This window comes from Polypterus senegalus, chromosome 15 (assembly GCF_016835505.1).
Source record: "Polypterus senegalus isolate Bchr_013 chromosome 15, ASM1683550v1, whole genome shotgun sequence".
Lineage (NCBI taxonomy): Eukaryota > Metazoa > Chordata > Cladistia > Polypteriformes > Polypteridae > Polypterus > Polypterus senegalus.
The window spans coordinates 125,394,687-125,516,588 of record NC_053168.1 but is presented as its reverse complement, the minus strand read 5'-3'; the positions used below and the strand labels follow the sequence as shown (position 1 = coordinate 125,516,588).

General features: G+C 49.4%; 1 protein-coding gene across 2 annotated transcripts; it reads left to right on the top strand.

The window, feature by feature from the left end:
* Positions 1-21,069: 21,069 nt before the first annotated feature.
* On the top strand, positions 21,070-121,459 carry angpt1 (angiopoietin 1). Of its 2 annotated transcripts, none has more exons than XM_039736543.1 (9): positions 21,070-21,707; positions 80,794-80,949; positions 81,908-82,029; positions 83,697-83,929; positions 96,774-96,901; positions 100,944-101,045; positions 109,408-109,574; positions 118,996-119,126; positions 120,168-121,459. In XM_039736543.1, exons 1-9 carry the CDS (start codon positions 21,405-21,407, stop codon positions 120,326-120,328), a joined length of 1,503 nt encoding a protein of 500 aa, XP_039592477.1. In that variant the 5' UTR covers positions 21,070-21,404; the 3' UTR covers positions 120,329-121,459. The 2 variants fall into 2 exon arrangements, with proteins under 2 accessions (XP_039592477.1, XP_039592476.1); XM_039736542.1 differs by having other exon boundaries at positions 96,771-96,901.
* The last annotated feature ends 443 nt before the right edge of the window (positions 121,460-121,902 follow it).

Sequence of the window (121,902 nt, the reverse complement as noted above, 5' to 3'; positions counted from 1 at the left end):
AGTCTGGTTTGTAAATCCCTGGAGGGGGACGCAGGCTGTGAACGAAGGCCGCCATTTCTGTTTACATGGCAGACTCCGCTCACTCGTGGCCACTCAGTAAAGTGTGTTGTGTGCCACTCTAAACGCTGCCCACCAGCCACTAGTTTGAGGTCTTTGTAATGCTAACAAATCGAGGAGCTAAAGAGAGGCCCCCCAATCTGGGCTTGTAGCAGTGTGACGTCAGGCCAGCTCTCTCCAGCCCTCTGGAATGATGTGTCACAGCTGGGGTGGGGGGACACTAAGTGCTGAAGACCCCCAGAGAAGCCCACTTAATAACGACAATGCTAACGGGATAACAAAGGAAATGCAAAAGGCTGAATGAGTCCATTCAGGAGTCGTTACTCCTGCAGGTCCTAATAAATGAATAATAAAGATATTTATATATATGATCAATACATCGGGTGGAGTGGTGGGTCTGAGGCTAAGGATCTGCCGTTCGAATCCCCATTACTGCCAAAAGAGATCCTACTCTGCTGGGCCCTTGAGCAAGACCCTTAACCTTGTATTGCGCCAGGGGGCCTGCACTGTGCAATGGCTGACCCTGCGCGCTGACCCCACGGGCAATGCGAAAACTAACAAATTCCTAATACAAGAAATTATATAAGGAGAAATAAATAAAAAAAAAAAAAAAAAAGAACCCCAACCTCCATTCTGCTTCTGCTCTGTTCTTGTACATGGCCACTAGAGGGGGAAAGCCATCAAACCCCAGCTAGTCACAAAGGGCAACGTGGAATCTTTAGAAATAAAAAGATTCATTTTTACAAAACTGCTCTGAGGCCCAAAAATAAGGAGTACAAAGTTGCCTGAAAGAGGAAGGCAGCCCAGAGGCAAAGGCAAAAACACGGCAGTGCAATAAGTGAAGGCAAAGCATTAGAAGTCACCAACACCACAGGCGCATTTAATGAACCGCAAAGGACTGGGGGACGATGGGGGGCAGGAGGCCCCGCCTCTTGGGGAGCCACCCACAAAACACATAGAGAGACTAACTGATCTCTAATGTCAGCCTAAAAAGTGAACACAAATGACAAAGTGGAAGGCCATCCATGGGGGCCGAAACACAGCGGACCCTTAGACCACAGGGTGAGCATCATGACCCCCCCTTACCCTGATGGCCTCAGTAACTCCTCTCTCTGCGGTGTTGCGAGTTGGACTAACACCCAAGTACCGGCCAGGGCCCCAGCCATGCTTAGCTCAGGTGGATTACCTGTCGAGGACGCATGGCAATGCCCAGAACAAAACGACGACATTCATGAATGAACCCCAAGTGACGACATTTATTGAAATGCAGTTACACAAACACAGTTTCAATTGTGATGAAGGTTACTGTGGCCACTTGAGCTATTTACTGAACGCTGCCTTGACCCATTGTCACTCACTGTCATCCATTGTCATCCATTGTCACCCATTGTCACCCACTGTCACCCACTGTCACCCATTGTCACGCATTGTCTCAGTTACCAAATCCTAAAAGTGGCACAAACAACAGCGGACAATTCAAGTCAAGGAGAGCACATGAATCGGTGGTCACATAGTGACGTGCCACTGCCGCTAGCTGGTTGTCACTTTTGATGGTTGCCCCTTTTTCCCATTCGCCCCTCTTTCTGTTTCCTTGTAAATCTGTGCCTGCTAATGGCCGGGCAGGCCTAGCCCACCGTAACAGAGACGGCGTAGTGACTGCCAGCAAAGATCCGACCACAGCTCAGCTGAAATGCTTTGAACCCGAACACCCGGCATGAAACCGCAGAGGACAAAGTCACCGGGGAGCCGATGCCACCAGCCCTGAGCAGCCGCCTAAAGTACACAAAGCTAAGGTTGGTTTTCAGTGCAAAAAAGTCGAAAATAAATTGAACATAAACATGAAAATGAGCGAAATCAAGCAACGGAGCTGTGGTATTCATTTGAAATGAAATGACTGCCCAGCTTTACCTTTGGCATACCCTTCACTTCGCTTTGTGAATTGACTTGACAGCCACAGTGAAACTCCATCCTCATCATCACCAGTCCCACAGGCCTCGCTGGAGATGAGCCGCATTGGAAGCGGACATTCGACCCAAACCTCGTCAAAGGCCGATGGCATCGCCGTGTACGTGGGAACGCAGCCCTCTTCATGGACTGGCGCTGACATCTACCTATGGGTACTTCAAGTCTGCCCAGCAGGAGGGCAGTGCATGATCTGAGCGGGTCGCGATCTTACTGGCCTTACTTCTAATGTTACCAGTTTACGGCCTTATTGTTTTTAGCAGCAGGCTGGCTGCCAGGTGTGTGTGCCAGCAGGCGTGGCATCACTTGTCTTTGACCTCTCCTTTTAGCTTCCCTAGAGTCCTTTTCCATGGTTGCCCCCTGGTCCTCATATGCCCCCCGGTTAGCATGGCACTCCGTATGTGGCGGCTTTGTCGATTCTTCTTTATGTTCTTCTTTACCCACTGCAGAGTTCTTTTAATTTCCTCCTAATTTCAAACTTGAGGCTGTACTTTAGCTGCCTTATATTGGGCACTCGAGAGGTCTTCAGACCCCTGACCTTCCTTCACACTTCATCGTGTTGTAGATTTAGATCTGACGTTTCAATACACCAACAATGAAAAAGTGATAACCTGCTTACAGAAAGGTTTGCCAGTTTATTCAAAATAAAATCAAAAGCTCAAGTCTCTCATTCCCAGAAGTATTCAGCCCCTTCATTCAGTACTTTGAAGAAGCCCCCCTTGTTGATTCTATTTTTCCTGGCAGATCCTCGTTGCATTGGATGAGAAGTGTCTGTCACCCGCCATCTTCAGGTGTCCCCACACATGATCCATGGGGCCACTCAAAGCCACTCCAGCATTGTCCTGGCTGGCTGGCGGTCCTGTCACTCTGGAGCAGGTGGTCTTCTTCAAGGAGCCCTCAGTATTTGCCAGTATCATCCCTGCCCCTGCATGATGGTGCCGCCAGCGTGCCTCGTCTTCATCAGACATTGAGTTTACTTGTCAGACCCTTAGAATCCTGTAAGTGACTTCCTAGTCTGGCCTCTCCAGACTGATGACGGAGTGTCACTGAGACGGTGGTCTCCTGTCTGAGCTGTGGATTTCTGAAGCGGGTGACCAGGGTGCCCCCTCTGAGCGTCACCCTTTTACTTAGTTTGACCAGACAGACAGCTCTACGCAGAGCCCTCGTTCTCCCAAACGTCTTGTGTCCTGGGGACACTCAAAGCTTCAGGAATGGCTGGATGGCTCTTCTCCGATCTGTGCCTGACCACAGTTTGATCACGGAGGTCTACAGAGAGTTCCTTGGTCATATTCTGCATAGACGCACGTGTCCAAGGTGGTCTCCAATCACTCTCTCGACTCTTCTCAAGGAGAATCTTAGCCAACAGGATGCAGCCGAGCACAGTGTGGAGGGCCACAGTAAAGGGTCCGCCAGCGTTTGATTGGTAATAATAATAATAATAATAACTTTGATGTTAGGGGGTATTGAATGAAGACTTGTGGGTAAACGTAACACACGGGTCCATTAAAATTAAATTTATAGAAGCTCTGAATGCTTTCTGAATCCATGGTACCTGAGCTCATCCTTTCACCTCCAAGGGTGGGTCCGTACTTCACTCCGGACCACCCAGTCGTGGTAATGGTGGGAGTTGGGTTACTACCTAAAGACATGCGGCTATAACAGGTTTGCAGACAGTTTGAATTGTCCTATGGCCGCTTGTGAAACAGAGATGTTTGAGCTCGGTACTTGCATGGGTGCTGTGGGCACAGATGGCCTTTTATTTCACACTGCCAATCACCTGCGTGAGTGCATGGCAGACAGACTAAGGGCTCAGGTGCTGGTAATAGGGGTGGCGCTGTGTGGCAACGCTCTCTCTTCTCTTGGCCTTCCTCTTCTAATGACGTCTCTTCCTGCTTGGCGGCCATTTGACTGGCAGAGCCGCCACCTTCGACAGTCAGAATTGGACCCCAGTCTGAGAAGACTCGTGTTTGCGTTTTCACCGGCTTTATTTTTGACTAAAACTTATTTCGGTTATATGGGGTTTGCCCACAGGTGCCCTGGCACTCTCACGCTCTCTTCTCGTCTTTTTAAACGACCCTCGTGACCCTGTAGTTAGGATATAGCGGGTTGGATAATGGATGGATGGATGGATGAACGGGACCGATTCACTTTGAGAACACATGATTGAATGAACGAGTAATCTGGGTGGTCTTTCAAGGCCACACAAGCCGTGGGTCCGCCATGTTTTCCCTCTGTTTGCACCATAGAGAGGTGCAGCACATAACAGCCGCAATGGAGGCCATGAAGACAGCAGACGCGGCCCATCGATGCCACTCTCACACTCGGTCACATCGGGCAGTGCAGTCGTCAGACAACCTAAAACTAAATCCATGAGCCGCGTGAAGAGGGCCAGGTGGTGCAGCTCATCGCAGGAGTCAGAGCTCTACATGTGGCACCGTTGCCCAGGGTTGGCACCTGCCTTGTGCCCGCTACTTTCATGACTGAGTTTAAGAATGGATGTGTGAGTGAAAAGTGATGGAAGCGAAATCGTTCAGTTAAACGAAAGGGGAGAGCAGACATTCGGGGGGACGTTCTCTTGCCTGGCCTGGAAACGGTTAGAACGATATTAATTGAAGGAGTGCAAAAAGTGAGAGGGACGACTGTACTGTCAATTGAAAACTCTCGTACAACAATGAGCGATGGAGTCCAACTGGGAGCGGCTCGCAGAACAAGGCAGTTGGCGTAATTAAGAGAAGTTCCACGCCACTGGAGCTCGGGCCCAATCAATTAATTCTCAGAGCTCGGCCGTTCCCTGACCCTACCTGACCCTAATTATCCGAGTCGACTCCTGAGGCTGGGAAAGTCTGGAAGACGGCGGTGCGGCCCACCTGAAGTGGGGGTGGGGGGGGATTACCCGATGCAAGAGCCTCACACCTGGGAGGGGCTTTTACTCCTCGGTGGGTTTTATTCTGATTACGTTGTTTTCCGTTTATTATGCTAATTCTATTTGAATTTACAATGAAAAACGTAATCAGTTTGTTTTCACGATGTCAGCCGTTTTACAAGTAGATGTGAGGCCCCTCCTCGTTTCGTGTGGCTGTCCCCCCATTGTGCCCATTTCTTGTCCCGTGTCCCTTAACTGGCTGCTTCTGCTTACTGACTTCATTTTCTTACAGCTTTGATCCTAACCTTCAGGTCTCCATTGTCATTGACGCCTCAGCGTCGACGTTCATGTGACAATTTCCAGCCAATCACGTCTAAGCCTGCACTGTCATTGACAAGGCTGTGGTTTAAGGATGGACAACGCGATGAGGTCCGTTTAGGGGGTCCGCTCGCTGCTCCTTGTACCGCCACAGCCTAACACGCCGCTTGTTGGTTTCATGGACATGACTTACAGCCATCAAGAGGTGACAAACTGTCTGGTCCTCGGTGACTTCCTTGTCTTTTTCATTGAAAAGAAGTCGACGCAACAGGAACAAATGATTCCTTTTTATATGCCTTTGATGCAAATTCATTTAAGGAATGCACTGTTAGAAAGTCTTGAGAATCCTTTCATTAATAAACCTGCACAAGTCAGTCTTCAAACAGATAAATAAAACGATGATCAACGACTGGCAAGATGTAATAAAATCATCTGAGCAATAATATAAAATTAGCCGATTTCTCTCCAGCCACCAGTTATGCTCTCTTAGTAAAGTCCACCTAAATGTCTGCACTGAGCCGTGCATTTCAGTGAATTGTTGTAATAAACTCAACTGTGCTTTTCTTTCCAACAGATGGCGCATCAGAAACACTCGCACTGCTGCTCAGACTCCCATAGCAAACGAGACAACAGACAGACTGACCGCCACGATACCCGAATGACAGGACACTGAAGATGAAATTACACAAAGGCAGCGAGAGAGCTGATCTCATTGGAGTCCATTAAACTTCCTGCTTATCTGGAAGAAATCCTACGACAAAATGGCAAACTCCATTAACAGCAGCAGATTTAAATGGAAGGACCAGGAGAGGAGACCTTAGAGCAGGCAGTCGCTCAAAACCAGAGGACTGAGAGAGAGTTCATCCAAGACAATTTGTACCCCAAGACCTGGCAATGAAAGAGCAACACAAGAGGTCGGGCGGAAGGAGAGAACGCAAGTAAACCCGCAAAGCTCCAAGTGGAAGAACTGCAGCTCCTTCTACACGACCGGCACACAATCGATGTGACTTCCAGGACCACCGCCATGCAAGACGGATCCTGCAAGGCAACATTCTGCAAACAGAACAAATGATGAATTGCTTGTAAAATATTACAACTACTTTCAATGCAAAAATCAGGACACCGAGCTCGAGACCCCTACGGTCAGACCATCGGTGTGGCAGTCAATGGCCTCCATGGGAGGGCCCTTCCTCTGCCAGTCCTTTTGATTTTCTATCAGTTTGTTTCAATTTCAAATGTCCTTTTCCTAGGTTATAGTGTCAGTTGTGTGCACCATCTGTTGGAATGAAAGCGCCAATGTGTGTTAATGTTGTGTCGGGACACCAACAAGATTTTTAAAGGGCGAACCAGGAGAGGGAAGTGACAGAAAAGTGACAGAAATCGAGAGATCGATGAGTGCTGAAACAATGGAGCCACAGAGGCCAAAAATGACCAAACGAAAGTCAGCAACCCAAAGATCGATTCAAAAAGCAAGACATGCTCACGATTCACAGTTTAGCAAGCGTTCTTGTTAGACAAAGACATGGCTACGTGGGCAACTGTTCAAACCCACCGCTGTAATTTTCAACAGGTGGCGGGCCTGAGCGCCAGACCCCCATCATCCTGGCAACCAGAGCGAGGTGGACGCGGAACCCACCACCCAGCCGTTCTTAGCCCAGTGACAAGTGCCCTGCCTGGAGCTGCAGCCAGCTGATGTCCTGCCCGGGCTTCGTGCCCTCATTTTGCCCAGTGCCACTAGCGGCCCTGATCCTGACCCTGATTCCGTGTGCTATTGACGCACATTTAATTTGGAACGTCTGCTTTTCATGGCACAGTTTGCGAGTTTTCAGCTTGTGCTCAAATCTGATTTTGGATGTAAAGAGCCAGGCAGTGGCGGGTACCCTCAGTCAGAGTGGGCACTTTTAGAGACCCCAGACCACCTAAGCCTCCCATCTTTGTGCTCACATTTGTGAAGCGAACACACAAACTGCAAACGGAAAGTCACACTGCCAGGCAGCAGCGCTCATTAGCCCACCGCCATGCCACCCGAGTTATGCCCGTAGTCATCAGGTGCCCTTTAGAGCAGCCGGAGAGAATCTGCCAGAGGTTTGACTTTGGCTCTGCTCTTAAAGGGCGCATCATGGAGGAGCTGACATGTTAACAAATAAGAGGAACAAAATGAAACTGATAATGCCAAGGCTTTGTGTAACAGCAGAGCCAACTTAAAGACCCCCACTTGTGCCAATGTGGAGCTCAGTTTGGGTATTAAAGTGACTAAACCAAACGTTAGAGATGGCCGCAGACTTGTCAGCGATGTGACGCTTTGTCTGCTTTGGGTGAAGATTTGACCAGCAGGGTTCTTCTTTGGTTTGCCAGCGCTGTAATTCTTGTTTCATGTCGTAGGGCATAAAACGAGATGGATTACTGCTGCCAGGGCGCTGAGGGCTCCTTGCCATGTCATTCGTCAGGTGCTTATGTGTTGTTAGGGTGTGACTCTGACTGTCCCGTCGCCACTCTACCTGTCCTGCTGGCGTCTGAAGGGGTCCCTCAGAGATCGGCGGTCTTAGAATCAAGGAGTGGATCTTCTGGAGCACAGAGTGGCCATTCGACACAAACCACCGTCAACTGCGTGTTTCTACGTGTGTGACGATTTCATGGACGTGTCTAAACAGACCTAAACGTTCTCAAAAAGCTCTCCGAGAAACGAAAAGGAGGCATTAAAAGATTAAACTGACACAAGGCAGAAACATGGCTAATCTCGGCGAAGGTCCCGTCTTGACATTTCCTGGCATAGAAGAGCAAATCCTGAACGCGGTCTCCTCCTGCGGCCCACGGCTGCTCTTTACTGCATTGGACTTCTGCTCACAGCCTCCGGCGATCTTCACGGGCCTGCTTATGAATTCTATGGCTGCCTTGGAGTTCGGCAATGGCACCGCACTAAGGAGGCGAGCAGCTCTTCGTGGGTCAGCTCACATACGTTCTTCTAAGAGGATGGCTCGTATCTCAGCACGGCTACCTGACGTGTCCACACTGAGGGTCACTCGGGCCCAGCAGACGTCGCCCACAAAGACTAATAAGCGTCCCTCATTCATGGAGCAGGTTAGTAAAACGTCCAGCTTTGCCTTCTATTGCCAGTTTTCTTTCTTATGCTCCACGTTGTCACCTTGCAGTCTACGAACTGGCTTTGTGCCAAGTGCTGGCAGCCCCTTTCCTTGGACACCTTGGCTGAGGGGGCACACTGGAGCGAAGAGGCGTATTAAATGGAGGACTGACTGTTATTTCTTGCACTTCCAGATTGAGCTTTTCCCGCTCGAGGCCGCGTGGCACATGAAGGTGATGAAGTATGAAATGGCGAGAGTCCCACCCCAGAAGAGACTGCTTGATCCAGATCAGCCAGGCATCACGTGGAGCCATTCCTGCTGACTGCTCTCGACACCGGCCCTCCGTCTTCACCTCTCTAAACCCCTCGTCTCCCTCTGACGTGGTCAGCCATGCCACCCTGTCTAATCTTGGCATCACGTGCCTTGAGTCCTACATACCCAGCGAGGAGAGAAGTCAAGGACAGACAGGCTTCTCCCTCCTCACCAGGCCCAGTCATCCCATCTCATGGCTTCTCATATCAGTGCCATGCCGAAGGTACGCAGTGGACACGTCGTCCATCAGAATGTGAATTTCCTCATTTAAAAGTTGGAGTGACGGGTGGCACTTTGTCCCGATGTCCGGCTCAGGTCTCTGGGCAGGCTTGGAGATTTGGACGGCGGCGGGTTCAGAAGAACAAACCGTCCAGGGCATTCCTGACGAGGCCATGGAGATTCTTCACCTCCACCGGTTCCTCTTTTGGCTTTCTTCTTCGACGTGACTCGCTTGCTTCACCATCTGTAAGAAAGTCACATATCAGCCCACTCAAAGTGCTCCACTGTGTACTCTTCTAATTCTTGACATAGCTTTACATGACAGATGTGCGGTCCCCTTTATTGACTGAACACACATGGACCTTTATGCTGTTTAGAAGAACAAAATAGGACCCTCGACTTGAGTGATGGCCCAGCGCCGAGCCGACAGGCGCACAAAGACGGGAGGTCAAGCAGCAGCTGTTCCACAATCTGCAGACGCAGGTGACGGGCCAGGGGCGAGAGAAACAATAAGTGGAATTTCAATACGCTCGGCAAACCGAGTGAATGTCCGTTGTGATTCGTGCACACGCGTTTCACCTGCAGAGGTGGAAGGAATCAAGAAATACAGAAAAATACATCCGTCCATCTTCTAATGTGAACGCCAGCAGCAACGAGCTTACATGGCGAAGTCGTGCTGAGTGTGCAGGACCAAATTAGGGTCTGCCTCCTCACACCCTGAGGGTACGCCTTTAACACGCTCAGGTCGGTCTTCTCAAGGCAGGCTGGCCAGGAATTGAAGACAATCCCAAACACGAAGGGTGGCTCTGGATGGAACTCGTGTCACACACGTGCCATTAGCAGGCAGCCAGGAGGTCCAGAGGTGAGTGAGACATCGCGAGATTAGGGGCTGGAACTCAGCACTAACGTCTCTCTTCTTCTTTTTTCCCACTTTTCCCACTTGCCTCCATCATGTCCGGCTCCTCATGATGCCAGCTCTGGTCCCATCTCTTCCACTACCACTTCCTTCCTGTCGCCATCATATTTAAGCAGCTACTGTTCTCTGTCCATTTGTCGACCGTTTTAAATGTTTTTTTGACCAGTTTTTTCGTATATCTTTGCTGCAGCCCACTGGGCATCACATGGGCACCAATCGCCAACTCTAGTTTGGGTCTCAGCTTCCTTTCTTTTGGCCATTTATTAGTCTGAATGAGATGGGTGGATGGACTGGCGCCACATTATTAGCACTGATGATGGCGACCCAAAGCCACATTATGACTCTAAGTGGGCACATTGAGTGACGGGCTGAACGAGTAGGTGCAGATGGAAATGTGATGGCCGCCGAGTCTGACAATGGACGGCCACTTTGTCGTGTGAATAATCATTTCTGACATTGTAACAATAAGTCAAATGGCGCCGGGATGAGGACGTGCTATCCCATAAGACCTTGGGGGAGACATTCAGGAGCCCGTTCTTATCCTGCCCAGTAAATGACATCGGGGTCCAAGTTAGCGTTTGATGTCTCAGGGTATTGAAGCTGAATTTAGACGCCAACTTAGAGGAGCCCTCGGTGAGGCGTGTGCTTTCAGAGGAGATTACTTTGACATTTTTTGAACGTGATTGCTGACTGGAGGGTCTTAGACCCCCCGGTTAAAGTTCTCAGTTGCAGTTTACATTTTTCCGACTTTTGTTCCCTCTTGTAAACAAGCAGTCCATTCCTGTGTGTTTCTCATGAGGCCGCGGTGCCAGCTTATGCTACAACTTGATTTACAAACACTCCTGCCAGCATAAAAAGTGGAGCGGAGGATTTTTTCCTTTCTGTGTGCAGTCAAGCACCTAATCCGTTATTTACAGGAATGAAACGTTTAGGAAACACTTTTTCCGTTGGTGGATTCACTTTTTCCTTTACAGGGTGAGCCAACCCCAGATGGGATGCCAGCCCATGGCAGGGCACACGCGCCCCTCACACCCCTTTAGTGGGGCAGGAAACACCCTGGGCATTCGAGAAGAACACGAGGGCAGAAAGTCAGAAAGTGAACCCCAGTCCATGAAACCGTAAGGAGGCTCGGGGTCTCGTCAGGGTCTGCCTTCAAACCAGCAAAGGTCCCTACTAGAGACCACCATACTGATGAAGGCTCTGCTCAGATGGTCAACATGGCACCTGTATTGCAGTTGCCAGCCTGGGCTCACTGGTCTTAGGGGCGGCCCTGCAGTTCTGGTGGGGTTTGCGCTGACTCAACGTTCTCATCATCTAAGCAAAGTGCAGATCACTAAGGCAAACAAAACGTCAGGGGGCCTCGTAAAGATTTAAATCAAGGGACCACATAAGTCAGAGCACATCTGGAGGGCTTTGTGCAGCCCTTGAAGATGTGCAGAGGACACCAGTCAGGTGCATGATGGGAATCTGACAGGTTCAGGGAATTAAAGCTGCTTGGTCTGAGCGGAGGAGCCAACGCTGCTCTTCGAAACCCTCAGAGACATCGATACGGTCAATCCAGCGGAGTTCTTTGAAGATATCGGTGGATCTCGTACTTGAGAGCACCAGTGGAGATGAAGGGGACTGAAGTCAGCAAGAACTTCTTCATGCCAAGAGTCCTGGGAGTTGTGGAGTTGAAGCAGAGATCCTGGCGCCCTTAAAGAAGACGTTGGCACAGCTGACTGGTCTGCGCCAGTTTGTCAAATGTCTTATGCTCTTATGTAAAACAGATCCAACGATGAACACATGAACAGATGGAGGATGAAGTGACAGGGCATTCCACACTGAAAGAGCAGACCAGAGACCCCTGAAGACACCAAAGTTCTCTCAGCATCTGACAATTCGTTTCCATGAAGTCAGCTCGGCTGCTGCCAGCAGGGAGTCACAAGTCCTGGCAGAAGTGACATTTCATTGGCCATGTGGGCTCCTCATGATGGTAGACTCTGTGGGCTCCAGTGGCACTGAGTGTGCTATCATTAGCCTGGCATCAGGTACCCTTGGCCCTCTTTAGGAGCCTGATGGCCTACACTCCTCTTTTTGGTAACAATGGCCGAGCAGTTTCACCCTTTGTCGTTGTCCGGCCTTTGTAGCGGCCCACTCCCACCCCTCGGACCCTGGCCTCGCATTTCATGAGCCGCTCTCTCTTGTGTGGCTGAGGTGAAAGCAAACACGGCGTGAACTGTCGGAGGAGTTCAAGGAGGAAGCCAAACTCGATCTCATGGCAAGGCTCCTTGAGACCAGCGAAATGTGCTTAATTGGCCAATTCCTCATTTATTTCATGTATTTATACAGTAAATAATAAAAGCTGAAGTAAACATAAAGCCTCAATTAGGCAAGCTGGCATGGTTTGAAATTCTGGCCTGGAATTGGGATATTTACAATGCTGGAAGGCCCTGAGACGTTCTCGTTGGCCGTGCTGCTGCTTTCCCCCAGGGAGACGCGTTGGAGGTGCAGCTCAACTGCTGGAGCTGGCGGGCTCTCCCCGTGCCCAGCTTACTCGAAAAGAGGTGCCTGTCAGGTGAGGCCTCCGGGCAGTGTGTGCCAGTGTGCCCTGCACTCGACATCCGGTGAAGCTCCAGCTTCCAAAATGGGTGGATGTGAAGTTAAAGCGTTGAATGACAGAGCACGTCAGGGTGAGTGGGCGCTCTAAATGAGCCCCCGTTGTGGACTGGTGTCCGCACCTCCTGCCAGGACCCCCAGTGGAGTGAGTGAGTGGGTTCTGTGCTGGACTGCTCTGATTTGGAGCTGGCGCCCGATGTGGCTGTGGGTTTGCTTCACTTTCTTATAATTTGAAAGAGGACCCCGTGGCTCCAGTGTGCAGACCCTCTTTCAGAGTTTGCTGTCCCTTTGTCAACTTTCCAAAATGCATTTCTCCAAACGCATTGCCCTGCTTGTCATGATGAGACCCGGCTGAAGGATTTGTTTTAGCGCAGCCAAGAGCCAAGCGGTTCCTTGTGGTTCCTCTGGCAAGTCCTGTGAAGCACTTCTACAAAATCCCTCGAGACGTCCACCCCAGCAGACCCTGGCGCCACAAAAAGAGCTGCCAGCGCTGCCCGTTCGGCCGCACCTTTGGCGACCTGAGAAACTGGAGAGACGGGAGTAGACAGACGAGTGCAGAGTAACGACAAGACCTCAGACACGGCCAGACGAGACCCTCCGCTCTTCATTTGTGTCCATTGGGTTTGGGCCTGCCAGTCGGCTTTCCATGAAGTCACATCGGTCAAGTGGTGACCTCGATGGGTTGCTTCTTCCTGATGCTTTCCATGAGCAAATCAAACAAGAGCAGCAAGCGATGACCTGCTTCGATGGGCTGAAGGTGCACCAGGAAGGACACGAGGGACACTCCCTCCTCATCTTTAGGACGCCCCACTTAGACAGCATGTGAACGTAGATGGGACGCCATTGGACTTTGAGAAGAAGCCGCGGATGATTCAGGGGAACACAGGATCTGAACCCTGCCTCCTGGAGAACAGGGCCACCACGCCAGGCCTGTGTCGTGCGGTGACAAAGTCACAGAGGAAGTGTTCATGGCGGCTTGTAAGAAGCTGAATGTTTTGTTGGGGGACTGGAGACAAACACAGTGTGGCGTATCAGTGGGAGCAGACTGAGCGAGCCCGGCCAGAGACCACCACTTTGGACCAACTTTGTGGAGCTCATCTGCCAACTAAGCAGTGCCACTCCACACGAATGCAAGTACATATGGCTCAGCGGGATGAAGCTCTGCCGGGGTGGCCACGATGGGGCCTGACGTCGTCCATGCGGCACTATGGTGAGAGTGAACAAAGTAAATCCATCCATCTTTACGGAAAATGCAATTTAGGAGATTTGATTCTGTGGTCCGCTGAGAAGAAGCCCCAGCGTGCCAGTCGCTGTTTGCTCAAGTTGGAGATGGCAGGCGTCCTTTGATGTCTTTCTTCTGATGCGGACCACACAAAGCGCCTGTTTTCGCCGACCTGATCCGAGGTTTTTAAACGGTGACATGTCATCCTGTCGAGCCGCTCTTAACTAAAGCAGTCCTGAAAAAGAAAAATGAAGATGCGAGTCGATTTACATGTGAAAAAGCAGAAGAGCAGTCGCCAAGGGTCATTGTGCCCGCACGGTGAGCCCCCTGCGCTCCATGTCACGTTCTGTGGTGGAACACCGGACCCTTCAAAAGGCCCTTTGAAATGCTAAACAAGTGGCATCTCCCACATTCCGCTTTTGTCCAGTTTGGGTTTTGCGCCTTTTTTTAATTGGTAAGAAGACGACTAGGATTTGGGCTGCAAGTGCCGAGCTAATTAAACTGAAGTGAGAAGAGAAATCCATGTGTTTAATTTTATTGTGAAAGACGCTGCATTCCCGCTTGGGAATGTGCGCTGAGCCATTAGCAGTGGCAGCGAGGGGGAACGTAACATGAAAAGCCCCTGGAGAGTGCGCTGGTTACTCATTAAACTCCAGGCACACGGGGCATTTATCACTTATTGTATTAAATGATTTGGCCAATCATCCATTGGCCGGTGAGGACAGGAAGTGACTTCTGGACGGGATGCCAGCCCACAGCAGGATGGACCCCCACTTTAGAGTGTCCGGTCAGCCTGACCCTCACATGTGGAGACCTGGAAATCAAAACCCACAGAAACAGACGGGCAACACGCCAAGAGAAAGGACCTCCGGGAGCTCGGCGGGCGCTGCCCTAACGTCTGTGCCACCATCACTGCACAGAATACTGGGACATAAACGGGCGAAAGGGGCCCTGGCCTGTGCTCAGGGTGTGTGTGTGTCCTGCCATGGACTGGCGCCTCGTCCAGGGTTTGTTCCTGCCTTGCGCCCCATGCTAGCTGGGATTGCCAAACGACCCTGTCTGGGGGCTAACTGACTGACTGACTGACCTGCTCAAGCCCCCCAGCTGTACGCTGGAGACCTCCGGTCTCAGCCGGGCCCCCTCTGCGGACCACTCTTTAATTCAGAGCGCTCTTTTTTTTTTAATTTATTATAGATATAATTACAGAAACGCATCAAAAAGAATTCCAAGAATTCCGCCGGCATGCCCAGAAGTGACATTCTTACCCGGGACAGCTCTTGATGTGACACCAGAGGTTAAGGCTTGCGCTTTCACTCAGCCGGCGTTATGAAAATGACTGAGAGGCGAAGCCCAGGGTACGCGTCACATTTAAAATGTCGCATTAAAGTCAGGAATTGTGAAGCCCAGTGGTGGGCCGGGCCCTTTCATTAGCGCCCCCCGCCACGGTCCATGTTCGCCATTCGCTGCGATGTGACGAAAGCTTTCAAGAAGACTTTGTGATCCCGGCGCTCTGACAGCTTCGTTAGCCCCTGGCAGCAATTCAGCTGGATGTTGACAAAATACGGAGCTCAGGAGAAGCCCCCGACTGTGCCCTGCTGGTATTAAAACAGCTGGCCACTGAGCGCTTCACACAAGCGTGTAATCTCTTCTAATGCCCTGCGCTAACTCGGCTATTAGATACAATACAGGACGGGCCTCAGCGGCCGAGTCTTCAGCTCGTACTGACTGGACTGGGAAACTCGTCTCCACAATTTGTACCCTTTGAACAGTTGGTGGGACAGCGGCGCTGTGGCATTAAGACGTTGGGAACACTTGGTACAAAGCTTCCCTCCATGGCTGAGCTTCTTATTCAGATATTTAGAAGAACCCTGGGCCTAACTGCGCCATTTTGTTTCCACTTAGCGGAATACGCCACCCATATTGGACATGGCTTTCTCATAACTTCATTTTAATTTAATCCTGACGCTCTTCATATTTCATTAATTTTCATTACTATTCATGGTGGCTCCACAATCCGTACTCACCCCTACTCTCTCTTCTGTTCTTTTTCCAGTTTTCTGGGGTGGCGAACTGCACCACCACCACCTGATCATGAGATGTTCCTCCATTGATGGATTAAAGGCCAGAAGTCCACGTGACCGTCATCACCAAGTCCTTCCATGAGAACCCTGAATACCATCAGGACTGGCTGAGGTCATTGATGTGAGGTAGAATGCCCAGATGGGGCTGGGTGGTCTCATGGCCTCGGACCCCCTGCAGATTTTATTTTTTTTGTTTTTTCTGTCCTCCATGTCCATTGGATCTTAATTTTATTCCATGTTAATTAGCGTTCTCTAATTTTGATTATTTATTTTGTCGTTCTCTCTTTTCTCCATCATGTAAAGCACTTTGAGTTCCATCACGTGTATGAAAATGTGCTCTACATAGAAATGTTGGTGTTGGTGTTGTTTTAATGTGTCACTGTAGTTTGTCACTCGACTCTCGCGGTGTCGTGGAGAGCGGACAGGACATTTCTGATGGGTGACAACCACAGAACTATAAAAACGTTGTCGTGAGGAGGGCCCAGCCGAAGGGCGCTGCTGGTTGTGACTGCCTGCCAATCCAGAGGGTGGCACTGCTTCCAAATGGATGACTGACAGCTGGAACACCTCTGATGTCACTTCCGCCTGGACCCGCCTCTTCCTGCCAGAAGCACAGAAGTTCCGCCATCTTTTTTCTAATTAGTGTGTGTTTGCTGCATTGCACTTGTTTGGGGTCTCCAGGGTGGTCTGTCCGTTCTCTTTAAAGATTTGTAATGTGTGCTTTATATACTCTGTTGAGATTTTGGGATATTTTTCACTGAATTACTTCTCGGACTGTGAGGTCTTCACGAGATCCTAATTTAATTAACGTTTGGCATCTTTTCATTCTTGTGCCCCTCTGACGGGGGGTCTGTGGATGCTCGGCCTGAGAAGTGCTTTGTGCAGATCCCTCCTTCAGAGTCTTCGGTGCCTGGGGGTCTGCCCTGATGAGGGGACACCGATGGACACCTTTGGTTGTCCTGACCCCTGGACTTTGGTACCTATAAGGTGCTGCCCTGCCAAATGTGCTCAAGTTATGGCATTAAATCCACTTTTTGTGCTTAAGTAAAGATGATATCTTTAAAAACAGAGCTTGGGTAATCGAAAGTATAGTCACTTGTGACAAATAAGCCGGCTCTTCTTTAATTCCTGTCTTGTTCTCTTACAGCGTCCATGAAAGTAAACGACATAATCCACGTGTCACGTCATCCAGTCGCGTGCTGAGAACGTGCGAAACGCCAGCATTTGTAGGAAAACATCTTTAAAGAAATAAATAACTCCAGGAACTGAAGGAAGGCCACAGACCTGAAAGCAGACTTGAAATGGGGGTCTTGGCCAGTCAGTGGGCACCAGACTTAGGATTTCAGTTCAGCCGCCGCACAAACACGCGGGAGGGTGACTGTCGTCTTCATAAACGTTTTATCAAAAAGGCCTGCGGTTTGATACGACTGGATAAAGTGGGACGAGTGACGTGTCGGCTCCTCGGTGGGCTGCAGCTTGGCGTCACACACCAGTGGGGCACAAGCAGGGCCTGAAGCTGCTGGGTGATGGGGCCTGATGGTCAAAGACCCCAAACACCCTGAGACCCTGATGTGTGCAAGCTGCACGGTCACAAAACGCCACTCTGGATTCATTTTCTAATAGCTGCCATCTTACATTAAACTAAACGAAATTAAATTAAGGAAAAGTCCAACAAAAGAATACAAGAAGGACAAACACAAGACTTTCAAAATCCAAATTAAAATAAAAACACCCAACTAAACTAACTTTGAAAATAACAAAACTAAATCAATGAATGAACTCATTAACCCTAAATCACCAAAACAAGTCCGCTACTCCAAAACAAAAACCCGAAAGGCCAAACCAAACCCGGACAGAAGACCAAGAGATGTCACGGGCATTGGAGGGACACATGAGACAAGGGGACAAAATACCAAAGTCACAGGCCAGCTACGGCCTCAGCAACACAACTGGTCAAAACTGCGAATGGCGGGAGCAGCAGGAAAAACTAGAAAATGGCAGAGCAGATGGCATGGGGCAAACCGCAAATTTAAACAGGGTGCTTGGCATCCTAATTAGGGGAGCCAACATCACAATCTAGGAGAGCCCAAGTCACCAGCAATGAGGCAGATGTATGGACCCCCCCATGCTGCTGACATCTAGGAGGGCCTGCCAACTATGCACAAAGACTCGCCGATGGGCAGTGGGCCAGGTGAAAACGGGCACAGCGGCAGCTTAAGGTGGGCTTGGCCGAATGCTCGTAAAAGTGCCTGCTGGCTCGTGTATTTTAAATCTGAGCACAGAAAGGAGAGCCCAAAACTCAAGAAAGCTCAGTTCAACATTACTGGACGACTGGCACTCCAAAAACAGGCAATCCAAAATAAAGTCAACGGGCACCGCCAAAGCTTTACACACATTGTCACCAGAAACTCCAGCTATGGAAAGAGCTGCCTGAACGGGGTGACATGGCTGCCACTGAGGAACAGCAAGCCAACGAGAAGCCCTGCATTGCACACTTCTGGCAGCTCCTGCTCATCCCAGGGACGCAGGTCCCTAACCCCCGGACATCGGGACACCCCATGCAGCCACAGCAGGTCTGCTAATGCTGAGCCCGCCATTTCTCCAAAACAAAATCGAGTCGAGTTTTGCAAGTCCCTGAAGTGCCATCTCTACTGTGTGACACCAGCAGCGTGAAGAGGCAAAATCTCCGCTTAAGAGATCATCCTCTGCGGCTCTGGGCTTCATTTGAAGGAATAAGTGGGCCTCCACCATGCAAATTCAACTCCTAGCTCTAAACTTCACTTCAGTCGGGTCCCTTTTAGGGAAAGCGTTCGTCTCCTTCAGTCTGACCTCACACCCCAGTGCTTTCCAAACCCGTCCTGGAGACCCCCAGGAGATGCAGTTTCACAATCAGCCCGTCATTTTCTTTGTATTTGATCGGACCGCTGAAGGAGCCGCTCTTGTTCTCTTCTCTCACTCTGCATTTTCAGAAGAGCGGCAGACGGTGATTTACATGTGTAAGAAATTCAGAAATACCGACTCTTCTGCATTGGCTGAACTCCCTTTTCTTCTTTTCCTGTTAATTATCCGTGGAGGTTTCTTCCCGAATCGTGACCTAATGTGACAACTGGCAACGGAGGCAGCAAGACGCAGAGTGACGAAGGGTTCGACCCCTCAGATTGCAACGCTGCCTTTGTTAAATTGTGTGGAAATGTTAGGGTCATTGGTGGGACTTATAGGGGGATGATTTAGGGCTTCAAACACATTCATCATCTTCATCATCGTCATCGTCGTTGTCATTTATATTCTGCTTTTCTGCTGACCCCCTCTGACACTTATTATCAGTCTGTCAGCATCTCTTTTAGTAAGTTTGGTTTCATGAGATGTTTGGAGTTCTTCCTGCTGCTGTTTGTTGCTCTTCTTCTTATGCTGTCATCAGAGCACATGCTCGGTCATTTCATGTCACTTTCAGAATTATTACGCTCAACATTTCATAGGCACTGCCACGTGGGTGCTGTCGCTGTCATCAGGAGATGATGTTGATGTGAGACGTCACGTCAGCGCACTGTCACCGTCCAGGCGGTGGCCCTCATGAACTGCTGTCAGAACTTGGAAACTTAGAACTACAACAAGAAGAAAGAAAATATTAAAAGAGTCCAGTATGGCAAAGACATTGCAGAATGGCACGCTGGCTTCGGCTCGTTCACTGAACACCTACCTGACCACCCGACCTCTGTGCCGCTCGGACCACCGCAAAGGCCAGTGTGTCTTCAAGTGTCCTCAGTACAACGTAACCCTTACGGGCAAGGCCCCTCAGTCACTCGGTCATCTTCTAGTCCCCTTTGTCTTGGACAGGGTCTCGGGGGTCTACTGGAGCATCTATCTATCTATCTATCTATCTATCTATCTATCTATCTATCTATCTATCTATCTATCTATCTATCTATTATATAGTGCCTTTCACTCTATCTATCTATCTATCTATCTATCTATCTATCTATCTATCATTATATAGTGCCTTTCACTCTATCTATCTATCTATCTATCTATCTATCTATCTATCTATCTATCTATCTATCTATCTATCTATCTATCTATCATTATATAGTGCCTTTCACTCTATCTATCTATCTATCTATCTATCTATCTATCTATCTATCTATCTATCTATTATATAGTGTCTTTCATATCTATCTATCTATCTATCTATCTATCTATCTATCTATCTATCTATCTATCTATCTATCTATTATATAGTGCCTTTCACATATCGCATGTCCTCATTCCTTAGAGTCTGCTTGTTCTTCCCGTGTCTGTGTAGGTTGCCCCCCATGCCACCCCCTGTAAACGTGCAAGTCAGGTGAACTGGTGTGTGTGTGTGTTCATCATGTGATAGCCTGGCACCCTGTCCAGGGTTTGTTCCTGCCTTGTGCCCAATGCTGAGATAAACTCCAGAACATTCCCATGACCCTGTTCAGGATTAGGCGGGTTAGAAGATGAACTGGCGTGTTACAAGATGCCCCCCCACCTCCACCATGATCACTGAATACCAGTCAGCTGATTTGAAGGGCATGTTGATCTGCTGCTTTCTTTTCCTTTCTTGATGTGAAGCCATGGATATCCTTAAAATTCATTTGTTTGAGCTTTAGTGGATTTTCTGAACGTTGCTGTCACCATTAGGGTACCCTGCTAACCCAATGCCCCCCAGAGTGGCCCTTGCTATGGGTCGTCCATGCTGTCTGGATCCTGGACAGCAAGGTAAGTGACCGATCAGCTTCTCAACAGCCTTTGGTGCCCACTTTCTGTGGTGATGTCCATTGATCAAAAAGGGTGGGGTGGGCCATGGGCATCATATGGGGAGGGTGGTAATGATTGCTTATGACCCACCTGGGGGGTCAGTGGGTAGCTCGAAGCCAGGAATTAAATTTTTGCTTTTGAGAGGAAGGAGCCCACCGAGCCTGCTTATGTATAGGGCCCCTGGGTGGGCTCTAGTTGCCCCTCTCTCCCATCCCTGAATGAGCGGGGTATTAAAGTGGATGGATGGGCAGACGGACAGAGAGGTTTTGTTTCATTAAAGTAGGCAGGCAGTGTGGCACAGTGGTTAAGCTGCGGGTTCAAATCCTAATACTGACTCAGTGTGACTTTGAGCAAATCACTTCACCTGCCTGGGTTCCAACGGAAAGAAAGCAAGTGAAATGTAACGAATTGTATCTGAAATATGGCCATTATTGAATAAGAATACTCTGCGTAGATCAAAATAGAGTCCAAACCCCAACCGGAGGGTCTTGTCGGCCCCTGTAAGCCGCTGCCACTCGTCACCGCCTTATCTCCAAGCCGCTCCTCACTCACTTCCATGGCACAGGGGCCGGACTCCCGTACTTGCCTGAGGTCATGCAGCCTCTGTGTGTGTAAGACGATCCCCCACCCCGCCCCCTCCAGCCCCCTTCGCGCAGGGGCGCACTCGTCCGCGCATTCCACTCAAGTCTTCGTGCGGGGAAGGCGGGCAGTCTGCGTCCAGCAGCCGGTCTCGAGCCACACGCAGGTCCTCACAGAGCGCTGCTGGCGAGAAGCGACAGAGCGACAGACGGGACAGACAGAGAAAAAAAGTGTCCGGCTGGGCTGCGCCGGCGACTCCTCCTGCCATTTAAAGTGCCGAGAGGGCTGCCAAGCCGCCAGCCCCGACCAGGAGGACTCCGAACGAGCAGCAGGATGAGAAGAAGCCTTTGAAGCGGCGAGCAGGTCCGCTCAGGTCCGCCACAGTCACGTCACGTCCGAAGCCGTCCTTGTCAGAAGGAATATGCGAGGAGATCACGTGCTCTTCCTCGTCCTCCTGCCCGTCATGATGCCCGAGACAGGTGTCGGTGCCCAGCGGCGAGGAACGGACAGCAGCGGCAGGAGGTACAACCGCATCCAGCACGGCCAGTGCTCCTACACCTTCCTGCTTCCCGAGAACGACGGCAACTGCCGAGAAGGCGCCGCCGAGCCGCACAGCGCGAACGCCCTGCAGAGGGACGCGCCGCAGGTGGACCAGGAGTTCTCCACGCAGAAGATCCAGCGCCTGGAGCACGTCATGGAGAACTACACGCAGTGGCTGCAGAAGGTAAGGCTGGCCGGTGTGTGTGTGTGTGTGTGTGTGTGTGTGACCGGGGGCGTCTTAACGGGTGGCGATAGCTTACCTGGCGAATGGATCAGCGAGCCCGATCGCAAATGGCCGCCATTGCAAAGGTGATCCTCTTTGACTTGTGGACTTGTGCAGGTGGAGGTTATCCCGGGGGTCAGAGTCTCAATCTGTTTTTTAAACGGTGGGCTCCGCCACTTGGTCTTGTTGTCATGTAGCACGTTGGTCTGGTAGGTGGCACTTCAGGTGGACTCGCTGCTCTTGGCTAATGTCAGTGTGGAGTCTGCATGTTCTCCCAGTGTCCCAGTGGCGTTCTCTATGACTTCTACACTTTCTCCTCACTGCCCTCGTGACATTTTTCATAGATGGGTGTTTGACTCTAAACATGCCTTGTATGTGAATGCCGTGTGTTTTCCCGAATCCATGTGGGATTTTCCTTTGGTTTTCTCTGCCACATCCCAAAGATGACCCCTTCCCATTGGGTTTCCCCCAAAACGTCCTAAAGGTGTTTGCATTTTGTTAAACGACGCTGTGGAAGTGTGGAACCGGCAATGGACTGGATCTCCACCTGCATGGGCTTCATTTTGTTTGATATTGCCAGCTTCTTGTAGCCTGGAACAGGATTCAACTCATGAGATAATGGACGGATGGATGGGTGGGTTGAATTTAAGAGTTACATGAAGGGGGCAGACATTCCACGGGCCAATGGAAGCAGCGCTCAGAGTTGTGTGAGAAACCTGCAGTTCGGCTGGGCTCAGACTATCCATAGAGCAGCCAGAGTGGGCATCATGTGCCCAAATTCTGCCTGGCACGCCGAGTCCTTGAAAGGGACCAACCTTTAAAAATCTCATTACCTTCTTGAACTTGGTTGACATCTCAGCTTGTTTGGAATGATCCCAGTTTAAAATTCTCACTGTGAAATGTACTCTTTTAATGACCCCCAAAAGTGTGTGTGTGTGTGAGTATACGGTATATACTGTACTTACTGTACGTGTATAAGGTAGAGAGAACATTCACACGTCTCCGTGTCCCGTACATCTCCTCCATGTTCACACACGCTGCAGGTCCACAGATGAATCTGCGCCAATGCGCCTTCCTAAAGGCTCGATTTGAGTTATGAAGGTCATTTACAAAATAGAATTGCAGGGAGGAAGAAAGTAAAGGACCTTCCTTGTGCTACGAGTGGCGGAGGGATGAAGACTTTGGGTCTCAAACCCCTGAGGCTGTGGGTTCAAATCCCATTACTTACAATGGACGACCCCGAGCAGGTCACTTCAGCTGCTTCTACTTCTCTTAAGATTTCTGATGCTGTAAAGCAGATAGTGAGATATTTATGTGTACACAAAACACACACACACACACACACACACACACACACACACACACACACACGCACACGCACCTCAGTCCCCTTCCGATTGGCTGTCGCTGGTCGCTTTCTGTCCCCATGTAGACGGCGACGAGCTGCCATCGTCAAGTTCATAAGCCCGACTGAAGCCTACAAAGACTAATTAGGCTCTCTTTACATTTGCCTTTTCTTTCTTTTTTCTCCATATGGTTTAAATAATATCATGTCATGGATTTATAAATCGCCCTCTTCGCTTTTCCTTTCGCCTCGTGCTTTTCCGAATTTGAAAATGACATTAGTCTCTTACAGAAAAGTATTTTAACAACACTTCAGTCTCGACAGTTAAGCCGGCCATATGTTCCCGCTGCTTGCACTAATGGACCCCTTTTCAGAAGTTATCGTCTCGTCCAAACGCAGAAAGGACTCGGAGACTTTCGAATTAATAACGCGCAGCGCAACTCATTCATCACCTCCGAAAACCGCGCTCGGCACGTTAGTTTAAAAACTCGCTAATACTCCGAAGAGCCAAGAAATCTCCGATGTCATATAGCGCCTTTCACAAAATCACCGCAGGCTGACGCTGCCCCGATGGCCCTGGAGCGGCGGTGTGAAGGCGCTATAAAAGGTGGAGCTGTCCCGTAGCAGTCAGTGGATCAGTGGGGGGGTCAGTGGATGACGACTGAGGGGCTGCTGTCTCAGTAGGACTGTCATGTGCACAGTGGCATTATTATTATTATTATTATTATTATTATTATTATTATTATTATTATTATTATCAAGACCAGCGGTGTTGTATCCACTTCGTAACTGTTATTGTCATTAATTTGCCCCCCACCCGTACAGTCTGCACTTTCCGCCGCCATTTCTTTCAGCTGCCATTTCTTTTTCATTTCTAATTCCGACCCGCAGATCTCTCAGCGGTCAGCCGGTGGTCAGTCAGCTCGAATCCTCAACTGCTGACATGACATTACGTGGATATCCGAGGTCGTCGGTGATGTCAAGCAGCGCACGTTTCCCACTGTCCACTCTCCAGTCGATTGATCCGAGTGGTCCGAAGTTTTAACATTCACTGCGAAAATAACAAACTGTCAACGTGCATCGGTCAGGCTGTTTGGTAAAAGTCGGAGGGTCTCCTCGTTCTACCAACCAGAAAGCAGCAGCCTGGACAATAGGATGTGGTGATTCCTCACAGCCAGGCCTACATGGACTTTGCATGTTCTTCTCTTCCTGTCCTCAGGTCTTCTTCTCACATTCCTAAATATACAGAAGGCTTCTGGCTCTGTGTGAGTCTGAGTGGATATAGCGCCTTTCACGCCTGGCTCTGTGAGGATCCACTTATGCACACGCTTTCTTATATATAGCGCCTTTCATGTCGTACGATTTTCTTTCTTTCTTTCTTTCTTTCTTTCTTTCTTTCTTTCTTTCTTTCTTTCTTTCTTTCGTGACCCGCGACGTCTTCGTGAGCGACACCTCCGAATTCCAGCAGATTCACTGCTTTTGGCCTCCGAGCCCCTGCTTGCAGTCAAAGCCCCCCACGGCCTTCCTCTGCGCTCCAGTGCCGCCAGTGAACGAGCAGCTGCTGCTTTTTACTTTCTCGTATTGGGAAAGCATTGGAATGGTCCAAATATTCGATGTTGGGATTTCGATAAACGTCCATCCATCCATTTTCTAACCCGCTGAATCGGAACACAGGGTCACTCAGATATGGAGATGGATATTTGAGGAGAAAACCGCAAGACAAGGATTATACTTTTATAATATCCTGTACATTAAAAAGTCGTCAACAGCAAATCCAATAAAACTAATAATATATTGAACAATTATCATAAAAGTTCGATAAACATAACTTTTATAATAATTGTTCAATATATTATTAGTTTTATTTGATTTGGTGTTGATGACTCTTTAATGTGCAGAATATTATAAAAGTATAATCCTTGTCTTGCGGTTTTCTCCTCAAATATCCATCTCCATATCTGAGTCTACGAGAGAGTCGAGGGAAGAGCACTCGCGATTTTTCTTTTTTTCTTCTTTTTCTTATATAGATGGATGTGAAGGACACTGTTTCATAGATACACATAGATACATTTGAAATGAGAGGTAGTATATGTAAGGCATTTTACACACACACGCGTATGTATATATATATTGAGAGAATGTAATACTCCGCCGATCTCCACGCTCCCAACAAGCGGCCCAGCTGCCGTGGCACAGCGTCAGACTCGACGGTCGCCTTCTAAGGTGAAGTGCGCGCACCTGACGAGCCCCACGTGTCGTGTACTCTTTGTATTGTTTGGCAGACACTCGCTCGTATATACAGCATAAATATGTAATGCCATTGACATTTGACTACCTTGTAGAAGGCACTATAATTATAGATACATTAACAGACGCACAAAGGCGCTACTTCAGATACAAAGATAGACACACAGATACTGCAGCTATTAAAGACATTATATAATGGGTGGATATGAGAGGCAGCAGATGAACAGGTGCGGAATGTATTCTATATCTTTTGAGAGATGAGAACGACTTAAATTATAAATAGATATGAAGGCACTACATAATAGCTAAATAAATATATATATAAAGACACAATATAATATACATTTAAGTGAAAGGCGCTATATGCTCTATAGAGATATAGAATTGAAACAAAAACAACATTGATTTCTGTCACACATTTTCATACAAATGATGGAACTCAAAGTGCTTTACAGGATGAAGAAAGATTAAAACGATGCAATTAGGTAATATTAATTAACACTGAATAAAAGTAAGGTCCGATGGCCAGGGAGGACGGAAAAAATAAAAAGAAAACTGTGAAAAGGCGCTATACACTTGTAGTACGAGCGGGTGTGAGTGCCGCTGTTTAAAAGACACACAGACCGCCAGTTGGCTCGGTGGTAGAACTGAAGGACCCTGCCAGGCTGACCACGAGGACGATCGTCGCTTCTGTCCGTCAGGTCCAGAAGTTTCCAGCGGCTCGTCCTGTTCTTCAGCCTGAACGTCCTCTTGCATGAATGTGTCCGAAGATTTCGAGCCGATGGAGGAGTCCAGCGAAAGGGGGTATAAAGAAAGCAGAAAGCCGCCTTCCCCTTAAAGGAGACGTCACGCTGCCAGATCTACGAGGGCGTCGCTCGCCCGTTAATGCGTTGCCCAGATGCGCTCCGCGGCCTCGCAGGTTCTTCTCGCTGGTCGGCTGCACTTTGACGGCACGTCGTCATTTTTCTTTTTTTTTTTTCGTCTGCTTTTCTCTCTTTTTATTTTTTCATTTTTTTTCTGCCCACTTTAGTGCTCCAGGTACAAGTTGACTCGTTAACGAGCTTCATCTCGACCCCTTTCTGAGCGTCGCCGCTCGGGACTCCATGCCCTCCATTCTGCACAGATGGTTTTAACAGAAGCTTCACGCCGACCCGGCGACCCCGACTCAGGAGCGGTGCGCTCAGAAGATGAGGGGATGAGTTTTTGTTCATGTCGAGCAGAATTTCCTAAATTCCACTGCTACTGTGGCACGTAACGTCTCACAAAGACCCGTAAAGATCCGTAGGGATAAAAGAAGATATGAAGTTTGAACAGAAAAGAGGAGGAACTCAATAAAAGAGGAATGCAACTGGCCGTCCAAATATTTGTTCTGCGCTTTTGCTCTCATGCAATAAAAAGTCCAGTTGTCTCCTGGCGCTCAGCGGCACTTTTAGAGCATTTTGATCTTAGGAGTCAGAGTGTCTGTCCAGGGGGTCCAGCCCAGGGTGGGTCCTGCCTTGTGCTCAATGCTGCCAGGTCTGGCGGTGGCCCCCGTGTCCCTGAATTAGGCTTTGAGGGTGGCATGCCATGTGACGTTAGGTGACGGGGACTTTTCTGGGATTCTCCGATTGACGTTTTAGGCTTGTCACTTTGATTTTGAGTGTGTGGCACATTGCTAGGTGGCACAGCTGTTAGCAGTGATGTCTCGCCACTGCCAGGGGCTGAGTTCAGTTCTCTGTCTTCTCTGTTGTGCTGAATGTGATGGCCCAGCCTCGGCCCCCGCAGCGCCACCTTTACTGCAGCTCGCCATCCCGCTGAGGAGTAAAGCAAATGGATGGCATGGACATTTTGGCCCAACCTGCACGGTCTGAAGTGCTTTGAAGCTCTCACTTTGCTCTTAGCTCTCCCAGCACAGGGGGCTTCACCAGCCTGTGAACAGGACGAAGGCGCTTTTAGAGAGAGGCGTCAGGTTCAGAACAGCAGGAACGTCACCATTAATGTCTGTGCTTTCTGATGGAGCAGACTTGGGGTCTTGAGCCCCCAGAACACCCAGCTCTTCTAAGTATAAGGGCCAGTTCTGCAATCCGGGTGTAAAGAGTGAAGTGGTGAGCTGAGGAGCACAACTGTCACGGTGGTCTTCTCTGAAGCTCTGCCTGTGCTACATGCCAGTCCAGGTTAAGACCGAGGACATCAGAAGGCCCTGGTGTAGGGTACAAGGGCATAGGGTTAAGGGGCACTGGGGCTCCTCCTGGAACAGGTGGGACCTGCCCCACCATTTGAACAGAAGGGGCTGTCATGTGTTGGGGAGGTCAGTGATTAGAACTTCAAACATCAAATACGCATAGCAATTGGATTTCTAGCTGCCACGGTTATGGTAATGCGTAAAAACAGTTCACTTGAATGTTACGAGTGTCAAAAACGTGTGAAGAATGAGTCGCCGTCGTCTGTGGATGAACTTAATTAGGACATCAGAGCAGAAACCTGGCTGAATAGCACAGATGGAGATGAGCAGGACATCAACGGGGGGCACACAGTGCTAAGGAAGGATGGACCGAACAGAAAGGGGGCCGCGTGGCGTCAAACAGAATTCCAATGCAAGTCTTCTTCAGTCGGACGACGAGCCACAGCCTGCGCTCATGTCAGTCACATCTGGTGACATTTCCAGTGATTTGAAGTCGAAGCCTCCGTGAGTCGGTGACAGTTGGCGGTGCGCTCATCTGGTCTGACAAACCCAGTGACTCGGCCCAACCAGTCCACGACTCAGCAGTGTAAACGCTAGGGGTCTCTGCTGCCCCCCCCCCCCGACAGACAGACAGACAGATGCTCTGGACACCGAGGAAGAGTCCCAGGAAGTGTTTTAATTGTTTGACTTCTTAGTCTCAGTGCCTAAGCAGCACAGCCACAATAGCACAGGTAAAGAAATGGTAAAGTAAGCACAAATATAATATAATATAATATAATATAATATAATATAATATAATATAATATAATAAAATATAATACAATATAATATAATATAACATAATATAATATAATATAATATAATATAATATAATATAATATAATATAATATAATACAATATAATATAATATAATATAATATAATATAATATAATATAATATAATATAATATAATATAATATAACGTAACGTAATGTAACTCTCCTCCGCCCGACTCCGGCTCACTTGCCGGGTCTCCAGCAGTCTTTCAAAGAGTCCTTGACCCGGAAGTGCTAGCCAATCACGTGCTCGGCAGGACAGAAGCACTTCCGGGTCAAATGAAGAGCTGGCTTTATTCTTCAGTACTTTGGAGCTTCTGTCCTCGTGACCTGGCAGTACCATAAATAAGCCACGCGTCCTCCTGTCCCTTTACAGCTCCCCCTGGTGGCACCACGGCACCCAACAGGGCTGAGCAACTGAAGTCCAAGTCCTGTGGGAATCTGGGGCACCAATACCTTCCATGGAAGCTGCCATCTAGCGTTTTGTGGGAAGAAGCATCCAAAAGTATCTGCCTTCCCCCATCCTTCCATCCTTTGGGCGTCCCGGCCGGGCTGAGATGGTCACACTGGTCATGGTGGTAGTCTGGCGACAAGATCAGCGCATTTGAGAGACCCTGCGACTAAAACTCACGTCACGTGACCTCTTGACCTTAGTGAGGACATCTGGGCTGAGGGTTGAGACCCTATTTTAGGAGTTTGTCATAGACCCCCTCATGTAGACAGTACTTTGAATTCACAATAATATAATAATACAATTATTAGAGTCATGGGGGACTTTAATTACCCAAACGGTGACTGGGCTAACCCTGCCAATCGCGGAGTGCCAGCGCAGGAGCTTTTAGACGTCATGAGGGGCTGCGTTTTAACACACCAATGAGGGAGGAGGCCATTGTGTAATATCCAGGATGAAGAGGTGATTGGACCGCTAGGGTCAAGTGACCAGGATGTAACTCTCCAGGTTTGGCAGAAAGTCGTTTACCGTAAATCAGAAATCTTGTGTCACTTTGCTTCTCGCGAGTTTCGTTTGGTTTGAACTCTTTGCCTGTTTTATCGACTTTGCTTCTTGTCTCTCGTTAGGAGTTGCTAGCTCGGTGTATTTTTATTGGTTCAGGTTTCACTTTCACACACTTCTCCCAGTTTGGCTCAGTAAATAAATCACCTGTTGGGCTCTCAGCAGGACAGGAGGAGGTGAAGATTATCGGGAACGGTAAAGGAGAGTAAAGTTTATACGCGCGAAAAAGTCGCCGACCTGCGGCAGTAACAGGGACTACTAAGGAGGTGCCGAGTGAGTTGGAAATTCTCGAAGGAGAAGAGCTGCTTGGATTAAATAGGCTAACAAGTCACATTCATCATGGAGTGCTTAAAGAAGTTAGCGAGAGCAGATCTTGGCACACATTAGTCGAAAATCTCAGCACATCGAGTAGATTCGTGAAGACTGGAGACCAGCCAATGTTAACCCGCCACATTAAAAGGGCACTCGGGCAGATCCAAGTGACTCCATGCCAGTAGGCTCAACGTGGAGGAACTTATTAAGAAAAAGATGGAGTGGCACGGGGCACCAACAGGACTGGTAGCAAATACTCAACATGCGCTCAAACGAGGGAGGCCAACTTTAACTGAAAGGCTGGAATTCTCTGACGAAGCAACAAGAGGGTCCGCTCAGGGTGACTCATCTGACTTTGTTTATCTGGATATTCAGAAGGCTTTTGGCAAGATACCACGTGAGGGGTTAGTGGCAGTTCAGGGTGCGGTGGGCACAGACCCAGAAAGCAGAGGGTTAGGCTCAGAATTAGGTGAAATTGACAGTGGTGTCCTTCAGGGCTCAATTATCATGAATTGATGATTGCAGACCACCAGCTCTGAATGTGCGGGTCTTATACTGGACTGGCATCTCCTCCGGGGTCGGCCTCGCTCTGCACCTCCCAGTGCCCCTCAAATGGACTGAGCGGGGTCTGGGCATTGGAGGGCACTCTGAGGGTGCCTCCGAGTTATCATTCAAGTGATCTCTCGCCCACATAAGGACGCGTCGCATGAATCATTTAGGCGGATTGTTTCTTGGCTGGTGGGAGGGAATGTTAAATGTGGGAAGTCACAGCGGACAGAAGTGTCTGGAATGTGGGATTCTGTGCCACTGCTCTTTAAACAGGAAGAGCCAGCTTTGTCTCTTCAAAGGAGAGAACACATGTTTTAGGTGGGCTTCAGATTACCGGGGTCCCCAGAGGCTGGCAGGTAGGAGGTACACAAGTTGTAGTTGTAAAAGTAAGAGGGTTCAAAGGGGTCCATGAAAGACGAGCGTTGAGGCTCTTTGTCCATCCAACACACGGTCACAGGAGTCCACGATGGCTGTGTGATGATCAAGGCAGGGATGAAGGAGCCTTTACTGGGTCACTGCAGGACAAACACGCCGACCCCCCTTGTCATCCAACTCTAATCCTTTCCAAAAAACAGAGCAGAATACGAAAAATAAGAAATTGGAAAAATGATGTTCTGTTACTTTTAAGGAGAAAACCTCCTTAGCCAAGTAGAAGACCCCAAATCTCCATGGAACACTTGAGGGGCTCTACAGGCGTCAACCGCTGACATCTCCTTGATGACGATGGTGTGACGAGTGCCACCGCCGAGGCTCGCTTTGGATTCAGTTTCATGAAATTGTCGATGATGCACGTAGTAAAGTCCCGCCCCTTCTCCTCACTCATTGGTCACGAGTCCTGCCTTGAACTCGAAGCTCACTTGGCACTGCTCTGATTTCTCTGGAGTTTTTATTAAATGATAGTTTAGCTAGAAATGCGGATGCTTTGCCCGTTGTGAGCGTACGACTTGACATGATTTGTTTGTGGACACTTTTATATCATTCGCTGTTGCACAGCACTGGTCACTACTGGTCACCATTGGCTTGCATTCTATCATACTTTTTTGCATGAAAACATGAGATTTAAAATTTCCTCATCCATCCCTACGAGCAACTTGTGCCGTATTTAAAACACGTCGTTTTTAGGTGGCGAATTCCTCTAAAGCCTCCTGTGTCTTGTCACACACGTGCGGTTGGTGGGGGGGACTAAGGGGCCTGAATAATAACAGCAGTGCCACTCCAGACCAGGGGGTGGCAAGCTGCACTGACTTTCTCTCTCAGTCCTCTGCAGACCATCCATGGGAAATCCCGCTCCATTGATGACATCACTTCCGCTTCCGGGCCCATCGATGACGTCACTTCTGATCCCGACAACATCACCCCTGGCTCCACAGCTGGTAAATGGGATTGGTGGATGAGTTGTGTTCAGGTTCAAGTCCAAAACAGAACTGATTTTAAGGCTGTAAGGATGGCGGCTTTTAAGGCCGAGACAGGAAGTGATGTCATCGGGACTGGAAGTGACGTCATCAATGGCACCGGAACCGGACGTGATGTCGTCAATGGGAACTGTACAGGATGTCCTGTGGATGGTCTGCAGAGGACTGAGAGAAGGTCTGGTCTGGCGTGGCACTGCTTTTATTAATCAGGCGCTTTAGTTTTAGTTCCCCCCAATCCGCAGCACACACCTGCTCACATCATCATGGAGGAGCGCAGGGCGTGTTTCAGAACATTTACTTATTTGGCTGACATCTTTATTCAAAGCACCATACAGCTTTTACGATACAGGCCCAGGCAGGTGAAGTGATGTGTTGGCAGTGCCATTTGGACCCACAACCTCAGGGTTTCATAGTCCAAAGCCTTAACCACTGCACCACATTACCAGTCTAAAATGTGACAGGCTGGACAGGATATAGCAGGACTCTCCATCGTGAACTTCACGGGACTGCGCCATTACCTTGGCATTGCCCAGCAAGTGCCCTTTCCTGTGTCTTGGTGAGGCCGAGGCTGTCTGCACGCCAGGTGCCATCGAGGAAGTGACCAGGTTTCGTTTCCACCTCTGCCTTTTTAGGACACGTCTGTCTTCTGGGCTCAGGCCTAATTAACAAAAGTGAAAATCAAAACCCAAAACTGCAAAGTGAAACACGATGTTTACAAACGGGCAGCCGGCCGTCTGTGTTCTGAATCTGCGTTACTCAGGAGATGGCAGAGAAGGGACCGGGTAGGCGACGGGCACCGGCCTCTGATGGTGCCCGCTGTGAAGTCCATCAAAGCTGTCTGATGCAGAACCCATGTGAGAATGAAGGAGTGGTACCCTCCAGGCCCCCCAGTATGCCAGGCGGCAGCACGTGTCCAAATAAGGCTGCAGGGACGCTGCTGGGTCTTAATATCTCCGAAAGGGAGGGAGGTTTGTTATTTCAAAAATGCACCCGTATCTGCCAAAGCCTAACGTACAGAGTCAGTCAAGACAGCAAAAATAATAATAATACATATAATAATAATACTAATAATAATACTACTAATAATACTAATACTACTAATAATAATAATAATAATAATAATAATAATAATACATATAATAATAATACTAATAATACTAATAATAATACTACTAATAATACTAATAATAATACTTATAATAATAATACTAATAATAATAATACTAATAATACTAATAATAATACTAATAATACTAATAATAATACTAATAATAAGCCTGCATAGCTCTAAATATACACAGCGGCAGCCCCCACGGGGTGGCAGCCCCCACAGGACGGCACCCGCACTGCGACTTGTCTCTCTGCCCTTATAATCCCCGGTCTGCACAGAGCTGCTCGAAAACAGAAAACGAGACCTCGAATCGTCCAGCAGCGCCAGTCACTTGGTCTGTGGGCAGTATGGCTGGCAAACGTGTGCATACTGGGCATGTAGGTGGATTCAGTAGCCCACCGAATCATAAGAACAGACAGCCATCACTGACGTGACCGGGAACACATGCGGGTACAATTAGTATATTAGACATGGCGGGATGGTTGGCACTGCTGCTTCGAGGAGTTTGAGTTCAAAGCCCTCTTCACTCACACAGATCTCCATGAAACTGGGCAAAGTGGGGATACTGGGAGAAAAAAAAAAAGAGCTCAGACATGATCAGAGAATCCCGATGGCACAGCGCCTTTCAGGTTTGGTGACATTGCCTCACCACTATAGACCAGTGGCACGTCACGCTTTACTGCAAACAGCTAAACTAAACACATCGCCGTTTTTTCCTGGCACGGTGGACACTTTGAGATGCTCTTACACAAAGTCCAGTGGGCCATGTGATGGCCGTCATGTTGTTCCTCATGGCAGTGGTGCTCCATTGTCACCATATGTCACCTGCTGGTTACATCATGTCACATCATCGTCTCAGATGGCAGTGCACTGCTCTCAGTGTCAATAGCCAGACTTGGCCCGTCTCATTCTTATTTTGGTTTGTCGTTCATATTTTTGTATAAATATTCCATTTGTATTTTTTATTTTCAGTATTCTAAATAGCTTGTTTGTATTTCCTTATTTGTATTCGTACCCGTGGCTGTGAGCTGTGGGTGACTGCGAGGACAAGTGGCAGGAATGAGGCGTCTTTGCAGGGCCGCTGGACGGGCACGCCGTGATGAGGTGAGAGGCTCAGAGGAGAGTCGAGGGGTGCCAGCTGAGGCAGTTTGGGCGCTACGACTCCCAGGGTCTTCTCGTGCATTTCTGACCTTCCATTGTGACTTCAGATGTAACCGTCTGCCTTCCTTCCTTCCTTTATGTCGTTCTTCATATTAAATGGCAGCCCAAGCCTGTAAGCTGTCGAGGTCCCTCAGCAGCGACTTCCTGTGACTTGCCCCCCGAGATGAAGATTCAGATCATCAGATGACCGTTTCATCCCATTTTGTGACCACCTGCTTTTCTCAGCTCCTCATAGAATTGCCACGTCTTCGTGAAGCCCCAGAGGTCCTCTTCTTGCCGCTTGATCTTTTGTTTCCAGAAGTTCACCTGTGAAGCACATCATTAGGCTTACTGGACCCCCTTTTAACACAACAGGGTGATGTTTGCTGCCCTCCTGCCCCTGTGGATCTCGCCAGGGTGCCGAGATTCTCAAACAAATCCCCATCCAGGTTTGCGTCTGCACTCGGTCAGCTCCATAAGCGCTCTGTGATGAGATGAGTGTCACGTACTGTCACTGGTGGGCAATGAAGTGACGGTCACTGTAGTGGGGGCCACTCGAGGCAAACCAGCGCTGCTGTAGGTCCAGTCTTCACCACGGTCGGCCTTAAGAGGTGCCAATAGGAAGTCATGGCAGGCAGACTCACAATGGCCTGCCACACTTCACCCTCTGAGCTGCCCATTCACTGCATGTTCTGATTTCGTGACACCGGGCGCACTTTTAAAAGTTTGAAGATGAGAGTAAAATTTGTTGGAGTGCTGCCAGTGCAGCAACGGGTCATTTGATTTTAATGTTTAAAATGAGAAACAATCAAAAGTCAGCAGCCTCCCTTTCTCCTGCTCTGTCATCACGTTATGGCGCACAGAACTTGACAGTTGGAGCGGAGCCTTCACCTCGCCGGCTGGCCGGCCAGCCGACCACACGACACGAGCCAAAAGTGCAGCAAATGGACTATGCAGCGCAGCGCAGCACAGAGCGGGCCGACGCTCAATAGACTAGAAAGCTTTTCCTTCCTGACTTCCTTTTCACGAAGAATGCGTGGCACAGATCCGGAGCTATTTGAACAAAGGACTCATTTAAGATGTTCAGATCATCGTTTTAAAGTGAAATCCAAAATGATGAGAGCAGCCAGCTTGGGAGTCCACTTCATGCTCTGCTAATGGCAGACAATGGAGACACCCGGGAGGAAGCAGCTTTTAAAAAGTGTCATTGTCCTTGAATGTGTCCACTTATCGCCATGACAACACTCAGGTAGCCATGTCCACGCCACACCTCCATCCTGCGATGGCACCAGTGGGGCACTCGGGCACACCCCCATTCAGTTAGGAACCACCCGTGGGTATTCTGGGAGGACAATGAGACTCCTGAAGAAAACCCGCATGAACACAATGGAAATGGGCAAATGGCCCACCACACCGGTACAACAGGAATCGAAGGCGGTCTCCATGTCAACGACCTACGATCAGACACTGGGCGGCCGTGCCCACGGAGCATCGACCAGTGCCGGTAGCTGGCGCTCTGAGTGTGCCCATGAGTGTATTCTGTTGGGCTCGTGCTGAGCATCGAGCAGGAATCTGACCGATGTGCTCCTCCAGCTGCTGGCATATCCTGCACGTGTTGTCCAGCGTGAGAATTTTCTTTGTGCCGCGAGTGTGTATTACGGGGGGGACCTTGAGGGGACCTTCTGTCTGGCCCTTCAGCCCAGAGCCATCCACAGGTAGGGTCTTGTTGACGTCTGTCCCTGGGTCTCACCGTGGAGTGGTTTCAACGAGAAGTCGTGAGAAGTTTTCATCATTCAGCACAACGTTCATCCTGCACTCGATGGCTTCAGGACTAGAAGTTACTATCTGGGGACAAATATCAGGTCTGAAGTGTCAGCGCTCGGCCGTTTGACAGTCTGGTACATTTGAAGTGTTCACTGAGGCTCAAGGAGCCCACAGCCACTACTTCTTCTCGGGCTGGACACTCTGTACACGAGACCAGACTTAGTCAGTGTCTTGGTGGTCCTCCCGTCCATCTGCTGGATTTCCTGCTCTCTCCAGTCGATGGTCCCGAAGTCTTAGTGTGGCACTGGCACACCTGCATGTCGTTCTTTGAGCTGAGTTCCACGTCATGAGGACAGCTCTGATTTTGGACGTTCTCTTCTGAATGCCATTGTTCCGATGATGACGATGATGATTATTATTAATGGTTGCTTGCTAACTGATTTCCCCCCCGACATGCTTTGACTCTCTGAGATGCCATTTTGTAATAAATGAGTTCAGCATCGGCCCGGTCCGGGGATTTGCTCCTGCCTTGCACCGGATGCTGTATGAGCTCGGCTCCCCGTGACCCACCCTGCCTACGACAAGTGGGGGGTCACTTTCAGGCTATGGATGGGTGGATTATAATTACCCTAAATGTACCCTCACCCTAACCTGACCCTTTGCTAAATTCCCACGCCTTTGCCAAGTAAGAGGACTCAGGGTGCCAGTCTCATCCCATGTCTGTGAGGAGGGCGAGGGCCGCGGCCTACGGCAGGTCACTGGAATCCGGAGAGCCGGCTGAGCACTCGACCGTTTTCTCTTTGTTTTCATAATCGGCGAGTCAGCCGCTCAGGGGGAGCAGCAAATGATGTTCAGAAAAGAAAATTTGTTTGCAGTCGTGAAGCGCATAATAGGTAGTTGGCATCGAGCAGAAACTCTTGGCCATATTTGATCCACTTGAGAGATCTTAAACTGTGCCCTTGAATATAAAAAGGGGCTTGGAACAATTTGGAGGCATCGTTAAAATAGTTTTCTTTTCTCCTGGTGGTGGTCTCTTCTGCCGACAGCAAAAACCCCGCAAGCCTCAAATGTTCTTAATGGAGCTGCCATGCGTCGCACGGTAAATCATCAGAATTGCTCGAAATTGCTTTGTGAAGTCCACAGATGTAAGGAGAAGCGGCCGTGTGTTGTGCTAAACCTGGCCGAGCTAAACGTCCATCACATTTCAACTCGCCGGACCCCTGAGGGGCAGTGTGGTGCAGCGCAGTGGGTAAGGCTTTGGCCTTCAGACCCTCAGCTTGTGAGTTCAGGTCCCACTACTGACACCACTCTGCGACCTCCAACTGGAAAACCAAAAGAAATGGAACTGATTGTGATAAACGGGTAAGGGCATCGGCCACAGGAGCAAATGGGGCGGTGGGCCGTTGAAAGTGGCAGCCCTGAGCGCCGTGTACTTTCCGTATTGTTTCACTTTGCCACAGCCAGAATCTCGACGCCAAAGTCACTGACTGGACGCGTGTCGTTCCTGTCCACGTCATTGCACTCCACCCCATTACTCAAATGCACACTCTTCCTCTTCCTCATTTGAAGGCCCCGTGAGTCTCTATCAGTTATTATTATTATTATTATTATCAGGTGGTTGGTACTTGGGGGGGTCAGGTCAACAGGCCCACTCAGATAGCTCTTCTGTGCTCCCCGTTACTTACCTGGTGCCCCCGACGCACAGCATGCTGGGCTGCCCACCTTTAGATTTCGCTTTGCTTTTCTTGGACCGTCTACAATTCCAATATTATTTCTTCTCCCGCTCGACTTTGTCATCGTGTGCGATCGTTCTGCTCCTCACCCTCCGGGACTCGTTTGGTCGATACTGGAGTGTTGAGCTCTGCAGGTGCCCACCTCTTGGGGCACGACGGGCCAGTGTGAGCTTGACAATAAATAATCATTCGAAGCTCAACAGCCCTGAACAGTCCCGCTGTCGCCGCTTCTCCTTCTCCCTGGTTGTGACGCGTGTCTCGCTCTCCGCAGGCTCAGCTGCTCCTAATGGCCCCCTTTTCTGACTGCCATCTCGATGTGCCGTATCAGGATGGAGGCTTTACCTGCCCTGCCCTGCCGATGCCCTGCCGATGCCCAGCCTGCTCTCACGACTCGACAGCCTCTGTGTTTTCATTGCGCCTTTGTGCCACGACCTTCCCAAATGTTTCTTTACTTTGCGGTGATTCATCACATATTTCAGCTGTCCTGTAATCGGCTCCATTATCTTGTAGCTTATTTTCCCAAATGTTTCGTCACGCGCCTGGTGACTGTGTGACGTGCGCACAGAGAAAGGCAGTTGGTTTTTTTTTTAATAGTTTACAAAAATCACGTTGCTGAATTTCACTTAGCTTTGGTTTTGCATTGCCAGGCTGGCTTTACTTCCTATAACTAGGCCTCAAAACGAGGCCTAAAAACCCGAAATTAGCTTCACCCCAAACTCAAGAGGCAGGCATGAGGCCTGCACAGACAAAAGAACGTCACGCTGATATCAAGAGGGAGAAGGCAATGGGAAAAGCCCTGGCCAAAGCAGCTGAAACAAAGGGGTTAATTAAGGAGGAATTTGGGCACATAATGGGGCAAGAAAGGTAAGCTGAAGAAGAACAAATCAGCAGTCCATAAAAGAGTAGCAGAATCCTAAAACAGACCCAGAAGCCAAAACTACATCCGAAAAATCACAGGGAGCCAAAAACCACATTAGGGAGCACAGGGGGTCCCCAGAAACAGAACGGGGGGTACAACACATAAGAAGCAGGGTACAAATAGAGTAGAACTGTAAGAATGCAGGCCTGGGGAGGAGGCCACAGTGCCACCCTGAGACAAGAGGGGGTGCCAACCCTAACGCTACCTGAAGCATCGACCAGCCATACCCACAAAGCCCTGAGAAGACCCGGTTGGGGGGCGTCATATTCGGACCTGATGAGCACTGAGCTCCGAGACCCTCATGCGGTGGTCCATGTGGCACTCCGGCCATTTCCTAGAATGTTTGTGTACAACTCATCGACGTCCAGTGGGAAGGCGTCAGCGTCTCACGTGGTGTGGTTGGCTCTCCAGAATGGAGATTATGGAGACCATCGGTAGGCTTATCTGTCCCAGTGTGACTGTCAGGTGACGATCACTGAGCCCCCTCGGTCATCGGGCCACCGTCCTCACTTGTGGAGCTACATGGCGTCTCCTGGGCCGGTGGAGTCCCGCTTGAGCTCTGAAATGCATCCTTGAGTTTTAAACTGTTGGGGTGCTAGAATGTCGTAGTTGGGCTTTCTTATGATCTGAAGGAGTTTCATTTATTTTTATACAAATCTCAGGTACTTTTGGGAAGTAAGCTGTTTCTGTTTTTCTCGTGCATCATGTGATTAATCAATGAAATTCACATTTCGTAATTCTCCCTCGAGTTCTGGATTTTTAACGGCATTGAGACGGAGCTGAGGCGCCTGAGTTTGGTGAGCTGACCCCTTTCAGGGCCCAGCATGAAGCCGGGGGGCTATGAACTTCCACCTAAAGTCCGAGCAGTCGGATCTTTCCAGTTGAAGCAAGTGGAGATTAAGAGGTGACCTGATGGAAGGGAGTCGGGGGGTCAGCTGGGACTGCTTCGGCACGAGTTGGGGGCAAGCATCAGAAAGAGCGTCTAAAGAGGCTTGAAACGAGTAATTAGGACCCTCACAACCATCACACCGCTTACCGAGTAATTCAGCCGCTCATTCACCCAACACCGGACTTCACAAACAACAAGACGTTCTACAAAAATAGCAAAGACACTGAAGAGCCCAAATAAACACAAGCAGCTAAATTCAGCTAAACAGAGAATACCCCAAAAACACCAAGCCGTCATTTGCAGTTACACGCTAGGAGGACAAATCTCCACAGACTCATCACGAGACGGGCAGGGTGCAGCGGACACTGCAGGGCTAACGGGAAGCAGGCTGGCAGGACATGAGATTTACGAAATAAGAGGCGACACGGAGCTTACGGCAGAAAAGGGGGAGACGGGTGAGCTGAAGAAGACAAAGCTGAGCGGCGTTGTGAACGCTTGGAGGTTTGTGGTTTCCACAGTGAAATTCTTATGGCATAATTAACGTTAGGGGCACCGAGGTGGCACAGTGGCAAGGCTGCAGCCACACGATGAGGGCACTGGAGTTCACATCACGGGTCCTCCAGGCATGGAGCTTGCATGTTCTCCCCGCGTTCTTGTGGGTTTCCTCCCAAAGACACGCAGGTTCGGCGTGTCTGTCTGTGTGTCTACCCTGTGATGGACTGGCGTCCTTGTGCCCAGTGCTTGATGGGTAAGCAGCAGGTTCCTGTGACGCTGCTCAGGGTGAAGAGGCTTTGGAAGTTGGATGGATGGATGGACAGGTAATTAACATAACGATAAGTCCAATGACGCTGAACTGTAAAATCTGTCACATGTGTCACCGAGACGAGGGCTGCCCGCTGCCCGCTGCCCGCGGCCCTTCTGTGTTTCTTGTTTTTATTCCAAATATCAAATCAAAACGAAACATGAAAGGCGGCCCCGGGATGGCAGCCTCACAGATTCCACTTCTGCTCTTCCCTTCTGTTGCCCTTTTCCTCGATGAGGGAGCCTGAGACGGGAATAAAGCGAAAGTGCAGCAGGGCTCCGTCTGCCATTCCCGGGCCCCCCGCCAGCATTCTCGCACCGTACGGAATGCTGACCACAGGACTGAGCGGCCTGACGACTGACGAGGCGCAATCAGGCCGCCATAAAAGAGCTGAGCGGCTCGCCGCAAGCGGACGAGAGAGTGGCGCTTGAATGGCGGGGCGACTTGAAGGCGCGGCTAGTGGCACACGGCCTAAAGCAGAGGGCAGCGGCGTCGCTAAGTAGTCCTGCTGAGGCCACCGTGTGTGACCTCGAGGGGGCTACTGTGCACTCTGCTAAGTAATTTTACACCAAATTAATGCAAGGAGTCCAAAGATGATAAGGCTCATTCGATAAGCGCCATTTGCTGTGAACGGGGATTCTGCTGATTAGGACTCGCTCTCATTAGTCGCAGTTCTCACACTCAAATCCTTGGCAGATATTTATAGCAACACGGCCGCCCCTTTGCGCTGGCCAGGAACTGGAACAAATTAGTGTCTGACCACAGCGGACAAACTCACGAGGCTTTATTGAAAACACACCGAGAGGGAGAACACACAGGCGCCTACCTGTGGGGGGCTTCCCTGCCGCCCCTCACCTTCCGTACTTCTGCCTGCTTCTTCTGGGCCCCTGGAGGAGTGTGGGACACAAATGGCTCATTGGCTCCAAAGCACATTTAAAGGACAAGACGCTCAGACCAAGCCGTGGCACTCAGCAGGGTTTGCATTTCTAATCGTGCCTTACTGCTGACCCAAAAAGGAGTGCGACTCGCCCATTCACCCATCTCTTCTGGTGGGGGTCTCGCCCAAATCAGCATCTTCATTAACACCCATGACCCTCAATGTTGAGCCCATGGTCAGACACTGGTGACCACAAACAAAGCAAAGAGTGGCACTGAGTGCCAAATGTGAGTAGTGGAGACCTCGGAGGGCTTCCTCTTTATGGTCTGCTAGATGGGTGGGATACTGAATCGCTTTTACGTTTGCTTATGAGGGCCAGCAGTAATGCAGACTGAGTGGGCTGGACGGGGTGATGTTTGAGTGACAGCCCACCGGGCGGGGTGATGTTTGGGTGACAGCCCACTGGGCGGAGTGATGTTTGGGTGACAGCCCACTGGGCGGGGTGATGTTTGGGTGACAGCCCACTGGGCGGAGTGATGTTTGGGTGACAGCCTACTGGGGGGGGTGATGTTTGGGTGACAGCCCACTGGATGGGGCGATGTTTGGGTGACAGCCCACTGGGCGGGGTGATGTTTGGGTGACAGCCCACTGGACTGGGTGATGTTTGGGTGACAGCTCACTGGGCGGGGTGATTTAGAGTGACAGCCCACTGGGCGGGGTGATGTTTGAGTGACAGCCCACTGGGTGGGGTCATCCTTCCCGTGTCACTAACCAGAAGACCCAAAGCACTAAAGAGTCCCAACAGTACCAAAGACACGTCCAGTGATGGCCGTCAAATCCCCAGCTACTGTAGATCAAAGGGCAAACGCAGGATCTTTATAAATGAAATGCTTTGTTCTGACAATATGCTCTGCTCCAATGTGATGCCCCCAAAGAGCACAAAAGGCACAAAGGAGCTCCAGGCGCCAAGGCAAGTTAAGGTGAACAAAGTCCCAGTACGAGAATCCAAAGAGGGGTCAAAGGGCAGAGCAACAGGTCGAACAATCTAATCGATGACAATAAGCAACTGAAGAACTCGCCAAACACTCCAAATGAGAAGTTAAGGGAGACCCTCTGGATTTATGAGGCGGTGGTCCGTAAAACTAAAAAGCGAAAACAACGGAGCAGTGCTTCTAATTAAAGTCAATACAATTTTAAAAAGAAAACAGGAAACAATGGCAATAATAAACAAAAATAAAAATGAACGTCAAGGACTCAAAACAAGGACTTGCACTCCAGCCAGAGGAGGATCCCGAGTGACACATCACAGTCAGAGCTCCTGCGTTTGATTGTTGGATTTCTTCCGCGGCAGCAAATCTCCCTTTCAGTCTTAAATTTAACGATGGCAACAGAAAGAAGCGATGGGGCACAAGGTCGGGCGAATACGAGGAGTGTGGAGCGCCAATCGCTTTGGCTGACATGGGGGGGTGTGTGTGTGCAGCTCTCGCTTTTCCAAACCCTTTTTTTCTCGATGTTTTCCCGTAGACACCTCAGCAGCTCAATGTGATGTCACTGATTAGCAGTCCAAACTCTTGATGAACAAGAACATCGACATCGAGGAACGCCATTCATCGTTGGCGTCTTGGAGAACACAAGTGAAGCCAAGTGAACGGCGTGATTGTAGATTGAACATCAGAAGTCCGCACTCAGTCATGTCAGCCCCTCGTCGGCGAGACTGCAGGCGTCAAATACTCAGCGGCACATTTGGGGACATTCCTGGGCTTTTGACCCATTCCATGAATTTCTGGGAGCCCCTTGATAGGTTAATAGGGTCATCCCTGGCACATTGCCTAAACCTGAGCTGGTCACCCATTACGTTGGCAAGGGCCGCCATCCACTTTCAAACAAGTCATGATTTCTGATTGATGGCAACTCTCGAGAGGTTGGTGAGTTTACTCAGAGTGACGGTGACCCCGTGCACTGGCTGTCAAGAGATGGAGGACGCGTGACAGCCTGTGGACGGTTCCTGTGGTGTCACGTGACCTCGGCCGACCCCCTGTGGTCCGATCTCGTTCAGGCCCAGCTCTTTCACTCCGACTCTTTGGCCTAATTTGTGGGCTCCCCTGCCTGTCCCCCTTGCACTCTGAGGATGCTTTAGAAGACAATGCCAGTCTATTCACAGTGGAATCAATGAGCAAAACACCGGGGGTCCAGTAGGATGGGGATCCTCTAAGTCACCTGATGGCCATCTGAAAGCCTGAAGATTAAAAAAGTGTTCCAGTGAAAATAAAAAAGGATCCATTAGTGGGCCTACTAGATGATATTTTAGCAGGGCCAGATGTTCTTCACAGGCAGGACTACAAGACCACCACAGGCTGAATGGGACGAGATGGGGGCCACAGTCTGTCTGGCAAGGGAGGAGAAGACAACCAGTAAAGCTGAAGGAGGAGAAGAAATGAAGAACTCAGGCCTCCAGTGTGGGACGTCATCTCAGTCACAAAGAAGACCCCATCCCTCCTGTCCCCCTTCATGTCTGCTTCTCAGGACAGGTGACAGAGGCTTTGCTTCCAGTAATCAGGATGCGTTTCTGTCTGCAGCCCCCTAGAAAGACGAGTTTTGTTTGGTCATCCTTCATGTCCCCACAGAGGAGGGTGGTGTGATCTTAAAAATGGAACCTGCTGCCATCCCATCATGTACATTAGTGCACAACACAGGAGGACCCCCATAACGTTCCCTAGAAACCGCCCTTCCCCTTGCACACATGTGTCCCCTCCATGTGACATAACCGGTGTGTGTTGTGAATGAACCCTCTGAGCTTTCACTGCCATCTGTGCCAGTCCAGGGTGGGTGGGTGTAGTTCACAGCTCCATGCAGTGCCCCCCACAGGTATTCATTTTGTTTTGAGTCCTCAAGATCGAAGTGGGATCTCTAAACGTTAAAGTCGTATTTTACGGCACCCTGACCCCTCTAGTGATTGGCAGCCCCTCGCCCCCCGTACGTCTGGCTCACATTCCCAAAGCTCCTGTGCGTCCAGATGTGTCTGGCAGATGGCAGATGTTGAAGATGGGATTCATCCGTGAACCCTGCAGCTGACCACACGTCAGTCTCTGCTCACGCCAATTCCTTTCCTCCCTGCCTTGAATGTTAACTTTGGACCCCCATAAGCTCCTCTTCCTTTGTCCTGTGGCTCGCGTCGATGAGGGGCTTTGCTCCGGTCCTGAGGTGTCTGTCTGTCTGATTGGAGGTCTGCACCATCTCGATTAGCAGCACTGTGAACATCTGAGCCCGATCAGGGAATCCAGCAGGTGAGCCCCACAGAAGGTGCGCCCTTCAAATGTGCCCCCCTTGTTGGTGTCGTTGTCGTTGGGGTCTGCGTATTCGGCTCCGGGTCTCTCTCTGGGGTTTTTGTTCAGTTTTTGGCAGATTAAAATCACAACTTGATTGTTAAGTCGAGATTTCTGAATGGAAGAGAAGCTGCGAACAACTCAACGCATCTCGCCTCTTGTGATTTTAATCTTCTTCTTCTCTGAGGATTTATTTCTGTAATGTATTTTGTGATTCTTCCATTCCTTTGCAAGTCTTTTTTTACTTATTTATTTGTACCATTTTGGCCACCATTTTCTGAGCCCGCCATTAGGACGCTCAGAGGACGGAGGGTACGACTGGCAGCTAGACGGTCCCGTCACGGATACTGGCACTAAGATATGCTGGTCATCAGGTGATGGGAGGGTCCCGTGTCCTAAAGCTTCACTTCAAGTGTCACCTCCCTTTCCACCTGTCCCAGTTGTGACCACGTCACCTCTGTCCTTATTGTGTCCCAGTAACAGCAAGACGGTGACTTCCAGAAAGTGAGGGTCTTCTGTGGCGTTCATCTCATTTTTCAATGCATGACATCCCAAAAACTGACATTCAAATTAAAGAATGAGGAGAAATTATTGAAGTTTACATAAAATGAAGGAGCTGATAACACTTGGGATGAAGACAGCCGGTGCTGCTTAGCGTAACCCAAGTGAGGAGCAGGAGGCGAGAGATGAGGTCGTCATCTTTAAATGTGCCAAAGTCGAAAACCGAATATCAAATTGATAAACACATCAAAACCCAAACTCGACGAAAGCAAAAAAGCAAATCGAGGAAACACACAAAAGTCGGTGATCTGATTTTTAATAGTGGATGTCAAAGTTTGGCCGGAGTTCCCCCCCTGGCTTTACATTCCTTTGTCTCTTTGCCATTTTCCGTCATTTACTTTGGGACATTTAGTGATGTGAATGTTTAGGTTAACTTCATCCTTTGATATTTCATTCTCTCTCTTTAAGGATTTTTCTGTTTTCGGTCGTTTTGTAATTTTCTTTTTTATTTTCTTCTTAGTTCTATTCCTTGTCCTTTGTGTGCTGAGCCTAGGGGGGTCACCCACCACTCCACAACAGCTAGCTGGTAGTCGTCTCCATGTTGCTGCTGAGGCGTCGACGTTTACCCATCTTTGGATTGCCTCTCTGATTTTTAAGGGTTTTCTCGTTTTTTTGGATCTCTCTGTTTTTAGTTGGTTTCTGCTTTCATGTCTGGGTTTTGATTTTTCAGTTGTGGACTTGATTTTGTTAGCCTCTTTTCTTCTGATTTTGTTGTTGTATTCTTTTAATTCAAACTTGCTTTCCTTTGATTGGGGTGGGCCAGAGGTTTCCTGGTTCCTCTCCTCTCTTCCTTTCAAAGCTCCCGTCGAAGCGTTTGCGGCCCACGGTGAGTGATTTAGAGTGGATGGAGTGCTCATCTGAGTTTTTTAATGAATCCAGAAATGCCACCGTTAATCTTGTTGACATGCATAGTGACATCTCTGTCAGCCAGGTGACAAGCAACAAAACAGCCACATCCAAGAAGAACACCAAACGGTGCTGTGAAACGATAAAAAACGTAACGAATGCTAATGAGCACAAATGGCTGCTAACTGCGATGCACGAGACCCCCTCAGACCTGCAGGCCTTTAACGCAGACGATGGCCACGAGTCAAAGAGTGAGACGCCAAATAAAACAGGCCACTGGGTGCCATGGATCTGGGAATTCCTGGGGTGCGGCCCCTGTGCTGTGGGTGTGCCCTGGTGCCATGCCACCGCTGCCGTGTGTTACAGTCTCGTCAAGGTCACTTTGGGTCGGACTCTGTGGCGGCTCTCGCAGTTCAGGTGGGCTGAGCAGCCGTCTGTCCGGGCCGACCGCAGGCTGTGTGATCCCTCAAACCAGACAAAGGATTTTCTGATCCAAGTCGGAATTCTGCAGAAGCAATAAACCCCGCGGAGCGCGAGCCAACAATAATACGTCCAGTTTTGTAATCCATGTCACCAGTTGTGGTAGGCAATCTCCAAAACTATTTGCCTGCAAAAAGATCAAATATAATTAAAGTTTTCTCGATTTAGAGGGAAATAACAGAGTGTGCAGCTCTAAATATGTAAACAGGGGCAGACAGCGGCCCAGGAGCCATTGTTCCACAAGTACCACTTTCGGCCCCCTAGGAGTGCGCGCCCAGCATTTAAGTGCCATTCCCATCCCATTCTTTGACATGCGTGTCACTGAGGGAAGCGAAGGCTCCTGCGGTCGAGGCTCATTCGGCTAAGTACGGAGTGAGATGGCATTTTTTGAAATTTGAACCATTATCATAATCTGGCCCCCTATGGACAGTTTTTGTGACCCGCTGGTCCCATTAGAGTGCACAGCAAAGAGATTTGTCACTAAATGATTACAACTGCTACAGAACACCAAAGTGAAAGGCGCCATACAGTAGCAATGGGGCTCATAATGCCAAGGCCATGAGAAAGCGTCAAGTGTCACTGTGATTACATGGGGATGCCCGGTGGTGCAGTGGTTAGGGGCATTCAGGGTGGTATCTGCATGCCCCCTCTATCTGTGACAGCCTTGCTGCAGCTTTCCTCCAACTGACCTGCAGTGGACACCAAACTGTCCCAGTGTCATTATGTCTGTATGTCCTGTCATCCAGACCTGTGCCAGGTGCTGCTGGGATGGGCACACTGCCCCTCTAACCCTGAACTGCATAAGCAGGTGACAGCACAGACGGATGGATGGACTGCACATAAAACTCACACATAGGTGACAGCCAGTTGAGAACTCTCAGTGTCTCCCCTTGAGCTCTTCAGGCAGAGGTGGGCCGGTTGAGCCACCCATCTGTCTGTCCCCGTCCCTGTGACCAGGACTACTCTGTGAGGCTTTGATAACTGGGAAACTTCTGTCCATCGTGCCATTCATCTTCTTAGCTCAGTTCCTCCAGTTCAGGGTAACAGGCGTCTGTCGCAGCAGCTTGAAGAAGAAGGTAGAAACCCACCCTGGGTGGGATAGCAAAGAAGGACTGCAGTCCTCCACCTTCTTTTCTAGTTTAGGTTTGAGTACAAGCCCGGCAATAACTCCAGGTGGGGTACCACATAACGTCTGACCATCAGGGGTCTGTGAGCTCAGCAGTTCATCCATTTTCCAAACTGGGACCAGAGGGGGTAAGAACAGAGTCTGGTCAGGATGAAGACTACGGCAGAATTAAAATCTCTCCTTCATTATCCTGCCTGCTTTGCCCAGTGGGTTTACACTGGGACGGTGACACGCAGGAGTTCTGGGACGTTCTCTCCCTCGGTGCCCCCTGCCATGTAGCGCAGCCACCCTGAGGCGTGTGAAAGTGTACTTGTTGTCAGATCCCCAGAGGTGGCAGTGTCACGTCTGCATGGCGCTCACATGACTCGGTATCTCTGACGACACTTTGTCACTTGACTGGGACGTGTTGACGGCAGTGAGGTGTCCGCTAACACGTCCCACGTCTGTTGCTCCTAACTGAGCAGCTCTGGCAGTCGTGAGAGCGGCCCAATGGCTTCTCCCAAGTCCTGCAGGTCTTGGAGTTCCTCTCCGTCTCGTCAGTTTTCTGCATCTCGTTAAACGCTCCTACGGCCCACATCTCCACAATCAGACGCTCACTCACGGCTGGAGAGAAAACAGACCCCCTCTGAAGTCCCATGGAGATAACGGGGCGAAACATCGATGTCTGAAATGTCAGCACCCTCCGTGTTCTGTGCTGCACAACCTGATTAGGAAAAGTAAGAACCCCCCCATGGAGACTGTTGGCCTTATTCAACATATCTGAGCAGGTAGACATCAGCCCTTCATGCAAACAGAACCTCCAGATGAAGGTGGCAGACCCAAACAACACTGACATGGTGCGTTCATTCCATCCATACATCCATGCATTTTCCAACCCGCTGAATCCGAACACAGGGTCACGGGGGTCTGCTGGAGCCAATCCCAGCCAACACAGGGCACAAGGCAGGAACCAATCCTGGGCAGGGTGCCAACCCACCGCAGGACGCACACAAACACACCCAGCACACACTAGGGCCAATTTAGAATCGCCAATCCACCTAACTGGCATGTCTTTGGACTGTGGGGGGAAACCAGAGCGCCCGGAGGAAACCCACGCAGACACAGGGAGAACATGCAAACTCCACGCAGGGAAGACCCGGGAAGCAAACCCTGGTCCCCTAACTGTGAGGCAGCAGCACTACCACTGCGCCACCGTGCCGCCTGCGTTCATTCCTGTAATGTAAATGAAGTACCAGGAGAAAGAGGCAAGTCTGGACCAGCATTCATCACCACTTGAGATCTATCAGAGTAGTATCAGGGGCAGGTATCGAGGGTCCTGGGTTCTCTTTGCGATCAACTTGTGTGCGGTGTCATCATACCAGGGTCAAAAGAGCTCTCTGAGAACTTCAGAAAGAAGGTGGTGGAGTCTGGCAATGGACTTTAGAAGATCGCCATATGAACTGAAATCAGTCATTCCACTGGTAGAGAAATCATCTACAAGTGGCGCAGACCTCAGACTTACTGGCCGGCCCAAGAGCCAAGTCTCCAAGACCCCCAAAATGTCATCACAGGATCTGTAGGTGCACACATCTACCACCAGAAGGAGAGCCCACTGATATGATCTGCACATGCAGTGGGCTGTCAAAACAGAGCAAGAACATCCAGGCCCAGAGCAGACCTTCAGGAGCAATGTGCTCCGGACACACCAACAGTAGACAGGCATGGTGCCCACCAACAACAGCATCTCAGGAGGACCACCTCATAGCAGCTGTGACGCCTGGTGGTGGAGACGCTCAGGCTCCCGGCAGAGTGCAGCCATCGAGTCAACTAGGGATTCTTCTCAAAGTGTGCTTGAGGAGAAGGAGAGACCACCCATCTGGAAGGTGGACCTTCCAACAGAAAGCACACTAACAAACCCACCAAGGAATGGCTCCGAAAGAACAAATGGAGGGCTATGGACTGGTCTGGTCGAAGCCCAGATCTAAATTCCAGTGAAATGTCGAAAGGGCAGGACATGCAGGAAAACATGAAGGAATGTTACCTGAGACTGGGGGGCAGTCTGTCAGTGGGTGGGCTTTTTCCCCCATCATACCTGCTGCTCTTTATCTTGTATTAAGGATCGAGGGGGCACGTTGCCTCTGGGGTTTTGCTCAAGTGGCTCACCTGAGGGTCTGGCGCTGCTCAGCACTCACCGTGGGGTGCACTTACTTTTTCACGGGATGGCAGAGTGCCCCCTCACTGACTCTTTTCTGTTTATTTGGATTTCTGCTTTTAGTCCATCATTTCTGTGGCCTCGTGAGCAATGTGGTTGTTACGATGGTGACTTCGATGGCTTCTCCTGGTGAGGTTTGTCACGTGGCCACCGCCGTGCTGTGACATTTGACGTCGTCTCGTGTCCCTAACTTAACATTTGTTGGGCCTGTAGGCAGAGCTACATCAAAAGCAGGGGCAGGGTGGCCACCTTCCTGTCCACCCCTTGGGTCTTGTCCACAGCGACTCCTTCATTTCTTTCCATGCCGTCTCAATCAGCCTCTTCACTTTGGCTCGGTTTCTGTTGCCCTCAAGCCACCTTTAATCTTGATTGTGTATCTAAAGGAAAAAAAGAAGAAAAAGAAAAAAAAAGAAGAAAAGCGCAGTGTTTTCTCTCCGCTAGCCGCTGATTCGCTTCACTTTCTCCAGTTTGGCTTCCAGGTTTACTGCACCCCCACAATGGCTCCCCTCCACATCGCCAACGCCGCCTGGGCTTCTTCTCCGTCTTTCTCCCTTCTGCTTTTCACCTAAAAATAAATCCAAGACGGATTATAAGAAATGTACAAGAGTGACAAAGAAAGTCAAAGTCCAAATACAAATGACGAGAAGCCCCCCGATGGCTCCCGTCCGGACCGCCATTGGTCGACGTTCACCTTTGAGTCCCTTTGCCCATCTCTCCCCCTTTCCAGTCGGACCACCACAGTCGATGCCCTCCTCGTCTCGCCAATCGGCCCAGCAGGCACATCTCGGGTACCTCAGGACTCTGCTCCGGGAGTCTGGAATGTTTCGGGGGTTTTGTTAAAAGTTTCATTTTTAATCTTTTATGGAATCTTTGAGTAACGGCGTTTATGATTTTACTTTCATTGGGCTGAGTTTTGATTGAATGATAATATTTGGCTGTTCACAGTTTTAGTTTTTAAGCTGCCGTCTCCATGATGGGTCATTAAACCCCGAGAGTGACAGTCTTGAAACTGGCGCAGTCGCACCGTCACGTGTCCGAGTCTCTGGATTCTGTGGACGACACGGTGACGGAGTTCAGCGAGTGCCACTGCATTTACGACAAAGACGTTTGTGTGGGTTTTCTGGCCCGCCGCACACACACACACACACACACACGCACACGTCTTTCTGCAGTCTGTGCCAGGCGCTCAGCCACCGTGCCACCTCCATGACTACAAGCCTTCATGCTGAATTCCTTTTCATAAGTAGGTACGTCAGGCCCTTTCTGCTCCTTGATCATGGGAAACCCGGCCTGAAGTCCCAGGAGGCCCAAAGTATTTTTCGGAGAGGCCGTCATTGCGCAGATTTCGTGTCCTTTGGTCCTCTCGTCAATTTAGCATGAATTTCGAGTTTGGCTCGGACTCTCACGACACATCAGCGGCTTTCTATTTTCTGTTTTCAACATGAGGGGAGCATCGGAGTGTCAGATGCACATTAGCAGCTGCTGATCGGTGCCCAGGTCTTCCTGCGCCCCTCAGGGTGGCCGGTCCTCCACCCGTAAGAGACGTTTAACGGGGTGACGTGCTGATGAAAGACAAAGACGACGTGAGGATTGTCCTCCCCTGCCCTGATTTTGCACTCGCCCCTCTTTATTCATTTTCACGTGTTCAGGACTTTCGCTTTGTTGGCCAATTCTCTTCACGTCGCGTTTGCTACTTTGCACTTTCTAGGCCGCTTGCCTTGTTGGCGATTTGAAGAGCTGACTTGACAGCAGACTGGGAGCTTTAAGATTTCAAATCTCTGGCGGGGCTTTGCTAGTGAAGAGCGAAGGAGCCGCCATATTGTAGCATCACAGTGAGGGGGCGCAGCCTTCTGTATTTGGGCATCCTTTGCTGTGCTTTGATTTGTTGAGCAAAAGCCCCTCACTGCCTCGAGAGAGCAGACAGATGCCCTGTAGATGTTTGGGGACGTGACACGGGTTTCGCATGGTGCCCCCCCCACCCAGGTCACCCTGGACTTGACTGAAGGTGCCACGCGTGTGTGGCAGGACGAGAACGGCCAAGGAGGGTATAGGGATAGAGAGCCACACATGTTCTCTGGCAGCATTATCAGCTCGGTGTGAGGTGGAATTCAATCAGCGGCTTGGCAGCTGCGGACCACCGCTGTGCGCCTTAAGACGGTCCAAAGCCAAACCACTTGAGACGGCAGCTTCTTTAAGCTACTGAAACACCGGAGTGGAAAGAAGACAGAGAGAGGTCATCATATACTTTTTTACTTTTGATTAACTGCTCTCTTGCCCATTGTATGCCCTGACGATGCCACTCCTGTGACAGCTGGCCCCCCGAATCAGATGAGGGGGCACATCGATTTGCTCCTTTTAGTCCGTAATCGGCTGATTTGCTTTCTCTAACCACATCTGGCGGCACCCTACTCTTGTGGCACATGCCAAGTTGTTGGGCCCCCTGGCATATGCGGTGTATGCATATTAATAAATGAAGGTGTATTTGCAAAGTTAGGCTGGCATTCAAGTTGGGCCTCTTGACACACAAATGCGGGGTGGGAGAGGAGAGGAAACTCAGACTGATGGCGCAATGACATCTAGAAGGAAGAGCAGCAGGGCACGGACTGATGGCATCAAAGAATGGCTGGCATTTGAAGAACTGATGGCAACAAAGATGGAGAAGGAAAGAGAAGGACCGTCGGCCACCACAACAAGCATCTCTGGATCAGGATGGAGACGATTAAAACCTCGCTCAGCGTAATCTCGAGTCACTGCAATGAGCTCCGCAGCCCAAAGGCCATCTAGAGGGCGATGTCAGAGCACTTGCTGACAACGCAGACCATAATAATCTGCGCTTAAAATATGAATAAAAGTCGGGCCAAAGGATAAACAAAAGCTCCATTGAGTCAGCATATCTGCAAAAACACGCGGGCCCCCTTAAGTGGTCTGATAGATCTGAAGGAATCATTAGGGTCTGTCGTTACTGCGAGAAGTCATCGTGGACCCCCACATTCTCCATCCTCAGCGCAACTTGACAGAAAAACAAAATGTGAAAAGGCTCTCCGCTCTTTAGACGCTTTACTCCTGTTTCTAATCATCCATGTTGTAGCTCATCTCAAGGTGCTCCTCCCTGATCACACAGCCACCCCACTGGGCAAGGGGACACGTGGCACTTTAAAGTCCAATGAGGAGGCCTGCTGGGCAAGAAGATCAGAACCACATGAGCGTAACCAGGCGAGCAGTTAAGTGCCACAGTGCTGCCCGACACAAAGCAAACGTACAGCTTTGAAACAGATGGTGGGCGACATGATGCGAGACTGGGGTTCTCATCCTGGGACCTCCCAGTGTGGGGTTGGCACGTCCTCCTCATGTCTGCGTGGGTTTTCTTAGGCAGATTAGACAGATGTGTGGTTCTGGTGAGTGAGTGAGTGTGTTCACCCTGCAATGGACTGGCACCCTCTACAGGGCTTATTCTTACCTCATGCCCAGTGCCAGCCGGCATTGGCTCCGGCACCCTCTGTGACACTCTGCAGGGCTGAGCGGGTAGAAAACGACTGACTGAAAATGTGTCGGAAACGGATAAATAAGCCAACACATCGGGGTCGGGTCCTGGACGACTGATCTCTTTCATTGTCCTAGGAAGTCGGGTCGTGAATGGACGTTGACTTCTAGTGATCCATCCATCCATTATCCAACCTGCTATATCCTAACTACAGGGTCACGGGGGTCTGCTGGAGCCAATCCCAGTCAGTACAGGGCACAAGGTAGGAAACAAACCCCGGGCAGGGCACCAGCCCACCGCAGCTTCTAGTGACCTGATGATTGATATATCATTGAGAGAAGAAGGGGCCGAATCTGACATGAACTGCAGGGGGCCTGAGTGGTCCTTTAGTGCTTTGTCATTTGTCAAGGAAAGAAGCAGTGGTGGCAGCGTCACACTTAAGTCATTCCTCGTGTGACACAAACCTGTAAAACACGTAGTTGGTAGGATTAGATAGATAGATAGATAGATAGATAGATAGATAGATAGATAGATAGATAGATAGATAGATAGATAGATAGATAGATAGATAGATAGATAGAGTGAAAGGCACTATATAATAGATAGATAGATAGATAGATAGATAGATAGATAGATAGATAGATAGATAGATAGATAGATAGATAGATAGATAGATAGATAGAAAGGCACTATATAACAGATGGACAGATGGCCGCACTTGACTGAAGTTCCCTCTCACGTTGTCGTTGTAAACCGCGAGTTTGTCTCGTCCTTCCCTGCCAGACTTTGTTCGGCTCGTGCCACTCTCTGTGCTGTGCCGACTCTGACTGCCCAACAGTGCCAAGTGCCCGCTTTTCGTTCGCTGCTCGTCCGTCCTTTCGACTCTGAGGCCTTTTTTCCGGCGTAAGCGACTGGTGGTCTGTAAGCAATTACAATCTGTGCTTGGAACGCTTCCATCGATTTACCCAGAGTGCAGACATTTGTACGTTTCTCCCCGCTGATCCCAGATTACTTTCGTGGACATCACATCTTTAACTCCATTCAAAGCGCGCTTTGTGCCTCTAATTGTGCTCTTTTAATGGAGTAAAATATAATTAATGAGAGGTTTGGATGCGCGACGAGGCCGCCGTTAATGATCATAAAAATAAAATGTGATTTCACCCCAAGGCTCCCGTGAACTGAAGATCCTGTCAGTTTGAAAGTCAATGATTATACAGTATGGAGTGACTCCGTCCTTACAGAGTGCTTTGATTTCCTTCCACATAAGCCGAGCTGAACGAAGCGCCGTTTAGAACTTGAAACCTGAAAATCGTCTCGCTTTGCTCCGAGTTGCCTTCTGCATTTCGCCTTCAGTACGCCAATCACCAACTCTAATTGGCCTCAAGCAGCCCATTTCAGCTGCACTCACTTTTGTTCCCATTGGCCATCGTGCTTTGTAAAGAACTAAAAAGGGAGACAAAAGGCAGGTTGGGCCTCCAAAGGACACTCTATTTCATGCCCACGTTTTTTGAATCCGATTTTCAAAGAACTGCCCCACATGTGACATTTTGTTGGCTCTTCCACTTCCTCCAAACAGAGCAGTCCTGTGCTGGCAAGGAGGCGGGTCCACGGTGGGTGTTGACTTCCTGTGTGGAAGGCGCAGAAGGGGCGGAGCTGGCCCAGTCCAGACAGGAAGTGACATCAGTAGTCTTCTAGAGAGTTCTCTTCCACTTGAGGTAGTGCCGGGCAGCGTCACACCAAACACCTTCCCCGTACTTTTACTTGAGCCCACATTGGTGGGACACTTCTGATGATGGAGTCTAACTTGATGGCTTGTTTTGTGCTTCCCTTGGTGAGGACTCTTCAAATTCCCTGCACAGGTGAGAGGCACCAGCCGTGTCTTCAAGTCCCCCTGCTAGTCCTGGTTACATTTATGATTTCTTTTTTTAGTTCTATGCATAACTCAACAGGAAAATGAAGGGCTTTATAATGACAAGCTGACTGGGCCGAAGTCTGCCCTGGGAGCATCAGGAGCCAAGGGAGAAGCCCACTCGTCACGCAGACCCTTCATGCAGCCAATTTAGTTACACAAATCCAGAGCAGATGGCAGCCGAGGACCACCTTCACCCCCCTCTGCAGTGCCCAGTGGCCCTGGGCCGAGCAGGTGCCATACCAGGATGTGGCACAGCCAGTGAGGATGAACTCCACTGGGCACCTGTAGAAGAGCCGCACCCAGACGTCTGACTGGGCAAAAGGCTGAAATATCAGTGATGAGACATTTAAAGCCGCCGGTGGTCTGCTCCTCGGCTTTGAGGGTCACTACTGACTCAGCAGGTAGACCTCCTCTCGTCTGTGTTGGTCACCAGGTCTATCAGCACATTTAACGATGGAGTTGGCATTGTGTTGGCCACATCATTCTAACAGGGGACACGGCACACTTGAACTGTAGAGCGGACGTGGAGGACTTGATGCTGCTAATCCATACATGCTAACGTCTGCCAGTTACAAAGTCCAAAATTCTGCTGCAGAGGGTCCTAAATCGAGAAGCTTGGTGGTCCGCTTTCCTGGTCAAACATAAACAGGACTGGCACGGTCATTTGCATCATCCAGAAGTGCCAGGATGGCACAGAGTACAGGGGCCAATGGTGGTGATGATATGCAAACTGGAGGTGGTCCAGATTATCAGGATGTGTTAACGCTACCTCATTATGGAGGAGAAGGATGGATTTGGTCCTTTAACTAAATAACTGTGCCCGTAGGGGGCTCTTCAATATGCCAGGACAAGCACTTCTTTCACTTGGCCTCCACTCCTGAGTAGTGGGATGAGTTGGGCTTGAAGACATGAGGTTTAAAATGAGGTCACTTGCCACCATTTAGTGCTCAGAGGTGGCCTCTGAAAGACATTTTGGGTTCAGGTCCCTCTTGTGCCTTAATACCTCGGGTTCCTTTCAGAGCTCCACCTTGCCCCTCCTTCATCTCCAGGTGGACTCAGGAGCGTGGCCGTCTGCAGTTGGCATTCAGGGGCGTGGCGTGCCCTTCTTCCGGGACGCACTTTGAGGTGTCTGGGGTTCCTTGTGCTCCCCTCAGGTGTGTCCTGTACTCCTGGAAGCTGAGGCGGCAGATAAGCCAGAAAGGTAGAAGAAGTGGAGATGGGCCGAGTGACCGTCTGCGTGGTCTGCATGCTTTGGCTGAATGGCTCTCATTTTTTAGGAGAGTTATTTTTCAACCCCACATACACATATCCGTCCATCTCTCTGCTGGTTTCAAACTGGGATGTCTAGGGAGCATCTAGGAGATGCATTTGTTCTACGATGTCTGATGATGTAACTGGAAACCATAATAAACAATTAAAAACAGAGCGAGCAGCATTTGTTACTGTGACAAACGAAATGTGATCCGCATAAACAGTGGAAGAACAGGAAAAAGCCGGAGCTTTGGATCATTCGTGACTAATCCGTGGTGGAAACTGAGCTCCTTTTAACCACTTGAGAGTGTCAGCTTGAAGAATACGCATCTGCTGCTCCGGCAACATTCATAAATGGAGCAGGGGACCTGCTGAGATGTGGCAGGCATCTCCACTTCTGACATTCATCATCTTTCTGTTTTTCTTGGGAGGACCAGCAGTAGCGAGACACTGAGCTGGGCGGTCCGGGCCTCCATCTCCCCTGCAACTTCCTGTAACCGTCCCTCCAGTGTGTCCTCGGTGGGTCTTCTCCCGGTGGGCCATCTGACACGAAAGGTGTCCGTGGGCATCCCCTCAGGAAGAAGTGGTTCAGCACTGAGGTACTGCGACCCCAGGGGCCGGCTGGTTCAAATGTCACTCCGTGCGGCTCCTGAGCACTTGATCCTTGTTCGCATTCTTCTTAATGCTGTCATCGTCCATTTCACGTTTGCAGATAATGCAAAGCAGACCCGGCTTGGCTCTGTCCCTGTCAGATTGCTCTGAAAAGCATCAATTACTTCTGTCTGCTGTTGTCTACAAAAAGAATCCACAGGGCATTGTAAACACACCAGCTGGCTTCACACACACACACACACATTGTGGCTTGATAGCGCCCCCTCTCTGCCTGACCTGATAGAGGTCTGTGCATAGTCTCTGCATATCGTGCCAGGCTCACCCCAGGAGGACAGGTGGCGCTGTCACTAATGGTCTCGGCTCCTTATTCCCGCACAGTGCTGAGGTGACACCCAATGAGAGCAAATGAGGCTTCAGGTCCAGGCGATGAAAGAGCAGGGAGCGGAGGGTCCGAGAGACCCCTAAACCTGCACCTTTTTGTACTCTAACGCTGCTTCAGGGCCTGCGATTGATGGTGTTTGAGTGCCACCCTGTGCCTGTGGATTCATTTTAACTTATTTTGTCACTCGTGCCACCTTTTATATATATACAGTATATAAGGTCACTCTGGGTCATTATCGCCCCGTGTACGTGGAAGTGCCTGTAACGTCTCTGTGATGCGTGCCAGTTAGTTTTATTCCGACGAAGCGAGGTCACTGGAGAGGACGTGGCTGTGTAAACAGAAAGATGGCCGCAGCGGGGCCAACATGCTAATGACAGCGCGGACACATCGTAACTAATGATGAGCCTGCTCACATGGGCATTTCCTCCCGCCATATCAGCTGCATTCCTTATCATTCCTCCACTTTCATTTTTCATTTTGTTGCAGTGCTAGTCCTGGCACGCGTCCCGGACATCTCCGCCCCACTTATTACATCTTTAATTGTGCAGGACTCTGGTGCCGCTCGCTCGTACTTTTTTTTTTTTTTACGCCCACGCATTATTCAGAGCAATCAATCCTTGGAAGCATGGAGATGATTGTCGATGTGAAATAAATCCCGATTACTGATTGTTTTTTCAGGTTGGGCTTGTCACAAAAGGGCATCTTCATGGGGATGGAGTTTTCCTTGGAGGAAATGATCTGTGGGCTGAACATTAAGACACTCAAGAAAAGATAAGACCGTGATGGCCAGCATTCGAGGGGGCCCTCCTGGTACTCCCAGAACAACACAAAGCATGGCGCCGTCCTGAGCACCAGGAGTACCTGAGGGAGCTCGGCTTTCCTTTGGACGTTTTCTGTGGTGTCTTTTACTGTGGACATCACCGACTGGTGGCCGTTCCTTGGTGGCTTATGGAAGTCGTGTGGTGGGCGCACCACACATCCAGCATGGAAATCGTCGTACGGCAGGTTTACGAGGGCCTGACTGTCCAAGGAAATTCTCGTGCACGTGCTGCTTAACAAGTCGCCATTGCTGTGACCGGACTGCTTATTTCATATTTATATACCGATATACGGTAAAGCCAAGTTGCCATGTTGGACGTTCCACGTGAATGCCCCACAAACTCCAAAGCAGAGAAGGCAAAGCTACCCGAATTCTCCGAGTTGTGACGCGACGTTGGCCTTTCACGTTAGTCAATCGTATAAGTGAAATATCATCTGGTTAGCCAGAAACGCCATCGTTTGGTGGAACGCGTTTTTACTTCTATTAAAAATGGAGTCAGACCAAGCAACACATCAACAGCAACTCACGTGAACGCGCTGACGTGGGGAGGCGAGGAGTCTGATGGCGCGTCACCACAGCTTTGTTTTGGCCTGTCTTGTGGACTCGGAATCTTTGATTCGCTTTTGAATCGTATTTTCGTTCTTGTTACTTTACTTGCCCCGTTATTAGTGCCACCGTTTTCAGTTACTCTCATCGCACTCATTCCTGACTACGTTTTTTCCAAACGTTTGTGTAACTGACATTGGCACCACTTCCCACATTTCTAGGGGCGTGGCCTCCTAGGTCGTGACCTGCGGGTAATCGGCGGACGGGAGCGAAGAGCAGCTGGAGGGTCCTTTCTCTGTCAGATCTGTGCACAAAATGAAGACTTTGCCAAAGAAACTCTCCTTACTAGTTTTGTTTCTCACGAGTTTCGTTTCTTTTGACCTTTTCCTCGACTTTTGGACTTGATGGCTTTGTTTTTCCCAGTTTACCCAGTTACATTTCTCCTTACCTGTCGTTAGCTGCCGTTCTGGGGGGCGTGCCCTGCGAGGTCGTGACCTTTGACTAAGGACTCGATAGGTTTAAGGGTCCACTTGAGAGGTTTGGTGGATTCCACTTTTTTCTGAATGTTTTCTCTCGTTTCCACTCGTGCCAGCGTTTGATCTTTCAAGTTTTGTCTCTCGATTTGGTTTTGGTAACGCCACAACGGTCTCCTGGGTTTCATCTCTTTTTGTCTTTTCTCCCGGTTGCCTATAAATTGCTCTTCTTAGTTTTTCTAGCAGAACAGCCATCGTTACTTAGAAGAACTTCCTCAGCTCAAATCTTCTGTCGTTCGGGGTTGAGAATGAAAGGCAAGTTGGAATTTCTTGACAAACCTCAGCTGTCTTTGGGTGGCAGAATGCAGAGGGGACCAAGAAGGTGAATAGACACTTCCACAAAAGAGAGACCTCGATACCCCTTATCATTCGGGGTCATTTTTGCTAAATCGCTTGTAATTCGACCTCTCCAAATTAGAATCATTGCTGTTATTGAACTATCTGGAGTATAAACACATGTTTGGTCTCTTTGTAAAGGTCACATTCTCTAGTTTCACCCTTAGTAGTCAGAATCACTGTAGGTGTGACTGATCAAAAGTTATGCACATTAGAACTCACAAAAAAAACGAATTTTTTTTGTTCTCGCCTAAGTTTTTTTATGAAAATAAAGGAAAATAAAGCTGCAGTAGGTAGGTGGGGACAGAAACACACAATGTACCAACAGAATAACTTGTGGACTACTCACATTTCAAATTTGAAAAGAATACCAGTAACAATGACATTTTTTACACCAGTTTTTATGTGGGCATACCCAGGGGCTTTTTAGAGGGACCATTATCCACATTTTGTGTAATAACTTTGAATGCTTCAACCCACATACATCAGTGAGGGCTCTACTGACAGCTTACACCTAAAGGAATCTATATCTACATACAGTGTCACTCTATTAGTTATAAAAATAATAAAAACAATAAAAATACACATTTCTATGTAAAATAGTCAATACAAGTTTATGGGCCAAAAATATATTTATATTTTTATTTTTACTTTTTTTTATAAAATGCACACAAACTATATACATTTCTTTTACAAACTGTTACAACACAGCTCAGCGTTTTTCCATGTGCCACTTGATGGCAGCAATCACTAGCAAGCAGAAAGCACAAGGGCGTGGCATGTCGCTCTCTGCCATTAGACGTCACCTGTGCCGGTTGAATACTTTCACGCCGCGTACATGCATCTATTATTTAATTGAGCGTTTATTTACGTTTAAACTTCTACTTTTATTCATATTTAAAATGCGAAAAAACTTGGCGAAATCACAATAAACAACCACGCACCAACTCTGCAGACTGGCACAAATGCCACCTTCACGCAGCTCCGATCATTTTGTTTACAAGTTAGTATGGCAAGTTACATATCAAAATGCTCGGCTGCTCATTGGCTGTAAGTTTTGAGTGTCAGTCACAGTGTCCAATCAAACTGGTAGATTCTACCAGAGTTCAGAGCTATACGTCATCCTGCAAGCTTTCTGTGACACTGGTTGGCTATACGAGGTGCCAGTCAACCCCAGACCCGTCGTAATTGGCCAACTTAGGTGTCGATCAGAAGCTAACACTTCCGTGTTTCATGCGGTAGCATGGTTATCGCCGACAGAAACAAATTACGTCTAATATAAGCAATATAGATGAAAAAAAATTACGTAGGTGGTCTCAAGTTATAAAAGTTTTCTGGAGTTTTTGTCCCTTTGAGAATATATCGCGTGTTTTGGACCTAAATCGTTTTACTGGATTATATTCGCTGGAGCCTTACGGACACAATGGGATCAATACTGCTCGGAAATATTGCAGGGGGTCTTCAAAGGTAGGGACAGTCAACTCTTAAAAGTATGTACTTCTCTGTAAAAAAGGCTTTAGTGTCAGTGCTGTGGTTGTTGTGTGTCAAAATGGTTTATATCATCGGAAAGACGAGACTTTGAAGTTTCATTTGATGGGTAGGGTGTCGAGATGCATGGCAAGATGGGCATGCACACATTACTGTAACGTTTTTAAAACGCTGTTATGTCCCGGGACCGGCACGTGTGCGCGTTATTAATTAAAGTGACATTTCATTTATACATTAGGTGCTCGCAGTGGTTACCTCGAGCGTCCAGACCCTTCTGATTACGGCGAACTACTGCTTGAACAACGTTGGTCAAAGTGTCCGGTGAGATCGAGGAGTTTCTTCTCGAAGTGCTGCCAGTGCAAGTGGATTGATTCCCACGGGTAGCGACATCTTCGTAGATAACGTCATGCTGTGTGTCGTTAAGAACCGTTCCAGTGTCTGTTCATCGTTGTGGCTCTCCTGTACTCTCACGTCTCTCCGAGTATCCTTATCAATATGAATCAGTCATCTTTATCATTATATGACATAAGGAGAACATCTCGACTTCGTAAACACCGGCGGACTCCACGCACATTCCAGGGAGGCGGTGGCGCTCTGTGCTCGTTTTGACAAAGGCGCCGGTCAGTCACGACGTTTATTGTAACCTCATGCTGAGGTTTTTTAGACACTTGTCTCATGTTCATATTTTATAATCATTTTGTCTTTACTCGTCCCAGTCCCGCTCTTTTGGCTATTTTGGATCACCTGACTTGTGACCCCTTTGGACGGACGCTGGTGTCGAGATCTTCGGTTTGTTATCCTGCTCCTCCTCACTCCACGTAGGCCCCGGCATGCTGAACTAATGGGGTCTCCAAGGTGAAGCTTCTACTAAGAGGGGATTTGAGGGGTCTGAGACTGGGGCGCCTGTTTGAGGGGCTTGAGTGTTTGCATTGGGGTGTCCTTTATTATCTTCTTGCTGTTGTTCTGGCAGCTCCCCGACACAAACATTAAATGTGAGAAACTGGGAGAAAAGCAAAACGGCAAGAAAACAGAAAATGTGCAGCAACAAGGTGGCAATAAGGAGGAGAGCAGCAAAAGCCTTTGAAGGACAAGGAAGTGCAAGCAGACGCCGATTACTAGCAGGTCATGACCTCTAAGGCCACGCCCCTGACAACACAGACCTAGTGATAAACAGAAACAATGGGGGCAATTGAGGGAGCTTAAAATGGCGGCAGAAACGGTGCAAACCTCCAACGTGAAGTAGTGGCATTCGACTCTGGACTGTAAGATTGGAGAGAGCAGAATGTTTGGGGCCGCCATCGTCCAGTGATTGCCCTGCATGGTCATGTGATGACCACCTGATGACCCAGTGCCCCATGCAACTCCACGATGAACTCCCGTACCTTCCATGGCCTCTCCAAACCCCAGACCTAAACATCACTGAACGTTCATGGAGTGCAGAGTGTCAAGATGTTCTCCAAATCCTTCACCCCCTAAAGACCAGGAGACTCCGGTATCCCAGCATTCATAGGCCAGGGCATTCTGTGAAGGGCTGGAGCGGTCCTGGAGGTCTAGGGTGGCCCCAATCCCAGTGAGGTCCTCGATAGTCCATCACACATGGTCCTTTGTTTCTGTTATTTGGTCCACCTGTAGGCCAATCGTGAATTCCATCTCCAGGTGATCACCTCGTGTCGCTCCACACAACGTTCAGTTCATCAAATCCACTTGACCGCTCGGCCCACCGTATTCTTAGGTCTCAACTCCTCTCCCCGCACGTCTCTCAGATGGCCTTTTGTCTTCCATTCGTGAGCCAGCAAACGTCCCTGCCACCAGGGTGACTCGCTCCGAGCCTGGGGAACAATAAAACACAAGCCGTCTCTCCGCTGTGCTGTTATTGTTAGAGCTTCTAAATAAAGCCGGGAGTGATGTCTGCACTTCCTCTTCACTTCAAAGGGCGCATGATCCCGGGATTGAAATAAATCAGATAAAAGGAAAGTGTAAATGGAGACATCTCAGAAGGCAATGATTCGCAGCCCCGTTTATCAAGGTTTTCTGGAATAAATGACGTCTGAACTCAATGCGGGCTTTGTTTGAGCAATCCGCACTCGTTCCATGTTTTCAAATCATTTTAACAAGAACGACTGAGGACCGCAAGAAAAGGAAAGTCTGAGTCTTGTTCTTGGCTGCAGGAGCTTCCTTAGCACATCCTCCAAATCCCTGGAGGGTCTCGGCCCACTGAGACAGCGGCCATTCAAGCCAAGGGCGGTGATTGGTCCATTTGGGATGCTCGTGCTTTCTGCGTCTTTTTGATCGCTTTCCCCAACACACAAACACCTCGTAGGCCTCAGCGGATTACCCGGGGCCTCCACACTCACACACTCGTTTATTTCTCTCTTCTGATTTTTGCGTTTTTCCAGATGAACGGCACACTAAACTTCCTTCCACTTAGAATGTAAAACGCGTTTGCTCCTCAGATTTGAACGACAGGCCGTGGTTTAGCTCCGCCCACACGTGGCGCTCACCAGAGTTGCGGCACATTTGGGGACGCAGGTTGACCTGCCCGTCGAGATAACACGCCTGATTACGGCGATTTCTGTTTTGTTTGGATAGCTGATTACAGACGACCGTCTGTCTGCTCTGAAATGTTAAGAGCCGCCCGTTAATAAATGGTGAAACAAGCACGAGACGGCGGTCTGATCTCCTGAGCGTAAGACAGAATGAAGGCATGATGAACGCATCGAGACTCCCAGGTGCGCAGCCAGGAGTTCACGCCGGGGGTGAGAAAGGCCTGGACGATAAATCAGTTGAGTCTGTCCTACGAGATATTTACGGTGGGGTCTCATAAGCACATCCTGTGAAGCGTTCACAAATCTGGGCTTACAGGCGAGCAGGAAACGCCTCCGTGTGCCATCCGTCTGAGCACATGACCAATGCCTCCTTTAATGGCTGTCCAGGGTCCCAGGTCTCGTTAATGCATGTTATGGCACTTCCAGCTGTTTGATCGTACACCGTATCGTGACTGATGGACTCGTTCATCTCCTCCCAGTTCATTTCTTGCTACCCCTCCCCATGACCAGTGAGATGCTTGTTCTGCTGGCACTGGGCCGGGTCCCCCATCTCTGGTTGACCATGTCCTATCTGTTCACCCACAATGAGAACTTCTTCCCTCAGCCTGAGCTCTCCGGGCCCCTTGAGTTTTATCGTATTTTGGTTTTGTCTCATAAGGTGATGTCTCGCTGGTCACCACGGCCAGGCTCTCCACTCTGTCCTTCACAGTTGGTTTTGGTGTTAACTCAATATAGACAGATATAATCTCCATACACGTTCGACTTTTCGGATGCTAACTCACACCTTTCCTGTCCTGTAGTCGAATTGAAAGATGGGTGGCAGTAGAAAGCGAGGCTCGAGTTTGGACGAGGGTTTGGGTCACCCGCTTTATAATCTCACAACATGTCCGTCCAAGTCTGCCTCGTCGTACCTCAGTATGGTTAACCCTCCGGTGCTCTGAGAAATTCCGGGACATGAAGATGCTTTACCAACCCGCTAAGCCTATCCCAGCAGCAATGGGCAATAAACAGAAGCCAACCCAGACAGGGTGCCAGTGCATCCCATGGCACACACTCTTACTCACGCCAGGCCAGTTTGAGATTTCCAGTAAGCGTGATGGATACGTCATTGGGATATGACTTGAGAAGCACCATATCCTGAAACAGAAATGAACGCATGGTAGCAGAACTAACCATTGGGCCACCAAAGGTATGACGCATGAGGCTCCCATCTTCTTCTTCAGTCTGTCCCGTTCTCTTCCTCGCTCTGTTCTTCGCAAGTCCTACTGATCTGCCGTCACTTTGTTCTTTTCCGGCCAATCCAGCCTGCTGTGTTTCTGCTAACTGGGAGCGAGAAGGCGAGCCGAGGAGCAGAGGAGCCGGTGAGAACTTCAGGAGGCAACTGAGAAGCTCGTTTAACCCAAGGTCTGCGTTATTATGGGCTGTCAGCGGTTGACTGACTGTCGGGAGTGAGAATAAAGAGCTTCAGTGTTCTGGCGTTAACGAAGCTACGCGGACATAATTATAACAGAACCAAAGACATTTTTAAAAATGAGTTCTGAGGGTCTGATGATTTGTGCCGTCTCGTCCGCTCTACCTAACGTCTCCATCCCTTCTAATTATAGAAATCTCGCTAGTCGTCGGGACAGTTTTAGGTAAGGCGGCTCGGCGTAATGCGTTATAAATTACTCCACCTTTGGGATTGATGAATATCTGCAGCCTTCGTATGTGATTTGATATATGAAGGAACGTGCGGCTTTACTGTTTGTTAATGCTGAAACAATTTGCTGTAAAAACATTTCCATGATAAAGCGCCTGCATATATTTATTTAAACTGGCAGAGGTTTTCTAAGTTTCTTTGTGCTTAGCCTAGTTAAGAAATATTAGCCACCCTAGAAATTAGGCAGTGGTGACACGGACGAGGACAAGTGACACGGGGAGGTCGGGTGGGGCGTCCTTGACAATTGATGTGCTCACCTTACAACTGGCCACTCCTCAAGTGATGCCAGCTAGTGCCCAGCGTGATGCCACGAAGGAGGCAGGAGGGGAGGCTCAAAACAAGCAGGGGTCTTAATCCAGAAGGGCGGAGAATACGACGTCAACAGGCCGAAAACGTCGAGGAAACGTGAAGAGCAGCGGCCTCGGCATCAGGAAGTGATGAGCGCGTTTGAGGCATCGCAGGCGTGCCGACCAAAACTCTAAAGTGGAAAAGTCCGACATCCCTGGCCAGTCACGCCACTGCCTTCGTCACGCGCCTGGTCCTTACGCCGACGTTCGCGTGAATTTGGTTTATGCGACGCTTCTCGTTGACGCACTGACTGGGTGGCTACCTGCTGACGTCATGACATACACGCCACACCACTCTCTGATTTTTAGGGTGACAGGGACGTAAAAGGGAAGGCCTTTCATTATTTGTGGTTTTTTGGTGACTTCTTTAGTTTTTCTTTTTTATATTTTGTGTGGAGAAACTTTAGTAAAAAAATGTAATGAAGTTCCACAGGAGCTCTTTTGTCTGATACTTTGTTTTATGTCCGCCATTTAAGAAAACGTAATAAAATACGAACGGGTGGCGTGACAGAAGTCAGGGGGTTGTTTGGACTTTGTGAAGACTGTCACTTGTATTTGATAATTTGTTATCATTTGGTGGCTGCCATTGTATGGCTGTGGCCACATTCTAGAGAGTCACATGCCCTTTGCCAGTCATGTGACACAGAGGTCATCCTGGCCTGCCTATTAAAGATGGCGGCACACATTTCCTTGTGTCCAGCAGTTGATTTGATTTGATGTTCTTTGCTAAAGGGGCACGCTTCAGTTTTCATTATGTGCCAGGGGGCGCATCTTAGTAATATGTGTGGCATTGTCACATGGGCAGTAACAGGGACTGCTTAGGAGTTACTACTGGCTAAACTCAAAGAAGTAGGAATTGAAGAGATCGTGTGCTGGTGCGTGCAAATCTCGCTTAAATACTGCGGTCAAAAAGTAAAAGTCATATCATACAAAGCGCATTGTCCAAAAGTAACTGGCGTGACTGGCACAGCGGCAAACTAAAGAGACGTGCGACTGCAGACTTCCTTTAAGGCGCATCACAGAAACATCAACCAATGGGTCACTTTAAAGGGCTCAACCCCCAAGGTGGTCCTGGAAAGTTGAACAACGGCGTGGCAGGACACTGCAGGGTCCAAGGACAGGTGAGTAGTGCCCGGCACAAACAAACTTGCCCGTAAGGACGTTGCATTGACAATTGGAGAAGCAGGATTATTCCTAATTATCTGGCAGAGCCCTTTATCCAGGACGACTTGAACCTCCACTTGGGGCACAGGCAGGTGAAGTGCCACACAGATTACGATGTGTAAGTTGAGCTGGCGCCCAGGGTTTGCTCCTGCCTTGTGCCCAGTGCCAGCTGGGATAGGCTGCTGTAAAAGGGGGGTCACGTTTGCAACGGACACGGCAAGGTGAGCTCTTCTCGACGCATGTTCGCACAACAGCGCCATCTGCTGTGCCCGGCTGCCCGTCATGTTTGCACCGAGCTGTGACGCTGTGACAACTCCTGCCACTCCATCGTGCCACTTCAGAAGTCCCGAGGCTCTGACTAACATGTGAGCTGGTGAAGCTGATCTTGCAGTTGGTGATTTAACCTTCTGAATGAAGATGGGATGCGCCCACCAATCTGAAGACAGTGAATGAATGGGGTGAGGAGGACACTTTGGGGTGTCCAGTGCCTCAGCAGGTAGAGGGGGTCTCCCTATTCACTAGCCTAGCACTCTCTTTATGAGCCCCTCGTCAAGGCTGGACTTTCAACGAGTGAAATCTGAAAGGGCTTGGGGCGGATTGGGAAAGGCAGACACATCAATCTGAGAAACCCACCAACAAACGACGACGGGAGGAGAAGGCGCTGCAGGGGTACAAGAACGAGTGATAAAGGCCTCGAGCGACGTGCCAAGACTTCTTGTTGACTTTTCTAAAAACAACGAGAAAATTGGCAAGCGAGGCCTGCGGCCGTTCATCACCGGAGTTAACGTCGTTACAAACCTCTCAAATGTCGTGTCAAACACATCTGCCACCCATTTGGCATTACACAATCCTGGTGACTGAGGCAGGGTGGCACAGCGGTTAGCTCCTGCCTCACAGCCTGTCCAGTCACCATCTGCCTGCCTCCATGGGCTTCTCCGATCTCTGACTCCACGCTGGCCCAGTGTGTGTATTTCGGGGTCCTGCGATCAGCTGGCACCCCAACCGGCAGTGCTTCCTGCCTTGTGCTTGTCATTGCTGGGATAGGCTGCAGCCCCCCTGGCCCCCTGAAATGAATATGAATAATAGAGAGACACTGAAATGTGACGAGCATGTCAGCGCTGGCACGGAGAGCACGAAGACCCCTGCTGGACCTTTAATCAGCACCATCCTTCGTACCATGAAGTGGTCTGATAAACGGCTGGGCATAAATTGCAGACGACGTGTCATTAAGGCGCCCACCAGCGTGTGCTCTGACATCACCCGTCCACATCTCACAAATGAGTTCAGCCGTGTGAATGACTCGTCTGCCATTCCTGCCAAGAAGATGCCAATGAGGAAGGCAGACAAGAGAGGTGCTAAAGACACAAGGCTGATCAAACAGAATCACAAAGGCGGCACATAAAGACGCCAGAATTGATTTCCATGGGAAGAACTCGGCGCCCCACTGCTCTCCAATCCAAGGCGCATCTCAAACACATTTTCTCACTCGCTTCTCGTTTTTAGTGACTCGAGAAAAGGTGCCAACCACAAATCACGCCAGCCAAAAGTGGCTTTGGCAGGCTTGGGCTTCATGAATCCAAGGCACTTCTAGGAGTTTCATTTGAATTTGACGGCAGCACAAGCTCTCCTGGTGTGAGGGCTGTCCAGCTGCCAAGGGCATGGGCACCAGCAGGTTGGCATCGGCAACACCCACTGCAGCAGACAGTGAGAGGGAGGGTGAACCACACTGGCCAAGGGAGGAGAGGTCCAGTGTGTGCCAGGGCAGAAACACAAGGGGCACAGGCAGGGGCAACATTAGCATGGCATGTGTCCGGTAGCCTGAAGGAAGGTCAGCTGGCAGGGGCACAAGCACACGTATGAGGAAGAAGCCCCTAAATGGAAAACACAGCCCCGGGTAAACTGGCTGGCAGACAGAGACCACGTTCAGGGGGTGACGTCTGGCTGAGCTGAACCTTCTCGTTAAAACGTCTTCCATAACTTTCTACTCTTATGATTTCCTACGTGTTTCTTTATTTTTTGGGTCATATGCTGTAAATGTTCCCTGAAGTCCTGTCGTCGATTTCTGGAGATCTGATCAGCCGGGCATCTTAGTATTTGGTTTTTCTGTTTTATCACAAGGAAGTCGAGTCGTGCTATCATTATTTTGTGAGTCTGCCACCTCACCAGTTGGATAATCGACATTTAATGGCTGCGTTGGCAAGATGTCCTGCACCGGTTCTTCCAGAGGGCACCGTGCCACACTTTATAACCCTCACTACGTTCAGATTGCGGATTTTTAGCTCAAGCGGCTCTGAGCGTCTTTTGGTCACCAGCTGTTCTCGGGTAGAGTTGTCAACTTCAGGCCGATTCTCCTTTGGGTTTTGTCAACGTGAAGATGAACTGCATTGAATGAGTAGAGCCAAGAGCCCAAATGTGCCACCATGGTTCAGATGTGGCGCTTGACACCGCCTGCCACTCCAGCTGTCCTGCACTCCTTTGCTTTCCTGTTCCTTTCTTTTTTATTATCTTTGATGCCCGCCAGGCCTCCTTTTTTTACTCGTTCCTCCATCTTGTAGGGGTCGTTTGGCTGACGTAGCGTGATGGCGGCTCACGCACTCCCACCTTCATGCCTAAAGAGACCCCTGCTGGAGCCCAACCTGGAGTGACGTGACTTGAGGATCAAATTGCACAAATTGTGACTGCCGACAGACAGACAGGCGCCATTTCTGAGATGTTTAGGGCACCACAGGGTGGGGGGGCAAGGAATAAGGGGGAGTTGGCAAAGATGCCTATCACCTCTGTAGGCGGACCACCTGAAGCCCCTGATGACAGATAAAGTTTTGTTATCTGTGGTGTGCCATCTAGTCTTGAGCTTTACCAACCAGACACAGTGCCACTGCCGTGGCAGTGCCAGGTGGTGGATCTCTCGTTTCTGGGGTCTCTTGTAAAATGTTGACCGGTAGACCCCATCTGAGCTCCACTCCATACTCTGGCAGCTCTCCTACTTCCATACGGTGAATGGGACTTTACTAAACCCACTTAATACAATTTGAAGGTTCTAGGGGGGTCTTCCATCATGGCAGGGTGGTGGTCTGTCACTGGACTTCCGGACGATTCAAAGGCTGATACACTCACAGTGAACACTCACTGAAGCTGAGCCAAGTCCCCTGAAAGTGTCAGACCCCCGTGCCACCCTACATTATGCCAAAAAGCTGAAGAAGAAGCCGAGCAGCAAAACGTCACAAAAACGCATTCCAGTAGTCCGTCCACTTCTTAAGTTAAGATCGCAGGGAGGCTCTGGGGGGGTCTGGGTGGAAGAACAAGAGACCATCCCATCATGGGGCACACAAGCAGGGACTTGGGTGGGCATCGCGTCATTAACGGGCCTCACGTGTGACCCCCAAGTTTTAGGCCTCTTCGCTGTGCCCAGGCAGGTCTCGTCTGATTGATGGTGTTGTTTCTCCTCCCGCCATTATCTCTTAATCTCATTATTCTTTATTACAATCAGCCGCTGACTCTCGGGCCTCGTACTCCTCGTGTTTGCGTTGTAAGCTGATCCCGCGTCGAGCCTCTCTTCAGACCTTCACTCAGAGGCCGGCGTGCGATGACTTCACGGATCTCAATTCATCCTGGCATGTCAGATAAATCTGCCAGGGGGGACGTATTCTCTGAGGCCTGCCAGTCCACTGTGGTGGAGCCTCAGGTCCCTTGTCACGTCAACAGATACCAGACAGGGATGCCAGAGCATCACATGGCACCCATTTTGGTTGTACCTTACTGGGCACGGTGGACTTTACTTTGGGGGGCACAACGGCCCTCTCACTGGTTGTGTGGTATTTGCCCGTTTGTTGTCCACTCGTCCATCTTGCAGGCTCCCTGATTTCTCGCCCACATCCTAAAGGCCCAGTGTAGCTCCACTCCACTGGGCACAAGCTCAGACTGATGGCAAGTGTGCCCTGTGATGGACTGATGCCCTGAGCAGGCCTGGGGCTCCTCCTCCTCCTCATGCCCCTCAAATTGAATTGGAGGTTGTGAAAGGACGACATGGACTCACAGAGAGAAGATGAACAACTTCATCCAGAAACACGGAGGCTCGTTCATCAACCTCCATGGGTCTCAGACCACCAGGCCCACTCCAAGCTGACACCACCTCAGCGGCACAGTGACAACGGGAAGCGTAAAGGGACTGGGCTATGGTGCCCATGTGCACGGGTCAGTGCAGCCATTTGTAACGGACTAACAGTTTGTGCCCTCGATGCACCCGTCAGAGATCTGCTGCCCCCTCACTAAATTATGCACAGATCTTGCAGGGGCCCAGTTGCCCACCGCGAGCGCCCATTTACCGAGCGTTTAGGCAGATCGTGGACGGCATGCGGCTTTTGTGTGTCATGGCTTGTCATTTGACTCATTCTACGTGGTGGCATGGGGGTCTTTCACCTGTAGGGGCCTGGGATCTCCGTCATCTCATTTGACCCCCCCCCTCCACCTGCTCGGCCCCTCCAGCCCAGTGATGTGTCAACACTCGGGTGGTCGACTGGTAGGGGTTCGTTCCTCCCGCTGCTCCTCATTTTCACAGCGATGGCTCCTTCTGTTTGTAGCCCACCAGGAGCTCTTTAAAGAGACCCCGTAAAACATAAAACGTTTCCAGCGAGCCACTAAGCCAGTTTGTGTGCTGCGTAAATCTGCTCTGCACGCTGCGCCATACGCTGAGTTTATTATCTTTGAGCCTAGGAGTGACGGAGCAGCCAGCATGGTGACCACTGTAAAGATTTACACCCGTGGACTCGGCCCACGTGACCCCTGGCCGGCACGATGGTGACAACGGGAACGACGTTTACGAGGAGGAATGCATTTGATGTTCTCAAGTGAGGAGTTTGAGTTTTCACTCTTTAAATGTCATCATGGTGGTTAGAAAAACAGCCATCACTCTTAGGCCCCGCGTGTCTCCCGAGACGCAATTACCTCCTCGACTTCAAGCCTGTCATTGTCACATAAATTATTTACGGGGCAGTGGGATCGCGGGCCTGTCCTTTTGATTCTGAAGTGGAGTAACAGTGGGCCTCCTCGCCCACCACGTCTCTGTGGCCCACCTTTTTTCTTTTGTGGGCACTCCTGGTGACGCTGACTATTGGGTACACTGGCAAGATTCAAGATGGAGCCCCCGGTAGCCATGACACACTTCTGCTCAGCAAGTCGCTTACTAGCCCTAATACTCTCGATTGGATTAGTATTACTATTAATATTAATTAGTATTATTATTAACTATTATTATTAATTATTATTATCGCCATATAACAATGAACACCAGCTGTCCTTCACCTTCACTAGCCCCGCTAGGTCATCATACGAAATCAGAGCACTGTGTGACAATTCTCCTCCAAAGGGCCGACAGAATCCGAGGCTGGCACAGGAGCCCTGGATGTACCTTCAGTAGTGCGGTGGCATCAAAGATCTCGTTTGGTGTGGTGGTCTTTGACTGGCGGGGGTCCACTGTTACTCCACTTCATTTCAGTCCACACTGGTAACCGTGCCATTCCATTTTCAAAGCCCACTTAATCCTGCTTAGAGAGGCACCAAGCATAGGAAACAAGGCAGGACAAATCCATGGACTGTCCCGTGCCAGGTGAACACACACACACACACACACACTGGTGCCAATTTAGTGTCACCAACCCACCTGAACTGCCAGTCGTTGGACATACAGGAGGAGAACACGCCAACTCCGCCCAAGGATGTGAGCCCAGCAGTGCCACCGTGGCAGTGCCACCCTTGCTGTAACTGATTGTCCAGATCTCATCTGTTGAATATTCCGCAGTTCCAGAGTGAGATGTCAGGGCTCAGCCGCCAGGACCCCCGGTCACCATGGGGCATGTGGTCACCCGTTTATCCATAACCGTTAACAGTTTTTGAAATCCGCTTTCCAACCCCACGATCAAGCAGAGGGTCCACCTGGTGACTTTGACAACCACCGGCCCACTTCAGTCAGATGTGCCAGCTGATCGCCTTCATGCGTTGGCAGGCTGAGGTGGTGCTGCTCACTGGCTATCGTTCCTTGGACTGCCGGTGTCATTCGTTTTCTTCGCACCTCGTTAGCACCGACGTAAGCGAAGCCGTTTGGGTGGACTCTCGTTGGTGGGTCTTTCTTTGCCTTTGCTCGCGCCTTTGAACATTCTGGGAGCAGCTGTGATAACATGGGGCCTTTCCAATAACTTCACAAACCCCTCGGCGTCATTCAAAGGAAAAGAACCTGGAGACGTCTTTGTGTTTTTTCTTTTTCTTGTCAGACAATAAATCCAAATGATGGCCGGGCTGACGCTGGTCCAGGGCTGTCAAGCTTGTATTATTGTCCACCTTCACAAACAAACACTCAATGTAAATATTAGCCCGGCTGTTTTTATTACTGCTTGAAATCTCCAAAACTTGTATTTTTTTCCTAATTAAATCCAAGTTAAGTTGGAAATAAAACAAAGGGGCAGACGTCCAATAAATATTAGTCTTTATTGTGTGTGATTCCAAATCTGTGAGAAAATTAGCAAAAAGCTGGGAATGCATGCAGTGTGGATAACGGAGACACGGGGGTCCGAGCCTGTCCATGCCGGCCTTCACACCCCACCAGATCCACTTTTCAAAGGCGCGTTTCTTGGTGTTCTCGTCTCGTGCTTCTTCATATTCACTTTTATGGTTGATGTTCGCCAGTATGAGTTGAGGGGGAGACTTTGTTACCGCTCTTCACTTGCAGATAACCCGGTCCTGTTCTGGCAGGAAGGTGGACTGGTGGTCACCTCATGGACCCCGCATTCTGGGTTTGAAGCCCGTGCCCGGACGTTGTCCATGTAGAGTTTGCATGCTCTGCTCATGTTCTGCTTTTCCCTCACAGACCCTCCAAGCCTTGCGTGTGTGTTTCTGGCCAAATGTTTCCAACGGGTGGTTCTTGGTGAGCCTCGTTTTGGGGTCAGTTTAATGGTTTTTAAGTCTAATATGAGCAGACTGGTGTAACCGATTGTCCGTAAAGAACAAGCTGCCATTACAGACCAGGAAACGGAGACAAAATCAAAGGGGCGCAGCCCGGGAACGGCAGAAGGGATAGCTGGGGGTCAGAAAACAATCAGCAAAAAACTGGAGAGGAACGAGAAAAAGAAAGTCCACGGCTACCCGCTGGCCTTGCCCTCTTTTAATAAACGCAAGAAAATTGTTGGTTGGTTCATTAAGATTTGAATTCCAAAGCTGGACGTCTGTGTCCTGCTGTTGCCATTTTAATGAGTGTAATTTGGACCCCTAAGTGGTACCACCATGTCTAGAGGTGTAGACCCGCCGGCCACTCTGTAGGCAAGCATCACAGATTTAAAGGTAATATGTGCAGTGACCTGTAGAGAGGAGTGGCACGTGCCCACCTTGGCTGCCTGAACATTCAAAGTCATCATCCAGGGGCGACAAGGCCGAAGCCTGGACCAGCACTTGTACTTCATTCCCTGTCAGGTATGGTCTGGTCTTGTAGATGGTGTGTGGCGTGAGTCTTCAAGGCCAACCCCAAGGTTGTGTGCCGACTTGGCGGGCATCAGTGATGGTGAGCCGAGCTGGACAGACACAGCGTGCTGCATAGATGGACGAGCTGGGATGACGAGGAGGTCCGTCTTTGCCAGGCTGAGCTGGGGGTGGCACCTGGAGAATGACTACGACTTCTTATTTGGCTGACATTTGAGAGGTGCGATTGGTCAACATTCATCTACAATAAAAAACACAAAACAAACAATTACAACGAGAACACAAAGGCCCGTCTAACTAAGCCATGGCCAACACAAACCCTGCTGAACATGTCCTTGTCCTTGAAGGTCCCTAATGTCCGCATTGCGCCCCACTTGGCCGACTCCCAAGAGTTCACTCTCCAGTCCTCTGCAGGCTGCTGCTCCATTCTTGGCTGGCATCGTGTTACACTGGCAGACACCGCGTGCCATAGAGGGGGTGTCAGCTTTCACTGGCGACAATCACATTTCTTTGACAGTTCAGCGAAGACTTCATCAAACCGCCTCCTCGTGATCAGCTTACCACGCCTGTCACGTCTCCAGAAATGAAAACATACAATCGTTAAGGAAAGCGAGGAAGTCTGAGGAGGAGGCCTGCTGACTGATGGGCCCCCAAATGATTAACTCGGACTGAAGCTAATCTTAATGGATTTGTATATTTCTATGTGTAGATGTGCGTATTTTTCTTTTTCTGGGTGCTCTGGTTTTCCTCCCACATCTCAACGACGTTCACGTCAGGATGACTAATGGCCCTGAACTGGCCTGGTGTGAGCGCACGACTTGTCAGAACTTCAGCTCCATCCTGGCCTTGGTGGTGTTCCTCTCTTGTTTTGTCTCCCTTACTTTTGATTTGCCGTCGTTTATTCCTAATTGCTGCACTCAGTCCTGATGTTAAGGTGGTGTCTTTGTGTGGTCATCTTCATGTCAATGTTGTCATGTCCCCAGTCCCTTGTTTGTCCTCTGTTATTGTGATGTCCGACGTCCTCACAGTTGGCTCTGTTGTTCTGCTGAGGCATTGGCGCTTGTCTTCTTCAGCTTCTTCCAATTCTCTCTGGTCTTCTCACTCTTCTGATCTTTTCATTTCGCTCTCTTTGAACTTTTCACATTGTCCTTTGGTCTTCATTTTTGGGTTTATAGATTTTTGCATTTGTTCACTTGGATCTTCTGTTTTGAACGTATTTTTTGTTAAACAAACTTTATTATAATGACTATTGTTTTTTGTTCTCTCTTGGGCCAGGGGTGTATGGCTTCTCCTCTCCTACTCCTGGGATTTCTAGGCCTTGGCCCTTGTTGGGTGCCCTTGAGGTCCAGGATGCAGCCCACTTTAAGACTCGTTGGAGTTTTGAGGGCACTTTGAAGCCGTTCTTGGGTTTGGGGGCACCTGAGAGGTCGCCGGTCACGTGCTGCGTATTCGTCAGCTTCCTCGACTCCCTTTGACAAAGCCTTAGGAATCTTCGGTAAATTGGATTTTATATTCTTTGGCTTTCTGAATGACAATTTGGTTTTGAGGTTTTTGGGTTTTAGATTTGGATTTTTTTTGGAAACGTATTCATGTTTAATCACTCGGCTCCTTTGTTGCTGTTCTGTCCCATTCTCTTTGGCCTCCTTTGTTAATTCAATTGTTATTTTTAGTTCAACTCGTTGACCAAGAAGGTCACCGCAGCTCTTGTGTGTCTTATAAGGTGACTAAAGAAGGTTGGCATCATGAATGGTGTCTGACCACAAAACCCCCCCCAGACAGTGAGGGGAGCAACCGGCCCACCTGTGCCAACCCACAAGATGGCTGCCCTCTTCATGTTGGGGTTTGCTCTTTGTGGTTTCTTTCTTTCTTTCTTTCTTTCTTTCTTTCTTTCTTTCTTTCTTTCTTTCTTTCTTTTTGTTATAGTCCCAAACTCTTACTTTATTAAACTGAAGTAAAGTTGATGTCTCCAGTTAGGACGTCAGAAGTTTCCACTCCTGTAGTTCTGCACACTCTTCGTGGTGAGCACATGGAAGGACGGATCTCAGTGAGGACCCCATAAACCCGCACCTTCATTTTTCTTGGGCGTGGAGGTCCTGCTCGTCCCTGGCGCTGCTCGGATTGGGGGCCCAGAGACATGGACGGCCAGATGGCTTTTCGTTGTTTGGTGGTCACAGCTCCACGTAACCTCCTCACGTGTTATTTTTATTCGTTTTTGTATTCAATAAGATTTTACTAAGAAAACGTGGCGAGTATCCTTTGAAAATGTATTTAAAGTACATGAGAAATGCAAGAGCAGTGCCCAAGCAACGTCAGAGTGTTAGAGAGGGCAGCATGTGGGAAGAGCACAGCTCCGGGTCGTTCTGAAGTGCCGGACGTGCCACATGATTTATGGGATGGTGAATGTGATACCCCGTAGAAACGCGACACGTTTCTTTCAAGATGAATTGCTTTTCCTGGACTTACGGCGGAGACGGAATGAGCTGGGCGTTTGTTCCCAGGGTCCTCCTGCACTGCCCATGCCGTACGTGGACTTTGCTTTGGAAGTCGTAGTTACGTCCGATGATTCTTGGGTGAAGCGGGTTCAGGGGATGCATGGATGGCTTTGTTTGTTTTAATTGTTATTTAAAGCTCACATTTATTTATTTTCTAAGTCTAATTCACAGCCCGTCGTTTGTCAGCGCTCGGGTCTCAGTCGCGAGTAAAGTGTTTGTGTTTAGCAAGTGAGCTGAGAGCTCGTGGATATTCCACGTCCAGCGCGTTTATCTCGTATTAACGTTGTCCTCGGGGTCCGTGAAACAGACCAGGGATTACGTTAAAGGACACCAAAATAAAAATAACAAAGTTGTGTTCAGTAAGCGGCTCACTGGAATCCAACCATGAAGGGGGCTCCTGATTAGCCAGAGTGGCATCAAGTTAAAGGCCATCATTAAAACAATCCTGCTGCTAATAAACAAATAAAGTAGGAAATGCCACACGGGGTCAACAAGTCACCCAAAAAGGTCACCCTGACTGGAATTCTCGTATTCACGCCGCCTGTCACTCAACTTGCTCACCATAAATGTCAAAGCGCACCTTTCGATCGAAGTTAATCAACTGGGGGCTGGCAGGGGGGCTTCGAACGAGCCCAGTCGGTAACACGACACGCCCGGCCGGCCGGCCGGCCGCTGCTGCCATTCTCACTGGCCAGGAGGAGAGGGACGCGTAAATCACTTGGTGATTGTGCTTCTCAAATTGCACCAAATACCAGGTGTGACAGCAATATGGACACCGGGGGACGTGGTCCTGGTTTGGGGGGACGTGATCCCATAAAGCCTGCTGATATACGGGCCGTCATCAGCGCCGCTTTTACAACCAAATTCTAGCAAACTGGGAAAAGGCAAGAAGTGTCAAAGTGGAACAAGTGCTTTCTACACAGGGACCTGCGCAACACCCAGCCGAGATACCACCGGTGGTCTTCTGACCTGGAAATCTGTACCATACGGTGGGATGAGCAGGTGGACACGCAGTTCTCGGTTTATTTTATGGCCTCCTGATATGAAAGTTGGCAAAGTAACACTAGATTGAAAAAAAAAATCTGACCCGGACGGGACCCTCTGCCACCTCATCCACCAGTCCCCATTGTTTTAGGCTGCTTTGTGAACCTTAGGGAGGGTCTTTTACTTTTTTAGGAAAGAAAGCAATTTTTGAAAAAGTTACTTTAACAGCGGCCATCCACTCCTGTCGTTCCTACGAGAAATGGCAATAAGAAAGTATTCTGTACGGAGAACTGCAGTCAAAGTGAGGAGCGGCGAGACCCCCGTTAACTTGGTCATACGAGGACGCTGCGCGCCACACCTCATGAGGTTTACTAATTTGACTCGTTTGCCATCTTTCTGAAGGTTTGAAAGGAAACTGAAAAGGGGAGAAGTTTGAGGAGAGAAGTGAAGGTCAGAGAAGACGGAGGAGACCACCAAGAGGAAGTGCTATGGCGGGCTCATCTCCATGGTGTCTCTCAGTGACATCCCGTGTCGATGGTGCAGATGCAGACATTGATGGCGTTATGTTCAGTGAGCAGGCTGGTGACGCGTGATGGTAGAACTTCTTTACGTTACTTGCGTTTGGTTTCATTCTCCACAAATCCCCCATGTTGTCCAAGTCCCTCTGTGACGATTCTGCAGTGTCTGCTGCTCCTTCTAGTTTGACGTCACCAGCTTGCTCTCCACATTCTCGTCAGATCATTCCAATCCAGCGTCCGTCGTGCTATCAGCGTGCGGCGTATTCAAGACTCGTTTATTCATGAACGTCTTCATGTCAGTGGTTGAAGATCCTCAGTCTTCTCAATCGGAATGAGACGAGTTGGAGGTGCCGACAAGTTCAATTCTGCTGGCCATTAGAACTCTCAGCGATGAATGCATCACTTGCTGTTTTGACATCCAACATCATCCCCTAATCCAGACTATCTGGGGGGCCCTTTCTGTTTTCTGATCGTCTAAGTGTGTAATTTAGATACCGAAAGAGTGATGAGTTCATTAGGGGAGCGGATCGCTGGGATTTGTCAAGTCTTATACACAAAGATGGGAAGCGACGCTTGTAATGTTTACACGGGCCCGTTTGTGAATGTGCTGAAGAAACGTTTGTGTACTCCAGACGGCAGCGTCCATCCCTCAGAATCAAATATTTAAATTAGGAAAAATAAACCGACCCCGAATTTGCAGAAAAGTCCAGCTTACGAGTCCAGGGGTCTCACCAGGGCTGAGGCACGTCCTGACGAGGAGCTCCTGGTGTGTTATAAGCAAACGTGTGTGTTAATGGAGTGTCCTCAGTAAGTCATGCGAATGAGCTCAGATTGTTACATAGAAACACAGCGAGATGGGCAAGATGGGCATGGGGTCTCAGACTGGACGTCATTTACAAATGGAACAAAACCCAACTTCTTCTTCTTCTTTCGGCTGCTCCCATTAGGGGTCACCACAGCTGATCATCTTCTTCCATCTCTTCCTGTCCTCGTCATCTTGTTCTGTCACACCTGTCACCCGCATGTCCTCTCTCACCGCATCCATAAACTTTCTCTTAGGCCTTCCTCTTCTCCTCTTCCATGACAGCTCTATCCTTCTCCCAATATACCCCTCATCTCTCCTCTGCACAAGTCCAAACCAACGCCATCTCGCCTCTCTGACTTTGTCCTCTAATGTCTTCATTTCTAATCCTGTCCATCCTCGTCTCACCCAATGAAGATCTTAGCATCTTGAACTCTGCCACCTCCAGCTCCGTCTCCTGTGCCACCGTCACCAGCCCATATAACACAGTTGGTCTCACTACCGTCCTGTAGACCTTCCCTGTCACTCTTGCTCATCCCCGTCTGTCACAAGTCACTCCTGACACTCTTCTCCACCCTGCCTGCACTCTCTTCTTCACTTCTCTTCCACACTCCCCGTTACTCTGTGCTGTTGACCCTAGTAGTGTACCAGTGCGTTGGTGTGCCCCAAATTGGGGTACACTCAATCTCCATTAACCCTAACCTAACCCTAACTAATACACTTCAACAGAAACACCTCCGACAGCAAGTGTCTCCTTTCTGAGTCTCTTGGCAGCTTTAGTTTTTATTCCTTGTGTGAACGGTTTGCTTCCAGTTTCCCAAATATTTTTAAACCAAAGACGTTTGAACTGTGGAATGACGAGCGTTGTGACCCTAATCCTACACGGTGCTCGGGGGGCACACGCCTTGGCGAAAGCACAGGAAGGTAACGGCAAATCCCAGACGTTTCTCAGTAAGGTGAGCTTTGGTGCAGCAAATATTCAGCGTGTCACATTTTACAAAACACACTGCGGGGGGTGAATGAGAGCCCCAGAACAGGACTGGTCTGACTGGCATGAGGCACACTACCTGCGTTACCCAGCTGGGTAAGTGTCAATTCGGCTTCACGGGGCCAGCACCTCGAGTTCCCCAGTGAGCTTCATTATCAGGATATCAATTGAAAAACGAATCCTGGCGCCATGTTGATTGGCACATGCAAGTTATAATGCGACCAACTTATCGACTATGATTTAACGTCTGTCTGGTGAGAATGGGTACGAAGTGAACCTCTGCACTTTCACTCATCGCTGTTCAGAGCCTTGGGGGCAAAGCAGGAATCAGCCTTGCACGGGACACCACTTCACCCCAGTGTATTTAACGCACTGCCCGGAATGTGATTGGGATCAAGCAGGAATGGGCTAAGCGCTGAACGTAGGACACCGAAGGAGGTCTGCCACGCTTTTGGGTACCACAGACCTGCTTTTTCCATCATTCAGCATTTATCTCCCCCCAGACCCTCAGTCATCGTGCAAACAAGTGACAGAGTTGCCATTTTAGAAAACCCTCCTTGCATTTCCAGTCAACAATGTCCTTTATTATCTGGGGGCTCTGAAGTGAGGGAGGGACGAGTGTGGCCTGTGATTGACCATGACAGGTACTGGCCTCCCCTTCAGTCCTAACAAGGAATAAGTGGTCTGAAAATGGACAAAACTCCGTCCTGAGAAGAGGAGGATAGTGATGAAGATATGAATGGAATATGTCAAGGTGACACGTGGGCCTTCCTCTACCTAGAAAGTGAACCGTGACACTTATGGGTCTTCAGCAGCCCCTAAATGGAGAATGATGGTGGGTCATAAAGTACCAAACCATACCATACCGCTGTCTGTGCCCACTTATACTGAGCAGGGCAGAGGGGGTTGAAGGCTATGCCAGCAAGAATTGGGCACAGGGCTGGGACAAACCTGAACAGGGTGCCAGTCCATCAGAGGGTGAACGCAGAGTCACACACACACACACACACACACCACGCTCACCAGGGCACCACTTCTAATGAAATCGTTTGTTTTTTTTTTTTGCAGATTGAAAATTACATTCAAGAAAACATGAAGAATGAGATGGTGCAGATTCAGCAAAATGCAGTCCAGAACCACACGGCCACCATGTTAGAGATTGGCACCAACTTGTTAAGCCAGACAGCGGAGCAGACACGAAAGCTGACGAACGTTGAAACCCAGGTAGGTCCTCGAGATGAGAAGGCCAGGCGAGTTTTTAGATTTTCTCACTTTGAATTCAGCCAGCGGCCCAAATGGTGACGGTCGCTGTGTCAGTGAGGGACATGAGGGACATTGGCAGTAGTGCTCTTCCTAAATGACTGACATCATTTAAAAGCGTCTCAATCAATGGAGGATATCCCAGTTAGGATGACATTGGGCCCCCATGAGGTGCCTTGGCATCACATCCCCCAGGTGCCATTCTGAGCTCTCCTGATTTTGTTTCATTTTTTTGGTATTGTGATTGGATGCAAACCACGACAGAAAAAAATAATAATTACCTGCCACCTATGGAGAGCCACCAGAAGCCGTCATTACTGGCCTTTAATGGTGTCTGGATGTCTGCTTGTTGAGATCAACGTTAAGAATGTGCTACCTCAGCAGAAGATCTGGAGACCACGTCTGATGGTCTTCACGTCACTTTATTCACAAATAGCATCCCAACCAAAGTGTCTCTGTCTGAAGTTCTCACGAGACTGGCCTTGATGACTTACGTGTTTGGATTCAAACGATTCTGACTTACTTCCCCAGTCAAAAATGTGATTAGACTAGCCATTCGTTCAAAGTCGCCTCTCGTGTCTTTTTCTTTTCAACTTCCACAGCCACTGTGTCTCATGAAATATCAGGAAGCCTTCATCAATGAAGCTCCTGCTTATACAAGTAAGGGCCAGCAGTCGGGCTTCTCTTCAGGCCACTGACCTCTCTTCTTTGAGCCATGGATGTCATCTGATGGCCCAGCATTTGTAGCTACCACCTTAAACGTGATCGCAATGACCTCACCAGTGGAGGAGCACCGACGTGTCCCTCCTCTACTCGAGTGTTTCTGGTGTCTTCATCCAAGCAACGATTTGAATGACTGAGGTGTACTTCCAACAAGTCTTCACACTAACGGTGCCTAACATGCCATTCATTTGTTGAACAGGTGCTGAACCAGACGACCAGACTGGAAATCCAACTTCTCGAGAATTCGTTGTCCACCAATAAGTTGGAGAAGCAGCTGCTGGTCCAGATGAACGAGATCAGTAAACTCTTTGAGAAGAACAGGTGAGCTTCTTGGTGCAGAATTCGTCCTTATGATGGCTCCTGTGGCTTATGGGTCAGATGAAGATCACGCCTGTTGCGCTGTTTCACTCCCAGATAACAGCAGAATTGTCGTCCAATACTCACACCTAAGATGGCGGCTGAGACTTGTATCGGATGGTGACGAGTTCACTTATGGAGAGTTTATTCTCGTCGAGGGCTCAGGTTCACAGGTTACACTGTAGTTGTAAACTTTACAAACGACACAACACACACATAAAGACACAGCGTAGTCTGAAGACCACAATAGGACCCTGACGATACACGTCCACTAACACCACCATTGAGTCACAGACAGGCGACAAGGGAGGAGAGCACATGCAAACTCCACAAACCGGGTCAAACCAGAATTAACCAAACCTAAAAGACCACCAACCCACACCACAAGGGGAGTCAAAGAACACCAACTGCTGGAGACCACAGCAAAGCAGCTCTGGCGGCAGGTGTTAGGATTTATGTTTTTTTGTTCGTTTTTTGTGGGTTTATGGGACATGTCTTCATCTGTTTGGAGGTTTTGGAACTCGATGATCACAATAGTGACCCGACATTTACGCGATAGACATATGAGCACCGACAAAATAGTGCCCATTAAAACGCGGCGTCAAAATCGCGCCGACAAAATCGTGAAAGTTTTATTAAATATGACTTACTAGTTTAAAGCATATATAATAACGTTCATTTTAGAAGTCAATGTTATGAGACACGGCACGCAGATAGTCCTTAAGATCACGCCCTGCATACGTAGGAAGAACTGCAGCCAGACATCTTGATAGTTGAGCGTATTTAGACTTGCTGGCTGCCTGACTGCTGGTAATTCCGCTTTGCATACGATTGCGTCTCAATCGACCAACGTACTCACAAACATCAGCTCAGGTCATCGAAAGCGGACCCAACATCTTCTGGAGGAACAAAACTTGGTGCAATTAGCATCTTTGAATACAGTTATAACCTGGCACATCATGTGTACATAATACGCATGTACGCGTCCCACTCTCTTGGCCTCTCTTGCGATTTTGTCGGTGCGCCTTTGTCGAAAACCAGTTAGCGACTTTGTCGGCGCGAGTTTGTCCATCGTGGTTTTGTCGGGGCTCATATGTCTAGCGCGCTTTTGTCGGTGAACCGATCACAATAATGATGTCTGTTTCCATCGCCATCTTGGTTTCGTTACCAGCTCCCCCATGTTAGAGCACTAGCTTCAGGCAATGTGTGACACGTGTGATGTCATCAAAGCACCAGGTTGATGTCCTGTCGCCATCCAAGACTGACTGGTACCCCCAACCGGTCAGCATGTCAGTTAAATCCTTGATTATTGTCTTGTGTGTGTGTGTACGTGTGTGAGTGAGTGAGTGTGTTGGGGTGTGTGTGGGTGAATGTGTGTGTGTGGGTGAATGTGTGTGTGTGTGTGTGTGACGCGCGCGCGCCTGTGTGTGTGTGTGGGTGTGTGTGCTTCCTAATGCAGTTACTTAGCGTGAGTCTCTCGCGGCTCATCGCCTTCTTCCGTGACCTTCTTGCCTCACTCCCCTCCATAATCACAATTCTGCGGTGTGACTGTTGCGCGCTCCATAGATCTTATAACTTTTCTGATAAATACTCATCTGTCTGTCTGTCTCTCTGAAACATCTCTTCATCAGATTTCTAGAGAATAAAATCCTAGAGATGGAGGACCGGCACCGACTGGAGCTGGAGACCCTGCGTGCCGAGAAGGTGACCTTCCAGAATTTGGTGGGACGCCAGAGTAACATCATTCAGGAGCTCGAGAAACAACTCAGCAAAGCCACGAGCAACAACAGCATCCTGCAGAAGCAGCAGCTGGACCTGGCAGAGATGGTCCACAACCTCATAAATCTGTACGCCAAAGACGGGGGTAAGTCTGACAGGGCAGTGCGAGTCAATTGCAGACTCCAGGGGACCACCCTCGGTGACTCTTTGTCTCTGTCTCTTATGGGGTCTGAAAGTGAACCAAAAAGCACAGGAGTGGTCAGCGAGAGGCCTTCACTCAGGTCACATACTTTGTCAGTGATGACGACTTCCTATAGGAGGAGTTATGGTGACAGCAGTGCTGATGTCACTTGGCAGCGTCGGCAAAACACAATGACCCGTTGTTAGGGGCGTGGCTTTCATGAATGCCTGGTACAATAACTAACCAATAGACTTAAACCCTCAGAAGCTGCGAGACAACAATGTGTGTGGAGTGATAAATTACTGGAGACCCCAAGTCATAACTTCTGGGGTACTGTGTACACCGTCCAGGAGGAGAACAATGAGGCTGATTACAGGGGTCTGAATGGCCGGGACAGTGAAGGAGTTGACCCTTTTAGTTTTAGCAAGCTGAGTGTAAACTGAAGTGTTTACAGTAATGGAGGGTATTAAGACAGCGGACCCCACAGGACCTGTTAAGGGAAGATTTCACACTGAAGCAGAGACCCCTGGAATAGGTGACCAAGCAGTGCGGTGGGGAGCAGGACTTCTGAGAGAAGGTGGGACGAGTGCTGGACGCTGGCCTTTCTTATAGCCTATCAGTGGTCTACAGCCTGCTGTCCCGTCCTTTATGAGGATTGTGGTGTGCCAGTGCCACCAGGGAGCCCCACTTAAGAGCAGTCTGAACGAGAACAGGCCGTCCAGCCCCCTATAGATTGTTCAACGCTGGTCATTTGGTCTTCAGGACACCAGCAGCTCCTCCAAGCCGACTCTGTTGTCTCGTTTTTTGTTTTGTTGTTGATGGACGCTTTCTCTTTGACATTTAAACGAACGTCAGATCCACCTAATCGCCTGGCCTCAGTCCCTCGTCTGGTCATCATCTCAGCTCATCGTTCCCATAACGTCAGATGACTTGAAGTAAGTGCTGTTCCTTGTGGATGCAGTGCCCCGGGTTCAAGTCCCACACCCGTTTGCTGCCCACCTCACCAAAGGCATACAGCTGAGGTCATCTGGTGATTCTGAATTCTGCCTGAGTGGCCGGTCCATCGGGCTGACTCTCTGACCGGGCCTGACGTTGCCCACAGTGACTCAGACTAAGAAGGTTGAGTCTTTCTTATCTGTGGCGCATTTAAAAGTCTCCTTAGAAATTTCAAAATCCAAATAAAATAATCTTGTAAGTCAGAATGACGTGCAAAACTGATGACTTGTTTTAGTTTATTGCCGTCTAAACGGACCTTTCCGATTATTTTAAAAGTCTCCGGCGAGAGCACCGAGTTCTGGGCAGTCCCTGAAATGATTTGGGAACTCCACGTATATCAGTTTAGCAAGATTTATGGCCGCTGGGTGTTTCACAAGTGAAACATCTCAAGAGAGTCTGTGTTAATTCTAAATATACAGCAGCACACCGTGAAATGATTCATTCGACCGACGCCGCCGCACTTTCCACGAGCTGTAATTGCACAAATTCATCTTTATCGCCTGCCACATTCACTTCAAGTTTATTTTCTGTTCTTTAGGGTGTGCAGTAAGATAAAAAATGAGGGACGGGGACAAAAATATACATCACTTGCAATTAAAATCAGTTTAAAAATGTAGCATAAAATACAACAAGAAACAGGACTGAGCTCAATCCGCGGGCCGTCAGCCCCTCTTTCAAACGGCACAACGTACAGGGCAATGCCAGCAGGGCAGAGAGTGGCCACCGTAAGCTTCAGGCCTACAGTTTGTCTCGAGACACAGAGCAGCAGGACGCATTCAGGACCACCAAGTCATCTTTGAAGACAGTGCGCGTCTCTCATCGCCTTGTCCAGAAGCTCCTGTGTCTTTTCCTGGATTTTTGACATGGTAGCAAATCTTCCTCCCTTCGGTCTTAACTTTCATTTCAGGAACATAAAAAGTCACAGGAAACGAGTTCTGGTGAATGGAGAGGCTGTGAAGGAACAACTGCATTGTTTTTGGTCAAATGTAGTGCCAATGTAGTGTGTGCCACGGTGTTGTCATGGCGTCTAACGCAGTTCTAAGCACGACGCCCCTCCATGCACAATGCCCATGGTGGCTTGTGAAAAAAATGCCAAATCTCACACACGGCTGTGGAATAAACGGCAGAAACACAAAGGAGATCAGCTCCACACGATGGCACCCGACGGACTGAATAATGAAACGATATGCAGCGGCATATTAGATAACTACACCAAACTGCCAAGTCTCCTTCTGAGGGCAAATGAAGTTCTGTCTATCTACCAACTATGCTAAAATGTCTATCTATCTAATCCTGCCAACTACGCTATCTATCTATCTATCTATCTATCTATCTATCTATCTATCTATCTATCTATCTATCTATCTATCTATCTATCTATCTATCTATCTATTATATAGTGCCTTTCACTCTATCTATCTATCTATCTATCTATCTATCTATCTATCTATCTATCTATTCCTATGCTCTTAACCAAACTTGCACCAACCCCGTGTTAGACAAGATGGGGGGGGTGCTTGTGAATTGAAGGGGGTCTTGACTAATTTGCTATGAAGATAGTTCCGAAGGCCCCCCTCGCTAGCCATGTTACACTTTCCATGTGCGGGGTAACTAAAGGGGATGGCCGGTGACCTCCTCTCCTTGTGCTCAAACAAATCAAACCCCTGATTTAAGTCCACTTCCGCTGCCGCCTGCTCTCCCTAAGCGGGCACCGTTTGTTCAGTTGCGTTCTTTTAATTTTTTCGTCCTGTTTGCACATCTTACGTTATGAGATATTTTTTGATTTGGCTTACGGCTTCATAATTGAATCTACTTGGACGATACATCAATCCCTGAAAAAGTCTTCTTTTAAGACCGCAGGGAATGATGGAGTCTGAGTTTCAGCCAATCACACTCAGAAACCTGGACCTGCTTTAGTATCATTCTGGCCGCTCATTTCCTCCGATTTTATTGAGATGTCCAAATTTAGAAGGTGACATCAAGGAACATCTGCAAGGCTTCAAAGTGCAGCTGGCAATTCCCTACTGCAGCCAGGTCGGCCATTGCCAAACACTTATTGAAAATACAATCAATGCTGGAGAACGCATTAGGAGAAACAGATGAGGAAAGGGCGGCGCGACCGACCGTTGAGTGGGCACACCGCAGGCCCCTTTGTAACACTCATTAGCGACAGATGGGGGCTGAAGGGAGAAGAGCAAAGGCCCAAGTGAAACGTTTTGGAAATGCGATTAAGAGAAGAAATAAAGTGTGAAAAGGTGGTGGGAGCAGAAGACAGAAGGGCAATGGCGGAGTTTGGGGACTGGTGTTGAAGACTGGAGGTGCTCAGGACAGAGAAGTCATTTATAGGACCCCCATATTTGGGGCCTTCTAGTGAGCAGCCAGCACTGCCTATAAGGCACAGAAATAATCAAATAGAATGAACATATAAATTTATGAAAATCACATGTAAATGAAGCACTTTGTAAAGGGAAACAATGGCTCAGGTATGACGCCAGGTCTGGTGGTCCGCAGTCTTCATAGACATTCACCGTAGGCCTGCTGGGTATCAGGGCTATGCATATTTTGCTGTTTTTGATCATTTTATTTTTTCAGATCTGCAGTATACGTTATTTCTGTTGATTTCATGCGTAACTTGAAATGCAGCTTGCTCGTTGTGGGTGGAGCCCCAGGAGGCGGGGCCACCCTGACATCACCCCTCTTGAGCCCGCCCACAGGCTGTTTCATTTGGCTGAGAAGGCTCAGCAGTGGCGGATCATTGGTTTGGAGGAGTTTCCGAGTGGGTTCTGCTTAAAGGATTCTGATTTGTGGATGGATTGTATTTTGGGCAGGATTTGGAGGTCTTAGCTCCTCCATTGATTTTCTCTTAGGGTCTTACTCAGATATGAACTTGAAGAGCAATAGCAGGTCCATCTTGAAGGTTTGTGCTCGTCTTATCAATATATAAAGTCAAACATCCATGGGACCCCCTAACTTTCACAATCACCTTACCAATACACCACTTTAAAAAGTGTAAGGGGGGCTCTGTTTAGGGGGTTTCAGGGTTTAGTGGTATATGATGGACAAAAGCTTTGAAGCTTACTGTTATGAATGTAGATGACAGAGAAAAGATCAGGGCTCGCTGGCTCACCTCATTACGTCTTGGAGGAAACTCCAAATCATAAGACTCGTCCCCTTGAAGTGCAATCTAACGTGATGAATGGAGAAGCTGCCCGTCACATGGCGTCCCATGAAAGGTGCCAGCTACAAGTTATGGCCTCCCTGTGTCTGTTAACCTGGACATGCTGCCAGGTTGACATGGAAAAAGATCTTCCTCTAAATGGAGGGATGTCAGTGCTGGTCTATAAACACCTTGGTGGTCTTGGACCCTGCAAATCGGGAGTGACCTCTTCTGTTTGGGATCAGCATTGTGAAGGCAACACAGACGAATGTGAAGCACATGAATGAGTGTGAAGAAGGAGGTTAAATCAGTCGGTGGGTTTCTCTGACCCTTTCAAGCAGGGCTTTCAAGGTCACGCTGGCATCCCGCTGTCCGGCAAACGCCTGGCCACACAGTGGACATCCCCAGAGCCTGATGGTCGAGTCACGCCATCTTCCATCCGTGTTACCATCGCTTCTCTGTTTCCACTCGTACACATTCACCTCAAAGCTTCTTCCTCTTTAGTCTTCTTTGTCTTTCATTTCTGACGTGTCTTCCTCAGATATGGCGCCATGATCAGAGGTGCCCCATCACACATTACAGACAGACAGACGATGGCACAGCGATCAGGTGGGGCTGCCCGATACCCGAGGGATGACTTGAGCTGACATACAGAACGTGGACCTCGTTTGTGGTTTTCAGCCAATGAGGTCTGTGCTGACTCTGGTGGTCTAATCTTAGCAGAATTCTGAAAGGCTATGCTGTGGACCTCCAAAACGGGATGTCCATTTCTTAGGTGGGATTTCGCCGTGTTCGCCTTACATGTTATTCCACATGACCCTCACCGGTGTTCTGAAAATGTCCCTCAATAAAATGAAATAATGGTGTAGTTGGCAGGAGAATGATTAGGAGTCACGAAGCGTTCTGAGCACAACGTACCATTTTATGTGAATTTCTGCCCGTGCGCTCCAAGCACTTCTGAGTAATGACTGATCCTCGGGTCTCACATTGGCATGTGTGCAGCACTGGGTGGCCCTATCAGGTTTCTCTCCCATGACACGTTGCTGACACCAGCTGACGGCTCGTCCCGCGTCCTGTCACAGTCCAATGCTCTGTGCCACCGGCTCTGTCACGTGTTTGGATGGTGAGATAACCGGGCTGCACGTCACTTGACGCTCCTTCTGCCAGCTTTACATCGGGCGTTGGCTCATCCATGTCAGCCCTCAGCACTGCACGCTCGGCCCTGCTGGCTTGTTTTCCTGCTCATTTTGAGCTCCTAGTTTTCTTGCTCTTTCGCTCTTCCCCTTCATTTTGTTTGTTCTGCCTCTTTAAAGTGGTGCTTTGCAGGTGGAGCCCAAGGGGTCGGGGCCCCCCTCAAGTCACTCCGTCCCGCTTTATAGCAGTGGGGCTCTGAGTGTGTTGAATGCTTTGTTATTCTTTGCTTTTGTGGTTCATCTGATTGATTTGGCTTCTGTCTTTGGATTGCGTTATCATGTTGTGTCCCAGGACTTGCTTGCCTTGGATGGCCTTTTCAGTCAAATCCATTCGGCCCAAGTTTTGTCCTTTTGTTATTCTTGCTCTTTTTTAATAAAAACCCTCATTTATCACGGTCTTTGTGGGACTCTCCACATGCCAGAGCTCCGTGGTTTCCTTCTCCCTTGTGAGATATTTTGATAGACTTTGGGACTATCTGGTGTTCCGAACTTTTCAAGCCAGTTCTCCATTTTTGGGGCCTACTTAGGCCGAAGCCTGCAGGTGGTCATTGAGGAATGGCTGACTCTCCTCAGTGTGGGAGCCGCGTTGAGGGTCTTCTGGAGGCCGTGTCTCCGACCGGCCCCAAAGGAACTTCAAATATTTTCTTAACAGTCAGTGAAGGCAGGGACACAAAGTTCTGCTGGGACTTCAGAATCAAAACTGAATTTGTTATTCAACTCTTGAATGTTTTCTCCGTCTTTTTCAAGTTCCAGCTCTCAAATTAGGAGTTTTTTTATCTCTAGAATTCACATTTGCTGCCAGTTTTTTTCATTTGAGGTTTATTTTTATTGGTGTCTTTGTCACCATCCTGGTTATTTGCTGTCCCCGCCATTCTGAACTTGTCAGGGGCGGAGCCATTGCCGATGAGGCGGTGACCTGCGATTTACTTCACGGTGGGTTTAAAGGCCCTCCTTGGGGTCGAGCTGACGGATTGCGACGCTTTCTCCTGATGTCCTTTTCAAGCGTTTCTGTCCCCTGGTTTTTGGACTCGGAGTCTCGTCTCGTGTTTTGGTCTGGGTGGGCAGAGCAGTAAACCCCCTGGCTCTGGCTTTGGCATTGGCATTGGCTCCTGGTCACCTCATTAAAATCCTTTTTGCTAGAACAACAGTTTCTTCTTTTTTGAAATATTTCTCATAGTCCTTACAAAAATATTCATTTAAGGTCAGATCATTTTTTATTATGTAGTTAAAACCATCAGGAATTCGTGTTGACTTTTTTTATTTTATCAAATGCCACCATTTTGTAGCGCTGTTGCTATGGTGGGGTAACTTGTTGCTATGGGGCGTGGCCCCAGAGCTCATGACCCGTGACATCACCAGTTTAAAGGTCGGTATGGAGGGGCCTCGCGTTGTCCAAGATTGTGGACACTTCAGAAGGTTTCTGAGAGTTTGGGGCTTATTGGATGTTGAGTGCAGATTGGCACTCGATTGTTTGACGTCTTGCTTTTGACCTTTCACCTTGGTTTTCACCGACCATTGTTGCCTTTTTGTCGTTCTCCTCGTCCGCAGAAGAATCTTCCTTCCTTTCCTTCCTTTCCTTCCTTCCTTCCTTCCTTTTCGTGGTTTTATCCCAGTGGCTGGATGAGGAGGTTCATCTTTCTGCTCGGAGTTCCCCTCATTTTGTGGGTCATAAGCCCCGTTTGGATGGCGTTAGTTTCACACCATAAGGGCTGAGATGGTCGCTTTTACTGAAGGACCTTTGTAATGTTAGTGCCACCTGAATCATTCGTGGCAGGAAGTGTTCACGGACGGCGCGGTCGCGTCTCAGTAAAAATCACAGAGAAGGAAAAGTCCATGAATAATGGGGGAGAGGAGGTGGGGGATGTTACTGTACATCCCCTCGGGGGTCCAAAGGTGCGATGACATACACAATTTATATAGAGAGCAGGTGGGTGAGGGGCTTCTTATTAAGGTGGTCATAAGTTAACTACGGGCAAATGGCGGCATGTCGCGGCCCCAGTTCGAGCGGCGATGGCGTAAAGCTAATCCCGTCTCAGATGGGCTGCAGAGTAAACATTGAAGCCCCCCGCGCTGCAGCCCCTCACGAGGTGATGTCAAAAGTGTCATGGAGGAGCCCTTCAGGCGGGGATGCCCACATGTCTCTCTCACTTGCCCACCCGGTCGGTGTGGTTGTTTGCACTTGGTGGGCCTTGTCAGTTCTCTCATTAAAACAACTCAAGATTACGTACTTGCATAGCCCGGCCATTAAAAGTGACATATTGGTCCCACATTAAGACGTCTGATTGGCCAACATGCCCGACGTCTGCTAGGTTCTCCAACATAATATGGAGTCGAGATGTGAAGGACCCCCAAGTCCACCACATTTCTTTCATGTATCGGTGGTCCTCAGTAAGAAGGGTCCTGTCCAGTACAAATAAACAGAATAAATGTGCCACTTCACGCACAGGAAGTCAGCCTGTCACATACAATTCCACGGAGTCCAGCACGAGACTTTATGAAAACACAGTTAGTTATGCAGCCCACCCACCGCACTGGGTGGGCTGAACGTCGACAAGTTACGTCTAACTGGGGGTCCACATCTGGAAGAGCGTGTGTGGTGCTGGCCGAGAGGACATCGCAGCACCAGAGGAGCCCCCGACTTCACGAAGGGTCTGGTGGACGGACTGCAATGTGCTCATCGTAAACTAACGGGGCGCAGACGGTGGTGAACATCAATACTCCAGGGGTGAGCACTGCCAGGTCACAACTCCAGCAGCCTGCATCCACCCCGCTCGGCGTCTCTCGGCAGCGTCTCTCGTCGCCCACCCAGGTTTGCATCGACTTCGGCCTTCGCGTCTCGAAGATTCGCACGTTAGGTTTGAGTTCCGATGATATCATGTGCCACTTGAGCACCTTTTACTCTTTAAAAGAATATGACGGGATGGTGAAAGAGTAACGCTACGGGTAGGGACCCCCAGGACACGTTGTGGTAGTGTAGGCTCCTCAGAAACTGGTGATGGACGTTGGCCCAGATGACCGCGTCTCGTCACAACTCTTCTTGGTCTTCTGCCCGCTGTAAATGGTGCTGCTTTCTAAGTGTCCACAATCTTGGACAATGAGAGGACCCACCATAACGACCTTTAAACCAGTGATGTCACAGGTCACGAGCTCTGGGGCCACACCCCCTAGCAACAAGTTACCCCATCATAGCAACAGCACTACAAAATTGTGGCATGTGATAAAATTAAAGTCCCTGTACGGTCCCAGGGATCTCCCCGAACATCTGGGCAGTCGCCAGTCCAGCGCTTCGATGGGCGAGGCTGGCATCTACTTTATTCTTATTCAGTGGGCCAGTAGATTGTTGGCTTACTGCACATTCGCCCGTTGAGAGATGTCATTTATTCTGAACTCAAGACAGGGCACCGCCGGGCACAGCACATAACTGAAGTCCAGACCTCCACCCGGGCCTGGGCACATCAAAGTCTGCTGTCCTGGGACTTTGGGAGTGACGAGTACCAAATGAATGACACTTGAACCTGCAGCCGAATCTGTTGAGCTGCAGCCAGCAGTGTATATGGCCAGACGATCTTTATCAAGCCGTGTCACCTGACAAGTGTGGGGCAGAAATAAGGGGGTGGCACCCCAGACCAAAGCGGGCACACTGGTTTGGTTTCTTTGACTGTTAATGGCAGACATGACTTTATGTCGGCCTTCATGCTGCTTATTTATCGACTGATTAACTTAATTCTCAATACGTGCAAACACTTTTAGAAATCCAAGAAAGGGCAGACTGGGGGGTCCGCTTGTGCTTAAAGCCGCTTGACCAAACAGAGAAGCTGCACTTTCAGCCTGAAGAGATAACACGAGTGACCTCTGCTAGTGGAGTGTTTGGAAATGTCAGCAATTACGGCGTCCGTCATCCTGTAGAGGGTCACACCGGGACCACCAGCGGGCTGACATATCTGAGTGGAGGTGCCCCACAATCGTTAGCGCCAAGCTCAACGTCGGCAGAGAAAGGCACCCACAAGTCTGCCATAAAAAACAAAAACTCCAAATCAGCATCAACAGCTTGTAAAATCACAAAAGGCTTCACCCAGAAGATCGGACCCTCTGAGGGTAAATATAAACCACTTGTTATAACAGGAACTTGAAATTTATAGCTTGTGGAATTCGGGGCTCGGTGTCTTGCCAAGCGCTTCAGCTCTAATCATCAACAGATGGCAGTGAAAGCACCAGTGACGTCACACGAGGCGCTCGCAGTGACAACGACGGCCAGCTCTCTGATGCCCGCTTCAGACTCGATTCCCATGGCGTACACTGGGAGAAGACGGCAGGCTGTGAGGTACTGGGAACCCTAAACAGAATGATTTCATGGACAGTGCCAGGGAACCCGTGCCAACTCAAATACCAGTGTGGATGGCTCAGCAATGTCTCTCGCCGTCAGGTGTCGCTCCCCTAATTCAGCGTATTGGTGCACATCGTCCTCCGGTTTCATTGGTAAACTGGAACCAAACGACTGCCCGTCCATCTTTCTTTTATTTAGCGTCCTTCATAGATGGCAAAGCCCTCAAAACTCAGAATCAGCCATGGCCTTCAGAGTCGGGCAGTGACGGGGGGTCCCTTGATGGTATCAGGCGACGGCCACATAGCCAAACCAGGAGCAGCGCAGACAGACACAGAAGGTGAGCTTTCTCTTCATATCATCAATGAAAATTCAAGAGACCAAAGGTGGTCAGCATGGCAGCAAACGGAAGACAAACCCTGAGGGTCCACCAAGTAAAGCCAGTATCTCCAAATCTCCGCTCTCTGGTCAAACCGCCGCCCTACCAGCCAGACATCTCCCACCCGTCATTCTAGGATTACCTCTGGAGTAATCAGGAAGAGCCATGGAAACCTCTGAGCTCGTCCCCCCTAAACTCCCCCTGGTGGCCCAGCAGGCAGTTGGTGTGTTTGATGCCACCTGGTCTCCAGGACAGATGTCAGGTGGGAACCTTCTGTGCCACCTGAGCTTCTGAGGGACTTGTCTCTCTCGCCACTGCCCAGTGGTTGCCCATACAGTGAGGTTCAGCTGTTTTTGGTTTCTTGTGTGTGTTGGATGAACACCAAATTAAGGGGGACTGAAAACACAGAAAGAGCCGTAATGGACATCAGTGTGCGAAGGGGTGACAGGAGTGACCTGTAATCTATATATATAATTCACTAAGGCAAGACAACCATGGAAAGCACGCCGGACAGTTGAGACACCAATGGCGCCCGCAGGAAGGAGCCACGCCCACCAACTCCAAGACCATTGGATATGATGACAAGTCGCAGGGCCACGCCCACCAACTCGGACGCGACGACACAGAAGAAATGGCGTCTGTCGTTGAGGTCACATGCAGTGCAGGTCAGGTTAATGTCACGTGCATGTCACGTAGCTCCGAGCTACGCTGACTGTTCATAGAGGCGTGTTTCTCGCGGAGGTGAATCGCCGTATGCAGCGTGCGAAACGGTTTGCGAGGGGTGTCACATGGGATCCTTAAAACAATCCTTTACAACTGAGGTGGAAGCACAATGAAGTAAGCAGTCTTTAAAAACGACGCACGACCGCGTGCAGCATAGCAAACTGTTCTACGCGCTACATACAGCAATTCGCATCCGCGACAAACATGCGTCTTCTTAGATGTTCCTGCAGGAAGACGGAAGACGTTTCGCTGCCCACCAAGACTCCTTTTTCACCGGCCGCCGTCTACCCTCGCTCTCTAGGCATTCACACTGCCTGCCCATTTGCCGGACGCAAAAACTCACCGACCACCCAGTTAGTCCCTTTCGTCTGTGCTGAGAGTCCGCATCACGTCTGAGCCACGCGCCGTTTGTTATGCCGCGGGTTCACTATTGTGTTGTATTCTGCTGTCTCCAGAGTTCCATCTTCTCGTTCACTTACTGTTGTATTCTCACACCAACCCGTTTTAGACATCCGTGTCTTTCCAGAAGTGTTTAACATTCAATAAATAATTATGCATGAGATTGAGCGTGTGTCTACCCAGCGTGGGTAAGCCGTTGAACTCCATTAGGGCTGCAAGCCGTGGAATTCCCACTAAGTGCGACTCATACGCTCCCACTGGTTACATCCCTGCCCTTTGTGCACACCTCGCTACTACTGTGGTCGGGCGTCTTGGTGGATTATATATTGAAAAGCAGCCAAAACCACACAGAGCAATGTAACGTCTACGTGAGTCACAGGTACATCTGGACTGTGTAAAGACGATGACTCCAGTGACGAGCTGGAGGTGGGCACATGAGCGGGCAGTGCATACTGAACGAGAAATCAGCAGACTAGCATGACGGACGGAGCTGAGTGGACGTCCTTCTCCTCTCCTCTCGTTCTCCACTCCGCGCCCGAGCACCCCCATCCCTCCGTCTGGCAGGAGAAGGCACGAGGACGGTGCGCCAGTTTTCAGTCACTTCAGACGATTGTGTGTTGGTTCGTTCCGTGCATTGTTACAATTTTGCTCTTCTTGCTGATTTATTACATTACCGATTTTCAAATGCTAATTTTCTCCCTGTGCTTAAAAACCATTAAAAAACCGGCCCGATTATGCGCCGTTTGGTACACCACGGGTTGGCTAGTATCATGTAATTGATTTGACAATAAAATTGAGGCTCATCTATTCCAAGACAGGCCCAGTATACTGCATATGTCCTGTATAAATAAAGATATATGATGCTTAGAGCGACAGAGCTACCCTTCTAAGATGGACTGAAATCTAAGGACTCACCAGAGACCTGTTCACATCTGCGGTGCACCGTCTGTTGGAATGTGTTTTGTAAGGCATTGCGCTTGTCATTCCAACAGATGGCGCAGGTAGTAACATAATGCATTACTTCAAATGTTTGTGATGTGCCGTCTGTTGAAATGACAAACGCAATGCCTTTTATTACTACAAATGTTTGTGGTGCGCCCTCTGTTGGAATGACTGAGACACAGCAACCAGATGGACACACAGAGACACAGGACGTTTTCCTGTTATTTAACTGGATAAATATGTCTAACGATGAGTGTACAGAATATCATAGTAAAGAGTTAGAGACCAACTACCCCGATTAATGAAAGCCATGGAAGTGAAATGGAAAAAAGACAACAGTGAGGATGTCTCAGGTCCTTGTGAGGCGTAGGAACAACAGGTTTCGCTCTTAACGCTACATGAGTGTGGTCCAAGTGGGTGCCCACCTCCGTTGCTCTTTACAGTTTAAGTAGCTCTCGAGGCAGAAGAAGCAGGACCACCAGGGTCGCATCAGAAGAGAGGCCCTCTGATATGTGCAGAAGACAGAAGAGGTGGCTCTTGTCCACTGTCATTCCCTGATAGAGCCACTAAGACGGTCCCCAAGGGCTCGTGAGGGACCACACTATATATTTGCATATTTCTTTTTGACTAGACGTCTTCATCTTTACTTTTCTAATTCCGTTTGTGTTTTCTCTTCTTTTACGTTGCGTTGCCAGCAGTGCCAAACAGCACAGAAAAGGAAGACGAGGAGAAGAAGTTCCGAGACTGTGCCGACATTTACAACGCGGGCTTCAATAAAAGTGGCGTCTATAACATTAACATCAACACCCTGTCAGAACCCAAAAAGGTAAACGCCGTTTTATTATTTTACTTTGAGAGATTTTGTTTTTTGTAATACCTTTTCATCTTTTACAATTAAAAGCTACACGAGTAGTTTTGCTGCTTTAACGTTAAGAACGAATTGCTGGGATGCTGGGTTTAAGCCACTATCATAAATTTGCATTTCCAATTTACTCTTCCGTATTTCATTCTCTGATATTCTGAAATCCACTTAAGCCAATTTGATGTCGCGGGGGTCCCCAGTCTATCCTAGCAGCAGCGGGCATCAGAAGGGAGCCACCCTGGACGGGACGCCACTCCACTGCAGAGCCCATGCTGCCTTATTTGGTTTTTGAATGCACTTGGCATGTCTGCCAGATGAACAGGTGCTCTCGCGGAGGTGACAAACTGCCAAACCGCAGAACTCTGGCAGCCGCTGTTAAAATAACACAACGCTCAGTCAGAACTCCAGTGCTCAACTGCCTGCACTGGCTACACTTCACGTCCCCTTCATTAATTCTTTACTGGGGGGCTGCAGAGTGGCACACCATGCAGTGCCAATGAACTCAAGGTTGACATCCATGCTCTTCCAGGTGCTTCTGCCTCCTCTGCCATCTCACATGCCAACTGTCCACTGGTTTTGCTGCCAGTCCAGGTTTGGTTCTTGCCTATGCCCATCAGCAGTGGTTATCCACCCAGGATGGACCCCCAATCTGACTCATGAGGGGCAGTTAACTGATGTGCCAGGAGATGAACAGGGACTCGTTGTTGAGGCCAAAGAATGAGGCGAATGTCGGAGCCCAGATAGGCAGAGCGAGAATCGTAATCAGAGGTCCGGGCAGGCGTCTTCAGCGGGGTCTCCTTTCCCGTTTCTAACTGCGCTAAGCTAATGAGTGCCTTTTGTTTCCTTTTTGTTATAAATGGGTCACCAGCCACATCTCCTTCTTCATTGGCCCCAAATAATAATGTGGTCATATGACTCCTACTAAGAAACAACATGGCAGTGCCCAGAATGTGAAACCTAAAATAGCAGCGCCTGCCACCCAAACAGATACACCCAATATGACGCCATGAAGCAGTAAACAGTAAAAATGATCAGCACCCGTTCGTAAAGACCCTGAGGTCACAGTCATGATATCAACCTCACAGGCACATTTCTGGAATTGGGGGAGAAAACCTGAGCACCTGAACAACACACCTGCTCAGACAAGGTGAAGGTGTGCAGACTCAACACCAGGCGTGCCCCTCAGGGTGCCATGCTAATGAGTGCTGCTTTGTGCTGCCAACGCCACAGTAATGGAGGGGCCGCCTTCTGTTCTGTGGGCCCATCTCTCTATTAAACTCTGATACTTAACGGCCAAGCACGTAGGACCACAACTCCGGCAGCAATCGATTTTTTGGTTTTCGTGGAGAATTTAAAAAAGTGAAGACGAGAGATGAATGGTTAGCATTAAATTTGTGTTAACGGCGCTTAATGTCGGCCTTTGAAGAGGTTTTAGGTTAACAATTCCGAGACACAATTCCGAGGCTGGGCAGCCTTCTTTGATATCAAAGCCACCATGATGTTATGGGTCATACGGCACATGTTTCACATAGCAACCACGCAGCCTTATAGCAACCAGACACACAAAACTGTGACGGCCCTAGAAAAGCAGCTATAAAAGTAACAATAAAGATATTTAAACAATGTTCAAAGCAGATGCAAATCACGCACCTGAGAAACATGACACAGTACGGCTTAGAATGACACCCCTTAGAATCGTGTAAAATACATTTGGGGTCTCAGTCCCTAATCCCCCTTAACTGAGCAAATAACAAAGGACGAGGACGCGGTGCTCATCAATATGCTTGTCGTCCTGATGATGACACTCTGGTTCACTGAGCGGTCCTCTTTTATACTAGAAGGGGTGGAGTCGAGGGCGGGGTCTTCAAGCTCTCGCTCCTGCAGTCTGGGGACAGAAGCTGAATGTCACACTGTCTCATCCCCAGTTCACCCAAAAAGGGCAACAAAAGACATTTAATTACAAAAAATACGCAGAAGAAATCGTGTCATGAAACGACGCAGCCGTCGTCATAGAAATCGGCAGACAGGAGAAGATCGGTGACGTCCCCGTCGACTAGTGAGCTGCGGGAGAAACTCAAATCCCAAGGATTGACACAGCGGTGTGCGCTTTGGTGTCTCTCAACAAGGCGCTTGAGTTTGTCCGCCGCGCCACGCTGGCCTCTTAGCTGCTCTCTTCTGGCAGTTGACATGAAAATGGCCGCGGCGTTTCACACTGCGGGTATTTTATTAACGTCATTAGAGGAAGACAGAAAGTCGTGGCCCTGTCACCAGACTCGCGTGTCTGACTGTACGCTGACAGTCGATGAGCAGACGACAGCAGAATAGCCAACAACAAGGTGTCGAAGGGTGGGCTGGGCTGCCGATCTCCTCTGCCACCTTAATTACTCCAAATTGTGCGTTGGCTGATTTTGGGTCTTCTTCAAAACATCGAAAATCGTCTCTTGCACCTTTGGGACCTTCCGCTACCCTCATGGAATTCGCCGTTTTTTCCTTGATACTCCCTCGCCATGCGCTCCACGTTGTACCGTGCTGGCCTTGCACACACTCACACACACTCACACTCACACACACTCACACACTCTCACACTCTCACACTCACACACTCACACACACACACACTCACACACTCACACACTCTCACACACTCACACACTCACACACACTCACACACACTCACACACTCACACACTCTCACACTCTCACACTCACTCACACACTCACACACTCACACACACTCACACACTCACACACACTCACACACTCAGTCACCTGACCTTTGCTTCACGAGAGCCGCCAACAGCCTCGCATACTCCTGACCCGATCTGAGAATTTACGAGCAGCAGGCCAGAAAGGTGTGCCAGCTCTCCAGCCTTCTCAACTGCTACGTCCAATTAAAGATGGTGGAGAAGTGGAGCCCACCTTGGGAGCAACAAGAGTGAGGAAGGCGCTGACCCAGAACGGGGCATGAAATGAGGTGTTTTATGGGGTCTCGGGAGAGCTTGGGGGTCTGACTTTCAGGCACTCTCCTTTTTCATTTCCATTTGTTCAATTGATTTTGATTTGCGACCCCAAATTGGAATAAGCGGGCTTAACAAATGACAGTTTTATGTCTGTCGGAAATGACCAAATTGCCGCCAAAGAACATAAAGCACGAGATCTTTAAAAGTTCTCTCTCGATTATGTGTGTTAACAGTTGGGCTCCAGACAGCGCAGTGTGTGTGAGGTGGACTGGCGTCCCGTCTGCTGTCCTCTCTGTCCAGCTGATTGTGGCCCTGCCTCAGGTATAGCAGCTTGGTAAAATTAAAAGACGGACCACAACGTGAAAAATGAATATTTGTGAAACGTGTCTGCCAGTCAAGTCTACGGGGGCTTCAAACGTGTGGGCGACAAACTACTCTGGAGACATTCTGCTTCATGGACAAGTTCACCTCCAACCACAACTGTTAGTATGGAAGTGTTTCTTCTGAGTGAGGAGAGTGAAGGGGGCCTGGGGGTCTACATCTCCATGTCAGGGCAGACCCCAGTCCACAAGCACTCGCTACACCTCAGTGTCCCTTTCACACTGTCGGACCTCTTTTAGGCAAACTCCACCATTCCTCCTCCTACAAACTCCACCACAAATGGCAGTGCTGGCAGCCATCGTCCCTTTGGCCACCTTAGGCGTTGGAAAGGATGGGAGACGGCTATCAATCACGTCAATGATGAAGGCAGTCCACCCCAATGAATCCCTGAGGTGTATTTTGGGGGTCTTCCAGCTGATGGACTTCAGTAGATACAGTAAATGTATATAAAATACACACATAAGTGAACGTTCGCCTGGCATGTAGCACCCCGACTGCACGGCTGGATGGCGTACCCCTCCTGGCCCTCGCCTGTATGCGTGTGACGTGTTGCGGGTGTCAGAGACGTGAGAGACGAGCTACGAGTCAGAGGCAGGTGGTCACATTTCACAGCTCTTCATAGACGGTAGCTGATGTTCTCACTGCTGAACTTCTTCTTCTTACAGGTTTACTGCAATATGGACGTCGCTGGCGGCGGGTGGACGGTCATTCAGCACCGAGAAGATGGCAGTGTGGATTTTCACCGAATATGGAAAGAGTATAAAATGGTGAGAAATTGTACTGCATGGTTTATACGTCGTATGGCGAGCACTGGGACAGACGGGGGCCCTGCTTCATAGATGACAATGAACCGCAGCAGCACGCTATGAGAGCCTCATGGATAGGATCATGTTAAGTTATGTTGGGTCCTGGCAGAGGCGGCACACAAGTCACAGACCAGGACAAGAAAATTAGTTAAGAAAAACAAACAACAGGACGCGAGCAGAGGGTCAGGTTTCACCAGGAAGTCAGAGAAGCCCAAAAACTCGCCAATCAAAGCCAAAGTCAAAAACCACACCAGGAGTTCAGCAACCAGAAAAGAAAGCAAAGCTCTTGTTTTGTGTTCAAGTATTATAAAAGCAGCGTGCAGCACACACCTTAAATACGTAGGGACATCTGACCAGGGAAGGCAGTGCTGGCAGCCATGGCATGACTCGGTATGGCAATGCAGTAATAAGAATAGAAATAAAACCTGAAAGAAAGACAAAAGCAACTTGAGCAACCCTACAAAACCATCTGCATTTTCATGTATTTGCTTATCAGACACATTAATCCAAAGCAACTTCCAAAAGAGGTCAACGCAACCGAGTGGACATCAGTCTGGGAGATTGCTTAGGAACAAGCATGACGGGACAAGGGGACAAAGTTGAACTATCACAAGGGAAGAGCGCAGAACAAAATGCCAGCAAGATACAATTCTTGGCGCAGAAACCCGAGAAGCTGGCATCAGGTGGGCAGAAATCCACCAAACAGGGGGGTCTTCAAATGCACAGTGCGGGAGTGGGAACTCCAAATGGAGGTGGGCAGCTCATTCCACCCACCCGGAGCTACACAACCAAAGTCTGGACTGCCATTTCATGAAACATCACCAGGCGCCGTAGACCTGAGTGATCGAGAAAGAGCAGAGGACCCCACAAGTGTCTTCATATGCGGCTGCAGACAAGCATCAAGGATCTGACATTAATACATGCCACCACATCATAATACGCGCCACTACATCTTAAAATGTGCCATCTTAATACATGCCACTACATCTTAATCCGCACCACTATATCTTAATATGTGCCATCTTAATCCGCACCACAACATTTTAATACGTGCCACTACATCTTAATATGTGCCATCTTAATACATGCCACTACATCTTAATCCGCACCACTACATCTTAATATGCACCACTACATTTTAATACGCGCCACTGCAGAAGTCTCCATTTTTCTCCACCGATGTGCATGCTGGGTCATTAATTCATGAATAATGAAATGAAAGTCCCAGTTGGGAAATCCCTTTCATGCCGAATTCCTGCCTTGTGCCCACTGCTGCCCGGATGTGCCCCTGGTGCTGGTGATGTCCTGGACAAGGAGAGCACTCCACAGATGGATGATTGGCCGTAGTGCTTGCAGTCACAGTAAGGCTGTGGATTTCTCTTGAATGTTTGCCCAATAACACATGTAAGCAAAGGCAGAGAAGGCCTCTCTTTCATGTTGAAATGTCTTTTCCGGCCCTTAATAAAATGGGGAACCTTCCAAAACGTCCCCATGTGGGTCTCCAGATACACACATTTAGGCTTCAGATGATCCAATTGTAACAAAACAAGCAGGCTGTCAAAGTTGAATCCAACAGATACTCTGTCATGAAGCCTTTAATCGATGCCTGCCTGAACTGTCAGCGTTGCATCCCAGCATCGACAAGAGCAGCTCGGTGGCTCCCCAGCGAGACAGAAAGAGAATGCGGATAATCAGTGCCAGAGTTTGAACCCAGGGAGATGGAATGGAAGTGCAATGCGAGCCATCGAGCTCTCGGTGAGAATGCGTCTGCTGCTCATCACTCTCAGAACGGCTCTCTCGGTGCTCCAGATGTGCCGCTGGAAAGAGGGAGAAGGCCGGTGGCGAGCGCTGAACTCCAAAAGAACGATTCAAATCAAGTGGCAGTCGGCCTCGCGGCACGTCCTTAACGCCCAGCCACTGTCACTTTCTACCCGGGCCTTGAGCTGCCACTCCTTCAGCCTTCCATTTGTTACTCTGCACACTGTAGGGAGATTCCTTCTTCTTATTACAATTGATTTAAATCTAATTTGTACGTCCGCTCATTTGTCCGTCATTGGCTGACACTCCAGAGATGCGCACACACCCTTCGGCTTTAGAAAGGCGCCGTGTTATGAAGTCAGCTATGGGGTCAGGTCACCCCTTCTGTTTCGGCCCCTAAATCACTTGCCATGTGTCACCGGTGTCAGACCGCTTCAGAACAGACTTGCAGATCTGAGACAATGGCCCAAATCAGTGAGGAAGACGATGTTTGAAATGGCCCACGGCCAAGCTCCGACATGTGAAAACTCAGCTTGGACCTCCCTGACTTATTAAGGCCTACGCAGAAGCTGAGGAGTTTTTTCAGTACACTGAGTGCGGCTCCGTTCAGACTGACATGATGAGTTGGGGGGCCGGTGAAGGACATCAGGAGACACACATCCTCATTGCACCTTTATGTTCTTCTGCATGAAGTGAATTTCTTCTTTAAGGAGAGTCTGACTCATCATCTGTCTGGCGCCCCCCGGGAAAGGCCTGGATTAGCAGGTAATAAAGATGGAGAGAACATCAAGCTGTCAGTTGTTGGTGCTGCCGGGCGTCACGGTGCTCAGTGCTGCTGACTCAAAGCTCGTTTCTCTGCAGCTCTGTCCTCGTCTACATGCATCGGTGGTCCTACAACTTTCCTCTTACATCCCAAAGACAGGCTTTTTAGGTTGACTGGTGGCTGTAAGCTGGCCCTGCACGAGGACATGGGCTCAGTGATGGACTGGCGCCCCCTCCATGGTAGGCTGCTGCCCCCTGACCATAAAGTGGAGTAAATGGACTGGATGAGGAGTAGCAGTTTTGGGACAAGGCCGACATAAAAGACAATGGGAGATCGCAAGGCCTTTCTGTTTACCAGGCCCATCACTGCCAACCACACCACCAGATCATCTCATCCACCATAAAAATAATCAGACGATATCATGACACGAGTGTCAAAGTCGAAACAAGAGACAAAGGTGCAGGGCAAAAGTCAGAGCCAGGAAAAATGGCAGAGATTTTCAGCAGCTCGGAGAAGGAACTCGTTCTTTAGGGGTCCTTTAATCCCACCACATCATTACCTGAAGGCCGTGACCTCTCAGGACACGCCCCTAGCAAGAATACAAAAGACGACATGGCGGAGAATACGGTCCAAAAAACGAAATGGTCATCACAATCCTATTTAGTAGCCAAAAACAAAGCGCTGATTTTAGAAACTCGCATAAAAAATATGAAGGAATAAAAACCACCGACTCCCTAATAAGTGGCAGGGAGGATAACGCGACACTTCTGGCGCACAAAGTTCAGCTCCTGATTGTGACCGTTTGAGGGTCTTACAGAACAGAAGTTAAAGCGGAACATTTCAACGACGACAACAACACCAGTGACATCCCACCGAGCGCCACGCCAGCCGTTCTGGGCTTTGAGCCAACCTGCCCGCTCTGCACAGCATGGCGTCCGTTCATCTGTGCCAACTGGGCGAAGTGCATCTGATCGTGAGCCCTTCCCTTGTCCTTCGTGCCCCCCAATTGTTCACCTTTTAAAGGGCAGACCCCCACAGACATCGAGCAGTCCATTTATTACTTTGATTTGGACATTTTCTGTGGAGAAAACAAACCTTTGGGAACTCAAAAGAACGCATTTCATTAGAAATTAAAAAGTCGAGCAAAGGAACAAATTCACGGGCATAATTCACCCACCGGATCGGCGGTCCGGTAAACGTGCTCTTTAGGTTGACATCTGTCATACGAGGCGACGAGCAGAAAGACTTCAACCAGAAGCAGGAGAAGAGACGAGGCGAGAAATCTGAAAAACGATCGAGAAACCAGCAAGGCAACTGAACGAGGACTGAAAATACGCAGCAAAACAAGAAGGACACGGAGAGACGACAGAAGGAACTCAAAACGACTAAGCAGGGGGGTTTGCTGAGGAATCCGATAGCAAAGTGACCCTAGTGAGTGACCTCTGACCTCAGCGTGTAATTGGCTAGAGGTCACGACCTCAGAAACTTGCCCGACTGTACCCATTCAAGATGGCAGCGATAACAGCAAAAGTAAGCCGGGCTTGTCAAAAGTAACAGCAGAGTCATGAAGCCCCCCAAAGTTACACGGAAATCAGAAGTTCAGCGAGTGGAGTCGAGCCTTTGCATCACGGCCTCCCTCCGCTGTTTTCTTTCTGCCAGCCGCCTGACAGATTTCTATTATTTCTAAAAATAAGACAAGTGCACGTTGGCTTGAGAGCAGCAGATGTCCGCCCGGCGGTTTCGTTTAAAATCCAGACAAGCCCCCTTAACCTCGCCCCAAATCTTTACCTAGAGGCGATTCCAACGTCAAGGTGTTTATGCCATCAAAGCTGCAAACCAGCTGGAAAGTCGCTGAGGAGACGCCGCCGTTGCATATTCAGGAGTCTTTGACATGCGGGTCCTTGGGGTCTTCATGCGCCTAATATTTATTACTTGGGGAGTCTGGGGTGCATAAATTCATCTTTCGGAGGATGTCTGGTGAATTCGCCCCATCAGCTCCTTTTATTTGCTGAGCTCGCCGGTCCTTTACATACTTTCATGGCGTTCAATGTAAATGAGTTCTAAAAGTGCGGCCATTTTGACATCATGACTTTTATGAGGAGGAGGAGGAAGAGGAGGAGGAGGAAGAGGAGCTGAAGTGGCCGTGAAGAAGTCAGGCAGCATTTCAGAGGTCAGATGAACATTCACAGCCCTGGACGCCGTGTCTGGGATTTCCACAAACTCTGCGAGTTCTGCTCATGGCGGCCTCCGGTCTTTATGCTCTTTTCTTCCTGAATTCCCAATGTTTGCCACTAAAATCCACCGTAAGAAATCCAAGGAAACGAGGAGACACAAACTGTAGGCCAGTCCTACAATGGCCATCGTCATCGCATTACCACCTGATTGTGAACGCACCAGAGGGATGGCCTCGAGGTGGCACCAGGAGGACACTTCTGTTCTGGGTGACTCCATTCAGCTGCATGACAGGGTGGTCAGGAATACAAAGTCTAAAAGGGGCTCAGGTCAAGGCCTCAGTCCTCAAGGCTGGCGCAAGGAGCCATGTCGGTGCCTGCCACGGTGACAACTCTAGGTCACGATTCGTAGACACTTAGGAGAGCGAACCTGCCGAGTTAAAATACGAGGGGCCGTCCAGGCAGTGTCAGCAGGGAGGTCTCCTCATTTTAACTAAGAGGTGTAGGTAGGTAGGTAGGCCTGTGGACAAAGTGAGGACTTCAGAGAGTAAGAGGACATCACTCAGGGTGTCCTTAGCCGGGATGGGGGACACTCAGCTCGATTTGGAATTTTGAAGAAGGAGTTTGAGTTTGATCACCTGGAGAAGAACGCAGCTTCACACTGGTGGACGTGACGGGATCTTCACAATGTCCGTCCATTAAGAGAACCAGCGAGATCTGAGCAGGTGACAACGGAGGAGAAGAAAATAAAACCTCCAGTCAGTGGCATCAATGGGTCATGATGGGCCTGCTGAGGTGCTGACGTGTAAAGCTTGGGCACCCTCAGCCACATCTGTTCTTCATCTCAGCACTTCGGCCGACCTCTCCGCTCACAGAGCTTCTTATTAATTCACTAACCCGTGGTGGACCTGCACACCCAGTCGTTTCATTTCAGGAGCAAATTAGTTGTGACACGAAGGTACACAAGAAATGAAGCCACTTATGGCTGCTGACGCCCACTCGGAGTGAGATGTTTAAGAGTGGACCCCCTCGTCCCCCCGTCAATCTCAGGACACTTACATAACTTTGAGCCCTTTGATTTTCGACCCGTTTCTTTTCACCCAAAATCACTTTTTCAAACTAATGAGGCCGGCACGGAAATAGCATACGGCAGAACTGTGGACTGGCAGCTTCTGAAATATGAATGATAATATGTGTTACGCTAATTGCTTAGGGTCATAACGACAATTACGCGATTTTCATGTAAACGGAAACGTCCAGACAGTTTCCTAAAAGTGCCCTTAATTAGCATTTTCAAGCCAACGCCAGATGTTCCATCGTAGGGTTCCTGCTGACAGCCAAATAAGCAGTGGGACACGACGGCCCCTCACCTGTAGCATACATTAGTGGTACAAAAGCCTCCTCAGCATCTGCTCACCTCCTGTTCCTCCTGGTCCACGACAGCAGGGGCAGCAGAGCTCCCTTTCAGAGGGGTCACCACTGGAGGTGTTGGTCAGAGACAGGCTGTGATGTCCGGCAGGAGTCTCGCCCAGGAGGAGTCGAAACAGCAACGCCACTCACGACAGCACAAAACGATACTCAGTTGTTATGTGCAGAGATGATCTGCTGGACCTCCGCATGGACAGCAGGGAATGTGACTGACATCCAGGAAAACTGCAGCCAGGGTCAGCAAATAAAAAATGCGAGCAAGTGCTGCCAGAACCATCAACGATGTCAGAAGTTGAAGAGCCAGAAGTCGATACCCACAGACAAACTGGCATCAAGACCTGCACACAAAGCTAGAATGGTCACTAAAGAGAGGCCATACACTGCAACTCTTCGAGGGCACAATCCGTAATCTTGGACACGGTGCTGGATGTGGGCGCGGAGTTCTCTTAATGGACAGACATTGTGAGGATCCCATCACGTCCACCAGTGTGAAGCTGAGTTCTTCTCCAGGTGCTCAAACTTAAACTCCTTCTTCAAAATTCCAAACCGAGCTGAGTGTCCCCCATCCCAGTGATGTCCTCTTACTCTTTGAAGTCAAGCAAGTCCTCGCCAGGGCGTGGCAAACTCAGCAAGGTAACAATCGTAAGATTCTGTGAGCTTGTAGTCATGTCGCTGGTACAAACAGCCATGTTTTAATATTCCACAGGGTTTACAACCTCCAAGAAACCACAACAGGGTAGAGGAGGAAAGCAAATGAGTCCTAATGTGCTGGGTGGCACACCCCATGTGGAGGTCTCTAAGGTTTGACTGTGGGCACGTAACGGATTGTGAAATGATGGCACTAAGGCCAGCGTCCTTGGGCAACCCTGGGCTGTGCCCGGTCCCTTGAGTCGAGCTGGCACTACAAAGGACAGCGGGCACAATCCAGGTGGAGCTATCAGCGCATGCTCAGGAGCCGCGGAGGTGATGGAATCGACGAGGACAACTTAGGCTTGAGTTGCTTTCATTTATTACAAACAGAACGAGGCGTTCGTTTGCGCTCTACTCTTTGGAGCCATTCAGAGTTTTCCCCAAGGCCGGCCGTGTAATTTCGCACTCAGACGAAGTGTGAAGACGGTAGCTGAGTGCCACACTTGGGTGTAACGCAGACCCTTGGCTGGCGTTTGAGGTTTTAGGTTGCCAGCCTCTGCTCTCGCGGCACTCGACGGATCAAACGGGAGTCTTGCGCACCGAGGCTGAAGCTGATAAACCCGCTGGGCGCCCACGCCAGAGTTTGCTGCAGTTTGTATTTTGATTCAGTTACTGCAGACTCAGAACTTCATGCCAGACGGGTATTAAAACAGTAGACGTTTACACAGCTGTGAAAATGACACGAAAATTCAGAGCCTTCTTTTCTTTTCCTGTTTTTTCAACTTTCGGCCTGGAGGTGTTGGGCAACACGAGCTGTCACAAGGCTGAGTGATGTCCCCTCGTCTTATTACACGCTGGTAACATTCCAGTCTTGTTGTGTTCCATGAAGTTAAACTTCCCTACGAATAAAAGACCTGTTCATTTTCAGGAGCCGTTGAGGGTCTCTCTTGGCACCTACCCCTCCTGGACAGAATGCCAGTCTTTCTCAGGGTACACTCACCCGTGCTGACTGATCGATGTGAAGGGAGACCCTCTCCAGTGCCATGACAAGTGGTTTGGACACTTTCTGTCTACATGCTGAATATCATCGTTGGAGCCTCCTTACGCCTCCATGCACCCCAGGACTGACCTTCTGAAGGGCTGGTGGTCCCTGACCACTTCTCTGGTTCTTCTCCCCAGAGACGCTGGACTCCACATATAAATGGAGGTTCCATGGCCTGCTACTCTGAAGCTCCTCCATAGCTCCACCCTGCCATCATGGCTCCTTGCCTGTGTCCTCCTCCCATGAGGCTTTGTCTTCTCCATCAGATACACTCACCGGCTGACCGGCTCCTTTCGTTCTTCCTTTAGGTACAGGTGACCCACTCCGGCCCACTCGCTCCTTCACAGGGTCTTATGACGTGTCCCCAGTGATGTCCTGGAAGGCTTTACGGTGAACACACCACAGGGCAGGCGGGTGCTGACTTCCGCAGATTAGGGGGCACTCACCGTAGACATGGCCCCTCTTTGAAATGGTGAAGCAGTGTGATGGGCGGCCGGCCGGACTGATTGTGAATTTTCTTCTCTTCTTCAGGGATTTGGGAGTCTCTCCGCTGAGCACTGGCTTGGAAACGAATTTGTCTTTCTGCTGACCAACCAAAGAGAATACTCGCTGAGAATCGAGCTGACCGACTGGGACGGCAATCAAGCGTTCTCTCAGTACGACCGCTTCCACATCGGGAACGAGAAGCAGAATTACAGGTGGGCTCTTCTTTCTTTCTGTCTGTAAAATTACAAACGTTTACTGAGAACTTGTCATTAGGTGAACATGGCTGTGCCTGTAAAAAAAATACAAAAGTCATAAACCAGACAAGCATCTAAAAGTAATAAATAAGCAGAACAGCCGGCACTCCATTCAATGTGACTCAAATGTGGATTTAAAATGTGCTGGCGATGGACGTCTACGAGCGTAGCTCCATCTTTACTGATTTAGTTCAGGCCATCGCTATCGTGGATGAGTGGACGCCACAGACACAATATGGGCGCACAGCTTGTGTGGCATACAGTTAAAGGCTCTCCTTTATCACCCAGACTTTTTACTCTGTTTGTTGAACCCTTTGCTTTTTTTACTGGCTTTATCAGTTGAGCAATTGTTGTGGGCTGACTTGAGCAAAAATAATCCCAATGACGATGTGCTGGCTCAGCACGTCCACGTGTAATGAGTGGCATGAAGGCCTTGGACACTGGCAATAACAGCTGCTTTGCCCCAGATGATGGACTGCGTGCCATCCCACATCACTTCATCCACCTTGCAGACTCCATTCTGTTCATTTCAGTTTATCACTTTATATGGCGCTCTTCAGTTGAAACAGGTGCAACGAGCTTACAAAGGTCTACTAGTAAAAAGAAAATGAAAAGGACTATCGTAAAGCATTTCACAGGGGCAACACAGCTCGTTTAGATGGCACTGCTGGAGCCTGTCCTGGCCAACAGAGGCCACAAGGCAGGAACTCATAAATCAGGGGCTAATCTAGCATTGCCAGTCCACCCACACTGCGAGCCTTTGGAGTACGTCCGTGGCATCATATGGGAACATGCAATCGGCACACACCTGGGACACCTTCTGGTGACAATGGAGCCGGCACATGGCGGGGCCTGATGACACTTTGGATGAAGCCTTTTTAAAAATTAAGGACGCATCGGCCCCCAGCACTCACTACCGAGGGTGGGATTGTGCATGAGACGCACAGCTGGAGTTGCCGTCCATCAGCCAGCAGTGGAGCCACAGGTGCCATCCCTCCACAAAGCGTCATCTGTCATTGTCTTCATTACCGCCTCACCCTTGGAGTTTGACAGCGTGTCACTTCCAATGAATTGCTTGCACAAGTCTACCGCACAGAAGCTCATGAATTGCATTATCTCGGAAAGCGATTGCCTGCTTGCCACCAGGATCCTCGTAGACGCACCTGTTGTGAGACGTTGAGCACCCGTATGTAGCGGGCAGTCCAGTGACGAGAACTGAGCTAATCGGGCTGAAGATTGTGAGTTCATCACAGATGTTTAAACATTGGCAGAGCTGGCATTCTCAATTCAGGACTGTGCCTCTGCAGTGGCGTATTTAGGTATGGGCAACATGGGCAGCTGGCCAGGGTGCCACCTCAAAAATTGGAATTGGTGATTACAGGCAGAACCAATCAGTCCACTAGGGGAGCCATTTATGAAAGTTAGGGGGTTCTAACTATGACACTATGTACACGGGGGGTTCTCGATTGAAAGGGAATAACACCCCCCCAAATCCTTGACTGCCACTTCTGGACTCCAAGGGGCACCACACCCCAGCACCCCCAGCCTAGCGCTCTGAATGGCACCCAGCGTGATGTAGTGGTTAAGACTTTGGGCTTCAAACCCTGAGTTTGTGGGTTCAAATCCCACTGCAGACACGGTGTGACCCTCAGCAGGTCACTTCACCTTCCTGGGCTCTGAAAGGAAAATAACAACAAAACAAAATGGAAAATATTGTAAGTCACTTTGGGTAAAAGCATCAGTCAAGTAATAATTATAAAGGGGCTTTGACGGGCACTGCCTGGTCAGGGTCCACATGGAGTTGGCGCGATGGCACCGTGTCAGTAAATGGGTGTAACTGCTGAAGACACAACCACGGAAATGTGACAGAACATCTTCTCAATGGCTTTGGGGGCCGTTAAGCAGATTAAACCCCCCAAACCCCACTCCTCTCAAAGACTTTGTTGGATACTTTCAGTCTTTAATAACCGTTACATATCTTTATTAGATGACCTCCGTCAGTAAACGTCTCATCACTGAGTGCTCGGCACTCTGGTGTCCCTTAAGGTTTTATTCTCCCAGCTCTGTCTTTCTGTCAGTCCGGGGTCTCAGAGTCTCCCATCCTGGCGTCGGAGGACATAAGGTCTGAACCTGCCAGCTTGTGTTTTATTGGACAGCATCCACTTTATAGTTGTATTTTATGTTGTGTCTTTGGCAGAATATGAATGGCTTATAGGGCGGTTACTGCCAGGTAAACCGAGTAGAGTGAGATTCGCACTCTCGTTCTTATATAGCGCCTTTCACCTCTTTTGGCCAAATATTACTATTGCCAAATATAAACTATTGCTGTCTGTATTTTAAATAGCGGTGCTCTAGAGGCTCTGCAGGATAACATTAACATAACCTTAACGACGGTGAAGGCGTCACGACGAACACTTTTACTCTGTTTTTGTGAAACGAGTTTTTGGTACCGATGGTTCAGTGCCACTCCGACCCCCAGATGCTGCCCTGTGGCTGACCACTTTCGACATTTTATGGCGTGGTGGTCACAGCGGCTGCCCTGGCACCGGAGTCACTTCACCTACTCCACACACGAACACGTCATGGCCCCCGGAGTGCAAAGCGAGGAGCCCCCCAGGGTGAAAAGGCAGCGGCGATGCCGGCACGTTTGAGAAGTGAATCAGTCTGATTAAATAATAACAACTGAGAGAGGTTGGCAGCGCCACACGACGACCCGCGAACAGCTGGAATGGAACGGAACGGAACGGAATGGAGGGAGGGAGGGAGCCAACAGCGTTAATAAAGAGTTTAATATGAGAGGAATTCAGAATACTAACGAGATCATCATCCATCTGTTTAACTAAAAACCTACCGCTAGTAAAGGTAATGAAAATCATAACTGTAATGCTACTGATGTATTCACTGATTAGATAATAATAATAATAATAATAAATAAATACTTTATTAAGCAATTAAATTAACTTACAGTAATACTATACCTTTAGATTAAAAAAATAATACTAATAATAATAGATGAAATCTTTATTAGTCTCTTATATATAAATCATAATTGTAATAATACTGAAAATCTGAATTCACTCATTAGGTTAATAATAATAATATTCTGTAATTGACAGACATAATAATAACAGTAATTATAACAACAACAACAACAATAATAATAATAATAATATTAATAATGCACATCTTTAATAGATGAAATATTGATCCTACAGTGGCGGCTAATGCTTATGTATTGTTGAATTCAGTTAAAAGACTTGACAGTAACAATATTTAGAGTATAAGAATCACTCTGAGAGTAGTAGTAGTAGAAAAGTCTTTTTTTTTATTAATAATAATAATATCACTACTAACAATAACCGAACACTTGATGGAGTCGAGTGCGCTCAGTGCCGGCCCTTTTTCCCATGAGTGTAATTCCGGTTCTTTTCCGGCCCCCTGCGTGGCGCTGCCCTGTCGTGTCCGTTGGTTTTTCGACTCTCTGCTGTCTTTCGATTTGAGTGTTTTCTTTTTTTTTTTAATCTGCGCTGAGTTGGCCGGTCGTGCCCAGTAAGGGGTGTGGCCTCAGAGGTCGTGACCCTGTCCATCATGACTCATTGTGGATTCGCTGCCTCGTCCTGCGCTTGAATTTCGTTATTTGCTGTTTGATTTCTTTCTGATTTTGAACCCCCTGTTCTTGCTCTCCTGGTATTTTCTCCTCCACCACGCCAGCACAACGGTGCAGGAGATGCCCCCTAATATTCCGCAGCAGACTTTCCTCCATCCCATGTCACGATAACCCCCAAATTGCTGTTCAGACGTTATTTTGAATCAAAGGCTGGCCGAGAGGCAGGCAAAGAGGTTTAACTGCAGGACATTCCCGGAGCTTGCGGCCCAGCGAAGCGAGAACTCGATGACACCAGCGTGTGTTTTTGACAATCAGCTTTGGGTGGGCTGCTGGCACACTTGCCATCCTTTTTTGAAATGCTGATGGAGAGATCCTTTGCCAGTTGTCCCCTCACCTCATCAAAAGTGGCACATTTTGGCGATGCCACCTGGGAGGCAGGTGGGCACCTCGAGAGAGTTTCTAACTTGTGTGACGAGTTCAAAGTATGTGGCAGTTTCATTTTCATGGCTGTCTTGTCTTCCTGATTGTATTCCCAGCAATCTCTCCATGGAATGTGAGGTTTTAATATTTGAGGATTTCAAGTGTTTGGTCAGAAATGGTGAGCGGCCATAGCAGTGCTAACCTCAAACCTGCACCCCCTTAAATTTGACTCTCTGACGTGGAAACAGAGGCCTCTGATGAGATGTTCTGAGTGTCTCATGCCCGTGGGTGACGTCGCCCTGCCGCTCCCTGGTGTGTTAGTTGGGGGTCTGCTGGTATTTTGTAAGAATATAAACGCGGCCGACTCCATTCTTCTTTGAATTCCATGGCTGAAATGCCAAGGAGTCTTGGCGCAGCTTGAAGTTCACTTTTCTAGGGCAGTAAATCCTCTAAAGATCAGCAGAATGTCCTGAAGAGAGGATGTGGCATGAAGGTAATGATGTGGGCGACGCGGCCCCCTGTAGTTGTTGTGCAGATCAGCCGCCGGCCGTGCTTTGTATTCTTGTGGTCAGCACACATCTGAATATTCAGCACTGCAGAGACTGACCGTCTGGCACCGGCATCTGTTGGCATGCAAATGATGGGCAAGCTTCCCTGATTTTAACGTGAGCCCACCACACTACCCATGTCTGCCCCCTCTTGCTTATAATTAGGGGGTGTGCCAGTTCACGTTCAGCACAGGGGGCTGCTGGTGCCCAATCGGTGTCAACTCGCATCTGATCATCATGATGCCCTCGGGTGTAGTCATCGTCTGACCAAATGCAGCCAGAGAGGTTTCAACGCTAAGCAAAGTGAGACCCCACAGCCACACGAAAAGCGATACCAGCTGACACTGGGCATACAATGGAAAGAAGACGAGAGATGGAGAGAAGACAGCCTGAGCTTTTAAATAGTAAGGTTCATGATGGGGGGCACTTGTTAGAGTCTAGCATGACATCTGGGGGGTCTGTGCCCGCTGCCACCTAGAAGGCTCAAATCTTACAGAGGAATGTGGAAAGACCGAGATGACAGAGAGGATGGCCACGAAGATGAGGGAGACGATAGCCATAAAGAGGAAGGACAGGACAGCCATTTTGGGGCGGCCATGAGGATGAGGGTGAAGGCAGCTGTAAAGTGCAAAGACAGAAGAGTCGAGACGATGAGAGACAAGATGCTTATTAAGGCAGCAGTAGAGAGGACGGCCATTAAGAGGAAGAACAGGATGGGTGTGAAGATGAGGAAGATGATAGTCAGTCATAAAGAAGAAGGACAGCCCAAAAGAAAGGAGACAAGTATGAAGACGAGGGAGATGATAGTCATGAAGAGGAAGGACAGGACGGGCATGAAGATGAGGGTGAGAACTTCAAGGAAGAGGAGGGGGATGTGAGGGGCGTCACAGTCGTGTAGAGAATCGAGGGCAGGAACAGGATGGGCATAAAGAGGCGAGGAGACAGCCATGTGGGGTACGCTTAGAGGCGACACACACACACACAGATCTTTGAATGTTAGAAGCGGGTAACGCATGAGGCGGGCAGCTCAGTCTTTGAGCCCCCCAACACTCTGAAAGGCTCTCACGTTGAAGGTTTGGACTCGTCAGGAATGGTGTCAGGATGACTGCGGTGGGATTAAAGAGGAGGGCAGTGCCAAGCAGTGATCCATGGCACGGTGGTAATAAGGATGTGTTTTTCGACAGGCTGTTTGTATTTTTTCTTGACTTGCTTGGCCCAGTCAGCTGAGGTTTGGTGTTCTCAAGCTGCCCGCCCTTCACTCACCTCATGATGGCGACACGTCTTCTGTGCCCACGTAAAGACAAAGACACGTCAGGTTGAAGGGCATGACAGTCCAATCGAGTGAAACACAGAGGCGCTCAGCAGGACAAAGCAGCCCCCTGTAGCCTACAGCTGCACCATCGAGCTGCCCCTTAACTGGCTGGGTGTCCCAGGCAGCTGCCTACCTGGTCAGAGGGATGGCATAGCCTCATAGAATCTTATTCTGAGACGGTGTGCCCTCTTGTGGCCAGGACAGGTCACTGCATTTCTTCTGTATGGGGCACCCTGCCTGCTTCTGCCCAGGCCTCAGTTCTCTCACTTAGTTTTCATGAAGGACTTGTTCATGGTGCCATGCTGGACCCCTGGTGACTTCCATCACATCTGTGAAGCGCCGTTTGCCTGGCACACCTGCCCAAATGTCAGTTCTACCCGAGTTGCCCTCATCTGTTGAGCAGGTACGTATGTAGATTGTCCGCCACGTGTGCCACACTGTAATGACTGGGCCCAAAACAGAAGAGACGGGCTGTTTGCATGCCTTCTTAATGGCTTGTGCCCATTTTCTGTAAGAGGGCAATCTGTGAAAGTTGAGGGGACGGAGGGTCTGTTTTGAAGGTGAACAGAGAGAGACCCCCGGCTCTAAAAAGCCCCCCTTTCCCACTCTGCCCTATGAATAAGCCTGGTAGAGCTGGCAGGTGGCCCTTATCATTTAGTTGGCTCCTGCTGGCACCGGTCAGGTCTGCCGCCCTCTGCCTTGGCGGTGGTGCAGGTCCGCTCTCCAGCAGTCCACGGGCCTTTCACGCTTAGCGTCCCAGCGCACTTGAGATTTATAGCTGAAGTCCCGGCGGTCATTAATTGGTGGTCTTTAATTTATGACGTGACGCTGAACACGAGAGCGTGGGCTGTTCGTCCAAGCCTGATGGTGTTTTTCCAGCGTGACCGGTAGGGCAGCCCGCTCGGTGATTTGTTTGCGCCCGCGCCTCCCCTGCCCGCTACTCGCCTTTGAATTCTGTTTCCAGCACGTCGTTTGTCAGGCGGGCGGCGCTCGCCAAATGTTTTCTCTCTTCTCCTGCGGTATTCTTCTCCACTGGCTTTTCAAAGGCGGAGGTCAAGGGGTATCTGCGTCTCTCCCTGCGCTGCCAGTCTGTCGCAGCACATGATGGGAATGGCCTCGCATGTCACAGGTGGTCCGTCTGTTCGGGACCCTGTCCTTATGACCGTCTGCCCCAGGAGATGCTCAACAATAAGCTGGCATCTGTAAAGACAGGCTGTGCCCCCAGAAGCCCTCTCGCAGTGTCGTCCTTACTGTACACCGGGGGGCTGAGGGACCGAGGACGTCTGCAGAGGCTTTCTTGTGGACCAAACAAAGTGTGCAGCGACCGTTTGAAGAGGGTTGGGTGTAACGTTCAGGGACGTTGAGGCTTTTACGACTGAAGTATGGATTGATTATGGACAAACATCAGGAGGACTCTGGAACTGAAGAGGGTCCTGTGGGGTCCAACACCCTGGTTGGGCTCCCCCGCTGGTCACGTGCCCCTGTTCCAAGTGAAGCTTTGCCATTGGCTGCTGCTCTGCACGCCGTCCTTCTCTTTTCGTTTGCGTTGCTCTTTCACTTTTGTGTTGGAGATTTCGGGGTCTTCTCTGGGATCTTCACACTCGGGATGCTGAGGCTGAAGCGGAAATCGAGGGCTAGCGCGACACTTCAGGGAGCTTATTATTCATGAGTGGAACCTTTAAAGTTCACGTTCATAGCGGCTTGATTTTGAGTTTGTTTGTTTAACGTGATCAGAAGTCGAGGGAGGATTCAGTTTACTCCGGTAAGGCCCATCATGCTCTGCTCCAGACACCTGAATGTCCTCCGGTGGCAGTTAGACAGGAACGCAGAGCCAATAAGCGAGTGGTCAAGTGGGGGTCCTTCTGTGAGTTTATCATTTTTTGGGGTGAACGCCTTTTTTGAATTTCACTAACGCTTTTAAAATGAAGACGCTTGGACCAACTGCTGGAGCGCATTTGAAACTTTCAATTCGGAAAGCCTTGAGAAGACGCTGCCATAATTAGCCGTTTCCACTGCGCCATTTTGTGACTCCTACCGTCAAGACCCCGGGGGTGGCCTTAAGGGTCCTGAGACTTCGAGGGGGTTCATTGGGTATTCCAGCAGCAGTGATGACAAACCGTCAGCTGACAAAATAAAGATCTGTCACGATAATTGTCATGAAAGGCAGCCATCAAAGGACAGGATTAGAAAACATCTCGACATCAACGTCAATACTCGAGGAACATCCAAAAACGTCTCACTTCTGTTCAATGGACGACATCCTTCAGGATAGCAGCGGTCACTAACTGTAAAACACACAAAGGGTCACTTGGCCTTCAGACCCCCAGAGTGAACTGACGAGCTGAAGCTGCTCCTGCGCTCACCTGAGCAAAGCCACGGCAACAACCCTGAGGGTCCAAAGGCTGAAAGAGGCGAGCCACAGCAGGCCTAAAGAAAGTCCAGAATTAAAGACTCGTTAGATCTGAAATTACGCAGACTCTGATAAACTGGAGACAAATGTCCTGATGGCAGCTCCGTCCGAGTTTGTGTTTAAGTTTGGGGTAACAGCGCCACCTCCTGGGAGATACAGGGGCAGCGTCCCACTTGGCCTTTATGCAGAGAAGTCCACCTCAGTTCTGATGTCCCCAAGTGTCACCCTGGTCAAGCTGCCATCGTCCTCCAGGGGCCACAATCAAAACTGAGCACAATTCCAATGGCTAGATGATATCTGAAAGAGTTCATTAATTAGCGTTCACAAAGCCACTGAACAACCACTTATACGAGTGTGGACGCCAGGGGTCACCGTGGCCCCTTTAGACCCAACAGACAGAGTCCAAGCGCCAAGGAGATATGTCATTGTCTTCTTCTCAGTGATTGTGCCCTCGAAGCACCACAGCCACAATAATAATCCCAGTCCTCTCCAGCACACCTCCCAGCAGGCGATGCCCACCTCCTCCCGACTCCGACTCGTGTGCTGGGTCTTCAGCAGTCCTCGACCCCGAAGTGCTTCACGTGACTTGCTAGCACTCCCAGGTCGGACGGAGAGCTCAAGTGTTCTTCAGCCCGGATGTACGTTTGGGCTTTCGTCCCTGTGACTTGGATGGCACCTCTGGGCTGTGGGTGAGACGTGACTCCCCAGGTTCTCTCACAGCGTCCCCTGGCGGCACCCACGGTACCCAGCAGGGCTGTGGTATAAAACTACATGTCCCATGGTGCCCACTACACTGCAGGGAAGCTAACGTCTTGGGGGAGGTAGTGTCCCCTCAAACCTCCATTCTGTGGGGGTCCCAGCCGCCTATCACAGAGCCCTGCTAAGTTCTGCTAATATGTGTCGATGTTTAAATCGTGTGTGTGTCACTGTCAGCTGTTCTGAGGTGTCATTGTACTGAGGACACTTGACGATGGCCTGGAACTCAAACTGCCGTCGATGCGTGTCGGTCGCTATTAAAATTCTTTAGCAGCTCCAGTCATGTTTCAGTATTAAAGTGACAGCCATTTTTCATTGAATTGCAGATTGTTTCTCAAAAGCCACAGTGGGACCGCTGGCAAGCAGAGCAGCATGGTCATCCATGGGGCCAACTTCAGCACCAAGGACGCCGATAACGACAACTGCATCTGCAAGTGCGCCCTGATGCTGACCGGAGGTAAGGGGGGCCGATTGTCTTCAGAGGAGAAGGCAGCAGGGGCTCCAGAGATGATCCCACCTGCTAGTTGCTGGAGTTTGTGTCCTGCCGACCTTACTGGTGTGATGACTCAAAGGCCGGAGTGACGGGTCGTCCCATTTGTGAGCTTGGTGTGCAGCATTTCCTGCTTGATTCGGTTTGTCAGTCCAGCAGCGTCTCCTTCTTGACTTTGGTACCAAACGTCTGTTCTGTCGCTGACGACTCGGTTCTGAAGTAGCTGACATTTCTCTCCCAACCATCGGGCCGAGTGTGTTGTAAGACAAGGCTGGGGTTTGTCTCGACAGGAGAATCCTGTTTATTAGTCAGAAGGTTAGAAATATTTGAAAAACGCTGAAAACTGACAGAGTTTACCAATTTGTTAGGATGAAATTTAAGGTCAAACTCTCGAGCGCCACAACACTCTGGACAAGTTCTTCAGAAACCGCCAACACGTCCTCATTGAGAGCAGACGATTAGACAGGCGAGAGACGAGAAGTGCAGGAAGTGAACTGTCAGCCACCAAAGCCCCAACAGAAAACCAAAGTGCAGAGTCCGGCCTTCCGGGGCAGAGCCAACCGTCAGGTCGTGGAAACCTGAGCAGAAGACGGCACGACGGCGTAGAAACTCCTAAGTGAGGCCAGCTTCGTGCAGTCCCTGCTTGTCCAAGCTTGCGGATACCCCACTTGATTGTCTCGGAGATTAATAATCGATTTCCCTATGTGGACGAGGACTTTTGGACTGTTCCTCACGATGTTCCTTACCAGCGTTTGCTGGGCCCCTTAAGTAAGATCTTTGATTCTTGACTTTCTGACTTAGATTACCAGCTCCAGCTCACCCACGGCCATTAATTCCTTGTGAATGATTTCGTTTTTCCATTAAAACCTGTTAGAGGACGAGCCTGGCGGTCTGGCGCTGCCCCATGAGGCCGACCCCACCGTAGCTCAGTTCCTAGCTGTCTGCTATTCTTTTTCTTACTCATTCCTACTCGTAAACCTGATATTCTGTTGTCCTCTGCTGTTGCAGGTTGGTGGTTCGATGCCTGTGGTCCTTCAAATCTTAACGGAATGTATTACAGCCTCGGACAGAACCTTGGCAAACTCAACGGTATCAAGTGGCACTACTTCAAAGGGCCCAGTTACTCCCTGCGCGCGACGACCATGATGATTAGACCTCTGGACTTCTAAATCAGCCCTGGCGTTACAAGAGCGACTACTGCCAGGCAGGCTTTTCAACCAACCAAGGGACAGGAAAAGCGAGACTTCCTCGAGCCGCAAAGGAGTGAGCCGGTGACGGGGTTTGAAGCGGTGAATCGTGATTGGCGACGCTCACGCTTATTACCTGGCTGATTGACGGCACGTTGCCTGCCAGACTTTGTGATTTCAGCCCCGTAACTAATTCTGCACGTCCTTCTTGATACAGAAGTGAAAGCTCATCGTTTAAGGAGTCACTTTTAGGGAGATGGATGAACTCGGACGTTACAAGCCCTTCGTGAGAAGGGAAGCAACGCCACGTGGAGCCACCAAGTGAGCCAGCACATCCGAGCTCAGAGGGACAATGGCACGTGGTGCCTACTCAGACTTTTCGAGCTTTCGAAGGTGGCGTTGGCGCTCATATCTTCAGTGTAGCCCTCGTTTTCCTTGCTGCATGAGTCACTTACCCGGTACTGTTGTCGTATTGATATTCTTCTGGAAATCTCCGATTGACTTGGTGTCACGTGTCTGTCATCTCGAAAATGTCAGTGCTACTAAATGAGGAGCCCTTCACCCAGCGGGGCTGTTTTATCGCAGATTTGCGGGAGGCCCGTCCTCTGGGATTTGTCTTCTTTTCCTGTACTGAGGTGAATATCAAGTCCTTTCCAGTTACTCTGTATGTCTTTGCATAGCCACATATATAACTTTAAAAGAAATGCGTTCACTTTGTGTTATCCAGTGTAAAGGTGACATCATAATCGAGTATCCACGTTGAAGCATTTCTCACTCGTCAGGTGGCGCCTCGAGTGGGCGCATCGCCGCCGTTAAGGAGCCACCGGTGAGGTGTGAGCTCCAATCAAGATGAAGGAGTCGCCGGCTTACGGCTACTTTTGCTAGAACGTCCTCATAACTCCTAGAACGTCTTTCATGTAGTTTTGTGTCTTCTCGGCCATGTTGCCCTTCTTTCTACTAATATGAACTGACCGGCAGGTCCTTAAGTTATTTCCTGTTTTGTACTCTCTGTGAATATGCATGTGTCAGCTTTTGTATAGCGCTACTCTGCTCTACGGTACGGCCTTCATCAGATTCTCCTAAAATAAAACACAAAAGGCAAAGCGCCCCAAACATCATGTCTTCTTTGTCTCCTTTCAGCGAGGCGGTGCCACACCATCTCACTGCCTCTCCGGGTCCTTGTGTTGTGTCTGCTGTCCCGTAAAGGAGCTTTAGGGGCCTCATGGCCATTGTGAGGACAGCGGTGGTCAGTGCATCCCGGGGGTTGAGGTCATGACCTCGGAGTGCCAAACACAAATGTCCCGCAACCGGCAGCCAACGGCCCCATGAGTGGAAAGATCTGCCGCCCTTCGACCTGAAGCAAAAAGGGGCAAAAAAGGACTCTTTATTAATAAAAATATTGATGGACAAAAGTGGAGCTCTGATGAGCCGAAAATGCCCAGGAGGTGTTGGCATAAACAACAAAGACAATCCAAAGTGAACGAGCGCTAACAGCACACATCTGGAAGTCAACGTCAAAAACGGAGCATGAGAGCCAACAATAAACTCGGCCGAGG

Excerpts from the sequence above, each read along its gene's own strand:
- angpt1 (XM_039736542.1), top strand. The coding sequence starts at position 21,405 with ATGCGAGGAGATCACGTGCTCTTCCTCGTCCTCCTGCCCGTCATGATG. Across the intron at positions 21,708-80,793 it reads ACACGCAGTGGCTGCAGAAG|ATTGAAAATTACATTCAAGA; the intron begins GTAAGGCTGGCC and ends TTTTTTTTGCAG. Across the intron at positions 119,127-120,167 it reads CGCCCTGATGCTGACCGGAG|GTTGGTGGTTCGATGCCTGT; the intron begins GTAAGGGGGGCC and ends CTGCTGTTGCAG.